Source organism: Mustela lutreola, chromosome 4, assembly GCF_030435805.1.
Source record: "Mustela lutreola isolate mMusLut2 chromosome 4, mMusLut2.pri, whole genome shotgun sequence".
Classification (NCBI taxonomy): domain Eukaryota; kingdom Metazoa; phylum Chordata; class Mammalia; order Carnivora; family Mustelidae; genus Mustela; species Mustela lutreola.
In genome coordinates this window covers 75,681,540-75,825,718 of record NC_081293.1, presented here as the reverse complement: position 1 = coordinate 75,825,718, position 144,179 = coordinate 75,681,540, and the positions used below count along the sequence as shown (strand labels likewise).

General features: G+C 40.9%; 2 protein-coding genes, 3 long non-coding RNA genes and 1 pseudogene across 11 annotated transcripts; 2 read left to right on the top strand and 4 right to left on the bottom strand.

The window, feature by feature from the left end:
• Positions 1-51,618: 51,618 nt before the first annotated feature.
• LOC131828997 (uncharacterized) lies at positions 51,619-52,540 on the bottom strand. Its single transcript, XR_009352657.1, has 2 exons — positions 52,258-52,540; positions 51,619-51,788 (listed from the first exon to the last, which is right to left on the bottom strand). It is a non-coding gene; the product is annotated as an uncharacterized LOC131828997 (long non-coding RNA).
• Positions 52,541-75,903: 23,363 nt separating this feature from the next.
• LOC131828996 (uncharacterized) lies at positions 75,904-101,171 on the top strand. Its single transcript, XR_009352656.1, has 4 exons — positions 75,904-76,069; positions 84,352-85,719; positions 85,868-88,567; positions 100,813-101,171. It is a non-coding gene; the product is annotated as an uncharacterized LOC131828996 (long non-coding RNA).
• On the bottom strand, positions 85,995-92,417 carry LOC131828994 (uncharacterized). 2 transcript variants are annotated; one of them, XR_009352653.1, is made up of 3 exons: positions 89,397-92,417; positions 88,214-88,290; positions 85,995-87,304 (listed from the first exon to the last, which is right to left on the bottom strand). It is a non-coding gene; the product is annotated as an uncharacterized LOC131828994 (long non-coding RNA). The 2 variants fall into 2 exon arrangements; XR_009352654.1 differs by lacking the exon at positions 88,214-88,290.
• LOC131828993 (transmembrane protein 258) lies at positions 92,425-92,838 on the top strand. The gene has a single exon (XM_059170306.1). The coding sequence runs from the start codon at positions 92,464-92,466 to the stop codon at positions 92,701-92,703; it is 240 nt and encodes a 79-aa protein (XP_059026289.1). The 5' UTR covers positions 92,425-92,463; the 3' UTR covers positions 92,704-92,838.
• LOC131828992 (ERO1-like protein beta) lies at positions 92,925-143,694 on the bottom strand. Of its 6 annotated transcripts, XM_059170302.1 has the most exons (11): positions 143,464-143,694; positions 142,090-142,137; positions 140,469-140,639; positions 134,730-134,813; positions 118,041-118,082; positions 116,852-116,934; positions 109,533-109,597; positions 103,016-103,136; positions 102,840-102,886; positions 99,869-99,880; positions 92,925-93,116 (listed from the first exon to the last, which is right to left on the bottom strand). In XM_059170302.1, exons 3-11 carry the CDS (start codon positions 140,520-140,522, stop codon positions 92,980-92,982), a joined length of 645 nt encoding a protein of 214 aa, XP_059026285.1. In that variant the 5' UTR covers positions 140,523-140,639; positions 142,090-142,137; positions 143,464-143,694; the 3' UTR covers positions 92,925-92,979. The 6 variants fall into 6 exon arrangements, with proteins under 6 accessions (XP_059026285.1, XP_059026284.1, XP_059026286.1 ...); XM_059170301.1 differs by lacking the exon at positions 142,090-142,137; XM_059170303.1 differs by lacking the exon at positions 142,090-142,137 and having other exon boundaries at positions 143,569-143,694.
• On the bottom strand, positions 111,601-115,143 carry LOC131830020 (hypoxanthine-guanine phosphoribosyltransferase-like; annotated as a pseudogene).
• Positions 143,695-144,179: the final 485 nt, after the last annotated feature.

Sequence of the window (144,179 nt, the reverse complement as noted above, 5' to 3'; positions counted from 1 at the left end):
GTCATGTAATAACCAATGACCAAAAAACAAACAAACAAAAAACCCAAACATCCCGGTGGAAGTTATTCACGCGTGCCATCATGCAATGGCGGACCCTGCCTGGAGACGAGGAGACTGCTCAAACAGATCTCGGGCAGGCATCTCAGCCCAGGCCTGTGCTGGGGAAGCTGGTTCCGGCTTCCCACGCAATCAGGAAGCCAGCGAAGTGACCCGAGAGTGCAGCCGGGGTTTAGGGCTGACGATCTTTTCGCAGCCAGGCCGCACGCGGACACCCGCTCGGGGAGCCAGGCTAGGAGGCCACCCAGCGCCCGCGCTGGCCATGCTCGCAGCCCCCCGGGGCTTCGCCCTGAGTCCCCGCCGGGGTCCGCGCCTCAGGAGGGAGGGGGGCGGGGTTGGCGCGGAGAAGGGGCTTTGCAAATTGCCTAAGCTGGAAGTGGGCTCGCGGAGGACGCGGCAGAGAGTCTGGGAGGAGGTGGAGGGGAGGTGGAGGGGCTGGCGCAGGAGGGGCGCGCAGCGCCGCGGTGCTGTGCTGCGGCCCAGTCCGGACTGCAGGACCGGCAGGACTCGCTGCCTGTGCGCTCCCGCTCTCCAGCCCAGCCCCCGAGGCCGCGCCGGCCCGCTCCAGCGACCGGCTGCCCCTCCCCGCCCCATGGCTTCTCCGGACCACCTTTTGCGCGCAGGTTAAGTGACACCGCACCGCGCCCTCACATGGAGCGGGAAGGGCGGGTTGCGAGCTCGCGGGGGTGTCGGGGCCCAGCCTCCCGCGACCCCCAGGGCACCGCGACCACCCCGGACACCGCGCCACACCCGGGTCCGCACGGGGTCGGGCCTGGGACCGGGGCCGCGCGGTGCCCCCCCCATGGTTTGGCACCCCCACGCGCGCGTGTCGAGGACCCCCTTCCCTCGTCCCGCACCTGTCCCCGCCGCTTTTGTTCTGGACTTGGGATCCCAGGTGGAAACTAGTCCCTCAGACCTCCCTGGCAGCAAGGAGCACAGGGAGGGATTCTCGGTTTTTCCGCCCTGGCTCTTCCTCTCTCCCCACTCACATGCTTTCTCGCGTCCCTTTCCTCTCCTCATTTTCACTTTTATTAAATGGTTTTGTTCCGCATGTTGACCCGCAGAGCTATTTCATGAACGAATATACACGAAACCGAGTCGGAGCCCACCTGTGAGAGCCCACCTGTAGAGGCCTTTCATTAGAATGGTCTCTGGTTCTAGCCTCAGTTCAGAATACTGCGTCCAGATGTTTCTTTCATCTCTGACTTGAATTTGAAATCCTCCGCAGACTGAGGACAGAGTCCAGATGTTTCTTTCATCTCTGACTTGAATTTGAAATCCTCCTCAGACTTCAGCTTCCAGGATTTCTCCCGTCCTTGCTCTCCCACTGTCTTGGTGGGGATCCGCCATGAGTGTTGAACACAGGAATGAATGAATGATATATACCCCAGATCGCAGGGGCTTTTTCTTGTTTTGCTGAGGTTGGAAAGGCTTGGGAGAGACCCCTTGTACGCAGATACAGAGCTGCATGCAATTGCTTAGATAAACGTGTTCCCCACTTAATTGCTTGGGCATTGAACATTTCGCCCTTAACCTGTGGCTTGAGCAGTTAGGAGGAGACAATCTGGAGGTGAATCAGAAGATGGCTGAATTCACATGGTGGTGGGCTGGGTTTGGGAGATTTTCCTGGAGATTCAAAAGAAAGATCTCAATTCTTCCAATGGGGAGTGGTAAACATTTTATCAACGGGAGAGGGGAATTAATTGTCTGGTTAACCTTTCCCTCCCCCTCAAAACCCATTATTTGAAAAAACAAAAAGGGAAGTGAAGGGAGAAATCCTCCCACTCCCATCCCCACTCACCCCCATAGCCACCTCCTCTTCCAAGAACCTAACAGACAAGGTGCCAAGAAGTGTTAGGTACCAGCAGTGGTCTCAGATCTTATTCAAGGATCATGGTGAAAGGCATTCAAAGAGATTGTGGGGGCACAGGGATCCAATTAAGGGCGACAAGCTTAAGGTTTGCCTGGTCTCCTAAAAATTAATGGCACTAGAGAAGATGAGCTTTGGGAACTATAGCTTAATGGATACAACGTGTAAAAAGCTTCAGTGAGTCATGGTGGGAAGAGGCCATGAGGGCAGCAAATACAGTCTTAGATGATGTTATTAATAGCACTACAGGCTCTAGATTTCCTGTGGTGGTGTTCTTGGCAAGAACAGCCCGGCCAAAGTGGATACTCACAGCCTGGAACAGAGGGTCTTGGGTATCCCAGCACGTGAGGTATGATGAGAGGGTAAAATGATAGGAGGTGTCCTTTGGAAGGACTGTCCCCTTGACTTTAAAAGGGAGAACCCAAATCTGTAGGTGAAATCATCTTTTTGGCTACAAAGAGGGCCGAAGGCCTCCTAAGGTCAAGGTCTCCTCGTCACTTGCAAAGATGTCGAAGAACATATTCAGACATTTCAAAGATGTCCTCATGTCCATCCGTTCCCACTCTGGAATTCTATCAATAAGGTGAGAGTTACTCTAGTTGAAAAAAAGATCTAAAATAACTTCCCTTTCTCATGTAATTTCTGTAACCTCCAGGACACACCCACCTACCCCTTCCAGCGCTGTAATGAAGCCACAGCTGGTGCCAATTTGTGGAACTCCTTAAAGGCTATTTTCCCTTATAGACCCCTGGGCCAAGTTCCCATGCTCCCTCACCTGATTTCCTGCACTCACCTCCCACCTGGTGTGTTCACACCTGCACGTGCCTTTTACCAACCCCTTTGCCAAAAGGCAGCCAGAGTGACCTTTCAAAGACCTATCAGTTCCTGGCATTTGTCTCCATAGAAATCTGCACTGATCTTCTAACAAATTCTCAGTCCTCCAAAGGCATCCATAATCCTCCCATCCGTCTCTTCCTACCCCTCCAACTGACTGATGCCTGTTCTGCCCCATCTCTCTGCCCTTCAACCACGCTGCCTCCCTCTTCCTTTGGAGACCCCTCATGGCGCCTGCCTCCAAGCACAGGTGATTCCCATTGATGGGAAGACCCTCTTCCTCTCCCCCGTCTCCCCACTCCAGTTACTCCCACTTATTCGTGAGCTCACAAGCCCCATGGTACACACTCTCCATGCAGCCTGCTCTCTCTTTTCTAGCACTGGCCTCCGTTTCTAGCTGTGGTTGTGTCACGGATGTTCCTCCCCAGCCAGCCTCCAAGCTCTCCGTCCGTTTAGCTCCAACACCTCACACAGTGCCTGGCACATAGTAAGCCCTGGCTAGCTTCTAAGAGCCTCACTGAGGGACTGAAAACGTTTTAAAAAATGTCACCACATAGGCTTCAAACTGTAGGCAGAAAAAGCTTTGCCTGGATTGATATTTTAGAGACGTATTCGCCAAGTTAGATGTGTTCACTGACTTTACCTTGTAAAATTAAAAAAAAAAAAAAAAAAAAAAAAAGGACCTCTGGATCGCTTCCCATCTAACGAAGGCACATGTATACTATTAGACCACGTTATGAGCTTAATGGAAGGAGACAAGATTTTTTCCGCTAAGAAAATGTATAAGACTGTCGAGGTCACGTGGGAAGAAATAGTCCGTTTGTTGGAGCATTGCTATCTTACTCTATCACAGCCACTAATAAAAATCTGACATGGGGGTGAGTCAGAATTGTCTGTCGGAGATGAGTTAGATCTGGCTCATGTTCCTACAGACATGAAATCCAGGAACGAAGAAAGAGGCTTTGAAAGCCTGGGTGGAGGAGGCGGTGTGGTTCACTGCGATGAGCTAAGTGCCCAGGGCCACCGGCAGACATGCGGGCCTGTGTCCTTCCTTTGTTCTGGGGTCCCTCTTGCACCATGTGGTGAGGCTGGCGGCTGGGAGCAGCTCAGGACAGGACCCGGTGGCATCTTACCTCTCCCACCCTCCTGTGGGCTCCAGTGGGCTCCAGTGGGTCCCAGGTGACAGCCTGCCTTCCTTGCAAAGCCCAGTAGCACTAGGAGCAGAAACTGGGACCAAAGAGTGAGCACCCTGTTTGACAAGCCGGACCAGCCACCTCTTCTTCAGATGCAGGGGGAGCCCTGGCATGCTGACTCCTCCCTTCTCCCTTTCCCCTTTCCTCTCTTCCTCCCTCTTCCCTTCCCCTCTCTCCTTCCCTGGTGGTGCCCTTTCCCAATGTCCACTTCATCCCTTTTCCTTTCTTACATGCCTGTCTTCTAGATTTTCTTCTCTTTCCTCCCAATTACTTCCCTTCGTCTGAATCTCCTCTTTGGTCCCTTTGTCCCCGCTCTCTGCTCCTCCTCCCCTTCCCTGGCCCCTGTTCAGCTCCATCCCGACTGCAGGCAGAGCTGGACTAACACGATCACTCACTAGCTCAGCCACCCTCCAGAGAAGTCACTCTTCGGTGGCCACCTTCCTGACCCCCTGGTCCTTTCTCCACTTGTTCAGCTATTGCTCTGAAGTCTGAGGAGGACAGAGTGGGGCTGCCACAGTATCAGGCCAGAGGAGAAACCAAACCATGCGTCCACACTGTCCCCCGGCACTGCTGCTCTGAGAGCTTTCAGAGTCCTCAACAGGGTTAGGATTTAGGGGCTTCTTCAGAACCGGGAATGAAAACAGCCATAGGTCAAAAGAAAAGCTATGGCCCCCACACAAGAATAATAATCACAAATGAAAACTAAGTTAACTCTGAAGTCCCAAATTCGAAGAATTGCCTTGAATCTGTCACTAGAAAGCACCCAAGGCCTCACTCTCTGGGTTCTGGGTGCCCTGGGAATGGCAGGAGGCTCTGACCCCCTTCCCTCTTCATTCTCTCCCAAAGAACGTCCTCTGAGGTGGTCTTCAAACTTCCTCTGAGAAACTGTCTCTGGGAACTGTAGGCCCTCGGCTGCTGGGACGAATGAGGGTGATGTCAGGACCTGATGGGCAGCTTTACCAGGAGATTGTGGCTTCTGGATGCAGTCCTCAGGTCCCATGGTCTGGGTGAGATCTGGGTCTTTGAGTGGAGGAGGACAGATGAGATTTCAGATTTTGAGTTGATTCTGGAATGATTAGTGCTTTGGGGGGCATTGGGTGAAGATATTTTGCACATGGGAAGGACACGACTTTGGGGGGCCAGAGAGTGGACTGTTAAGAGCTGACCTGCATTTCCCCCAGAAACCTTGCTGCTGTCCTTATCTCTGGTACCACAGAACGTGACCTTATTTGGAACTAGAGTCCTTACAGATGCAATCACATTACAATGAGGTCGTTAGTGTGGGCCCTAATCTCCTGTAACCGACCTCTTTATGTAAAGGGAAAATCTGGACAGAGAGATGCCCCTACTGTCAGTGGTGGGCAGTGCATAGAACCCTGACAGTAGTGGAAAACAGATACAGGCTGAGCACTAGGTAAATGGGAGCTCTAGCGGAATGTCAGATGAAGATTCTGTGGACCTCGGCTTCCCATGTCATAGTGACGTTAGCCTGAAGATGCTCTTTTGGCCCTGAGAACCCTGCTTTTTTACCATTCACTGACTTTTAAAGCTGGAAGGTCACATGGAGGCTTTCTGTTTACCCCTGAATGTTACAGATTAGGGAGAGGAGCCCTAGAGAAACAACTGACTGCACAGCCCGCCTTGTTGGCTCTCACCTGTGTTCTCCAAGAGCGAGGCTGGGTGCCGTCTCCAAGGTCCACTGTGTGAGTTTACCCTGGGCCTTTCTCATGCCTTTTGAGAACTGTCCAGAAGATGTGCGTATAAATTAAACATCATTCTTTTTTTTTTTTTTAATATCTGACTCACCAACAGGCAGTAATAGCTACGTCTATTTTTTGCCCATCATAGTAACCACAATACCTGATTTCTAATAGGTACCTCTTGTATATTTATTTATTGTTTTTTAAATTTTTTTTAAATTTATTTTCAGCATAATGGTATTTATTATTTTTGCACCACACCCAGTGCTCCTTGCAATCCGTGCCCTCTCTAATACCCACCACCTGGTACCCCGACCTCCCACCCCTCGCCCCTTCAAAACCCTCAGATTGTTTTTCAGTGTCCATAGTCTCTCATGGTTCACCTCCCCTTCCAATTTCCCCCAACTCCCTTCTCCTCTCCATCTCCCCATGTCCTCCATGCTATTTGTTATGCTCCACAAATAAGTGAAACCATATGATAATTGACTCTCTCTGCTTGACTTATTTCACTCAGCATCATTCTTGCTACCATCAGTGAGATCCTTGTTGGTTAGTTGTCAGCTAATTTGGGGTGGCCTATGCCTTGCTTGGAGTCCCCAGTCAAGGAGAGGTGAGGTGGCTTTGGGAGGAAGGGACCTCCTGGGACAGTAGAGCCCTGCCTGCTGTTTCCTGGGACCTGTAAAAATAAACATTTTAATGCTTCCAAATGATTTGACTTCAGACTTAATAATATTATACCGTTCAGCTCCAAGAGCTCTCAGAAATCCTTTAGCACAACTTCCTCCTTCCAGACCAGTATCAAATAACCAGGGTGAGCCCTCTTCCAAATGATCTCTTCGGTTCACAGCCATCTGGGCCTTGAAAACAAAGGTGACTGAGTTTGAACCACGAGGATGAGCAGGGTCAGGCAGAGCACGTCAGGCACTACCTGGGTCTGGGTCGGTGAGCGAACTTGGCAATGATGCACCTGGAAGAACTTCCTCCAGGGTCTGATCCCCATCAGAGGCTCCAGCAAATATGATTCAAAGTCCTGAAGGTGCCTCCCTGGCTGGTCACGAACCTGTTTCTTTTCCCAATTGCCCTTTGGCTTTGTGGCCATGACTCAGAAAATGAGAAGCCGGAATTCATTGTCCCCTTCCCATCAGAACTTCCATCTATTATCAGAGATTTCAGACAAAGCGAGAAACTTTGGGCAGCCAGAAAGGTGCTGTCGTTGGCTTGGCTCTTCCTGTTCGCCTGACAGGACACATGCTCAGGTGTGATCCAGAGTGGGGTCAGAGTAAGGGGGTCAGAGCAGAGCAGATAGGGTTCCCACTCCCAGCCTCACCAGAACATCTTTCCTAGGTCCCCTGGACTGCAGGTTACAGGGGAAGGAGCCTGAAGCAGCAAACACTTAGGTGAGTCATCCAAGGTGACACTGCAGGCCTCATCCAACGTCACACCCTTGGACTTGTTCAAGGTCAGACCGCTGCTCTCCACAGCAGCATGTCAGGGAGAGGCAAGGCCTTCTGCACCCAAGCCCACTGTGCCTTCCTTTTGACTTCCTTTTGACTCCCTCACCCTCTGAATGTGCAGGCTTGGGTGGGCGGGGCCGCAGATTGGTCCAGGGAGGAGGAAAGGGTGGCACCCAGGTGCCCCTGGTGCTGGAGGGCAGGCAAGACCTGCAGGGATATCCCCATGGGACTGCTGGAGCTGCTTCAGGGCTTCAGACTGCACTTGCAAGGCATCAGCCTGTGGACCCTGCCCTGCATCTGGCTCTTTCCTTAGCAGGGAGCCTGTTTTCCCATCTCTCTCTTTGCCCATCTTCTCCCTCCTTCTCCTCTCTGCTTGTCAAAGTTATAATGAAAAACTTAAAAAAAAAATCATCAAACAACCCACCATATTCTTGTCGTTCATTAGGACCCCATGCATCAAAATTTGATTTTTACTTCTTGAATTGAAGGATTTGGTTGACTGATTGACAGTTTTGACAGAAAGACAGAGACAGTAAGAGAGGGAGCCCAATTGGAGAGGGAGTACAAGCAGTTGAAATGGGAGAGGGAGAAGCAGGCTTCCTGCCGAGCAGAGAGCCCCAGGCAGGGCTTGATCCCAAGACCCTGCCATCAGGACTCCAGCAGAGAGCAGATGCTTCACAATAAAGCCACCCAAGTGCCCCACTCTGTGATTCAATCAGTTTTTCACTATTCAGTCCCTTGGATTTAGCAACACTTCTTTGGGTCTGCCTTCTCTGTGCTAACACTAACACATTTTGTTTTCCTTGGCTCTTTTGGGATCCCTGAGGAATCTTTTCATGTGTTTATTGGCTGATGGCTTTCTCCTTGGATATTGCTGTTCAAGGATTTTCATTGTTTGAAAGTGACCTACCTTGCTTTCTGGATTCCTAGTTATCCTATCTCAATTTGTATCCAGTTCCTTAGCTGGGATCTCGATAGAGCCTTTCATCATTTTGTCTTGTCATTTGGTGGGCAAGATCTTTGGTTCTTAAACTGGGAATGAGTAGAGTCCAACTTCCCAACCTTTCTTGTGCTTCCCGTTTTTGGTGTCCTGTTCCACTCATCTCTGCCACCTCCCCCACATCCTAAAAATGTTTTCCTTTTGTATCTTCCAGAGAACTTCTGATGTCCTCTTTCGTATTTAGGCCACATCAGTCTGGAATAGCATTTTAGTCTCTAAGATTCCATGTGGATATTCACGCCGTTGAGCATCGCTTGGTCAAAGTCTGCCCTTGTTGGTTTGTCTGTTTTCTCTGGTACTTTCAAGAGTCCTTTTGTAAGAAATCCTCTCACTCTCTTTCTCCCTCACTCTTGCTCTCGCTTCTTTCCTCAGATTTGCTGGGGGAATGACGAGTCCTTTTCATTTCCATGGAAATAGAAGAATTGGCTTCTCCACGTACACAGGCACTTGCTAGATAGGAAACTGGGATTGCATTAAATCTCTCCATCAAGGTGGGGTCAATTGAAACTTTACAATACCGACCATCCAATCTATGAACCTGCTCTATCAACATAGGTAACATATGAACCTAGTGGACATCCCATTGATTTAGATCATAAATCCCCTGAGTTATCTTGGATGGTTTTCTGGGTGGAGACTTGCTGGGTAGAGACTGCATCAAGTCTTAGGAGAGATGAAGTCCTCGTTGTGGTGCTCTCATCAATAGGATTTTCAACCTTGGTTCATATGTCACAGAATTCCAGTGAATTTTTCTGAATTTTTAACTTATATCCGATTACTTTGATTCATTCACTTCCTGATTCTAATACTTTGTACCTTCTCTTAGAATATCTTTCTATACAAATTTCACTCATTTTTTCTAGTTGTTATACCTTCAATATTCCTCCATCCCTTCTTAGACTCGCTAGGACATCCCCTTCTTGGTGGGTAGAAGAGATCTTCCATTTCAGGTGTTCAATACTACTGACATTTCTTTCTGCCTTGGTGAGCGGATTCTGTATCTCATCAAAGCTGCACATCATTATGTGTGTATGTGGGCATTGATGCAATCTAACCAATTTAATCTTTTCATTAGAGTAATAGAACCATTGACATTTCATGAAAGGATTGAGCCCTTCAATTTTGTCCCTTGCCTTGCATTGTGTTTGCTTCATCCCTTTTTAGATATCTTGTTAAAAATATATTTTTTCTTTAAATGTATTTAATTTTAGTTTTTGATTTTAATTTTTAATTTAAATTTTAAATTAAAATTAGATGTATTTAATTTAAATTATTTTAAATTTAATTTATTTTTTTTTCCTTCTAAATGCTGATCCATGATGTCAGCCCCCAAATCTCTGGTCACTTAAAGTACACACAAAATGAGACAAAGGAATGTAGACTTACAAATAAGAACCATTTAGCTTTTATAGGACCTTCTTTTAAAAGACAGAGGCGTTGACTTTCAAAAAAAAAAAAAAACAAACAAATTCAGAAGGAAATACTAGGATGAAAGTCACCTCCATCAGCCTATAAACAGATACTCAATACCAAAAAAACTGTAAACTCCAAAGAGATGCCAACTGTTTTTAAAAAAATGCAGGCGACTTTAGGTAATAATAACTTTCATGGAGACTGAAGAGGTAGAGGTGGTCGAATTGTTCAGGAGGCACAAAAATCATGGGAATAACCTTGTAATGAAAGGAAGGGAGACTAAGATGCTGAAAAAAATGTTTTATTAGGCAAGAAAATAAATAAATAAAGTGTGTGTATGCATATTTTATATGCATACACATATGCATACATATAAAGAAAGAAAGTGTGTGTATGTGTGTGTGTGTGTGTGTGTGTGTGTGTGTGTGTATGCATATGAAATATCCCAGTCCTAAACACCAGCACCTGGTAGAGTGATGTCATTTGGAAATAGGGTCCCTGGAGTTGTAACTAGCAAGGATAAGGTCATATTTGAACAGACTGGGCCCCTCATTCAGGAGGACTTGTGTCCTTCAAAGATGGGAAACTGGGGACACACAGTTACGCCCTGAGGGAGAAGGCCATGTGAAGAAGTCCAAAGCCAGGGCAAAACTTCAAGCTGGGAGAGGGGCTTGGAACAGATCCTTCCTTAATACCCACAAAAAGAGTGTGGCCTACCAATATTATAGCCTTTAGAATTGTGGCACTGTCCACTTCTGCTGTTTCAGGCTTGTGGTATCTTGTAAAAGCAACCTTAGAAAAATAATAGAAACCTGGTTAGAGGAAAAGAAACCCACCGGAAGCCCATGGGAATTGGAAAAGCAAAAAAATATCTCTACTCTCTCTCTATCTATCTAAGTTTTTAAAATATTGAAAAATGACCACATATTTGTGAACCCCGTGAAAAGGAAAAGCAGCAAAGACACAAACAAAAACACTGAGCCCCAGGACACACTCGGATTTTCACCTGGAGGAGCTCTGGATGGTGGGGATAGGGAGCAGATTCCAAGGAAAAGAGGGGAATCTCCTGGGTGTGAGGAAAGAGAGATTGGAATTCAGGAAGGCTGGAGTGAGGAAAAGGCCATGGGTTCCAAAAAGAAGGAAGTCAAGTAGAAAACAAGCTCTTGGAAATACACCCTGAAGTCCTCTTGAGTCGATGATCAACAGGAAGCAGTGTGTCTCTAAGAAAATGCCACAGATTCTAACACAGTGTCAAGGCAACTGATCCAGATGGTTGCCAAGACTCCTCCAAGGCTAGAGGTCATTGGAGTTAAAACCAGCCAGAGGGAAGAGTTCTTGTGGCTAAGTCAGAATCTTCAGTAGCGACCCGGTAAGAATCACGAGTTAGGAGCAGGATGAAATGGTCCCTCCAAGAAAGCTTTCTCAACAGATTCCCTAACCAAGTGGGAGAACAATTTGAGAAAGAATCAGTATTACCTACTAACATCTCACTGCCCCTGGGATGGCGGATCCTAGAAGGCAGAGAGCAGCCTCCCAATGACTAAGGTCATCCAAAGGAAGGCAGTTCCAAAGGGAAGAAGGAATTGATGGGAACAAGAAAACACGAGTAGCAAGGTACTAGACTTCAACTTCAACATTTCAACAAATCACTGAGGATTTAAGGAATCTGTTCATGTGTTTATTGGCTGATGGTTTTCTCCTTGGGATATTTCTGTTCAAGGATTTTCATTGTTTTGAAGTTACCTATTTTAAAATACCATTTGATAGTTATCTACCTATCATTCTTGATTCCTAATCTGTAATATTCAGGGGTAAACAGAAAGCCTCCACGTGACCTTCCAGCTTTAAAAGTCAGTGAATGGTAAAAAAGCAGGGTTCTCAGGGCCAAAAGAGCATCTTCAGGCTAACGTCACTATGACATGGGAAGCCGAGGTCCACAGAATCTTCATCTGACATTCCGCTAGAGCTCCCATTTACCTAGTGCTCAGCCTGTATCTGTTTTCCACTACTGTCAGGGTTCTATGCACTGCCCACCACTGACAGTAGGGGCATCTCTCTGTCCAGATTTTCCCTTTACATAAAGAGGTCGGTTACAGGAGATTAGGGCCCACACTAACGACCTCATTGTAATGTGATTGCATCTGTAAGGACTCTAGTTCCAAATAAGGTCACGTTCTGTGGTACCAGAGATAAGGACAGCAGCAAGGTTTCTGGGGGAAATGCAGGTCAGCTCTTAACAGTCCACTCTCTGGCCCCCCAAAGTCGTGTCCTTCCCATGTGCAAAATATCTTCACCCAATGCCCCCCAAAGCACTAATCATTCCAGAATCAACTCAAAATCTGAAATCTCATCTGTCCTCCTCCACTCAAAGACCCAGATCTCACCCAGACCATGGGACCTGAGGACTGCATCCAGAAGCCACAATCTCCTGGTAAAGCTGCCCATCAGGTCCTGACATCACCCTCATTCGTCCCAGCAGCCGAGGGCCTACAGTTCCCAGAGACAGTTTCTCAGAGGAAGTTTGAAGACCACCTCAGAGGACGTTCTTTGGGAGAGAATGAAGAGGGAAGGGGGTCAGAGCCTCCTGCCATTCCCAGGGCACCCAGAACCCAGAGAGTGAGGCCTTGGGTGCTTTCTAGTGACAGATTCAAGGCAATTCTTCGAATTTGGGACTTCAGAGTTAACTTAGTTTTCATTTGTGATTATTATTCTTGTGTGGGGGCCATAGCTTTTCTTTTGACCTATGGCTGTTTTCATTCCCGGTTCTGAAGAAGCCCCTAAATCCTAACCCTGTTGAGGACTCTGAAAGCTCTCAGAGCAGCAGTGCCGGGGGACAGTGTGGACGCATGGTTTGGTTTCTCCTCTGGCCTGATACTGTGGCAGCCCCACTCTGTCCTCCTCAGACTTCAGAGCAATAGCTGAACAAGTGGAGAAAGGACCAGGGGGTCAGGAAGGTGGCCACCGAAGAGTGACTTCTCTGGAGGGTGGCTGAGCTAGCGAGTGATCGTGTTAGTCCAGCTCTGCCTGCAGTCGGGATGGAGCTGAACAGGGGCCAGGGAAGGGGAGGAGGAGCAGAGAGCGGGGACAAAGGGACCAAAGAGGAGATTCAGACGAAGGGAAGTAATTGGGAGGAAAGAGAAGAAAATCTAGAAGACAGGCATGTAAGAAAGGAAAAGGGATGAAGTGGACATTGGGAAAGGGCACCACCAGGGAAGGAGAGAGGGGAAGGGAAGAGGGAGGAAGAGAGGAAAGGGGAAAGGGAGAAGGGAGGAGTCAGCATGCCAGGGCTCCCCCTGCATCTGAAGAAGAGGTGGCTGGTCCGGCTTGTCAAACAGGGTGCTCACTCTTTGGTCCCAGTTTCTGCTCCTAGTGCTACTGGGCTTTGCAAGGAAGGCAGGCTGTCACCTGGGACCCACTGGAGCCCACTGGAGCCCACAGGAGGGTGGGAGAGGTAAGATGCCACCGGGTCCTGTCCTGAGCTGCTCCCAGCCGCCAGCCTCACCACATGGTGCAAGAGGGACCCCAGAACAAAGGAAGGACACAGGCCCGCATGTCTGCCGGTGGCCCTGGGCACTTAGCTCATCGCAGTGAACCACACCGCCTCCTCCACCCAGGCTTTCAAAGCCTCTTTCTTCGTTCCTGGATTTCATGTCTGTAGGAACATGAGCCAGATCTAACTCATCTCCGACAGACAATTCTGACTCACCCCCATGTCAGATTTTTATTAGTGGCTGTGATAGAGTAAGATAGCAATGCTCCAACAAACGGACTATTTCTTCCCACGTGACCTCGACAGTCTTATACATTTTCTTAGCGGAAAAAATCTTGTCTCCTTCCATTAAGCTCATAACGTGGTCTAATAGTATACATGTGCCTTCGTTAGATGGGAAGCGATCCAGAGGTCCTTTTTTTTTTTTTTTTTTTTTTTTTAATTTTACAAGGTAAAGTCAGTGAACACATCTAACTTGGCGAATACGTCTCTAAAATATCAATCCAGGCAAAGCTTTTTCTGCCTACAGTTTGAAGCCTATGTGGTGACATTTTTTAAAACGTTTTCAGTCCCTCAGTGAGGCTCTTAGAAGCTAGCCAGGGCTTACTATGTGCCAGGCACTGTGTGAGGTGTTGGAGCTAAACGGACGGAGAGCTTGGAGGCTGGCTGGGGAGGAACATCCGTGACACAACCACAGCTAGAAACGGAGGCCAGTGCTAGAAAAGAGAGAGCAGGCTGCATGGAGAGTGTGTACCATGGGGCTTGTGAGCTCACGAATAAGTGGGAGTAACTGGAGTGGGGAGACGGGGGAGAGGAAGAGGGTCTTCCCATCAATGGGAATCACCTGTGCTTGGAGGCAGGCGCCATGAGGGGTCTCCAAAGGAAGAGGGAGGCAGCGTGGTTGAAGGGCAGAGAGATGGGGCAGAACAGGCATCAGTCAGTTGGAGGGGTAGGAAGAGACGGATGGGAGGATTATGGATGCCTTTGGAGGACTGAGAATTTGTTAGAAGATCAGTGCAGATTTCTATGGAGACAAATGCCAGGAACTGATAGGTCTTTGAAAGGTCACTCTGGCTGCCTTTTGGCAAAGGGGTTGGTAAAAGGCACGTGCAGGTGTGAACACACCAGGTGGGAGGTGAGTGCAGGAAATCAGGTGAGGGAGCATGGGAACTTGGCCCAGGGGTCTATAAGGGAAAATAGCCTTTAAGGAGTTCCACAAATTGGCACCAGCTGTGGCTTCATTACAGCGCTGGAAGGGGTAGGTGGGTGTGTCCTGGAGGTTACAGAAATTACATGAGAAAGGGAAGTTATTTTAGATCTTTTTTTCAACTAGAGTAACTCTCACCTTATTGATAGAATTCCAGAGTGGGAACGGATGGACATGAGGACATCTTTGAAATGTCTGAATATGTTCTTCGACATCTTTGCAAGTGACGAGGAGACCTTGACCTTAGGAGGCCTTCGGCCCTCTTTGTAGCCAAAAAGATGATTTCACCTACAGATTTGGGTTCTCCCTTTTAAAGTCAAGGGGACAGTCCTTCCAAAGGACACCTCCTATCATTTTACCCTCTCATCATACCTCACGTGCTGGGATACCCAAGACCCTCTGTTCCAGGCTGTGAGTATCCACTTTGGCCGGGCTGTTCTTGCCAAGAACACCACCACAGGAAATCTAGAGCCTGTAGTGCTATTAATAACATCATCTAAGACTGTATTTGCTGCCCTCATGGCCTCTTCCCACCATGACTCACTGAAGCTTTTTACACGTTGTATCCATTAAGCTATAGTTCCCAAAGCTCATCTTCTCTAGTGCCATTAATTTTTAGGAGACCAGGCAAACCTTAAGCTTGTCGCCCTTAATTGGATCCCTGTGCCCCCACAATCTCTTTGAATGCCTTTCACCATGATCCTTGAATAAGATCTGAGACCACTGCTGGTACCTAACACTTCTTGGCACCTTGTCTGTTAGGTTCTTGGAAGAGGAGGTGGCTATGGGGGTGAGTGGGGATGGGAGTGGGAGGATTTCTCCCTTCACTTCCCTTTTTGTTTTTTCAAATAATGGGTTTTGAGGGGGAGGGAAAGGTTAACCAGACAATTAATTCCCCTCTCCCGTTGATAAAATGTTTACCACTCCCCATTGGAAGAATTGAGATCTTTCTTTTGAATCTCCAGGAAAATCTCCCAAACCCAGCCCACCACCATGTGAATTCAGCCATCTTCTGATTCACCTCCAGATTGTCTCCTCCTAACTGCTCAAGCCACAGGTTAAGGGCGAAATGTTCAATGCCCAAGCAATTAAGTGGGGAACACGTTTATCTAAGCAATTGCATGCAGCTCTGTATCTGCGTACAAGGGGTCTCTCCCAAGCCTTTCCAACCTCAGCAAAACAAGAAAAAGCCCCTGCGATCTGGGGTATATATCATTCATTCATTCCTGTGTTCAACACTCATGGCGGATCCCCACCAAGACAGTGGGAGAGCAAGGACGGGAGAAATCCTGGAAGCTGAAGTCTGAGGAGGATTTCAAATTCAAGTCAGAGATGAAAGAAACATCTGGACTCTGTCCTCAGTCTGCGGAGGATTTCAAATTCAAGTCAGAGATGAAAGAAACATCTGGACGCAGTATTCTGAACTGAGGCTAGAACCAGAGACCATTCTAATGAAAGGCCTCTACAGGTGGGCTCTCACAGGTGGGCTCCGACTCGGTTTCGTGTATATTCGTTCATGAAATAGCTCTGCGGGTCAACATGCGGAACAAAACCATTTAATAAAAGTGAAAATGAGGAGAGGAAAGGGACGCGAGAAAGCATGTGAGTGGGGAGAGAGGAAGAGCCAGGGCGGAAAAACCGAGAATCCCTCCCTGTGCTCCTTGCTGCCAGGGAGGTCTGAGGGACTAGTTTCCACCTGGGATCCCAAGTCCAGAACAAAAGCGGCGGGGACAGGTGCGGGACGAGGGAAGGGGGTCCTCGACACGCGCGCGTGGGGGTGCCAAACCATGGGGGGGGCACCGCGCGGCCCCGGTCCCAGGCCCGACCCCGTGCGGACCCGGGTGTGGCGCGGTGTCCGGGGTGGTCGCGGTGCCCTGGGGGTCGCGGGAGGCTGGGCCCCGACACCCCCGCGAGCTCGCAACCCGCCCTTCCCGCTCCATGTGAGGGCGCGGTGCGGTGTCACTTAACCTGCGCGCAAAAGGTGGTCCGGAGAAGCCATGGGGCGGGGAGGGGCAGCCGGTCGCTGGAGCGGGCCGGCGCGGCCTCGGGGGCTGGGCTGGAGAGCGGGAGCGCACAGGCAGCGAGTCCTGCCGGTCCTGCAGTCCGGACTGGGCCGCAGCACAGCACCGCGGCGCTGCGCGCCCCTCCTGCGCCAGCCCCTCCACCTCCCCTCCACCTCCTCCCAGACTCTCTGCCGCGTCCTCCGCGAGCCCACTTCCAGCTTAGGCAATTTGCAAAGCCCCTTCTCCGCGCCAACCCCGCCCCCCTCCCTCCTGAGGCGCGGACCCCGGCGGGGACTCAGGGCGAAGCCCCGGGGGGCTGCGAGCATGGCCAGCGCGGGCGCTGGGTGGCCTCCTAGCCTGGCTCCCCGAGCGGGTGTCCGCGTGCGGCCTGGCTGCGAAAAGATCGTCAGCCCTAAACCCCGGCTGCACTCTCGGGTCACTTCGCTGGCTTCCTGATTGCGTGGGAAGCCGGAACCAGCTTCCCCAGCACAGGCCTGGGCTGAGATGCCTGCCCGAGATCTGTTTGAGCAGTCTCCTCGTCTCCAGGCAGGGTCCGCCATTGCATGATGGCACGCGTGAATAACTTCCACCGGGATGTTTGGGTTTTTTGTTTGTTTGTTTTTTGGTCATTGGTTATTACATGACCTCCAGGGTAGGTGCTCCACAAAGGGAGTGAAAAGAGGACGCCTGATATATACGCATATGATAAATATATTTCCATTCTAGAAAAATAGCTTGGGGTTCTCTCGGAAAGGAGGCATTGGTCCTTGCACTACGGTTTAATTGAAAAGGGATTATGCACCAAGTTACTTAAGTGAGCATAGGTTGAAATCGTTTACCGAGAATAAATATTTAAAATAGTTATATTTTAACTAAATCTATCATCAATCATAAATCTATTACACGAAGGTTACAGACAATTTAAATGCAATAGCACTCTCTTCAGGGTTTTAAATAATCCGTGTCTGTCTTGGCACATGAGAATGCAAAGATAGGAAATGGTTTGTAAAAGATCATATAATAGCTTTTACTATAGGGCACCAGCAATTTATCATAAAGGAGCGGCCTCCAGCTAAAAACTCAGCTTTGAAAAATGCAGAAAAGCAGCAAACGGCTACATACCCTCTTGGTGACCAGAGGCGTGCTTTGTGCCCCTCATCATCTCTTTCGTGGTTCTGAGGCCTATGGCGCTCAGTAGTTTAGTGTCTTATTCTCTGGAATAGGCCATTGAAGAAATACCAGGCCCAGAGAAGAAGGTCCTGCTGGGTGTCTGAAGAAAGTACAACCTTTTAGATGAAGCTTTCTGGGGAATTTGTTAGTGGGAGGATACACTTCTCTTTGGTCTGCTTCTGATAGGAAGGGAATTTTTTTTTAAAGATTTTATTTATTTATTTGACAGACAGAGATCACAAGTAGGCAGAGAGCAGGCAGAGAGAGAGGTGGAAGCAGGCTCCCCGCTGAGCAGAGAGCCGGACATGGGGCTCAATCCCAGGACCCTGGATCATGACCTGAGCCGAACGCAGAGGCTTTAACTCACTGAGGCACTGGGGTGCCCCAGGAAGGGAAATTTTTTAAAGAGTATTTTCTCTTTGAATCTATTTTGAGGTTTGGTTTGTGGTTCTTTCTGACTTCTCATGAAGATGGAATTATTTCTGAGGTTGGTTGTCAGGGACTGATATATCAAATCGAGCTATCTTATTAGCAAATAAATAAATAAATAAATAAATAAAAGCTCAAGTGTTGGTATAAAGCTATTATGCTTTTCAAAACCCCGAACTATAATTCATGTATCGTGGTCATTCTTTATCATATCAAACAGGAGAGAGGTGGCAGAATCTCACTTTCAGGTTAATTTTTTTACAAGGAAGATTGACTTATGAACCTACTTTGTTATTCCCTTTCATTCAATTTCCCTGTACCTCCTTTTCTATGAATTGTAACGGTAACCCATCATGATTTTTATTGTTGCCATGTGCTTTGTGAACCATAAAGTGTACGCTATAAATGGGAGTGCTTTTCTTTTTTTGCAGTTAACAAAAAACTAATTTTTTTAAATTTATTTTTTATTTATTTTCAGCATAACAGTATTCATTCTTTTTGCACCACACCCAGTGCTCCATGCAAGCAGTGCCCTCTATAATGCCCACCACCTGGTACCCCAACCTCCCAACCCCCCACCCCTTCAAAACCCTCAGATTGTTTTTCAGAGTCCATAGTCTCTCATGGTTTACCTCCCATTCCAATTTCCCCCACCTCCCTTCTCCTCTCTAACTCCCCATGTCCACGAAAAACTAATTTAAAAACATTCATCCACCAGAGTACCCAAAGGGCTCCCATATAAACTATCTGTCGTTACATTATGTCATTCTGCTTTCACTTCTATTGCTGTCCAAACAAACAATGTTTTTAAACATTCTTTAAAATGGGCCTTTTAAACAAGATTTTTACAAAAGACTTTATTTATTCATCTGTCAGAGAGATCGCACAAGCAGAGGGAGAGGCAGGCAGAGTGGGAAGCAGGCTCCTGGTAAGCACGAAGCCTGATGGGGGACTCAATCCCAGGATGCTGGGATTATGACCTGAGCTGGAGGTAGACAATTAACCAACTGAGCCATCCATGTGTCCCTGAAATGGGCATTTTTGACATTTCCTGATAGCACCTACGCACTCATGAATCTCAGACTCATGATATATGGGGCTAGTGGACTTGACAATCATGGAGTCAAGCATGCTGGATTTGACTCACGGGCCTGTCACTGTGAATTTGGGTGGCTTACTAAACTTGCTACATATAAAACCAAGCATGTAAGAATTTGCAGGATTGTGACAGTTCAGTGGTATAATGTATACATAAAAATACCTAAACCGGTGTCTCTCACAAAGTAGGTACAAATATACCAGCTCCCTTCCTGCCTTCATTCTGTCCTTGGAATTCCGTCCCTTGGGAGAAGTTCCTACTGCCTTTGTTACAAGGAATGAACGATATTTACTACACTGTTGGTGCATAGCATGGATCAATACATTGAGTGATAGTATTAACATACTTCTTGAACTGCCCATTGCCCCCCAAGCACCAAATAAAATGTCATGCTCTGGGGAAACCAAAGTGAGAGGTCCCCAACTTTCAGGAGTTATGGACAGGAGAGAGATGCAAATACTGTGTCAGTGTAGAACCAGGGTAACTAATGTTTAAACCAGGAAGAGAGTGTGTGTGGAAGAAAGGCACTGATGATGTATAAAGCCATTTGGCTGGGTGGTGACTACCCTCAGACTGACAATTTGCCACGAAAGCTTCCAGGCAAATTTGAGATCTTTATTAGTGACAATATGGCCATGGCCTTAAGGGGAAGAAAAAAACCAAAAACCAAAAACCAAAACACACATACACACAAACTGTTGGTCTTGTGCCTTTTCACAAATAATGACAGTTATCAGAAATTTTATCTTTAAATGGGGAAAACAGCAACTGAAAATGTATTTCATTTGATCCATCACAGAATGTGGTGTTTTTGTTCATTTCACACCATTTTTGTTAAGTTTTATTTAAATTAATGCAATCTGAGATAAAATGTTAATATTCCTGAGGGTATGGACATTGTATACAAATGAACCCAGCTAAGTGGGCTCCTGGACAGGGTCTGATCTATTTATAAAAGTAGCTGGAGCTAAGTGGTTTGTTCCAGAACAAGACAATGCCTTCCCTCCGTTGCATTTGCCTTCTACAGCCTAAGTGGGAGTTAATACGTTCACTTGTCTCCTTAAATTTTGTCCAGAGTATGTTAAAGCAGTCATAGGGGACCTGGGTGGTTTTGCCATCTGCCTTCTCATAACAATGCCCCAGTTTTCTCCTGGAGAATCAACGTTCCCACTTTCAGTCCATGCAGTTAGGCGGCGGCAACTTCACCCTGGCTCCTGACTCTAGCAGTTGGCATGTCACCCACTAATGGCCTTTGAGAACATCACTGAGTGAGCTGTGAGTTTAGTAGATGCACGAGACCTTTGCTGGGTCGGTGAGGAGGTGGGTCTCTGAATAACTAGCCCGAGATCCACTTGTGTGTGGTGGAACAAATGAGCAGAGTGATGTGTTGGCCAGGGTGCCCATCCTAGAGAGCCCTGAATGCCAGACAAAAGCATTTGAGACTATTTTTTTCAGGCAACAGGAATCCAGGAAGCTAGTTTTGAAAAGCAGCACATGAGAATTGGTGTTTTTGGAGGATTAGTTGGGCAGCTGTGTGTAGGATAGGGTGGAGGGAGGAGAGAACACAATCCCTGAGTGTGTTTAATCTTTATGATGCACTGTAATTTATTATGAAGTTGAATTTGCATCCTTATCCAAACGTGAGGGAAACTCCTGTCCAAAACTGTAAATGTTTTTTGGTTGCCTTTTTTTTTTTAAGATTGTATTTATTTATATGACAGAGAGAGAGATCACAAGCAGGCAGAGAGGCAGGCAGAAAGAGAGAGAGAGAAGCAGGCTCCCAGCTGAGCAGAGAGACTGATGCAGGGCTCGATCCCAGGACCCTGAGATCATGACCTGAGCCAAAGGCAGAGGCTTAACCCACTGAGCCACCCCGGTGCCCCTGGTTGCCTTTTTAAGCATTCCTTGTCTCACAAGAAGTGATTACAAATTTGCAGATGTGCATTAAAATGATGTATTCCAAAATGTTAACAGGGGAATTAAAAAAACTTATTAAGTAAAATATTATCATTTTTGTTGATTTGAAGCCTATTTGACAAGGGACATAACATTCTGGTGCATATATGTAAGCATGAATAATTATTTTTAAAAAAATCTTTATTTATTTATTTTACAGAGATCACAAGTAGGCAGGGACAGGCAGAAAGTGGGAGGGGGAAGCAGGTTCCCCGCTGAGCAGAGAACATGATGTGGGGCTTGATCCCAGGACCCTGAGGTCATGACCTGAGCTAAAGGCAGAGACTTAACCCGAAGAGCCCCCCAGGTGCCCCTAAACATGAATAATTCTTAAAGGTTCCTCTACTCACTTATATAGAAGCCCTTTTCCAAACAGAAGATTAAATCTCTCTTGGCTACTCCTATCAGCTTATTTTGAATTATTTTCCATCCAGAAGCATGAACTAGAAAACCACAGTTTTTACAGAGTGTTTGGTTTTCCATCAAGAGAATCACATAATTTGTGGTGATTCAGTGTGGTGTGTTGCTAAAAGCATTTCCAATGCTGTGGATACAAGAGGGCAGTGCAGAGAGGTAAGGAAACAGGAGAAAAGGTATGGCTCTCTAATGAGCACTTTATTCTAGAATTTTCCTCCAGCCTTGGGAGCGCACCCTTACACGTGTGTGCTGGTGCCTTGATCTCATGGGCCACAGTGCTCAGCATCTTCCAGCTGCTTTTTTAGTGAATACATATGTAACAATTGATTTCTTGCCCCGGACTTTGAGAGAAAAATCTGTTCAGAGGGATGGACTTTATATATGTGTGTGTGTGTGTATATATATATATATATATATATATATATATATATATATATATATATTAAAGATTTTATTTATTTATTTGACAGACAGAGATCACAAGTACGCAGAGAAGCAGGCAGAGAGAGAGGGAGAAGCAGGTTCCCCACTGAGTAGAGAGGCTCCGATGCAGGGATTGATCCCAGAACCCTGGGATCATGACCTGAGTCGAAGGCAGAGACCCACTGAGCCACCCAGGTGCCCCTGGACTTGCTATATTAAAACCTGAACCCCAGCTATCTAAAGTCAGCCAGAGGAGATTTTGTTGTTTCTGCTGTTAGAAGAGAATAGAGAAGAAAACCCGGTGTTATCAGTGACAAGCTAAAGCTTGTATGGTAAGCACCCCACAGTTTAGTTTCCTGTGTTGTGTACCCCCAGAATGTGGAACACAGGCTCAGGTTGCTGACTTGGATATCTACAAGGTCATCCATCATTAAATAAGTTATTTTAACAACTTGTCGTTTAGAATTTATTCTGAGCTTAGACAATAAGGTAGGCTTAGATCCAAGTGAGTCAACTGAGAAACTATTAGAACATAAGTGAGCTCATTTTGGAGGAGAGAGAATGCTCAACAAATGGAGCCCCAACAGCTTTCTTATAGACCAACAATAACCAAGGGGGGAGGGGAAACAATCCCATTTACAGTAGCAAATAAAGGGGCTCCTGGGTGGCTCAGTGGGTTAGGCCTCTGTCTTCGGCTCAGGTCATGGTCTCAGGGTCATGGTCTCAGGGTCCTGGGATTGAGCCCTGCATCAGGCTCTCTGCTCAGCGGGGAGCCTGCTTCTCCCTCTCCCTCTTTCTCTGCCTATTTGTGATTTCTCTCTGCATTAAATAAATAAGATTTATTTAAAAAATTAAATAGTAGCAAATAAAGCTATAAATTTACTGGAGATAAATTCAATAACATTGTTTAAAAATTGCAACAACTGAATTGCCTGGGTGGTGCAGTTGGTAAGCGCCTGACTCTTAGTTTTTGGCACCAGTCGTGATCTTGGGGTCATGAGATTGACCCCCACAAAGGGCTCTGTGCTCAGCACGGAGTCTGCTTGGACTCTTTCTCCCTCTGCCTCTGCCTTTAAAATAATAAGTAAATCTTAAAAAAAAAAATTGCATGAACTACAGAGCTTTCCTGAAAGCCATTAAAAGGAAATCTGACTAAAGAGAAAGCTATACCAGGTTAATAGGCTAGAAGCATCAATACTGGGGCCCCAGAGTGGCTCAGTATATTAGGCATCTGCCTTTGGCTCAGGTCATGATCCCAGTGCCCTGGGATCTAGCCCGGGAGCAGGCACCTGGCTCAGTCTGCTTCTCCCTCTTACCCCCAACCCCCAGCTCATGCTCTCTCTCTCTCAAACAAATAAATAAAAATCTTTAAAAAAAAAAAAAAGAGGCTTCAATATTATAAAGACACTCATGATTCCCTAATGAATCTATCGAGTTAATAAAACACAATCAAGCTAATAAGATTTTCTTAGAACATGAAACTGTTTGCAAATGTATATGAGAGGGTGAATAACAGAATTTTGAGGAAGAATAACAAAAAGGGGGGATTTGCCCTACAAGATAGCAAGATATTATAAAGCAACAGTAATTAAAACAGTTGGTGTAGAAAAAAAAAGATTAATGGGAGCAGAAAAAATTTCAAGCACAGACTCTTGTATCTTTTGGGAATTTGCTGTATGACAGATATTTAAATGGTGAGGGGCACCTGGGTGGTTCAGCTGGTTAAGGGACCAACTCTTGGTTTCTCCTCAGGTCATGACCTCATGGATCTGTGTGGTAAGCCCCACCTCAGGCTCTGTGCTCAGCAAGGATTCTGCCTGGGTTTCTCTCTTTCTGCTCCTTGTCCCACTCACATGCATGCAGGTGCACGCTCTCTCTCTCTCTCAAATAAATAAATCTTTTTTTTTTTTTAAGTGGTGAGAAGATGGATAGTCCAAAAATAGCATTGGAATATTTGGATTGAGATGAACAATGCAATTTATATCCCTACCTCACCTTATACACAAAAGTAAGTTTCAAACAGATTAAATATCTAACTGTAAAGCATTTAATCTTAAAATTAATAAGAAAGACTAAAATTACTAAGAAGGAGAGAATGTCTTAATAACCTCAGGAGCAGGTACAGCTTTCTTTTTTTAAAAAAATATTTATTTATTTATTTATTTATTTATTTATTTGAGAGAGAGAGAAAAAAGGGTGGGTGGGGAGAGGGAGAGAGAGTCTTAATCAGACTCTGTACTAAGTGTTGAGCCCAACGTGGGGCTGGATCTCTTGAACCTGAGACAAAACCAAGAGTCAGTTGCTTAACTGACTGAACCACCCTGGTGCCCCAGAAAGGCTTTCTTAAGGCCAAAAAATAAGCAGACATAAAGTCCAACTGAATATAAATTCAAATTCTGCATCAGAAAACAATTAAAAATTATAAAATGGGGATGTTTCTAGGAAAAAGTTTCTATGGCTGGGGTTGAAGAGGTTGCTGCCTGTTTTCTCTTCAAGGATTTTAATGGATTCCTGTCTCACACTGAGGTCTTTCATCCATTAACTGAGGGGTTTCTGGGGAGCTGGGAGGGGAGAGACAGGGTGGCTGGGTTATGGATACTGGGTAGGGTATGTGCTGTGGTGAGTGATGTGAATCATATAAGACTAAGGATTCACAGACCTGTATCCCTGAAACAAATAATACGTTACATGTTAATGAAAAAGAAAACAAAAACAAAAACAAAACATTAAAAAAAATTTATACAATAAGGGCAAACTTAGAGAAATTAACTATGTAATATTCTATTTTATAACTAAGTAAAATATAAAATAAAATTTAAATATAAAATATATTTCTTTTCTAAAAATTTTTTAAAAGATTTTATTTATTTATTTGACACAGAGAGAGAGAGAGAGTTCGCAAGCAGGCAGACAGGCAAGCAGAGAGAGAGCGGAGGGAGCAGCCTCCCTGCTGAGCAGAGAGCCCAATGCGGGGCTGAATCCCAGGAACCTGAGATCATGACCTGAGCCAAAGGCAGAGGCTTAACCCACTGAGCCACCCATGTTCCCCTAAAATATTTATATTTCTAATTATAAAATAGAATAGTATATAATATATATTTATGTATATAAAATAAAAGTTGAGGATCAAAAGTTTTCAGCATTCATTTAAACAAATTAAAGTATGTTAAAAAATAATATAAGGTTAGATTAAAAACTAAGTAGAAAATTCCTAGGAGAAACCAAATTGACCAATAAAAATATGATAAGGTGCTCAACCTTGTAAAAATAAGAGAAATACTGGGGCGCCTGAGTGGCTCAGTGGGTTAAAACCTCTGCCTTTGGCTCAGGTCATGTTCCCAGGGTCCTGGAATTGAGCCCCACATCGGGCTCTCTGCTCAGCGGGGAGCCTGGTTCCCTTCCTCTCTCTCTGCCTGCCTCTCTGCCTACTTGTGATCTCTGTCAAATAAATAAATAAAATCTTTAAAAATAAATAAATAAATAAATAGATAGATAAATAAATAAATAAAATCTTTTAAAAAGTAAGAGAAATACAAATTAAAGTATTAGTGAGCTAGCAGACTGGCAAAACGTTAAAAGCTTGCCAATATCAAATATGGGCAAAATTGCAAAGAAACAGGTCTTCTTACAGTGTGGGAATGTAAAGTGATAATGGTCACATTGGAGAACATTGGCCTAAAATTGCTAAATTTGCTAAAATTGACCTAAGATATCCATTACATGTGATACAAGGAGGAGCGCATAAGAATGTTGTCTGCAGCATTGTTTGTAACAGCAAGTATTAGAAACAACGTAAATGGTAACCAATAGGAGGATGAATAAATATATAATATAATCATGCAAGATAGTATTTTACAGAAGTTAGCAAAAATAAGCTAAAAATTTTATAAATGAAAAAAACAAGTTGTACAGTGATATGAGGGGTAGACACAAGCCAATCTATGTTCTCTATAACTACATGTACGATTTTTAAAAAAATGGATGTATGTCAACTTTGCCTTATGACCAAGGTAGAGTAACAGGAAGCAGATTTACCCTTTTACCTGAAATAAGAACAAAAACCCCAAGTAAAATATATGAAACAAGAGTTTTTAAGGCACTACACAACAGAAAAAAAAATGTCAATGATTTCTAAGAGCCAGGATATAAGCAAGATGATTCTTATAATTGTCCCAGATTACTGTCTTAAGGGAATTTCCCAGTTGCGGTGCAGAGAATGGAAATGCAGACAAATCCCTATGACACCCTAATGTGAAGAGATGAAGCTAGAAGTCACAGGACAAAATGCTATAGAGACTTCACAGAAGGTTCCTCAGAGATCCATGGAATGTCCCTCTTGACTACTCAGCATAACATTTACTGATGGAGGCATTCATGTTGGAAATGACCCAGAGTTGGAGAAAGGATGATTAGAGGGACGATGTCAGACAGTTAGAGGGGACAATGAGTGGTGCTCACTCAGAGCCATGAATAGTGCTTAGTCCTACCAACAGGACTAGAAAAACCTTCTATTTCATAGGAATTTGGCAGAATTCACACAAGAGTCTTGCCTCAGTAATAGAGAAGAATTAGGAGAATAATTATCCCTGGGCTGATGGAGCGCTGCCCCATTTCCACCCAACAAATCTTAAAAGCAAGACCCAAAAGGATCAAACTCTTTTCAAGTAACTTAGCTGCATCCTGAAAAACTCAATAAACACAAATATAAAATATAGAAATACAAAAATATCCAATACCCAACAAGGGACATGCACAGACTATGACATAAATATGAACGTAATAATTGATTTTTTTTTATCCATTTTACACAATTAACTGGTGGTTAGCATATTTGAAATAGATATGAGACTTTTCCTATCTGAGATTATATACCAACCATTCCTTTGTGTCACACTGTTTTGATCTCTTTTAAAAGGCAAATAGTTTCATGCTATTGTCAATTATTTTTTATCCAATCAGTTTTTCTTTGGGGAACTGGGGAGCATTAGGAAGAGAGGAAATAATGAAGAGGAACAAGGAAGTGCACTGAGAGGGAAGGTAGAGGGCACCAAAGGCAAACACAAGTACAGAGGACCTGTGCATGAGCCATCTCAAACCAACATCTGTTCCAGCAGTTTCAGGGGAAGAAACGTGTACTTTTTTTTTTTTTTATTGAAAAGCCAACTTTATTTCTATGATAGACAAAACATTATACATAACAGGATAATATAAGGCAAAAGCTGCCTTTTGAGAGTTTTGGTAACATTTATGTGTCTGAAACGTGTACTTTTCTATCACTAAGTTACAGTTGACACAATTAGCATGGAGAAAAATTTAATTCAGTTGAAACAGAAGGGGAAGCTTAAGTTGCACATTGTAGAATATAATTTCTCATAGATTAACAGAATTTAATTGACCTTCCTATTGTGATTATTAAGAACTCGCATTTTAGAAATGCATATCACCAGCATTTCCATACAAACTTTCTCAGTTTCAGGACTCCTTACTTCTTCCTCTTCTTCTTCTTTTTTTTTTTAAGTTTTTATTTATTTATTTGACAGAACACAACGAGGCAGAGAGACGAGCAGAAGGAGAGAGAGAAACAGGCTCACCGCTGAGCAGAGAGTCTGACTTGCAGCTCAATCCCAGGACCCTGGGATCATGGCCTGATCCGAAGGCAGCGGCTTAACTGACTGAGCTGCCCAGGAGCCCCAAGGACTCCTTACTATTCAGTTGAGAGAATGGGGTGTCACTTAACTTGTTTCAACAGGCAACTCCTTATGATACTCAGACATTTTCCACTTCAATCAGTGCAAAGACTTGGAAGTGTTGAAAGAGGACTACTAATCCTCATGTGTCTCCTCCCCCAACCTCCTTTCCCAACCAAAAGATCCAATCAGTCATGAATATTATAGTCATTTTCTTAATCGATTTTGGGATTAGGGGTTTATAGATGTGACCTTGGATATAAAAAGAAAATAATCCAAAGAAGAATAATTTCAAGTGCATGAAGATAATCATTTCAGCTGAAGTATAACTAAGAAATAAAGGAAGAGTAGATGCACCTTCGTGTTCAATAATAGAGTGGCTGAATTATGATACCTTAATGATGATCACAAAAGTATACTGATACAACAATAAAATCATTATTTTGCTTTCAAATACTTAAAGCTTTATAGTGGCCAGCATGGAGGCTAAAAGTCATCCCCACTCCTCCCTGACAACAAGTAAAAAGCTCAACAAACCGGAAAGTCAACAGCCCTCCTTAGATCCATCAGGGAAGTGGGGTCACAGGGCAAAGCACTGCCTTCAAACATTGGAGAAATCAACAGGCCCGTATAGAAGATTACAATCTACCAGAACAGAAAGCCACACACAGAAACCTTCACTAGAATTCGTAGGAAGGCAGGAAAACCTGGGCTGTAATTGTTCAATTGCTGAAGGCTCAGTGTGGATTTCTGAGAAATAAAAACTCCAGGGGGTGGGGGGATGGGGAACCACACATTTTTAGGAATTTTACCTCATGAGTTTGACCAGGTTCTCACAGTGACTATCAGTAGCAAGAAGTGAATTGGAATCATTTTGAAATACTCAGAGCATTCTGTTATTAAAAACACTTCCCTCTCAGAGGAACTATTCTACCAGAGTCTAAACTACTGGTGTTTTATCACAGCCTAACCAACCCAGAGGAAGGGAATGTCCAACCTCAGCTGGCTCTCACCTTCCACATGGAGGAAAAGAAAGACCCAAGTCCAACCTACTCTAGCAATTTTGTCTCATCTTGGGGCAAAAGTGGACTGAGAAGCATTTGTGAGGTTCACAGTCCAGAGACACAGACTCACCAGAAGACTGAAACCAAATAATAGGACTACAGAATGCTTCCTCACCCCAACACTCACCATCACATTACTAAAGGCTGGCGTATGAGAGGCCTACGTGCCACAGTTCCTTTTACCTGGTACATCATGTCTGGCTATCAAGAAAAAGTTACAAGGCATACTAAAAAGGCAACACAATTTGAAGAAACAGCAATGGCAAGGTTGTTGGAATTATCAACCAGAGAACTGAAAACTCTGATCAATATGGTATGGGCTCTAATGGATACAGTAGACATCAGGCAAGAGTGGATTGACAACTTAAGTAGGAAGAAGTAAATTCTCAAAAGAAAAATTTTTTAAATGCTAGGGGAAAAAAAATCACTGTAGCAGAAATAAAGAATGCCTATGATGGGCTCATCAGCATATGGGATATGGATGAGGAGAAAAATTCAGAGCTTCAGGATAAGACAGTAGAAAATTCCAAAATGGAAGAAAAAAGGTAAAGAAGATAGAAAAAAGAAACTAGAACAAAATATTCTGGAAGTGAGATGTAGCTACAAAAGTTTTAACATACATGTAATGGGAATATCAGAAGAAGAGGGAAAGAAACAAAAGAAATATTTGAAGTGATAATGATTGAAAATTTTCCTAAATTAGTATCAGAGACCAAACCACAGATCCAGGACTCTCAGAGAACACCAAGCAGGATCAATGACAAAAACCAAAACCAAGCAAGACAAACAAAACTATACTAAAGCATAATATATTCAAACTTCAGAAAAGCAATGATAAAGGAACAATAAGCCAGAGAATAAAAACACCTTACTATAGAGGAATAAAGGTAAGAATTACATCCAACTTCTGCTCAAGAACCAGGCAAACGAGAAGACAGTGAAGTGAAATATTTAGTGTTGAGAGGGGAAAAAAATGCCAACCTAGAATTCTGCACTCTGAAAACTTAACCTCTGAAAGTGAAAGAAAAGTAAATATTTTCTCAATTTAACAAAAATTGAGGGAATTAATTGCCAGTGGACCTGCCTTACAAGAAATGTTAAAAGAAGTTCTTTAGAAGGAAAAAATAGAGGTCAAAAACTCAGACCTCCATAAAGAAAGGAAGACCATCAGGGAAGCAATACATCAAGGTAAAATAAAAGCTTTTATTTTTCTTACTTTTAGTTGATCTAATAATAATTTGTTCAAAATAATAATAGCAACAATGTACTTAATTATGTGTGTTTATATACATATATATGTATAGTATGCTTATTGTAGAAGTGAAATGAGCAATGATACAAGGGATATATGGGCAGAATTAGGATTACTTATGTTATTATAAGGTACTTGCACTACTTGCACTATTTGAAAATGGCTTGTATTATTATATTGCACAAGTCTAGGACAGCCACTAAAAAAGTTTTTTTTTAAAGTAATATAACTGATATGCTACAAAAGAAAATAAAATGGAATCCCATAAAATGCTCAATTGAAACTACAAAAGGTAAAAATAAAAAATAAAAGAATAACACTAAAAAAGGTGGGGCACCTGGGTGGCTCAGTTGGTTAAGCATCTGCCTTTGGCTCAGGTCATGATCCCAGGGTCCTGGGATCAAGACCCACATCAGGCTCCTTGCTGAGCAGGGAACCTGCTTCTCCCTCTGCCTGCTCTGCTTGCTGCTGCTCCCCCGCTTGTGATCTCTCTCTGACAAATAAATAAATAAAATATTTTTTTAAAACTACAAAAGGGAGAGGAAGATAAAAACAGGAACAAAGAACAAAGGTACTAAATGGAAAATAGTAACAACTATGGTAGGTATCAATCCAAAAATATCAATAATCACTTTAAATGTTAATTGTCTAAATATACCAACTAAAAGAGATTATTAGAGTGGATCAAAATACAAGATCTAACTATATTTTATCTATAAGAAACTTATTTTAGGGGTTCCTAGGTAGCTCAGTCGGTTAAGTATCTGCCTTCAGTTCAGGTCATGATCTTGGGGTAATGGAATTGAGACCTGCATCAGGCTCCCTGCTCAGTGGGTGGTCTGCATTTCCTTCTCTCACAGCCCCTCCCCCCATTCATCTCTCTTTCAAATAAATAAAATCTTTAAAAAAGAAACTTATTTTGAATATAAAGACACTTATAGAAATTAAAAGTAAAGGGATGGCGAGATATATATATATATATACCATGTTAACACTAATAGAAAGAAAGCAGGCTCTTAAAATATATGTGTCTAATAACAGATGTCAAAATGACTGAGGCAAAAACTACTAGAACTACAGGGAGAAATAGATGAATTCATTATTACAGCTGAAGAATTCAACACCCTCTTCAGAAATCGGAGGATCTGGGTGCCTGGATGGTTCAGTTGGTTAAGTAACTGCCTTCGGCTCAGGGCATGATCCTGGAGTCCCAGGATAGAGTCCAGGGATCGAGTCCCATATGGGGCTCCCTGCTCAGTAGGGAGTCTGCTTCTCCCTCTGACTTCTCCATTCTCATTCTTTCTCTCAAATAAATAAATATAAATAAAATCAGAAAAAAAAAAAAAAGAAATGGGCAGAGCCAGTGGAAAACCAGTAAGGACATAGTTGAACACCATTAGTCAAGTGGACCTAGTCAACATTTATCAACTATCTCATTCAAACACAACAGAATACACATTCTGGATAAAGAACATATACAAAAAAATCCCCCATAATTAACATTACACTTAATGGTGAGAAACTATAAGTTGTCCTGCTAGATTAGGAACAAGACAAGAGTGTCCCTTCTCAATACCATATTGGAGGTCTTAGGTAATGCAGTAAGACAATAATAGGAAATAAAAATTATACTGATTGGGAAGGATGAAATAAAACTGTCTTTGTTTGTAATTGACATGATCATTTATGTAGGGAACAAAACTGTCAAAAAATTCCTGGAAATAATAAGCAATTATTGCAAAGTTCCAGTATACAAGGTTAATATACAAAAGTGAATCACTCTCCTGTATACTAGCAATGAAAAAATGGAATTTGAAGTTAAAAACACAATACCATTTACATTAGCACCCCATAAAATGAAATGCTTAGTTATAAATCTAACAAAATATTTATAACATCTATATGAGGAAAATTATAAAACCCAAAGGTAATATGTCAGAACAGCTAAATAAATGAAGAGATATTCCATGCTTATGGATAGGAAGACTCAATATTGTCACAATGTCAGTTATTCTCACCTTGATCTATAGACTCAACAAAATCCCAATAAAAGTTCCAAAAAGTTATTTTGTGGATATCAACAAACTGATTCTATATTTCATGTAGAGATGTCAAAGACTCAGAAAAACCAACACAATACTGAAGAAGAGCAAAGTCTTACTGATAAAAATCAACTTCAAGACTTACTACAAAGCTACAGCAATCAAGACAGTATGATTGGCAAAAAAATAGACAAGTAGATCAATGAGACAGAATAAACAGCCCATAAATATACCTACATAAATATAGTCATATAGCCAACTGATCTTTGACAAAGAAGCAAAAATATTCTTTTCAACAAATGGTGCTGCAACAACTGGATAACCACATATATTAAAAAAAAAAAAAATCTAGGGGCACCTTGGTGGCTCGGTGGGTTAAGCCTCTGCCTTGTGCTCAGGTCATGATCTCAAGGTCCTGGGATCAAGCATCAGGCTCTCTGCTCGGCAGGGAGCCTGCTTCCCCCTCTCTCTCTGCTTGCCTCCGCCTACTTGTGATCCCTCTCTGTCAAATAAATAAATAGAATTAAAAAAATAATAATAATCTAGACGGAGCCCTTACACCCTTCAAAATTAACTCAAAATGGATCATAGACCTAAATATAAATCCTATTATAATACAGACGACAACATTGGAGAAAACCTAAATGACCCTGGATATGACAAAGATTTTTTTTTTTTTTTTTAGATATACACCAAAGGCACGCTCCATGAAAGAAAATATCAATAAGCTGGGCTTCATTAAAACTGAAGGCTTCTGCTTCACAAAAGACATTGTCAAGAAGATAAAAAGATAAGCCACACACTGGAAGAAAAAAAATTTGCAAAAGACATGTCTGATAGAGGACTGTTATTAAAAATATATAAGAGATTGGGGAGGAGTCAAGATGGCGGAGAAGTAGCAGGCTGAGACTACTTCAGCTAGCAGGAGATAAGCTAGATAGTTTATCTAAAGATTGTAAACACCTACAAATTCAATGAGAGATCGAAGAGAAGAAGAACAGCAATTCTAGAAACAGAAAATCCACCACTTTCTGAAAGGTAGGACTGGCAGAGAAGCGAATCCAAAGCGAGGGGAAGAATGACCATGGGGGGAGGGGCCGGCTCCTGGCAAGCAGCGGAGCAACAGAGCACAAAATCAGGACTTTTAAAAGTCTGTTCCGCTGAGGGACATCGCTCCAGTGGCTAAACCGGGGTGAAGCCCACGTGGGGTCAGCATGGCCTCAGGTCCCGCAGGGTCACGGAAGGATGGGGGAGTCTGAGTGTCGCAGAGCTCGCAGGTATTTGAACAGGGAAGCCAGCTACAGAGACAGAGCCGAGGAGTGAGCTCTCAGCTCAGGGTTACCTTGAACCAGTCGCAGGCTGGGTGAGCTCGGAGTGCAGCTGGAGGCCAGGGAAACGGGAGTAATTGGGCGCTGTTCTCTGAGGGTGCACTGAGGAGTGGGGCCCCGGGCTCTCAGATCCTCCAGGCAGGAGACCAAGAGGCTGCCATTTTCATTCCCGACCTCTGGAACTGTACGGAAAGCGCTCAGGGAACAAAAGCTCCCAAAAGCAAACCCAAGCGGATTACTCAGTCCGGCTTCTGGTAAGGGTGGTGCAATTCCACCTGGGGCAAAGACACTTGCAAATCACTACAACAGGTCCCCTCCCCAGAAGATCAACAAGAAATCCAGCCACGTCCAAGTTCACCTACCAAGGAGTGCAGTTTCAATACCAAGGAGAGCAGCGGAATTCCAGAAGAGGAGAAAGCAAAGCACGAAACTCTTGGATTTCACCCCATGATTCTTTAGTCTTGCAGTTAATTTAATTTTTTATTCTTTTTCAATTTTTTCCCTTCTGCTAAATTTTTTTAACTTTTACCCTTTTCTTTTTTAACGTTTTTAAAACTAGTTTATGTAATATATGTATATATTTTTTCTTTATTCTTTTTTTTAATTGTTTCTTTTCTTTTCTTTCTGAATCTATTTTTACCCACTTTCTCCTCCCTCATGATTTGGGATCTCTTCTGATTTGGTTAAAGCATATTTTCCTGGGTTTGTTGCCACCCTTTTAGTATTTTACTTTCTCCTTCATATACGCTTTTTTAAAAAAGATTTTTATTTATTTATTGGCAAGAGAGACAGTGAGAGAGCATGAGCGAGGAGAAGGTCAGAGGGAGAAGCAGACTCCCCGTGGAGCTAGGAGCCCGATGAGGGACTCGATCCCGGGACTCCGGGATCATGACCTGAGCCGAAGGAAGTTGTCCAACCAACTGAGCCCCTGCGTTCCTCCTTCATATACTCTTATCTAGACAAAATGACAAGGTGGAAAAATTCACCACAAAAAAAAAGAACAAGAGGTAGTACCGAAGGCTAGGGACCTAATCAATACAGACATTGGTAATATGTCAGATCTAGAGTTCAGAATGACGTAGAGATAAGCCAGTGGATGCAGTGTGTGGCTCTGTCCAACTAAGGAGATAAGTCTTCCAAATTTGGTGGGTCCAGATTCTTGGAGCCACCAGCACATACCTTCACTGTTGTAGCTACTTCCTGGTATGTAACAAATCATCTCCAAACTTGGTGGCTTACTCCAATTACCTTCTTGTTTATCTGTTCACAATCCTGTAATTTTGGTAAGGCTTGGCTGAGACAGTTCAACTCTGATCTACATGGCTGATAGTTTTGATCTGGACTCCAGGATGCACTTGCAAGATGGCCCCACTCTCATGGCTGGGAAGGTGGTGTTAACTGTTGGCTCGAAGCTCAGCTAAGGCTGTTAGCCAGGGGCCTCAGTTCCTCTCTGTGTGGTCTCTCCATATGTCTATATTAGATATCTCTCAGGGGGGCAGTCAAACTTCTTCCACGGTGACTGTCTTCTTCATGTGTGAATAAAAAAAAAAAAAAAAAAAAAAAAAAAGCTGCCAGGTCCTTTTAAGGCTTAGCATGGAAACTGGTACCCTGTCACTTCATCTATGTTCAATGGGTTAAAGAAGATCACAGAATCAGCTTTGATTCAAAGGGAAAGGGAAAATGCAGGGGTGTATGAACACTGGGAGTATAGTTCATTCAGAAGAATCACTGTCAAAGATAAGTCCAGGCTCCTTCAAGTTTTTACTAAAAGTTGAACTTCCACTAACCTTTCTAGCCAGCAAATAATGAGGTGATGTTGAGCATTGGCCTAGGAGTCAAGACACTGGAAGTTCTTACCTAGTTGGACTATTCATTAACTTCAGAGATTTGGAGAAGTGACCAGATTCTAAAGTTTGTCTGGATGAACTTTAAAGTAACCTCTAGTTTGAAAGTCAAAGTCTAAAGTCTTGGTAGGTTTCAGTTCCCAGGGAAGTCTTTACATTCTCCTTCATGAGTCTATCCCATTCTTTTTGAGCTGGTCTATCTTGATCTGCAACTGCCAAAAGGCCAACACAGTTATTTACTTAATTCCTGAGCTCTGCTGATCTCAGTCCCTCTGATTTGTCCTTTTGACCTGCTTCTTGCGAGCTGGATAACCTTGGGAAGCCACACAACTTCTCTTAGTCTAGGTGAAATGGGGATAAGAAACCCAGATTTATAGGCTGTCTTGAAGACTGATGGGAGAAGGAGCACAAAATTGCTTTGCAAAATGGTACTGGGATGAGATGGCATTGTCCAGCCACCCTAATGCCGCCAGCACTAGCATGTCATATTCAGGTTGTTCTTTCCATCTCCAGTCCTGGTGACAACCACTTACTAACCGACTTTGATTCTTATTTTTCCATTTTATACTGAGGGAATACATCTGTCACTCTCAAGACGTTCTAAGACTCCAGGATTTCCTTGCTGATAACCCTTGACAATCCAGTGGAATTATATAGCCTGCAACTACAGTAGGCAAACTCACAACCAGGGCTGAGATGGAATGGAGCAGAATTATACAAATGCAAAGGAAAGGAGGGGTTTTTTAAAATACTTTCTGAAAGTTAAAAATAAAAACATCTTAAACAATATTTTGTAAGGTGTCATCTTCAGATAGTTTACCCAACCAGACAGCAACTCAGGAACAAGGATTTTGTCCTTTATTTTTTTTTTTTAATTTCTACCCTTTCAGTGACTAGAAAAAGTGCCCAGAAAAAAAAAAAAAATCAGTTAATGCTTTTTGAATCAACGAATGAATGAGAAGAACCTTGAATTGTGAAGAGGCTCAGACAAAAGGCTTATTATTTGATTTAAAAAATGAACATGTACTTTGTCAAATGCTTTTTCAGCATCTATTGAGAGTATCATATGGTTCTTGTTCTTTCTTTTATTGATGTGTTGTATCGCATTGACTGATTTGCGGATGTTGAACCAACCTTGCAGCCCTGGAATAAATCCCACTTGGTCATGGTGAATGATCTTTTTAATGTACTGTTGAATCCTATTGGCTAGTATTTTGTTGAGTATTTTCGCATCTGTGTTCATCAAGGATATCGGTCTATAGCTCTCTTTTTTGGTGGGATCCTTGTCTGGTTTTGGGATCAAGGTGATGCTGGCCTCATAAAATGAGTTTGGAAGTTTTCCTTCCATTTCTATTTTTTGGAACAGTTTCAGGAGAATAGGAATTAGTTCTTCTTTAAATGTTTGGTAGAATTCCCCCGGGAAGCCGTCTGGCCCTGGGCTTTTGTTTGTTTGGAGATTTTTAATGACTGTTTCAATCTCCTTACTGGTTATGGGTCTGTTCAGGCTTTCTATTTCTTCCTGGTTCAGTTGTGGTAGTTTATATGTTTCTAGGAATGCATCCATTTCTTCCAGATTGTCAAATTTATTGCCGTAGAGTTGCTCATAGTATGTTCTTATAATAGTTTGTATTTCTTTGGTGTTATTTGTGATCTCTCCTCTTTCATTCATGATTTTATTTATTTGGGTCCTTTCTCTTGTCTTTTTGATAAGTCGGGCCAGGGGTTTATCAATTATATTAATTCTTTCAAAGAACCAGCTCCTAGTTTCGTTGATTTGTTCTATTGTTTTTTTGGTTTCTATTTCATTGATTTCCGCTCTGATCTTTATGATTTCTCTTCTCCTGCTGGGCTTAGGGTTTCCTTCTTGTTCTTTCTCCAGCTCCTTTAGGTGTAGGGTTAGGCTGTGTACCTGAGACCTTTCTTGTTTCTTGAGAAAGGCTTGTACCGCTATATATTTTCCTCTCAGGACTGCCTTTGTTGTGTCCCACAGATTTTGAACCGTTGTATTTTCATTATCATTTGTTTCCATGATTTTTTTCAATTCTTCTTTAATTTCCCGGTTGACCCATTCATTCTTTAGAAGGATACTATTTAGTCTCCATGTATTTGGGTTCTTTCCAAACTTCCTTTTGTGGTTGAGTTCTAGCTTTAGAGCATTGTGGTCTGAAAATATGCAGGGAGTGATCCCAATCTTTTGATACCGGTTGAGTCCTGATTTAGGACCGAGGATGTGATCTATTCTGGAGAATGTTCTATGTGCACTAGAGAAGAATGTGTATTCTGTTGCTTTGGGATGAAATATTCTGAATATATCCGTGATGTCCATCTGGTCCAGTGTGTCGTTTAAGACCTTTATTTCCTTGCTGATCTTTTGCTTGGATGACCTGTCCATTTCAGTGAGGGGAGTGTTAAAGTCCCCTACTATTATTGTATTATTGTTGATGTGTTTCTTTGATTTTGTTATTAATTGGTTTATATAGTTGGCTGCTCCCACGTTGGGGGCATAGATATTTAAAATTGTTAAATCTTCTTGTTGGACAGACCCTTTGAGTATGATATAGTGTCCTTCCTCATCTCTTATTATAGTCTTTGGCTTAAAATCTAATTGATCTGATATAAGGATTGCCACTCCTGCTTTCTTCTGATGTCCATTAGCATGGTAAATTCTTTTCCACCCCCTCACTTTAAATCTGGAGGTGTCTTCGGGCTTAAAATGAGTTTCTTGGAGGCAACATTTGACAAAGTACAGCATCCCTTCCTGATCAAAACTCTTCAAAGTGTAGGGATAGAGGGCACATACCTCAATATCATCAAAGCCATCTATGAAAAACCCACCGCAAATATCATTCTCAATGGAGAAAAACTGAAAGCTTTTCCGCTAAGGTCAGGAACACGGCAGGGATGTCCATTATCACCACTGCTATTCAACATTGTACTAGAGGTCCTAGCCTCAGCAATCAGACAACAAAAGGAAATTAAAGGCATCCAAATCGGCAAGGAAGAAGTCAAACTATCACTCTTCGCAGATGATATGATACTATATGTGGAAAACCCAAAAGACTCCACTCCAAAACTGCTAGAACTTATACAGGAATTCAGTAAAGTGTCAGGATATAAAATCAATGCACAAAAATCAGTTGCATTTCTCTACACCAACAGCAAGACAGAAGAAAGAGAAATTAAGGAGTCAATCCCATTTACAATTGCATCCAAAACCATAAGATACCTAGGAATAAACCTAACCAAAGAGACACAGAATCTATACTCAGAAAACTATAAAGTACTCATGAAAGAAATTGAGGAAGACACAAAGAAATGGAAAAATGTTCCATGCTCCTGGATTGGAAGAATAAATATTGTGAAAATGTCTATGCTACCTAAAGCAATCTACACATTTAATGCAATTCCTATCAAAGTACCATCCATCTTTTTCAAAGAAATGGAACAAATAATGCTAAAATTTATATGGAACCAGAAAAGACCTCGAATAGCCAAAGGGATATTGAAAAAGAAAGCCAACGTTGGTGGCATCACAATTCCGGATTTCAAGCTCTATTACAAAGCTGTCATCATCAAGACAGCATGGTACTGGCACAAAAACAGACACATAGATCAATGGAACAGAATAGAGAGCCCAGAAATAGACCCTCAACTCTATGGTCAACTAATCTTCGACAAAGCAAGAAAGAATGTCCAATGGAAAAAAGACAGCCTCTTCAATAAATGGTGCTGGGAAAATTGGACAGCCACATGCAGAAAAATGAAATTGGACCATTTCCTTACACCACACACAAAAATAGACTCAAAATGGATGAAGGACCTCAATGTGCGAAAGGAATCCATCAAAATCCTTGAGGAGAACACGGGCAGCAACCTCTTCGACCTCTGCCGCAGCAACATCTTCCTAGGAACAACGCAAAAGGCAAGGGAAGCAAAGGAAAAAATGAACTATTGGGATTTCATCAAGATCAAAAGCTTTTGCACAGCAAAGGAAACAGTTAACAAAATCAAAAGACAACTGACAGAATGGGAGAAGATATTTGCAAACGACATATCAGATAAAGGACTAGTGTCCAGAATCTATAAAGAACTTAGCAAACTCAACACCCAAAGAATAAATAATCCAATCAAGAAATGGGCAGAGGACATGAACAGACATTTCTGCAAAGAAGACATCCAGAAGGCCAACAGACACATGAAAAAGTGCTCCATATCACTCGGCATCAGGGAAATACAAATCAAAACCACAATGAGATATCACCTCACACCAGTCAGAATGGCTAAAATCAACAAGTCAGGAAATGACAGATGCTGGCGAGGATGCGGAGAAAGGGGAACCCTCCTACACTGTTGGTGGGAATGCAAGCTGGTGCAACCTCTCTGGAAAACAGCATGGAGGTTCCTCAAAATGTTGAAAATAGAACTGCCCTATGACCCAGCAATTGCACTATTGGGTATTTACCCTAAAGATACAAATGTAGTGATCCAAAGGGGCACATGCACCCTAATGTTTATAGCAGCAATGTCTACAATAGCCAAACTATGGAAAGAACCTAGATGTCCATCAACAGATGAATGGATCAAGAAGATGTGGTATATATACACAATGGAATACTATGCAGCCATCAAAAGAAATGAAATCTTGCCATTTGCGACAACATGGATGGAACTAGAGCGTATCATGCTTAACGAAATAAGTCAAGCAGAGAAAGACAACTATCATACGATCTCCCTGATATGAGGAAATGGTGATGCAACATGGGGGCTTAAGTGGGTAGGAGAAGAATCAATGAAACAAGATGGGATAGGGAGGGAGACAAACCATAAGTGACTCTTAATCTCACAAAACAAACTGAGGGTTGCTGGGGGGAGGGGGTTAGGGAGAAGGGGGTGGGGTTATGGACATTGGGGAGGGTATGTGCTTTGGTGAGTGCTGTGAAGTGTGTAAACCTGGTGATTCACAGACCTGTACCCCTGGGGATAAAAATATATGTTTATAAAAAAAAAAATGAACATGTAAGTGCTGGAGAAAAACCTCAATTGGTATCTTTTGGATAGGTTATTTAAGCCAAACCTTTTACACTGTGGGGTGTTATTTTGGTGTTTTTTGACTGTTATAGTGGAATTATTAATTTGATTTATAATCATCTGAATTGTGACTTTAACTTTTGAAAAGGACCCATAAACTCTTCATGGTTTTGGTCTCACAGAAAGCAGAGGAAGCAAAATATGCCCAGAACAAACTGCTGAGTCACATGTTATGTCTTTTCCCTTAGCCAACATTCCTAATCCAGTATCACTGACAATTCAGAACGGAGCAATATCTAACCTGATGTGATGGCAGCATCCATGAATACGCCCCCTATTACTGAAGAGTACATGTCACCAATGTGTGAGATAAACGGTTCTTGGATATTGCTTTGACCTATTCTGATGGTGTTCAGATTCAATGAGGTAAAACCATGAGAAACTCAGCTGTGTCAACCCCTCCTAGGTGACACATGGAGAAATCAAGTGTGCACAATCTTAGCAAGAAGAAGTTGCCTTGTTTGTATTTTCTGGAAGTGGAGGAGAAGAGAAAAACAAAATAGTAGTCAGTGAACAACATTTTTGTACCAAGCATTGTGTTCGATCCTTTCTCTACTCATTTACTCCTTAGAATGAATAGCCTAATGTGAGTTTCTCTCCATTTTATAAATGAAGAAAACAGAGGCTTGGAGAATTGAGTCACCCACTTAAGATTACATAGCTAGTAAGGGGAAAGGACTGGGATTCAGACCCTCTGCTTTTGCCCTCATTCTGTCCTGCTTCTATAGAGTCTCTTCCAGCTTTGGCCTCATCACATTTTACTATCAGTTGGCCCTGTTTTTATAAGGTTACAAGAACATCATATATTTCTGCAACCCTTACATTACAGTACAGCCACAAGCACAAACCTGAGGGGAAGCCACACAAAACCAGACTGCTTCTGGTGATCTTCACACAGTCCATTGCGTTTTCTTCCTTACTCTGCCTGTGGTGTGTTGAGACATTTTCCCCAGTTCAGATGTCACCTCCTCCAGTGAGCCTTCTCTGATCCTCCCCTCATCTCTACTGCCCAGTCCTTCCTGGTATCTCCCATAATGTCCTGCCTGTATTGCTATTGTTAATTATTATTATCTACTTAGGTATCCATCTCCTGCACTAGACTGTGAGCTCTCTGAGCTCAGGCCTATGTCTGAATTCTCAGCTAGACTGTGACTTTTCTGAGGATCAAGACTGTGTCCTCATTCTGTTTGTAACTTCAGTTGTGGGCGTAAACTAGCACAGAGTAGGGACTCAGTGAAGTCTACTGATTGGATCAAAAACATTACTCAGAATGATTTGAAAATGTGTGTCTCATGGAGGGGACATCAATTTAGAGAAAGAAATTTAGAGAAAAGAAGGAACATGAAGACATAGAAAGAAGGGTAATATAAAGGGAAGTACTTAGTAATGTTCTCTGTGGTGTTTGAATTATTCAATTTTGGTTAAACAGAAAAAACAATAGGATTCAGTTCTTTCCAGTTATTCACTAAGATGATTTTAATAATTGCCTAATTGACACATATCCTATGTCTAAGTGATAATCAGGGGTTTCCCAGTTAACATATGGGAAAAAACAAAAAACTATCAGCTCTAAGTCTTCCTTAAAGATTAACTGAAAGCAGTAAACTATGTCTTCAAATCATCTTAATAAAATACAAGATCTTAATTATAGATTAACCCAATGGGTGGTTCATTTTCATATTCCAGGACATATGTTAATTTATGTCACATGAATCCTAAATGATAATTCACCTTGTTATTTTCTTTGTTATTGTTTACTCCTTATTGTTGTTATTTTAGCTACTCAGCATCCAACTTTCCTTTCTCCAATAATACACTCCATTATTTTAGGGGTGGGGTATTTCTTATCCTGTATAGGTGTCTTGGTGGAGGAGGTCCTACGTACAAAGAGAATTAACACCTCAGATTTTCTGACCCAGAGCTGCCAGGTGGGTGGACACACGAGCTAGGTAGCCATCTAAGACTTAGCCAACTGGATGTTCTTGAGACTTTGAACTTGAAGATGTGTAGGACGGTGGAAGTTCTTTCATTGTCATGGAAGTCTTTGTATGCTGACCCATGTGTTCTGCTCTATGACTTTTCTAGGCCTCCCAGTGCTACCTTAGATCTAATTTTCTCATTGTTTTCCAGGACTGCATCTCCAACCTTCCACTGATTTTGGGAATCTGGAATTCTCTGCATGAGTCATCTTTACCTAAGTAGCCAGTCAATTTCTGTTGCTTAAAACTGAGAATTTTGTCTGAAATACAGAGTCTCCATTTAGGACATACATTTACATGTAGATAAGTAAAAGAATTTGCATTCTTGTGTCATGATTAGTAAGAATTAGTGTTCTCTAAGAATTATTTTGAGATTCATTTTTCTAGAAAATTACAAGATATAGAAGCAAAACTGTGTGATGGACTTCTCCATTTAAATGAATAGTTTTTGTGGGACATCATATAATCTATATTTATTTTTTATAATTTATTTTTTTTATTAACATATAATGTATTTTTAGCCCCAGGGGTACAGGTCTGTGAATCGCCAGGTGTACACACTTCACAGCACTCACCATATCACATACCTTCGCCAATGTCCATAACCCAACCACCTTATCCCCACCCCACCCCCCACCGCCAAGCAACCCTCAGTTTGTTTTGTGAGATTAAGGGTCTCTTGGGGCACCTGGGTGGCTCAGTGGGAGATTAAGGGTCTCTTATGGTTTGTCTCCCTCCCAATCCCATCTTCTTTCATTTATTCTTTTCCTACCCCCCAAACTCCCCACGTTGCCTCTCAACTTCCTCATATCAGGGAGATCATATCATAATTGTCTTTCTCTGACTGACTTATTTCACTAAGCATAATACTCTCTAGTTCCATCCGTGTAATCACAAAAGGCAAGATTGCATTTTTTGATGGCTACACAGTATTCTATTGTATATATATATACCACATCTTCCTTCTCTAGTCATCTGTTGAAGGACATGTAGGTTCTTTCCATAGTTTGGCTATTGTGGACATTACTGCTACAAACTTTTGGGTGACGTGCCCCTTCCGATCACTACGTTTGTATATTTAGGATAAATACCCAATAGTGCCATTGCTGGGGCATAGGGTAGCTCTATTTTCAATTTTTTGAGGAAAATCCATGCTGTTTTCCAGAGTGGTTGCACCAACTTGCATTCCCACCAACAGTGTAGGAGGGTTCCCATTTCTCTGCATCCTCACCAACATCTGTCATTTCCTGACTTGTTAATTTTAGTCATTCTGACTGGTGTGAGGTTGTATCTCATTGTGGTTTTGATTTGTATTTCCCTGATGCCGAGTGATGTGGAACACTTTTTCATGTGTCTGTTACCCATCTGGATGTCTTCTTTGCAGAAATGTCTGTTCATGTCCTCTGCTCATTTATTGATTGGATTATTTGTTCTTTGGGTCTTGAGTTTGCTGAGCCCTTTATAGATTTTGGCTTGCTGAGCCCTTTATAGATTTTGGATACTAGCCCTTTGTCTGATATCTTCAAATTTGTAGAAGATATCTGCAAATATCTTCTCCCACTCTTTCAGTTGTCTTTTGGTTTTGTCAACTGTTTCTTTTGCTGTGCAAAGGCTTTTGATCTTGATGAAGTCCTAATAGTTCATTTTGCCCTTGCTTCCTTTGCCTTTGTCAATATTCCTAGGAAAAAGTTGCTGTGGCTGAGGTCGAAGAGGTTGCTTCCTGTATTCTCCTCATAGATTTTGATGGATTCCTTTCTCACATTAAGGTCCTACATCCATTTTGAGTCTTTTTTCGTGTGGTGTGAGGAAATGATCCAGTTTCATTTTTCTGCATGGGGCTGTCCAATTTTCCCAACAGAAGTTGCTGAAGAGACTGTCTTTTATCCATTGGACATTCTTTCCTGCTTTGTTGAAGATTAGTTGACCATAGAGTTGAGGGTCTATTTCTGGGCTTTCTATTCTGTTCCATTGATCTATGTGTCTGTTTTCATGCCAGTATCATACTGTCTTGATGATGACAGCTTTGTAATAGAGCTTGAAGTCTGGAATTGTGATGCCACCAACTTTGGTTTTCTTTTTCAATATTCCTCTGGCTATTCGAGGTCTTTTATGGTTCCATATAAATTTTAGGACTATTTGTTCCATTTCTTGGAACAAAATGGATGGGATTTTGATAGGGATTGCATTATACGTGTAGATCGGTTTAGGTAGCATAGCATTTTCACAATATTTGTTTTTCCAATCCATGAGCATGGGACATTTTTCCATTTATTTGTCTCAATTTCTATCATGAGTACTTTATAGTTTTCTGAGTATAGAGTCCTTGCCTCTTTGGTTAGGTTTATTCCTAGTTATCTTATGGTTTGGGGTGCAACTGTAAATGAGATTGACTCCTTAATTTTTCTTTCTTCTGTCCTGTTGTTGGTGTAGAGACATGCAACTGATTTCTGTGCATTGATTTTATATCCTGACACTTAACTGAATTCTTGTACAAGTTCTAGCAGATTTGGAGTGGAGCCTTTTGGGTTTTCCACAAATAGTATCATATCACATCATATCATCTGTGAAGAGTGATAATCAACTTATTCTTTGGATTTGGATGCCTTTAGTTTCTTTTTGTTGCCTGATTGCTAAAGCTTGGACTGCTAGTACTATGTTGAATAGCAGTGATGATAATGGATATCCCTGCTGTGTTCCTGACCTTAGTGAAAAAGCTTTCAGTTTTTCTCCATTGAGAATGATATTCACGGTGGATTTTTCATAGACGGCTTTGATGATATTGAGGTTAACATATGGTTCTTGTTCATTCTTTTATTAATGTACTGTATCACATTAATTGATTTGCGGATATCTAACCAACCTTGCAGCCCTGTTGCAACCAGCCAGTTGACATGGTGAATAATCCTTTTAAAATACTGTTGGATACTATTGGCTAGTATTTTGGTGAGAATTTTTGCATCTGTGTTCATCAAGGATATTGGTTTGTAATTCTCTTTTTTGATGAGATCTTTGTCTGGTTTTGGGATCAAGGTGATGCTGGCCTCATAAAATGAGTTTGGAAATTTTCATTCCATTTCTATTTTTTGGAGCAGTTTCAGGAGAATAGGAATTAATTCTTCTTTAAATGTTTGGTAGAATTCCGCTGGGAAGACGTCTAGCCCTGGGCTCTTGTTTGTTGGGAGATTTTTGATGACTGCTTCAATCTCCTTACTGGTTATGGGTCTGCTCAGGTTTTCTATTTCTTCCTGGTTCAACTGTGGTAGTTTATACATCTCTAGGAATGCATCGATTTCTTCCGGATTGTCAAATTTGCTGGCATATATTTGCTCATAATATGTTCTTATAATTGTTTGTATTTCTTTGGTGTTGGTTGTGATCTCTCCTCTTTCATTCATGATTTAATTTATTTGAGCTCTTTCTCTTTTCTTTTTGGTAAGTCTGGCCAGGAGTTTATCAATCTTATTAATTTTTTTAAAGCTTTTATTTATTTATTTGACAGACAGAGATCACAAGTAGCCAGAGAGGCAGGCAGAGACAGAGGAAGGGAAAACAGGCTCCCTGCTGATCAGAATGCCCAATGGGGGGTTCAATCCCAGGACCCTGGGATCATGACCTGAGCTGAAGGCAAAGGCTTTAACCCACCGAGACACCCAGTGCCCCAATCTTAGTAATTCTTACAAGGAACCAAAGTTTTATTGTTTTATTGTTTCAAGGAACCTAGTTTTATTGTTTTGTTCTATTTTTGTTTGTTTGTTTGTTGGTTTGTTTCTATTTCATTGACTTATGCTCTGATATTTATTATTTCTCTTCTCCTGTTGGGTTTAGGCTTTCTTTGTTGTTCTTTTCCAGCTTCTTTAGGTGTATGTGTAGGTTGTGTATTTGAGATCTTTCTTGTTTCTTGGGAAAGGCTTGTACTGCTGTATATTTTCCTCTTAGGACTGCCTTTGCTGTGCCCCACAGATTTCTAAGTGTTGTGTTTTCATTATCATTGGTTTCCATGGATTTTTTTCAATTCTTCTTTAATTTTCTGGTTAACTCATTCATTCTTTAAAGGATGCTCTTTCATCTCCATGTATTTGGGGTCTTTCCAAATTTCCTCTTGAGACTGAGTTCTAGCTCAAACCATTGTGTTCTGAAAATATGCAGGAAATGATCCCACTCTTTTGATACTGGTTGAAACCTGATTTATGACCCAGGATGTGATCTATTCTGGAGAATATTCCATGTGCACTGGAGAAGAATGTGTATTCTGTTGCTTTGGGGTGTAATGTTCTGAATACATCTGTGATGTCCATCTGTTCCAGTTTGTCATTTAAGGCCTTTATTTCCTTGTTGATCTTTTGCTTGGATGATCTACCCATTTCAGTGAGGGGAGTGTTAAAGTCCCCTTCTATTATTGTATTATTGTTGATGTGTTTCTTTGATTTTGTTATTAATTGGTTTATATAGTTGGCTGCTCCCATGTTAGGGGCACAGATTTTTTAAATTGTTAGATATTCGGGGAACCTGGGTGGCTCAGTGGGTTAAGCGTCTGCCTTTGGCTCAGGTCATGATCTCAGAGTCCTGGGATCCAGCCCCACACCAGGCACTCTCTTCATCAGGGAGCCTGCTTCCCCCCCATCTCTCTGCCTGCCTCTCTGCCTACTTGTGATTTCTCTGTCAAATAAAAAAAATTCTAAAATTGTTAGATCTTCTTGTTGAACAGACTTTTTGAATATGATATAGTGTCCTTCCTCATCTCTTATTATACTCTTTGGCTCAAAATCGAATGGATCTGATATAAGGATTGACACCCCAGCTTTCCTTTGATGTCCACAAGCATGGTAAATTGTTTTCCACCCCCTCACCTTAAATCCAGAGGTGACTTTGGGCCTAAAATGACTTTCTTGTAGACAGCATATTGATGGCTTTTGTTTTTTTATCCATTCTGATACCCTTTGTCTTTTGATTGGGGGCATTTAGCCCATTTACATTCAGGGTAACTATTGAGAAATATGAATTTAGTGTCATTGTATTGCCTGTAAGGTGACTATTACGGTATATTGTCTCTGTTCCTTTCTGATCTACTAACTTTAGGGTTTCTCTTTGCTTAGAGGACCCCTTTCAATATTTCCTGTAGAGCTGGTTTGGTGTTTACAAATTCTTTCAGTTTTTGTTTGTCCTGGAAGCTTTTTTTCTCTCCTCCTATTTTCAATGATAGCCTAGCTGGATATAGCATTCTTGGCTGCAAGTTTTTCTCATTTAATGCTCTGAATATATCATGCTGGTTCTTTCTGGCCTGCCAGGTCTCTGTGGATAAGTCCACTGCCAATCTAATATTTTTAACATTATAAGTTACGAAGTTCTTGTCCCGGGCTGCCTTCAGGATTTTCTCTTTGTCACTAAGGCTTGAAAATTTTACTATTAGATGATGGGGTGTGGACCTATTGTTATTAATTTTGAGAAGGGTTCTCTGTGCCTCTCGGATTTTTATTTTGATGCTTGTTCCCTTTGCCATATTGGGGAAATTCTCTACAATAATTCTCTCTGGTATACCTTCTGCTCCTCTTTCTCTTTCATCTTCTTCTGGAATCTGAATTATTCTAATGTTTCATCTTATGGTATCACTTATCTCTTGAATTCTCCCCTCATGGTCCAGTAGTTGTTTCTCTCTCTTTTGCTCAGCTTCTTTATTCTCTGTCATTTGGTCTTTTATGTCACTAATTCTCTCTTTGCATCATTTTTCCAAGCAGTAAGAGCCTCCATTTTTTATTGCACCTCATTAATAGCTTTTTCAATTTCAGCTTGGTTAGATTTTAGTTCTTTTATCTCTCCAGAAAGGGCTTTGATTTCTCCAGACAGGGTTTCTCTATTATCTAGAACCTTGAGAATCGTCATTCCAATCTCTAGATCTGACATATTACCAATGTCTGTATTGATTAGGTCCCTAGCCTTTGGTACTGCCTCTTGTTTGTTTGTGTTTTGTTTATTTGTTTTTTTTTTTTTGTGGTGAGTTTTTCTGCCTTGTCATTTTATCCAGATGAATATATTAAAAATGTGCCAAAGACCCCAGGAAAATATGCTTTAACCAAATCAGAAGAGGCCCCAAATTTTGGGGGTAAGAGAGAGGATAAAAAGTTCAGGGAAAAAAAAAAGGAAAAATATAAAAAAGGAAAATATAATTAGACTGGTGAAGAGAACAGAGTCACAGAGTCACCCACTTAATTTGGGAGTCTTTTGGTCTCTTAGAAGAAACTACCTTCCAAAATTTTATAGAATAAAAAAATACACACACACACACACACACACACACACAATACACAAAATAAGGGTAAACACGATGAAGGGATGGAATATGACAATAAAGATGAAATTTTTTAAAAAATTCTAAAATAGGAGTGGATAAGATAAGTTGATTGGAAGTATAAAGGAATAAAAAGTGGAGAGAATTTACTCAGGCTGGAGACTAGAGCAAAGCCCTGTGCCTGATTTATGGTATATTTTGATCTATTAGAAGAAGTTGTATCCCAGATTATTTTTAGAAGAGAAAACCTTATGTGTATAAATAAAATCAAGTTACATACAATAAAGGATAAAATATGACTATATTAAGGAAGGTTCAAAAATATTTTTATGAGAGGTATTGTTAAACTAGTTAAAAATGGTAAAAGGGAAAGATTAAAAATTTTAAAAAATTAGCATAAGAAAAAATAAAATTAAAAAAAATTAAATTAACTTTTTAAGACTAAAGAATCATGGGGAGAAAGGCCTGAATTCCATGCTTTGCTTTCTCCTCCTCTGGAATTCCACTGTTCTCCTTGGTAAGTGAACTTGGTCTTGGCTGGATTTATTGCTGATCCTCTGGGGGAGGGACCTACTGTAGTGATTCTCAAGTGTCTTTGCCCAATGCAGAATTTCACCACCCTTACCAGGAGCTGGGTTAAGTAATCTACTCGGGTTCACTTTCAGGAGACTTTGTTCCCTGAATGCTTTCCATAGAGTTCTGGAGGACGGGAAGGAAAATGGCTGTCTCCCATTCTCTGGCCCAGAGCAGCAGAGAGCTTGGGGCCCCACTCCTCAGTGCACCCTTGGAGGAAAGCGCTCAATCACTCCTGTCTCCCTGGCCTTTGGCCATGCTCCGAGATCACCCAGCCTGCGGCCAAGCTTCTCTGTCTCTGGCACACAGCCCTGTCTGGAGTCTCCAAACCCAGCAGATCCCTGTGCTCTTCCACGGGGGGGGTCCTCCGGATCTTGTGTGATCCACGCAAAGAGCAGTGGCTTGACTGTCCCATGGATCACAGTTTAAGGTAACCCGGAGTTGAGAGCTCACTCCTTGGCTCTTCCAGGGGGGGTCCTCCAAATCTTGTGTGATCCCCGCAAAGAGCAGTGGCTTGACTGTCCCATGGATCACAGTTTAAGGTAACCCGGAGTTGAGAGCTCACTCCTTGGCTCTTCCAGGGGGGGTCCTCCAAATCTTGTGTGATCCACGCAAAGAGCAGTGGCTTGACTGTCCCATGGATCACAGTTTAAGGTAACCCGGAGTTAAGAGCTCACTCCTTGGCTCTGTCTCTGTAGCTGACTTCACCGCTCTAACACCTGCAAGCTCTGTGACACTCAGACACCCCCGATCCTTCTGTGATCCCACAGGACCTGAGAACACGCTGTCCCAGCATGGCCTTCACCCCGACTTAGCCTCTGGAGCGATGTCCCTCAGTGGAGCCGACTTTAAAAAGTTCTGATTTTGTGCTCCATTGCTCAGCTGCTTGCAGGGAGCTGGCCCCTCCCCCTGCAGTCTATCTTCCTGTGGCTTTGGATTCATTTCTCCACAGGTCCTGTCTTCTAGAAAGTGGTTGATTTTCCACTCCTAGAATTGCTGATCTTCTTCTCTTTGATCTCCTGTTGGATTTGTAGGTGTTTGGAATGGTTTGATAAACTAGCTCATCTCCTGCTACCTAATGTCATCTCAGCCTGCTACTCCTCCGCCATCTTGACTCCTCCTCCTCCTCCACTCATTTTCAGAAAATCTAGCACCTCGTTCTAAATTATGGAGTACATCTTACCTAATATTAAACCTAATAGTGGCATTTTGTGTAATGGGGAAAGAGGTGAGGTCATGAGCACATTTTCACAGGCTTCTCACCTATGAAACTTTATCTCTCTCCAGCCTTTGTACATCGTCCTGCTACGCAAGTTGGATTTACTATCTAGAGAGTTTCCATGATTCTTTATTTTTCCGACGTTATCATTCAAAGACAATTTTTTGAATTCACAAAAGGTTATGGCCTCACATTTTTGTAATGTTGATGTGTTACCAGGATTTACTACTGAAATGTTAATACTGTTCTGATGTTAAAAAGAAAAGAAAAGAAAAGAAAATATATCCAAAGCAGATGACATTGTGATTGAAATGCACAGCTGCAAAGATATTTGCTTGAGTAAATTTAGAAAAGTGATTAAGTTTTTTCCCCTTAAAGCATTTCTTTGTTATCAAGTGTCCATCAGACATATCAAAATGGCTAGCATATTTTTGAAAACTTTTCCAAGTCTGTCCTGAAGTGAAATTCTCATATAAAATGATTTATAATCAAGTTCAAAGTATTAAATCTCCTCATTTAACAGATACTTGGAAAGAAAAGACTATTTGGAAATCTTTCTGGAGGAGAAAAACATGTTTTTGGTGTCTACAGTAATATAGCATCTGGAAAACAAGGACATTGGGTTTCTTGTTTCTTAGGTGTTGAGCTGGCATTTCATTCTTAGGGAGGGGCATCCTTCTTTTCTTAGGAATTTTAGATAGATGCGGATTCTCAGGGGCACAGGATACACATTGAATGAATTTAAAATTTTAGGGTAAGAGTTTATATAAAAAATTAATTTATTAGATCAATGCTTTCCTTTTTAAGAAAATAAGAATGCAAAGATCAATAAAAATAGTCTATGTCACAGAAGTTCACTGGGGCTGGCTCTCTGTGGCAATATCCAAATGAAGATCCACAGTGCATCTAGCATACAAAAAGATCTTACTTCTGAGGACAGGCACAATGAGCTTATCTGATAAAAAAAATTTGCATCAAAAAAGTTAAATTTTCACACATATTAAAATTAATAGAATAATCATGACAACTAGGACTGATGTGCAGGCACAAGATAATTTAGTCAACCTGAAGAAACCCCAAATCCTTCCAAACTGAAAAACTCTGATGAGTGACAACTAGAAAGTAAAATACCTTAACCTTTAGATTATCTGGAAACTTAGAACTGGCAGTTCTAAACATATAGAAACATTCCAATATGGATGTTCAAAAGGTAAACAAATGATCTCTGATAGCAGAGACTGAATTTGGGGTCAAGAAATGGTTAAAATTAGATGGGGAAGATCTACCAGGCATTTCTCCTTTGTGTCTGGTAGCAACACCCCTGTAAGAGGAGTTGAAGGGAATCACAGTGGATGTGTGGGGCAGATTGTGGTTTCATAAACAGCGAATAAGCTCTTTAAGAAGACAGGGAGGTCTCTTTATATTTTAGAAAGATTTCTGAGGGAAGAAGGGTAGAGTTTTAACATTTGGATTCATAACACATTAGTTAAATTGAAAACATTGTACTAAACAACATTCCTTAATAATGCTCATGGAGATATTAATGAAGAAATGAATGATTTTGTTTATTCCACAAATAGTGATTGATTGCTGACCCTGACCCTGTGCTGGGTATAAGCCCAACAATGAGGAATGGTAGAATTGTTTGATAAATATTTAACATCAATAACGGCAGGAGTTGCAGTTTCCACATGGCCCTTGAAACAACAATTTTCTGCAAAATAGAAAAGAATGGGAATTAGAAAACTATGGTCATCACAGTTTAATGGTATGACTTGTTCATTAAATATGTGTTGGTTTGAATATATGTAAATTGGATACAAAAACAAAACAGAACAAAAATCTGAAATTCTCCTGCAGACAACATCAAGAATTGATAAGTGTTTCTCTCATTCTTTGGGACCTTTTGGTCTCTCATTTCCCTCACTCAGACCTGGTTTCTTGGGCTCTGTCTTCCTGAAGATGTGAATTCAATTTTCTGTCATCAGGAAAACATGATCCTTTCTGGTATGTGACGTATGGGGGGGGGGGGAATTATAAAGCTCTAAATCCCTGCACTCTTCCCTGGTTAGAATCATGAAACACATAGCCAGTTCAGATCAGGTTCCCCATTTGTTACTGAGAAAGGGTCTTAGCCATCTGGGGCTATCACATTCTCTTCTTTAAAAAAAAAAAATACCCACCCAGGGAGACCTGGGTGACTTAGTCCATTAAGCACGTGCCTTCAGCTCAAGTCCTGATCCCAGGGTCCTTGGATGATAATCAGCCTAGAGACAAGATGGGGCTCCCTGCTCAGCAGGGAGACTGATTATTCTTCTCCCTCTGCCCCATCCCTCTCCCTTTACACCCCTTCCCCTTCTCTCACTCTCTCTTTCAAATAAATAAGCTAAAAACAAAAACAAAAGCAAACAAACAAAAACCCAACCCTGCTCCAAATCGTCAAAAGTACACGTATGTTTTCTACTGGAAACACCCACCTAGGACATCACAAAGCATTCTTTTGAGTATCATTATGGATTCTTGAATGTTATTTATTCAAGGTCTTATAATCAATATTGGTCATTCTGATCTTGCTAGACAGTCACACTGGGTTGTCTCCAGCATCTGGTGGTATTCATTTTCCAGGGCTGCTACAACAAAGTACCACAAACAAGGTGGCTTAAAATAACAGACATTTATTTTCTGATTTCTTAAGTTCAGAAGTCTAAAATCAAGGTGTTGGTGCTCCCTCTGGACAACCCCCTGACAGAATCCTTTCTTGTTTCTTCTAGCTTCTGGTGGCTCCAGGATCACTTGGCTTATGGCTACATGACTCCAATCTCTGCCTCCATTTTCACATGGCCTTCTCTGTGTCTTTTACTCTTCTGTCTTATATAAATAGAAGACAGTCATTAGATTTATGGACCACCCAGATCATCGAACATGATTTCCTTTTTCTAAGAAATAGTTGCAATCCCATGTTCCTTGGATTCGGATATGGACATTTCTATCATCCAGGCATGCAAACACATTTCTTCTCATTGTTAGAGGTTTTCTATTTTTCTATAGAACTAGCTCTTATTCCATTTTCTGTAATAAACTTTTAACAAGTGCGTCTGGAGGTCAAATATTATGCTAATTATGAGAATACAAAGCTATTTCATATCTCTTGGGTTTGTCCCCAAGGTACAGGTTCCCTTGAATGAGAAAAATGGTGCTCCAAGTGTATGGAAAGCCCATGATTTTAAGGAGCCAGCTTAATTAAGTACTCGCTCAAATGTCCACATTTGGAGCGTCAGAGGATCGAGAGGCCAGTAAATAATCCTACAGATCTCTTGTAAGAAATCTCCATGCCATTTTCCTTTTCAAAGTTTTGTTCCAGGTTTCAGGCACCTAATCTGCAAAAGCATACCAGCCTGAGAGTCAGGTCCCTCAGGTTCTATTTCTGGTTCTGCTACTGGATTGCTGTGGGACCTTGCACACCACAGGGAAGATGGGTGCACTTCCTACAAAGCAAGAGACAAGAGCCTGAGGAGCCCTCTAGGCAAGGCTACTTCATACCCCAGTGAAGCTGGATCCCAGGAACCAAGTGTACCGGTTGGACTCCTCACGCAGAGTCTAGGGATGCTCTTCCTGCTGCCAAAGCCACTGATGTTCGTGTGAAGCTGGAGCTCTGATTTTAGTTTGGTCAAAGGGACCCGGACTCCCTCCTTTGTGTGAATCCTAGAAGTCAAAAGGAAAAGTAGTTTGCATTTTAAAGATTTTATGCATTTATTTGACAGAGGGAAATCACAAGTAGATGGAGAGGCAGGCAGAGAGAGAGAGAGCGAAGCAGGCTCCCTGCTGAGCAGAGAGCCGGATGCGGGACTCGATCCCAGGACCCTGAGATCATGACCTGAGCCGAAGGCAGCGGCTTACCCACTGAGCCACCCAGGCGCCCCAATAGTTTGCATTTTAAAGCCTTGACTTTTTCTTACTGACATGTTCTTGTGGTTCACGTTGCACTAGAGGAAAATGGGCTGGTGGCCCAGAGCAAGGAGTGAAGGGTTGGGAACTCTGGGCCTCTTCCTGGAGGGGGCAGGCGGGTGCTGTCCAGCAACTTGGGGACTCTGGGAAGGTTAAGTCCCCGCACCTCGCCCCCTAAGGAACTACATTTCCCGAGAGGCCTTGACACCCACTGCCTGGGGAGGAGGAAGAAGGAGCTCAGAGCCGGCCCGCGAACTAGCGCCTCCGTTGGCATGTCCAAGTGGGCTGCGCTCGCATCCGCAGGGCTGGCTCGCATCTCTGGCAGTGCAGCGAGGATTCCGCGTGGACACTGCCTTTTTGCCCCTGGATTTCGCAGTACCCGCCCCGCCCCTCCTCCCCAGAGCCTCTGCTGAGGCGGCTGCGGCGGCTGCGGCGCAGGCAATGGGCGTGGCCGCCAGCGGTTGGCGAGGGGTCCGCGCAACAGGGACCCGGATCCTATGCGGTTATTCGCAAGGCGCAGGCACCCCTGCCCTGCCAGCGGGCGGTTTCCAGCGGCGGCGGGACGTTCCCTGGAAGGAGCCACGGGGTTGCGAAGAAGTCCACCCAGAAGGTGCTGGACCCCGAGAAGGACGGACTGACGCGCCTGAAGCACCTGTAGGCGCTGCTGGGTGAGGCCCGCTCTGGGACCCCGGGTTCGGGCGTTCCTACCCTGATGTGGGCCGGGGGAGGGTGGGGGCTGGGATGCCCACGGCATGAGGGGGGGCGTGGGGGTGGAGTAAGACCCTCCTTTCCAGGGCCCAGCATTGTTCCCGACTGCGGGCAGTCTGGCCTCGGACTCTGCCCTGTCGCCCAGAACGTAAACTCACGCCGGATTTGAGCCTGGTCACCTCAAGGCCGGCGGAGCCGCCACTTTCCTCTCCCTGGCAAATCCTGCATTCCAGGTGCTACACAGACACACACGCACACACACTCACACACAAAATAAACTGACACCTCCCCCTCTCGTTTTTTAATTTTTATTTCTGACTCTGACACCCGAAGTAGAGTCTCCAAGTGTTCCCAGCCCAGACTTAACTGAACTGTCCTCTCTTCTGTGGGCTCCCTCCCCTTAAATTTTAGTTTTACTTTTGAGTTGGAGTCTTCAGAGAGACCGAGCCTCCCAGTGCTCCCAGGATAAATTTAATTGAGCTGCCATCTATCTTCCCACGCTCCTCTTATTTTTATTTTGGGTCTGGCCGCTTGGGCTTCCTTGTGTGGTTGGTGTGCAGGGGGCTCCTCCTGTTTGTGGAGGGAGGGGTGGCTTTTCTGGGTTCAAGGAGGCTGCTGCTTCTTTCTTGCCAGGATGACAGTGAGAGTTCTTGGCCGCCTTTCGCTTTTGTGGACTGCTGGGTGGAGGTTCTATGGAGCCCAGGGGGCCTGCAGGGACCTGGGATGAAGCTCATCCTGGTGGCTGTGAAGTGTCCGCAAGGCTTCCTGTCACCTGCTGCATGTGATCTCTGGCTGCTTTGCTAGGCTGTGTTCTGTTTTCCATTTTCTTCCCTACTTAGTCTTAACTTTTGTTTAAGACCAAACACTTGTGCTACCTGTGCTGTCCCTAGGGTTTCTGGAGGCTGAGAAAAGGACACCTTGTTTCCTCTGGATGTCTTTTTTATTCTTAAAATGAGGGGAAAAACACACTTGAGGAAATAAGACATAAAATAATTCATTTTATATGTGAGAATTTTAAATAAAGATCTTGTTCATGAGATTGAAAGTTGCTAATTATTTCTTTTTATACCCTGTGAAGTACCTCAGAGGACACACACACACGGTTCCCAGTGAGGTTATTTACAATCTCAGATTCCTTGAGGTTTACACTATCTCGTTCAGTTTGGAATGAATGCAAATTAATTACTTACTGTTGCGAGAGATTAGTTTTCAAGAGTTGAGAAAGTGAAGTGTGGTGTCCTTGGTAAACTGACCTGTCTCCTCCCTGTAGTAAAATCTCATGCTCACACAGGTTGCACTGTGCAGAGTTCTAGTGACTGATAAATATGACTGCAGGGACACTTGATAAAGGAACAGATTTGATACTCTGGGACTGTTTCTGTAGTAGAGAATTTGAACTTTTGTTCTGTCCAAGTCTGCAGGATTATGTTGGCTCCATTTTGTAAAGGCCAAATCAATTAAACCTAGATGAGTTTGGCTTCTTAGAGATGCACAGTACCTTGTTACCAGTCTGAGAAAGTAGTTCATTTTCGAGACTGTGTAATTGTGGTTTCACTTTAAGGTGCAGTATTTTATTTTGAGGAACTTTCTTTTTTCACTTCATTGAGCTCATGATGACCTCAGTTTGTAACACAGGCAGGTTCCTTGATATGAGGCTGTTTTTTGTGGATGCATTTGTTTGTGGAATGACCCAGTGTCCTTTCTGGCTGCAGTCTTACTCATAGGGACTACATTTTTGCAAATATGTCTGAAGACTTCTAGTGATAATGTCTCACATAAACTCTGGCCAACAACTGTGGTTTAAAGATGTTAAAGAAATACAGTACATTCATGGACTAGTACCTAGCACATCATATACCCTATTTGTTTGCTACTTAAGGAAAAAGTCAACTTAGGGGAAAAAAAAATGGCCTCTTGACCTGAAAGACAAGAGTTAGCCAAGAGCAAGAAAACTACTGAAGGAAATGAATAGACATTATTGTTGTATTTTTATTTGCATATTTCTTTTAATACTCTTGATTTTCACATATTTTGTCTTCAAGCAATAATAAAGATGTTCTGTTTTACAAAGATGATACCACTGACCTGGATTTCCAGTCGTTGGCAACATCAATTTGGCTGGTTACTTAGCCTGTCTTTGAACCTCAGTTTCTTTACTCTGTCAGATGGGTATGGTCATGTCTACTTTGTAAAATTTGTTGTGAGTATAAGGCATAAATGACTACAGCTTGCAGCAGGCATGTAATAGTTTCCTCTCCTATTACTGGCCCTCCATCATGAACAGACTAGGAAAAGTATTTTGATAGGTACTTTCCCACACCACCCCTGGTATTTGGATAGTTGCTGTAAATTTGTTCTCTCTTTCTAAAAAGTAGTCTGTGTTAAAGACAACACAACTGCGAGACACCCAACGAACTGTGGAAAGTAGAGTAGTTCTCATTCCAGTTAGAACTTATTTAGCTACTTTAATCTGACTGTGTATTGTAGATTGGCCTGATACCATTAATCTTATTTTACAAGGGTGGAGACTGAGGACCAGATAGACCTAGCAAGGGGCCAAGCCGTGGATCTATGTGCACATGGCCTATATGCATTGTGTTAGTTACAGGTAGACCAAAGAGCCATTATATCCCCTGACTTCCAGTTCTCCATGCATTGTTGAAATCATCAGTGGGAGAGTAAATGAGTCAACAAAACAAAAGAGAAACCAAAAAAATTCTGTGCATTGCTATCTTATTCCAGCAAAGATGCCATGTTTAATTAAAGGTTGAGTCCCTACTACAAATACCCATCTATAAATGGTATTGATGTAGCAAGAAGAATGATGTACCAGGAAGCATATAGTATGGCATGTAATTAGATAGTGGCTTCTATGTTGGCTTCTATGTTGGACTCCATTTTAGGATTACAAAGGTTCAGAAAAGATCATGAAGAGTGGCACAAACAGAAGGGCCTTTTGAGGAAGGTTTTCCTCATGCTGGTCCCTTGAAGGGTGTCTAGACTACTGATCCACATGTGTAACTTCAAAATTTTTAGTAGCCACATTTCAGAACATTTCAGAAAGTAAAAAGAAAGAGGTGACATTAATTTTAATAATGCATTTTATTGAATCCCACAGCTCTAGTTTGAATTATATCAACAGGTAACCAATATAAAACATTATTATTTTTTTGTGTTCTGTTTTTCATATCAAGTCTTTGAAATCCAGTGTGTGTTGGACACTTCTTGCATGTCTCAATTTACACTAGCTGCATTTTAAGGGCTCAGTAGCTGTATGTGGCTAGTGGCTGCATACGGGACAGAGCAAAGTTAGCATTTGGGAAGCGCAGCAGGAAGGCAGTTCCAAGCAAGGGGAGATGGAAGCTGGTAGTGGAAATACACATGGCAATGATGTAGAAAGGTGAAGTACACCTGCCTGCTCCTTCCTCCTGTCCAGTAAGGGAGTCCCAGGGTAACACTGGTCATGAGAAGGAGTGGTAGAATTCTTGCCCTGAGGGTGTTCACAGTGTCAGATATGTGACTAGAGTGGTATGTAGGCCAGGGGTAGGGACAGGACAGTGAGTTGGACTGGGGGATCTTGCTAGGGGGAGAGGAGTGACAGCCTGACTGGCAGAAGCTGAGGCAGTTTGGGGGTCAGATCATAAAAGGTGTTGTTCGTCTGAGTTGGAAGCTCCTATTTTACTTTGCAGGTGGGAGGGCCCTCTTGAAGAATGCTTAGCAAGTCAAATGATAAGAATTGAGAGCTGCCTGGCTGTCAGCAGGGCCAGAAAATTGGATTGGGTGTTAGGGGTGATGGTAGGGGTGACCCTGCTGGCAGAGAAAGAAGAGACAAATGACAAGGGTCTGAAAGAAGATACTCCGTGAATGGAGAAGAGGAGTGGGATTTCAAAGGGCCAAGGCAGTGGGAACTAGTGATTGTCTCAATTAAGTAATGAAACAAGTGTTTTGAAGCCAGGTGAGGAGTGATCAGTCTGAAGCAGAAGAGATCTGGGAGAAGAGGCCTCAGTCAAGGCAAATCGAGTGACATTGGGGCTTGGTCCCAATATTTGGAACCAGAGTGGAGAGGAGTGAGTCTCTCACAAATGCTCTCTATATATTGATGGAGTAAAATGGACCATTTGGGTCTATTTCCTTTTAAGCATTTGTTACTTTAGATATGGACAAGTTTGCTTACAATTTTTTTTTAAAAGATTTTATTTATTGGGGTGCCTGGGTGGCTCAGTAGGTTGGGCCTCTGCCTTCAGCTCAGGTCCTGATCTCAGGTCCTGGGATCGAGCCCCATATAGGGCTCTCTGCTCGGTGGGGAGCTTGCGTCCCTTCCTCTCTCTGCCTGCCTCTCTGCCGACTCGTGATCTCTCTCTGTCAAATAAATAAATAAAATCTTTTAAAAAATTATTTATTTATTTGACAGAGAGAGATCACAAATAGGCAGAGAGGCAGGCAGAGAGAGAGAGGGGGAGGCAGGCTCTCTGTTCAGCCCACATTGGGCTCTCTGCTCAGCAGAGAGGACCCTGGGGCTCGATCTCAGGACCCTGTGATCATGACCTGAACTGAAGGCAGAGGCTTTGACCCGCTGAACCACCCAGGAGCCCCTCGCTTACAATTTTAAGTGTTGCCTTTTAAAGTTATTTTATTATTTGCATTTTCCTCTCATTTTTATTAACTACAAACATTTGTTGAAACTGTGTGCTGTAAGTTAGCTTACCATTTCCTGGATGGCTGAATTGTTTCCTTCCTTTCGCTCTCTCTTTCTTTTTTTCTCTGATCTGAATAATACTGCTTTAAGCATCTTGGGAAGCAGCTTTGTCTCTAATTTGTGTCATTTCCTTAGGAAAGATTCCACTGATGTCAAATTGCTGAATTTGAACATGTTTATGACTCAGTTGACTGAGTTTCAGTTCAGTTCTCAGTTGACTGAGACTCAGTCTCATTTCCTAAATGTTGCTCCCAGTGAGCCTACTAGCAGCAAGGATTGAGACTACCATGTGCACTGTAGTCTGACTAGCAATAGACACATTGGTGTAATTTGGTCATTGGAGGGAGGCATCTTAGAGAATGGGAGTGCCGGGAGGAGGGTCAGAGGAGTTAAGGGGGGGATCCTGGCTAATGATAGGGAAAGACGAATTTGGTGTTAGGGCATTGATTTTGAGAAAAGGGCAAGATCCAAGTGGAGATGTCTGGGAGATTGTGGGACAGGAGGGTCTGGAACATAATAGTAGGGTAGAAAGCTATGGTATTGTTGTCTATTTTCATCCTGGTTCCATCACATCTTCCCACAACCTCTGATGTAGGCAGTGTTCCTACCCTCCACTGAGAGGGTACAGAAACTGAGGCTCAGTGAGCTTAACTGCTTGTCTGTCAGCACCCAGTCAGTTAGCGGCAGAGCTGGGATTCCTGATTCTAAAGGCCGTGTTGTACCTCTGCTAGTTATCTGACCCAAAAGCATATTTATGTATCAGAAAATATATTTACCCACCACACTGGATATTAACATAGAAACAAAAGCCCTAGTGTTTTTGCATGTCTCCCAAAAATATTGCTTGGACTTGTGCTGTTCTCTTCCTAGTCTGTTTTACTAGATTCTTCTAGGGAGACTTAATATCTCTAGGGAGACTAGAGACTTCTAGGGAGGCTCTATTTGATTTCAGGATGGCAGAAGATAAAAAGACTCCCTTTGTGTTTTCCTGTTTATTGGCCTCTCTGGGCCTTGGGCAGGCTGAGCCGGTGGTAAAATATTCGCATGGATGTTAGTGCCAAAGGACATTCTACAACCAGAGCAAAGCCCGAGGTGTAATTTCAGGCTCTTCAGGATGTCTTTGCTTTGTCTCTCTCATTTAACCTTGTTTGAAGTAAAGTCACGTCGCCATAATGCTCACTTTCCTAATTTTTCATCAGTTACCAACATTTTATATTTGTAGCCTCAGGAACTTGAGATGAACTTTGGACACAGATGTGTGTATCAGAAATACACTACTCCCTGCCTCTAGGGCTCGGGAATGTCTGGACTTCTGATGAGAGAAGTATGAACCAAGGATAAAAGTCCAATGGAACTCAGATGTTTTGTTTGGGACAACTTAAAAAGGCTGACTTCCTCCTTTTATTCTGAGAAGAGAGTTAACTGATAGGTCCAGAATATTTTGATGTAAACTTTTTTTACCTTGTATTTTGATTTTGTTGGTGTTTTACTTGTAATGGGCATGGATCATTTTACTAGCTGTTTAGAATACTGACCTTTCTACAGATAAAACTATAGATAGTTGTTCATTTTTTAAAAATTGTCTTTCAAAATGGCAAATTGATTCCATTTAAATTTTAAGTTTTTTTAATTTATTTTTTATTATCAGCATAACAGTATTCATTATTTTTGCACCACACCCACTGCTCCATGCAATCTGGGCCCTCTATAATACCCAACACCTGGTACCCCGACCTCCCACCCCCCGCCCCTTCAAAACCCTCAGATTGTTTTTCAGAGTCCATAGTCTCTCATGGTTCACCTCCCCTTCCAATTTCCCCCAACTCCCTTCTCCTCTCTAACTCCCCATGTCCTCCATGCTATTTGTTATGCTCCACAAATAAGTGAAACCATATGATAATGGACTCTCTCTGCTTGACTGATTTCACTTAGCATAATCTCTTCCAGTGCCAGCCATGTGGCTACAAAAGTTGGGTATTCATCCTTTCTGATGGAGGCATAATACTCCATAGTGTATATGGACCACATTTTCCTGATCCATTCGTCCGTTGAAGGGCATCTTGGTTCTTTCCACAGTTTGGCGACCATGGCCATTGCTGCTATAAACATTGGGGTACAGATGGCCCTTCTTTTCACGACATCTGTATCTTTGGGGTAAATACCCAGGAGTGCAATTGCAGGGTCATAAGGAAGTTCTATTTTTAATTTCTTGAGGAATCTCCACACTGTTCTGCAAAGAGGCTGCACCAACTTGCATTCCCACCAACAGTGGAAGAGGGTTCCCCTTTCTCCACATCCTCTCCAACACATGTTGTTTCCTGTCTTGCTAATTTTGGCCATTCTAACTGGTGTAAGATGGTATCTCAATGTAGTTTTAATTTGAATCTCCATGATGGCTAGTGATGATGAACATTTTCTCGTGTGTCTGATAGCCATTTGTATGTCTTTATTGCAGAAGTGTCTGTCCATATCTTCTGCCCATTTTTTTTGATATGATTGTCTGTTTTGTGTGTGTTGAGTTTGAGGAGTTCATTATAGATCCTGGATATCAACTTTTAAGTTTTTTTAAAGGAGGAATACGTTATTGTACTGTAATATATAAAAGTAGTAGACAATTATGCTCTCTTCAGATTTAAAAGAAATTTCAGTTCCATACACATTTTCTCATGAGTGTATGAGTGAGTGTGTGTGTGTGTGAGAGAGAGAGAGAGAGAGAGAGAGAGAGTGTGTGTGTGTGTGTGTGTGTGTCTATCTGTCTGTCTATCTGCTCGGGAGGGCTGTGTATTCAGATATTCATAGGGCAGAATCCCAGAACCTATGCCCCTTGGAGAGGTTGCCAGTGCTTCCTGAGGGAGATGTGGTCTGAGGTGTATTTGGAGTGACGAATATGGTGTTTTCCTGGGGGACAGATTGGGGATGAGGGAATTAGATTGAGAGGAACTAGTGTGAAGGCAATGGTGTGGCCACCATGGAGTTAAGTGCCCTTTGGCTTTTATCCTGTGGTATGGTAGTTCTTGGGAGCCAGGAAGACCTGAGTAGAGGGCAGGGGCCAGATCCGGTTTTGCCCCCTTGATGATTGGCCCAAGATTCTCAGACTTTCTGAGATTTGAAGCATGAGTGCCCGGGAGTGTGAGCTCCCACCTTTTGGATTGCAAACCCTGAGGGTATAGCATGGGCTGCCCTTTTGGATTGCAAACCCTGAGGGTGTAGCATGGGCTGCCAGCGTTCATCTTTCCCCAGCGTGGAGGGAACCTACCTCAAATGGAATCCATAATGAGAGGGAAGGAGGGCAGAGAGATGGAGGGTGAGAGGAGTGCAGCAGACCCCTTGTGTGCGGAGACGTCTGGCTGTGTCTGTGCCATCTCCAACTCTGAGTTTCTCAGTTGCAGGTGCCAGTAACACCCTGTTTTTGCTTCAGCTAGCTTGAGTCATAGCTCTGGGTCTTGAAATGGAAAGAATACAGATTCATATGCCAGAAAGAGAGGGAGGAAATACCAGGTCAAGGGTGGGCGGGTGGGTGGGTATGTGTGGGTGTGCTCTTTCTAAGAGCTGAGCCAATTGATCTTATATATATATATGTAGAAGAAGGAACTAATGAAAGAGCAAAATTGAAGATGCAGTGCAGAGAAGGGGAATACAAATGATGGACAAAGGTGAGGCCTTCAGTGGGATGAAAGGTGTCGAGCAGATCAGGCTTGACAAGTGGGACATCACTTCCTCTAAGGCCACTTGGAGCAACTAAGAATGGGGTCCTAGATGTGGAGGGAGCTCTCTTGCCCTGGCTTCTGTTTTCTCTGTGAAGGTAAGAGGTAGACCTGGCTACTGAGCCAGTTTTCTTGCCCGTGTAGTAATAGGGACTAAGGGTGTCTTGTTCCCTCTCCCATGCCTTAAAACAAAGGAATTACTGTAATCAGTAAGTCCTGTAACTGATTATTGTTGTTCTTTGGGGGAACACTCTCATAAATGCATTTAACTTATGTATTCAGTAATTGGCCAGAAGCCAGGAAATGTATATATATGTAAAACAAGGACAGTTAGGGAGTACATATATTGTTTGGCCTTCCACTCAGTGACTATATGTCCCCGAGTGCAGTGGGTGGGCCCAGGGAAGTGCTGTGTTCTCAATGGTCTCCTTTCCTTCATGCCTCTCCTCTGTGGGACCATCTGTCCTGCTGGGTGTGGCTCTAGTGGCTAAGGGTAATTTTGATTTTCTCCATTTTTGCCTTGAATGTCACTTCACCTCACATAAGATGTCTTGGGATTATACATATTCATGTGGCACCTTGCCCTTTTGCAGTGTTTTCTTATATTCTCATTGGATCAATATGCTGCCTGAAGCTACCAGTTCGGAAAGGACTTACCTTTCAGATTCTTAGTCAAACTTTGTTTCTGACGTAGTTCTGAATGTCCATTTCAAGTTTTTAACTGTGATTTTTATAAAAGAGAGATTTCATTACCATTTTTATGTCTTTTGTATTATTTCAGAAACTGAACCCACATTTGAAAGGTATTTTAACAGTAAATATTTCATTTTAGTATTGCAACTGTGCTTTAGCCTAAAAAGATAAGGAGCCCTATGATATTGTCTTGCGTTTGATTTTAAGTGATGGCACATATTCACTGAACGTCAACCAAGGTTTCAAGGACAAATAGTTACTAGTGACACTGCCTGTGCCCCACTGTGGGACCATGAGAATGTATCACTTAGGCCTCTGCTTTGGGGATCATGACTGACTGATGTCTCCAGCTGCTTCCCTCTGGATTCACCACCACTTCTTAGCCAAAGCTGAGCTTCTCTTTGGCCACTTGCAGTTACTGAGCAAGTGGGGGATACTACTGTGGTCCACTCATGCAAGATCCAGATGCCTCTGAAGGGTGACTCTGGCTTGACGACTCCCAATGGGTTGGTCAAGAGCCTCTTTGGACTGAGTTGGGAGTCTGAGATCCTTTCTTCCAGCCCTCCTTCCTTCCCTGTCTCCTTCACAGGGGGTCAGACCCACATTGTGGTTCAACCTCCCCATGCCATCTCAGGTCTCTCCCTTTCCCCCTTCACAGCCAGTTCCCCCAATAAATCTCCTACACATGTAATGCTGTCTTGGTGTCTCCTTCTCAGGGAGCCCAAACTGACACACCATCCCTTTCCCCAGAGGTGTCCATCCTACCATCTAAAACCCTTTCAGGAGACAGCATGAGGGCACTACATTTTCCACATCAACTTTCTTTATCCCCCTGCCCTGAGATGATATTTCCTCAGAATTCCCATGGCATTTTGAACTTTGTGTTTGGCATTTATGGCCTTTGGCTTTGTATCTGCTGGATGTTTCCTCCTAGATGATAAATACACTGAGAACTTGACGAGCTTCTTGTTCATCTGATTCGTTTTGGTAACATACTTCTTTATTTGTAATCGTAATAATTAGCATTTAATCAGCACTTTCCATGTGTCCAACACTGCCAGAAATACTTTTACGTGAATTAATTCAGGTAATCCTCCAAATAAGGTAGGTAATATTCTCATTTTATGGATGAGATCCAGAGAGGTTAAGAATCTTGTCCAGGATGACATAGCTGGTAAGTGACAGAGGCAGGGTTTGAATCGAGGCGGCTGGCTCCATGGTCCTGTTGTTCATTTAGCAGGTATTTTTTATTCAGACAGAATATGTTCCAGGTGCTATACTCAGTGTTGGGGTTGCCAGAGCTTACAATCCAAGTCTATAATTAACAACTATTTAAAAAGCAAACCCCAAAACGTGATTTCCAAATAGGCGTGTGTAAGTCTCTGGGAGAGTAACAGCTACCTGATATTTTGAAAAATTTCTAAAAGCCTTCCTGCCCCAATGATTGTTTTCACAAGCCAGTGTTCCCATTGTTAAAGTAGTGATTTGAGACTGAGAATTAAGGTCTCCTGAAAGAGTCCCCGGACCTTCTCCCTTGTGTACATGCAGTCATTATCACACCCACCCCTCTAACCCCAAGGAGAAGAGCTGTAAGAGAGGACAAAGTGTGGACAAAAGGGAGAAGAGGTTGGGCAAAGAGGTCAGAGGAGAGGGGCAGCCGGACCAGAGGGCTGTTGGGAAGGATAGGCTTGGGTGAGGCTTCTTTCATGGAAACCAAATTGCAGAGACGCTATTGTAAAATTTTAAATATACAGCAACTGAAACGGAGTCACTGTCCCTCCAAAAGGACTGGTTCTAACTGGGAAAAATTCTTTTAATGAGATCTTTTGTAGTATTTTTAAGACAGCATGGAAGAGAGGGGAACAGTGACATATGTTGCTTCTTTACAACTTCTGAAAGGGATTAATGTTTTATTTCTATACGGTCATATTTCTTGGACAATCAGTGTAAACCTCCATTTTCCATGGATTTTATGTCTGATAAGAGAAGGATGTGTTTGGCTTATTTAGGCTTGTTGTAGTAGAGCTTATGCTGAACTTTGGGTTAGAGGTAAAATAATATCTTGTGAGTGTGTGTTTGTGTCATATTGCAGCTGTTTATTTCGGAGAGAATGGTTCTGATCCTCTCTTTCTGTGCCTAAAATAAATATGTGCACAAGCAGACATATCATTTTAACTGAAGTGAAAAGTAAAGAATGACCTGGAAAAATATTTGAAATTTATAGGACAGGATATAGTATATCCTCAGTACATAAAGAGCCCTATATATTAACAGGAAAAATTAGAACAAATGTTTAAATTATACATATATATGTCACAAATGAAGAAATGATAAGAAACAGTGTTTTAAATGTCACTTCAGTTTTCTAGGATATATAAACTTACAAATAAGAATGTATTTACCTATTATTTTAGCAAAGTTGCTGGTGTGTGTGTGTGTTAAGACTTTTTTTTTTTAAGATTTATTTATTTGACAGACAGAGATCACAAGTACGCAGAGAGGCAGGCAGAGAGAGAGAGAGGAAGGGAAGCAGGCTCCCTGCTGAGCAGAGAGCCAGATGTGGGGCTAGATCTCAGGACTCTGGGATCATGACTTGAGCTGAAGGCAGAGGCTTTAACCCACTGAACCACCCAGGTGCCCCTTAAGACTTTTTATTTATTTGACAGAGAGAGAGAGAAAGAGAGATCACAAGTAGGCAGAGAGGCAAGCTGAGAGAGGGGGGAAGCAGTCTCCCTGCTGAGCAGAAAGCCAGATGCAGAGCTTGATCTGGGCCCTGAGGTAATGACCTAAGCAGAGGCTTAACCCACTGAACCACCAAGGTGCCTGGTGTGTATTTTTTCCCTTAATGATTCCTCTTGGTTATCTGTGTTTTCTTTCCAATATACCTTTGGTAGAATTCTAATTTAGTATGATCTCTCTGGAAAGTAATTTGTTAGTATGTGCTAATATGCTAAAACTGTACATATCATTTAGCTTAATTTCCTTTTCTAAGAAATGATGACAGGTACACTTAAAGGTGATTAAAAATGCATTGCAGCATTGTTTTCACAATAAAAATTTTGTTCATTGAGGTAAATTTCACATAATATAAAATTAATAATTTTAAAGTGAATAATTCACTGGCTGTAAATGTTCTACATTTATAGTACTGTGTAATCATCACACCTCTATCTAGTTCCAGAACATTTTCATCACTCCAACAGAAAAACCTTTACCCAGGAAGTAGTCTCTGTTCTTTCCTCCTTACAGCCCTGGCAACTACTTGTCTGTGTGTTGGGGATTTTTTTTTTCTTTTTAAAATTATTGCGTTCCACCCAAGTGATAGTACAGTTGACCCTTGAACAATGGGTTTCAACTGCATGGGTCCAATTTATGTGATTTTTTTAAAATAACACTACAGAAATGTAAATGTATTTTATCTTCCTTATGATTTTCTTAATAACATTTTCTTTTCTCTACCTTACTTTATTGTAATATGCACAGCATACCATGTGCATATTACATGTATACAAAATATGTGTTAATTGTTTATGTTATCAGTGAGGCTTCTGGTCAACAGGCTGTTATGAGTTAAGATTTTGGGGAGTCAAAAGTTAAATGGAGGGAATAGTCACCCCTAGTCCCTGCATTGTTCAAGGGTCAGCTGTATATGTTGAGCATATTTGTATGAGTCAAGACTCTTGGTTGTAAGTGGCAGAAAGTCTGACTTCAAAAGGAGGGGATTTAATGATACACAGGACTATTCCATGGGTACATTTGGCTTTAAGTATGTATGACTGTTGACAGGGATGTAAGTGGAGTCCAAGACACCCACCCATTCTCACGTCCACTCTCTTTGTTGACCTCCCTGTAGGTGAAAATTATTCATTTCCACTCTTGGCTCTGTGTTTGTTTCTTTTCTGTGCTTCCGCCTCATTGTCAGGCAATCTCTGTCAGGTGCGGGAGAGATGGTCCCTGAAAACTAGTGACTCTTGAGAAGAGTGTGGCCCCTCTGGGCTCCAGGTCTTGAGACCACACTGATTGGCTTTCCTTGGGTCATGGACCTGTTCCTATAGGAGATGGTATACTCTGATTAGCTGGCCTGCATATTATTTGCCCTGATCCTAGAGACTTAATCTCATTCTGGCTCATATATTCCTGAGAAAGTAGTTCTGGAAAGGCATTCTGATACATTCTCACATAAAACAGTACTGCTCATATCTCTGCTCATGCCCATGTGTATCAAGAGAGCATTGACTTTTGTGTTGATAATCCTAGGTCACTGAGAAAACCTTACATGACATTTTATGTTTTACTTAAAACTGTGGGAGTTAAAGTGGGGGATTTATCTAATTGGAGGGAAGTAATGGTTTCCCTTTTAATAAATGGATTTCCCACTCTTTGAGCTCTAAGTTAGATAGTATACACTTTTTTGAAGTCATTCTGCAAGTAGACACTGAAGGCTTGCTGTGGGCCAAATGAAGCTCCAGTTTCATGGGATTTTCAGTCTATTAGGGCAGATGGACAATAAACAAATAACAAATAGATGTATAGTTTCAGGTAATGATTATAGGAAAATGAAGCTTGATTGGGGAGTGTGTATGCTGATCTAGATAGCAGGGTCAGGGAAGGCCTCTCTGAAGAGGGGTTTAGTGTCAAGAACTGGATTGAGCAGGGAACAGTTTTGGATTATTTATGGGAGTAGTGTTCCAAACAGAGGGAACTGTAAATATAAAGACTCTGAGTCATCAATACGCTTGATAATCTAAGGGAAGTCAATAGAGTTGGAGGAGATGGGAGTGGACGAGGAAAGGGTAGGACCAGGTGGGGCTGATAGGTCTCACTGAGGACTTGGGTTTATTTTATTTTATTTTTTTTGAAGGGTGAGATGGGAAGCACCAGGGGGTGTATGAGCAGTGGAGTGACCTGAGTTGACCTTCAGGATCTTTCTTTGTAAAGAACACCTTTCTTTTCTTTCGATTTGCTTTATAAAAGTCTGATTCTTGGCGCTAATGCTGAGCAGTGACTGGAGACAGAAAAGGGAAGAGGTAAGGGAAAAATGTGGTGCTGGAGAAGAGAAGTGAGTAGCCATGGAATCCATAGCAGGATCAGGTTTTGCAGAAGTTGGGCACACATGGTCTGTGTCTGTCCTTACTGTGGCAGTGAGCAGTGATGAGAAGACAGGCTGGCTGTAACCCATGGGACAGGAAAGCTAGACTGCTGTGGGCCTTGTAACGGGGCCCACACAGCAGCCCAGGCTTGTAACAGTATGGAGGTGGGCTTGCTATGTTACCCCAAATATCAATAAGAGGCAAGAAGCAGATATATTAGGTAGTACCCCTGCCATGTCTGGGTGGCTCAGTCAGTGAAGCATCTGAGTCTTGATTTTGGCTTAGGTCATGATTTCAGGGTTGTGAGATTGAGCCCTGTGTCAGGCTCCATGCTGGGTATGGAACCTGCAAAATTTTCTCTCTCACCCTCTCCCTCTGCTTCTGCTCCCACTCCCCTCCTCTCTTTGGCTCTCTCTCTCTCTCTCCCTCAAAAAAATATCCCTGATGTTGACAAAAAATGGAGATGGATCTTCCAGCTGCTATAAATGAATGAGTGCAGGAAAATATTGATTGGTCAGGGTAATATTAATTTATCTATATAGATGATTGCCAATAGAAGCCAATGCTTGGCTTCATTTCAGGAACCTGCTAAATTAGGGCCCCATTTGTACTTTATATTGTGCACGTGCCCCTTTGGATCACTATGTTTGTATCTTTAGGGTAAATACCCAATAGTGCAATTGCTGGGTCATAGGGCAGTTCTATTTTCAACATTTTGAGGAACCTCCATGCTGTTTTCCAGAGTGGCTGCACCAGCTTGCATTCCCACCAACAGTGTAGGAGGGTTCCCCTTTCTCCGCATCCTCGCCAGCATCTGTCATTTCCTGACTTGTTGATTTTAGCCATTCTGACTGGTGTGAGGTGGTATCTCATTGTGGTTTTGATTTGTATTTCCCTGATGCTGAGTGATATGGAGCACTTTTTCATGTGTCTGTTTGCCATCTGGATGTCTTCTTTGCAGAAATGTCTGTTCATGTCCTCTGCCCATTTCTTGATTGGATTATTTGTTCTTTGGGTGTTGAGTTTGCTAAGTTCTTTATAGATTCTGGACACTAGTCCTTTATCTGATATGTCATTTGCAAATATTTTCTCCCATTCTGTCAGTTGTCTTTTGTTTTTGTTAAATGTTTCCTTTGCTGTACAAAAGCTTTTGATCTTGATAAAATCCTAATAGTTCATTTTTGCCCTTGCTTCCCTTGCCTTTGGCGTTGTTCCTAGGAAGATTTTGCTGCGGCTGAGGTCGAAGAGGTTGCTGCCTGTGTTCTCCTCAAGGATTTTGATGGATTCCTTTCTCACATTGAGGTCCTTCATCCATTTTGAGTCTATTTTCGTGTGTGGTGTAAGGAAATGGTCCAGTTTCATTTTTCTGCATGTGGCTGTCCTATTTTCCCATCACCATTTATTGAAGAGGCTGTCTTTTTTCCATTGGACATTCTTTCCTGCTTTGTCGAAGATTAGTTGACCATAGATTTGAGGCTCTATTTCTGGGATTTCTATTCTCTTCCATTGATCTATGTGTTTGTTTTTGTGCCAGTACCATGCTGTCTTGTTGATGACAGCTTTGTAATAGAGCTTGAAGTCCGGAATTGTGATGCCACCAACTTTTGCTTTCTTTTTCAATATTCTTTTGGCTATTTGAGGTCTTTTCTGGTTCCATATAAATTTAAGGATTATTTGTTCTATTTCTTTGGAAAAGATGGATGGCACTTTGATAGGAATTGCATTAAATGTGTAGATTGCTTTAGGTAGCATAGACATTTTTGCAATATTAATTCTTCCAATCCAGGAGCATGGAACACTTTTCCATTTCTTTGTGTCTTCCTCAATTTCTTTCATGAGTACTTTATAGTTTTCTGAGTATAGATTCTTTGCCTCTTTGGTTATATCCTGACACTTTACTGAATTCCTGTACAAGTTCTCGCAGTTTTGGAGTGAGTCTTTTGGGTTTTCCACATACAGTATCATATCATCTGTGAAGAGTGATAATTTGACTTCTTCTTTTCTGATTTGGATGCTTTTAATTTCCTTTTGTTGTCTGATTGCTGAGGCTAGGACTTCAAGTACTATGTTGAAGAGCAGTGGTGATAATGGACATCTCTGCCATGTTCCTGACCTTAGCGGAAAAGCTTTCTGTTTTTCTCCATTGAGAATATTTGTGGTGGGTTGTTCATAAATGGCTTTGAGAATATTGAGGTATGTGTCCTCTATCCCTACACTTTGAAGAGTTTTGATCAGGAAGGGATGCCGTACTTTGTCAAATGCTTTTTCAGCAGCTATTGAGAGTATCATATGGTTCTTGTTCTTTCTTCTATTGATGTGTTGTATCACATTGATTTGGGGATGTTGAACCAACCTTGCAACCCTGGAATGAATTCCACTTGGTCATGGTGAATAATCGTTTTAATGTACTGTTGAATTCTATTGGCTAGTATTTTGGTGAGAATTTTTGCATCTGTGTTCATCAAGGATATTGGTCTATAGCTCTCTTTTATGATGGGATCCTTGTCTGGTTTTGGGATCAAGGTGATGCTGGCCTCATAAAATGAGTTTGGAAGTTTTCCTTACATTTCTAATTTTTGGAACAGTTTCAGGAGAATATGAATTAGTTCTTCTTTAAATGTTTGGTAGAATTCCCCCTGGAAGCCGTCTGGCCCTGGGCTTTCGTTTGTTTGGAGATTTTTGATGACCATTTCAATCTCCTTACTGGTTATGGGTCTGTTCAGGTTTTCTATTTCTTTCTGGTTCAGTTGTGGTAGTTTATATGTTTCTAGGAATGCATCCATTTCTTCCAGATTGTCAAAGTTGTTGGCGTAGAGTTCCTCATAATATATTCTTATAATTGTTTGTATTTCTTTGGTGTTAGTTGTGATCTCTCCTCTTTAATTCATGATTTTATTTTATTTATTTTATTTTTTTAAAGACTTTATTTATTTGACAGAGAGAGAAATCACAAGCAGGCAGGGAGGCAGGCAGAGAGAGTAGGAAGCAGGCTCTCTGCAGAGCAGAGAGCCCGATGCGGGGCTCGATTCCAGGATACTGGGATCATGACCTGAGCCGAAGGCAGAGGCTTTAACCCACTGAGCCACCCAGGCGCCCCTCATTCATGATTTTATTTATTTGGATCCTTTCTCTTTTCTTTTTGATAGGTCTGCCAGGGGCTTATCAATCTTATTAATTCTTTCAAAGTACTAGCTCCTAGTTTCATTGATTTGTTCTGTTGGTTTTTTGGTTTCTATCTCATTGATTTGTGCTCTGATCTTTACGATTTCTCTTCTCCTGCTGGGTTTAGGGATTCTTTCTAGTTCTTTCTCCAGCTCCTTTATGTGTAGGGTTAGGTTGTGTACCTGAGACCTTTCTTGTTTTTTTTTTTTTTTTAAAGATTTTATTTATTTATTTATTTGACAGGCAGAGATCACAAGGAGGCAGAGAGGCAAGCAGAAAGAGGGAGAGAGAGGGAAGCAGGCTCCCTGCTGAGCAGAGAACCCGATGCGGGCCTCGATCCCAGGACCCTGAGATCATGACCTGAGCTGAAGGCAGAGGCTTAACCCACTGAGCCACCCAGGCGCCCCCTTTCTTGTTTCTTGAGAAAGGCTTGTACTGCTATATATTTTCCTCTCGGGACTGCCTTTGTTGTGTCCCACAGATTTTGAACCATTGTGTTTTCATTATCATTTCTTTCCATAAATTTTTTTACATTCTTCTTTAATTTCCTGGTTGACCCATTCATTCTTTTTTTAAATTAAATTGATTTGTTAATTTCAGAAAAACAGTATTCATTAGTTTTTCAACACACCCAGTGCTCCATGCAATCCGTGCTTTCTATAATACCCACCACCTGGTACCCCATCCTCCCACCCACCCCCCACTTCAAACCCCTCAGATTGTATTTCAGAGTCCATAGTTTCTCATGATTCACCTCCCCTTCCAATTTTCCCCAACTCCCTTCTCCTAACACCCCTTGTCCTCTATGCTATTTGTTATGCTCCAAAAATAAGTGAAACCATATGATAATTTACTCTCTCTGCTTGACTGATTTCACTTAGCATAATCTCTTCCAGTCCCGTCCATGCTGCTACAAAAGTTGGGTATTCGTCCTTTCTGATGGAGGCATAATACTCCAGAGTGTATATGGACCACATCTTCCTTATCCATTCATCCGTTGAAGGGCATCTTGGTTCTTTCCATAGGTTGGCGACTGTGGCCATTGCTCCTATAAACATTGGGGTACAGATGGCTCTTCTTTTCACGACATCTGTATCTTTGGGGTAAATACCCAGGAGTGCAATGGCAGGGTCATAGGTAAGTTCTATTTTTAATTTCTTGAGGAATCTCCACACTGTTCTGCAAAGAGGCTGCACCAACTTGCATTCCCACCAACAGTGGAAGAGGGTTCGTTCCCCTTTCTCCACATCCTCTCCAACACATGTTGTTTCCTGTTTTGTTAATTTTGGCCATTCTAACTGGTGTGAGGTGATAGCTTGATGTGTCTACGACCATACCACCCTGAACGCGTCCGATCTCATCTGACCCATTCATTATTTAGAAGGATGCTGTTTAGTCTCCATGTATTTGGGTTCTTTCCAAATTTCCTCTTGTGGTTGAGTTCTAGCTTCAGAGCATTGTGGTCTGAAACTATGCAGGGAATGATCCCAATCTTTTGATACCAGTTGAGACCTGATTTAGGACCGAGGATGTGATCTATTCTGAAGAATGTTCCCTGTGCACTAGAGAAGAATGTGTTCTGTTGCTTTGGGATATGATGTTCTGAATATACATGTGATGTCCATCTGGTCCAGGGTGTCATTTAAGGCCTTTATTTGCTTGTTGATCTTTTGCTTGGATGATCTGTCCATTTCAGTGAGGGGAGTGTTAAAGTCCCCCACTATTATTGTATTATTGTTGATGTGTTTCTTTGATTTTGTTATTAATTGGTTTATATAGTTGGCTGCTCCCACGTTGGGGACATAGATATTTAAAATTGTAAGATCTTCTTGTTGGACAGATCCTTTGAGTATGATATAGTGTCCTTCCTCATCTCTTATTATAGTCTTTGGCTTAAAATCTAATGGCTCTGATGTAAGGATTGCCACTCCTGCTTTCTTCTGATGTTCATTAGCATGGTAAATTCTTTTCCACGCCCTCACTTTAAATCTGGAGGTGTCTTCGGGTTTAAAATGAGTTTCTTGTAGGCAACATACAGATGGGTTTTGGTTTTTTTTATCCATTCTGATACCCTCTGTCTTTTGATTGGGGCATTTAGCCCATTCACATTCAGGGTAACTATTGAGAGATATGAATTTAGTGCCATTGTATTGCCTGTAAGGTGACTGTTACTGTATATTGTCTCTGTTCCTTACTGATCTACCACTTGTAGGCACTCTCTTTGCTTAGAGGACACCTTTCAATATTTCCTGTAGAGATGGTTTGGTGTTTGCAAATTCTTTCAGTTTTTGTTTGTCCTGGAAGCTTTTAATCTCTCTTCTATTTTCAATGATATCCTAGCTGGATATAGTATTCTTGGCTGCATGTTTTTCTTGTTTAGTGCTCTGAAAATATCATGCCAGGTCTTTCTCGTCTGCCAGGTCTCTGTGGAGAAGTCTGCTGCCAATCTATTATTTTTACCATTGTATGTTACAGACTTCTTTCCCGGGCTCCTTTCAGGATTTTCTCTTTGTCACTGAGACTTGTAAATTTTACTATTAGGTGATGGAGTGTGGACCTATTCTTATTGATTCTGAGGGGTGTTTTCTGCACCTCCTGGGTTTTGATGCTTGTTCCCTTTGCCATATTGGGGAAATTCTCTACAATAATTGTCTCCAGTATACCTTCTGCTCCCCTGTCTCTTTCTTCTTCTTCTGGAATCCCAATTATTCTAATGTTGTTTCATCTTATGGTGTCACTTATCTCTCGAATTCTCCTCTCATGGTCCTGTAGCTGTTTGTCCCTCTTTTGCTCAGCTTCTTTATTCTCTGTCATTTGGTCTTCTATATAGCTAATTCGTTCTTCTGCCTCATTTATCCTAGCAGTGAGAGCCTCCATTTTTTATTGCACCTCATTAATAGCTTTTTCATTTCAACTTGGTTAGATTTTAGTTCTTTTATTTCTCCAAATAGGGCTTTTATATCTCCCGACAGGGTTTCTCTAATATCTTCTGTGCCTTTTTTGAGCCTGGCTAGAACCTTGAGAATCGTCATTCTGAACACTAGATCTGACATATTACCAATATCTGTATTGATTAGGTCCCTAGCCTTCGGTACTGCCTCTTGTTCTTCTTTTTTTTTCTTTTTGTGGTGAATTTTTCTGCCTTGTCCTTTTGTCCAGATAAGAATGTATGAAAGAGCAAGTAAAATACTAAAAGGGTGGCAACAACCCAAGGAAAATATGCTTTAACCAAATCAGAAGAGATCCCAAATCGTGAAGGGGGAGATAGGGGATAAAAAGAGGTTCAGAAAGAAAAAAAAAAAGAAAAGAAAGAAAGAAAGAAAGAAAACAATTATAAAAATAAAATGAATAAAGAAAAAAGATATATATATATATATATATATCATATATATATATATATATATGATATATATATATATATGATATATATATATATATATATATATATATGATAAACTAGTTTAAAAACGTTAAAAAAGAATAGGGTAAAATTTAAAAACATTTTAGTAGAAGAGAAAAAAAAATTGAAAAAGAAAAAAAAAATTAACTGCAAGACTAAAGAATCATGGGGAGAAAGCCATGAGTTCCGTGCTTTGCTTTCTCCTCCTCTGGAATTCTGCTGCTCTCCTTGGTATTGAAACTGCACTCCTTGGTATGTGAACTTGGTCTTGGCTGGATTTCTTGTTGATCTTCTGGGGGAGGGGCCTGTTGTAGTGACTCTCAAGTGTTTTGCCCCAGGCGGAATTGCACCGCCCTTACCAGGGGCCGGGTTGAGTAATCCCCTCACGTTTTCTTTCAGGAACTTTTTTTCCCTGAATGCTTTCCGTAGAGTTCTGGAGGACGGGAATGAAAATGGCGGCCTCCTGGTCTCTGCCCTGAGAAGCCGAGAGCCCGGGGCCCCACTCCTCAGTGCGCCCTCAGAGAACAGCACCCAATAACTCTGTCTGCCTGACTCCAGGTCGCGCTCCAAGCTCACCGAGCCTGTGACCAGTTCAAGGTAATCCTGAGCGGTGAGCTCACTCTTGGCTCTGTCTCTGTAGCTGGCTTCCCCGTTCTAATACCTGTAAGCTATGTGACACTCAGACACCCCCCCATCCTTCTTTGACCCTGTAGGGCCTGAGGCCACGCTGACCCCGCATGGGCTTCACCCCGGTTTAGCCTCTGGAGCGATGTCCCTCAGCAGAACAGACTTTTAAAAGTCCTGATTTTGTGCTTTGTTGCTCCGCCGCTTGCCGGGATCCGGCCCCTCCCTCCAGGGTCTATCTTCCCATGGCTTTGGATTCACTTCTCCACTAGTCCTACCTTTTAGAAAGTAGTTGATTTTCTGTTTCTGGAATTGCTGTTCTTCTGCTCTTCGATATTCCATTGGTTTTGTACGTGTTTGCAATCTTTAGATAAGCTAGCTGATCTCCTACTAGCTGAAGTAGTCTCAGCCTGCTACTTCTCTGCCATTTTGACTCCTCCTAAAACAGATTTTTAAATGCCTTTTTATGTCTAGCACATGGCCTGTGTGGTCTTGAATCAATTCAACTTGAATTGATTCAAGACCAAAACTGAGACTGGGGTTCTCTTGAGTGAATATAGAAAGAGGAAAGGAAGGGAATTAGGGGTAATGTGCAAGGGCTGATTAAAAAAATGGGTTGAAAAAAATAGGAGGTGACAGGACCCCCAGACGTGAGGAGATGAAAAAAAGTGCCTGGGTCTAGGGTGTGGTTTGGGCATACCTGCATGGTGGGACAGGGGGTGGAGGACAGCCTCCTTGCAGTGTGGAAGTCAGGTATGACCTTTGCAAATGCTGAAATCGTTACAAGAGAAAGAGTGAGTCAGGCCCTGAAATCTTCTGTGAGTATGCCGGGATGAGCGAAAGACTGTGTGCTGCTTGGGTGGGTGGGCTAGTTGGCACGCAGACTGTGTGACTAGCAGAGAAGCGTTGGTGTGCATGAGGGGAAGCACTGCCATGGTCTGGATATTGTAATGTGGAGCAGGGAGGATGCCGACCTCATCTTAGGTCTGGCAGTATGTGGGAATAATGAAAGACTTCTCTGGCAGTCTACAGGGAAGCAGTCCCCTCAAGGGACTCCATGTTTTAGGTGGAGCCAGAAGATATTTGGTGCAGGAGAGGGAATTTGGTGAGCTTTATTGGATCTCGGGCATGGACAGGTTGTGGTTAGGAAGCTGGGGTGAGATTAAGTGATGCCCAGAGCCATATGGAAGTGACAGTCAGAAACGCTGGTCATGTGGGAAGCTTGGATTTCTAGGAACATGGATGGAAACCAGTGAAAGACCAGAGCGGACATCCCTGCTGTGTGCCTAGTCTAATGGTTGTCTATTTATTGATTCTGGTGTCAAGCATCTTGTGGGGAAGTGAGGAATAGGGGCTGGGTTTCAGGCAGGAGAAAGGAGAACATCTCCTTATGTTGCCATGGGGTGCGGTAAGGGTTATCTTCAGTCCATTATTGCTTAACTTCTGGATGACTCCAGGAATAATTCCGTGTCAAATATGTCCAGTGATGTTAATACCTAAAAGTGGATGTGGATGGAAAACATGGCACTTGAGAGAGTTTTTCTGAAATTTGAAGTCTCCATGGCATCAGAAAAAGTGTGCTTGCAGACTTTTTGAAAAGTCTGGACTCTTTTCTGTTCCAGACTCTTCTGGACTTTTCTCTTCGAGTTCTTAATGCTTTCCAGAACTTAACTAGAAATAATTTTACATGGTGGCATATTAGGTGGTATGTCACGCCAGGTATCCTTCCATGCAAGCTGACTTTAGGGGATGACTAGTCCCGACACCTGATTACCCTTTTCCACCAGCCTTCTCCCACCATGTCCTTGACCACATCCCCTTTCACAGCACTGATGGACTGAGCTGAACCTTTCATCTGCTAGGTAGTTAGTATTTCATCCGCATTAGGATTTTGTATTTGTATATAATCTGTATAAGGGACATTTTTAGGTCTGTAAATAGGTGCATTTTTCAAATGTATATTTCTCTTTCATAATAATGATGATAATAAAAGTGTTGATTTAGCATTGAAGCACAATCAGCATACCTGCTGTCTTATGATCTGATTACTTGCTGAGTCAAAAGGGCTTCCCTATGTGGATTTTACCTCCTTACCAGGTATGAAACTCCAGGTTGTTCATCTGCCCTTGGCATAGTATAATGCACACAAAGGAAGTTCTAAAATCTACTGGCCAGTGTCAGGAAAAGGAGTCTTTCCTGCACCCTGATTAGCATGGATTATTGTTGACAGAAAGTTTGTATCAGTGGGCAGCATCTGTTATTCAGATACATTTTTTTTTTTCTGCTTTTCATTACTGTGTTATCCTTGGGGTTATCTCTTTATGGGCTTGCTGACCTTCATGGCTGGTGAAGCTCCTTGGTGTGAGTTTCTTCTTCCCCATCAACATTTCCACAGTAATGTTGAAAAACAGCTCCTCCCAAACCCCATGACTTACATAGGCCTTATGGCAACAAGTGTCTGTTTTTCTTCCTCACCAGTCTCCATTGGTTGGGGTGGTTCTGTCTCTGGCTGCTGGTTGCTTGGGGTGGGCTCCATGATGGGTTGGGTCCAGATCTGCTCCAGGAGTTTCCTTGTATCCCTTAGAGTAGAGACTGCCTGAGATTCTCCAGCCATAACTGGGTCATATTTCAAAGGACTGCCTTCCCCAAATCATTTGTGGGTGTGTGTCATCCAAAGGTGTGGCTTCAGCTAAAGAAGAATTTGTGGCATTTTTACAAACTATCCCAAGAGGGAAAGAGGACAGGGACCAAGACAGTTGTTAGAAGGTGAAATCACCGGAGTCATATTAGCTTTTAAGTAATAACAGTGCATCACTAATGACATTTATCCTTGTCAGTGTTTTCTGTCTTATGTCTGACGAGGTTATTTTCCTTGTTCTCACTGTTCTATTTATAAAATTCAGTTTTATTTAAGTTGTCAAGTTCACCTTGAATGTTTATTTCCCCTTTTTCTGTATAGGCCTGTAATCTTGAGCAACCTGCTTTCATGATTTCATGCCATTGTCTAGGGAATTTGTGTAAGCTAGTAAATGACACCATCTTCATTTACACTTGGATGTGTAGGCAGGGCTAGGAAGGCTCTTAGTTCTCTGGCATGGGGTGGGGTTGGCAGCAGGAGGGATGGAAGGATAGGAAGGACTGGGGGGTCATTTCCTACTAGGGAAGAACCACACTGAGCTCCTTCTTCCTTTTGAGGGTTTCCACTGGGGCTCCCAAGTGGGATAAGGATCTTTCCACTTCCTTTGGTGTTTCCAGAAGCAGGTTTTGTGAGGCTCTGTTATGATCCTTTCAATTAAAAAAGAGGGGAAATGGTATGAAAAGTATTATATGTGAGGAAATGGAGGGATAATCCCATTGCTTTCATAGGTTTGTTTGTTGGTAGTGCTTATTGCTGTATTGGGATCAAGTGGCATTTAATAAGGCCAGTCTCAAACATTACTGAATTGTACCTGTGAAAAGAAGTTGGAGTCTTCTGTGGCTGGGCCAAGAAACAGGTGAGGCTCAGAGGACCTGAAGCAGTGTTAGATACAGTCTTTCATGGAGAAACCCACTGTGCGTTTTTGTAATTGGGGTGTCAGGACCTGTTAATACAGTTGAGTAGGTGTGAGTCAACAGGCAAGCTTCACACTCTGCAGTGGCCAGATTTGGGAAACCTTTGCTTGAGAAGCACCAACATCCATTCACGAGAACACACTCCTCCCAGCACATGCAGATATTTCAGATTAAGTTCCCCAGATTTCGATGGGGATTCTGCCCCTGGGAGAGAGGGAGTCTCCAGGGCAGTTGTGTAAACATTCTTCCCTCCCACTGTGTCCACCTTCATTCCTCACTCTTCACCTTCACCAGACCTGCCAAGTCCAAGACTGAAGGCCCTGGAATCCTGGCAAGCAGTCTGGACCCCAGTGTAAGACAAACAGAGATGGTAGATCATTTGCTTTTAATTGAGAAAGGGCTTCCATGTGAATAAATAGAGGGCATGAGTGAATATTCACAAATGTGACTACTTATTAATATCATTACTTACAAGGGAGAGGAAAGCAAGCAGAAAAATTAATAAACACCTTTGAGTTTGCAAATGATCATCTGTTTCTCAGCAGATAGCACTATTAAAAACTTGGCTCAATGAAAATATTGTAATGCATTTGAAATCTCAAAGACGGACTTAATTTCTGACTTAGGGCAACTCATTAAACCCGATGGTTTCCTACCACAAGCATGCACAGATGTGTGAAAACATGCACGCGCATATACAGACACAAGTTCTATTGTCATAGTGGCATTTAGAAAGCTTGTCTCATTTGATTTCCTTTGAAATATCTGCTTGCTGGAAATGCTGGCAAACGTTATCTGCTTAGGGCCCAGAAGGGACAGCTGGAGCCTGGAGCCTTGACTTAGATGCCACTGTGGCCATGAGGCACTAAGCACCTGGACTGAGGTGCTGTGCTTGGTCCAGGAGATCACCGGGGCACATAGACCTCACAGTACCTGCTGAGGTAGAGCTGCAATCTAGTGTTTTATCAATGAGAAAACACTGCACAGTGTGTCCAGGGTCTTCGGCTAGGAGGTGGCACAGCTGGGACTCAGACTTCTATCTGTCCGTTTGCACGGCCTATGCTCTGGCACAACCCTTTTGGTGATAGGGATGATTCAGATGATTTTGCTAAAAATATCTCATTGCTAGAAATTATTTGGATTTTCTACTTTATAAAATTTTACTACAACTGCAATCTCTTCCACTGTGAATTCAGAGCCCTTTATACTTCTTTTTTTTCCCATAAAGCAGTTTTTATGCTTTTACTTTTAATTTGTGGATTGCAAGATCACAAGAGTAACAGGAACTGGGTCCTGATTTCCTTCCAGTTTGGGCATTCATAGACCTCTGCTTTCTCATTCCTGCCATGGGTATTTTCATCAAGCCAGGCATAAAGCATTTTTATCTCACCGGGAATTCGGAATATGATGCTGTCCTCGGGGTCTGTGGACTTCTGTAGATAACAGGAGTGAGGGAGGGTCTGTTAAGCTCTGCTTCGAAAGCCACCAGGGTGTTTGTGGACGCTGACAAGCAAGCGAATCCTAAAATGCATGCGGACATGCAGAGGACCGCACTGAAGTGGTCTTGGAAAAGAACACTGTTGGGAGACTCATGCTTCTGACTTCAGAACTTCCCACAGAGCTACAGTGATCATGATAGTATAGGACTGGCCGAAGGCTAGACACACAGATGCATGAAAGTCCGGAAATAAATCCTTATATCTAAGATCAGTTCATTTTCGGCAAGAGAGCCAGAACAACTTAATGAGGAAAGAATGGCTTTTTAATAAATGGTGCTGGGAGACTGGATATCCATGTGCAAAGGAGGAAAGTTGGTTCCTTACATCGTACACCAGAATTAACTCAAAGTAGATCCTAGGCCTAAACGTAAGAACTAAACTCTACAGCTCCTTTTTTTTTTCTTTAATTAATTTATTTATCTGAGAGAGAAAAAGCATGCAGGGAGGGGCAGAGGGCGAGAAGCAGACTCTGCTAAACTCTGTGCCTTGTAGAAGAAAATAAAGGAGTAAATCTTCATAAACTTGAGTCAGGCAGTCTTACTTGACACAGCACGAAAGTAATTTTTGGTTTGGAAACTAACCTTTGTGGAAAAAACAGAGCTAGAGGGACTGGATTCAGGAATCCACTTATTTTTAGGTTCAATAAATTAAAGACAGCATGAAACAGGCTAGTAATAACTTTTGATATGTGTTAACTTACAATAAGCATTGTCAAATTTCTTTCTGTAATCCTGTGCTTATTAGGAATTTGTCAAGGTCCTTCCCATAGTTTCAAGGAAAATAGGTGGTTTTGTTTTGCTTTCTTGCATGTCATGTATAGGCACTTAGGGGCATTTTTTTCCTGCGTATGCCTGTGTCCAGAGAGTCACAGCTTCTCTGATGTCCTGGTGCCCAGGTTGTTGATTGGGAACTCTCAGGCCCTGCCGTGGCCCCTACAGACAGCACAGAGCAACTTGGATGCTTGAGATGGTCAGGGCCTTCATAATCTGTCTTTTACCACTCAGCTGTATTTCAGAGATAATATTCAGATATTTTCAGAGACCGGTTAAGCTTAGATTTTAATAAACATTTCCTGAGCTACCACCCTCTTTCCCCCGAGTGCCAGACACAGGATGAATGAAATGCCCTGGTCCCCATGGAAGTTAGGGTCTATGTGTCACCAAGTCACCGAGGGCCACCACGCTGGGCAGGGGCTCAGCTTTCCCTGGGCTTCCAATCATTCTCTGGAGGCCACAGTGCAGAGGGGAGGGCAGATCAGCTTCCTTCCTTGTTCTCTTCCTCGCCCAGTGCCCTCTCCTGGCCAGTCTCGCGGGAAGGACTTTCTGCAGAACCAGATCCTTGGTGGTTGACTACAAGATGGGTTGTGCATGCAGAGAAGGGCCCCTGGCAGGCCAGGTGGTGCTCTGCTCGCTCTCGAGTTCAAGAACTTGGGTTTGGAGTACAAGCGCATCTGTAACTGAACACTGTCGACAGTTTCAAGTACACCTCTAACTGCTGTGATTCTCAGAAATCGTCTTAGGGAAATCAAAGGTGGTGGCGGCAAGGAATTAGCCAAATATTAATGGAGTTTTGCATTCATTAATTTTTAACATGAAAACATTCCCAAAATGTATCTTTCTCAATTGTTATTTTTTTCTGTGGAACCAAGGATTGGAGAGCATCTGTGCGTACAGGATGCCCCGCCGTGGCCCGGAGCCCTCAACTCCCAGCGGTGGGGCAGGGGGTCACTTCCCCCTGGTGAGAGGAAGGGGGCGTGTCTCACCTCAGGCTGGGTCCTTAGACTAGTTGCCCAAAGAGGCTGCACCAACTTGCATTTCCACCAATAGTGTAAGAGGGTTCCCCTTTCTCCACATCCTCTCCAACACATGTTTTTCCCTGTTTTGTTAATTTTGGCCATTCTAACTGGTATAGGGTGATATCTCAATGTGGTTTTAATTTGAATCTCCCTGAGGGCTAATGATGATGAACATTTTTTCATGTGTCTGATAGCCATTTGTATGTCTTCATTGGAGAAGTGTCTGTTCATATCTTCTTCCCATTTTTTGATATGTTTGCCTGTTTCATGTGTGTTGGGTTTGAGCAGTTCATTATAGATCCTGGATATCAACCTTTTGTCTCTACTGCCATTTGCAAATATCTTCTCCCATTCCATGGGTTGCCTCTTTGTTTTTTTGACTGTTTTCTTTGCTGTGCAGAAGCTTTTGATTTTGATGAAGTCCCAAAAGTTTATTTTCACTTTAGTTTCCTTTGCCTTTGGAGACATATCTTGAAAGAAGTTGCTGTGGCTGATACCGAAGAGATTACTGCCTATGTTCTCCTCTAGGATTCTGATGGATTCCTGTCTCACATTGAGGTCTTTTATCCATTTTGAGTTTATCTTTGTGTACAGTGTAAGAGAATGGTCGAGTTTCATTCTTCTACATATAGCTGTCCAGTTTTCCCAGCACCACTTATTGAAGACTGTCTTTTTTCCACTATATATTTTTTCCTGTTTTGCCCAAGATTAATTGACCATAGAGTTGAGGGTCCATATCTGGGATCTCTACTCTGGTCTATGTGTCTGTTTTTATGCCAGTACCATGCTGTCTTGGTGATCACAGCTTTGTAATAAAGCTTGCAATCAGGTACTGTGATGCCCCCAGGTTTATTTTTGTTTTTTAACATTTCCTTGGCGATTTGGGGTCTCTTCTGATTCCATACAAATTTTAGGATTATTTGCTCCAGCTCTTTGAAGAATACCGGTGGAATTTTATCAGAATGGCATTAAAAGTATATATTGCTCTGGGCAGTATAGACATTTTAACAATGTTCATTCTTCTGATCCAAGAGCATGGAACGGTCTTCCATCTTTCTGTGTCTTCTTCAATTTCTTACATGAGTGTTCTGTAGTTCCTCAAGTACAGATCCTTTACCTCTTTGGTTAGGTTTATTCCCAGGTATCTTATGGTTCTTGGTGCTATAGTAAATGGAATCGATTCTCTAATTTCCCTTTCTGTATTTTCATTGTTAGTGGATAAGAAAGCCACTGATTTCTGCACATTGACTTTGTACCCTGCCATGTTGCTGAATTGCTGTATGAGTTCTAGTTGTTTGGGGGTGGAGTCTTTTGGGTTTTCCATATAAAGAATCGTGTCATTTGTGAAAAGAGAAAGTTTGACATCTTCATTGCCAATCTAACTGAGATTATTCCCTGCATATTCTCAGATCACAATGCTTTGAAACTGGAGCTCAGTCACAAGGAAAAGTTCAGAAGGAACTCAAACACCTGGAAGCTAAAGAACACCTTGGTTAAGAATGCTTGGAGCAACCAGGAGATCAAAGAAGAACTGAAACAATTCATGGAAACCAATGAGAATGAAGACACTTCTGTCTAAAACCTATGGGATACAGCAAAGGCGGTCCTAAGGGGGAAATACATAGCCATCCAAGCCTCCCTCAAAAAAATTGAAAAATCCAGAATACACCAGCTGTCTCTACACCTTAAATAACTGGAGAATCAACAACAAATCAAACCAACTCCACACATAAGAAGGGAAATCATCAAGATTAGAGCTGAGATCAATGGGGTAGAAACCAGAGATACAGTAGAACATATCAATGAAACTAGAAGCTGGTTTTTTGAAAGAATCAATAAGATCGATAAACCATTGGCCACACTAATCCAAAAGAAGAGAGAAAGCCCAAATTCATAAAATTATGAATGAAAAGGGAGAGATCACAATGAACACCAAGGAAGTAGAAACAATCATCAGAAGTTATTATCAACAGTTATATGCCAATAAGCTTAGCAACCTAGATGAAATGGATGCATTCCTGGAAAACTATAAACTACCAAAATTGAACCAGGAAGAAATCGACAACCTGAACAGACTGATATCTAGTAACGAGATTGAAGCAGTGATCAAAAACCTTCCAAAAAACAAGAGGCCAGCATCTGACGGATTCCCTGGGGAATTCTACCAAACTTTCAAAGAAGAAATAACACCTATTCTCCTGAAGCTGTTTCAAAAAATTGAAGCAGAAGGAAAACTTCCAGACTTTCTCTGAAGCCAGCATTACCCTGATCCCCAAACCAGGCAAAGACCCTACCAAAAAGGAGAATTTTAGACCAATATCACTGATGAATATGGATGCTAAGATTCTCAACAAGATCCTAGCCAACAGGATCCAAGAGCACATTAAAAATATTATCTACCATGATCAGGTGGGATTCATCCCTGGGCTACAAGGATGGTTCAACATTCGCAAATCAATCAGTGTGATACAACCAATTAATATGAGAAGAGAGAAGAACCACTGGTCCTCTCAATTGATGCAGAAAAAGCATTTTACAAAATCCAGCATCTGTTCCTGATTAAAACGCTTCAAAGTCTAGGGATAGAGGGAACATTCCTGAACCTCATCAAATCTATCCATGAAAGACCCACAGCAAATATCATCCTCAATGGGAAAAAGCTTGCAGCCTTCTTGTTGAGATCAGGAACAAGACAGGATGCCCACTTTCACCACTCTTGTTCAACATAGTATTAGAAGTCCTAGCAACAGCAATCAGACATCAAAGAGAAATAAAAGGTATCCAAATTGGTAATGAAGAAGTCAAACTCTCAATTTAATCTTACTTGAATTTAAAATGTGTAAATTGTTGAAAATATTTTTCACTTAAATTTCATTTAAATACTCTAAATTTAATTCAATTCCTCCTATTTTATTTTATTTACAGGCCTCATGAGTGAATGAATGAAATTCTTCACGAAGTACTAATTACTGATGGACACCCTACGTCTAGCTGATGTTTGAAATCCCAACCCACACAGCCAGTTGTAAATACATGGCAACCACAGGAGAAATACACAATGGCGAAGGAACAATTTATTTTTCACTTCACTGCCCCTTTTAGCTCACAAATGCTTGTTAAGAAAACATAAGAAATGGGGCGCCTGGGTGGCTCAGTGGGTTAAAGCCTCTGCATTCAGCTCAGGTCATGGTCTTAGGGTCCTGGGATGGAGCCCCACAACGGGCTCTCTGCTCAGCAGGGAGCTTCTTTCCTCCTCTCTCTCTGCCTGCCTCTCTGCCTACTTGTGATCTCTGCCTGTCATATAAATAAATAAAATCTTTAACAACAACAAAAAAAAAAGAGGAAAGAAAGAAAGAATCTCTTGGCTCCCCAGCCTTTAAAAAAAAAGAAAAACAAAAATAATTCTTCCTTGACTTTTTATTTCCCAGGGCAGCACAGTTTTCTCTTATTTTTCTCGGATTCTTTTCCTTCTGTTCTATATTCCTCAGTTAGTTGGTACCATATATATCTCTGCAGGCAAATTCATATTGTTTGAAACCATGTGTGGCATAAACCAAAAGTAAACTATAGGTCTATGCAGGGGAAAATGGGGTTAAGAATGAACAGAGGGAAAATGCCTCCTCAGCTTAAAAAATAAAGAGCAGTGTGTGCACACTGGGTGGCTCAGTGTGTTAAGCTTCCAAGCCCTGGTTTCAGCTCAGGTCATGATGATCTCAGGGTCATGCAATCGAGCCCTGAGATGGGCTGGATGGAATCTGCTTGAGATTCTCTCTCTCCCTCCTCATCTGCCCCTACCCCCTGCTCCTGTGTGCATCTGCTCTGTCTCTCAAATAGATAAAATCTTCAAAAAAAAAAAAAAAAAAGCAATGAGGTTTCATCTCCTCTTCTTTCATTTCTTTCATCACAATCTCAACTAAGTTTTCCTTTCCTGAACCGTTATTACACTTGACCAAGCTATAGCCAGCTGAATATGAAGTTATATTCCCCACAAAATTGAGAAGGTTATCAGAAACACTGCCTATCTCACACTAAATTTTTCCCGTGACCTGCTGAGACCCTGGCTTGTGAGTGCGGATACAGTAGATAACTCTCTTTGTCGACCAAATAAAGCAAAAAAAAAACAAAAAAAAACAAAAAACAAAAAAACTACTTTAGCAGAGAAGATGATCTTTGAAGTTTGCTGAAACCAGCAAAACCCAGCAAGTCCTCACTGTGAAAACTATTCTTACCTTCCAAAAGCATTTAAAATAGCAACTATTTCCTGTTGAGTGAGTTGGAAGCTTTAGATGGGCTGTTTTCTGGAAGCTTTTGGATTTCTTTTTCAGAGAATAGTATCTTCAGGGCAGTTCCTAAACGCTGAGTCTAAAGAAAATAGATAGACATAACAATTAACCTAATAATTACTATAAAGGCTGAAAGGAATACGCAGCCGCTGTGATGAGAGTCATGAAATTCGCGTGAACTGAACTTCTCACCAAAATGTTAAACTGCGTAATACAGTTTCCACCTCCTCATACTTATGCATGATAAATTTATCTTAACTGTTAAGGAACCTGAAGAGTTCAACATTTGTTGGACATAAATTACTAAAATGCCTTTTCTTACCCTAGAAAATATCACATTAGAATTACAATATTTAATATGTAACCTTGAAAGCATTCTTGACAGCTCCTAGCAATTCAAAACTTAGAAATTATTAGTGATAACTACACTTAAAAATTTACCAATTATTAGAGCTAGAGAAGATGTATTAAAATAATTAAAATAATTCTGTCTCCTGATTTTTCTGACTTATCATCTTTGTGAGAAAGTAAGACAAAATATCAAACAATCCTTTTTACACTGAATACATATAGAAAGGGGCCTTCTTGGCACAACTTTCTTTGTGACTAGATGGTCTTCTTTTGATCACTAAATTAAATTCAGTGATGGAAGCCTGATAATTAAGCCTTTTTATATTTTATTTTTATATGGGTCTACAAAATACTAATATTCTATTTATAACCAACAACTTCAGCAATGAATCTCAAGACTGTACCAATAGAAATAGATACTATAAAGCCAGAATCATTAGCACAGAATAGGGAAAACATTCTTACACATACAATACAGATTTAATATAATCAGCTTTTACATCAATAAAGCAGAAATGCCATACTTCAGATCTTCTTTTTCAACGAACAGTGAGGGTATTATAATAAAAACTTGCAAGTTCCCAGCAGGAATATTTAAGGTTAATAATAGTTTTAAAACCGAAAACAAAACACAAACCTGCAATTTTCCCTATAATCTGCATTTGTCGCATCCAACACAGTCCATTATATGGGAGATATTCTTGAAATGTAATTCTAACATGCAGAAAATATTTTTATTCTCATTAGAGCTTTATAAATTAAACTGCAGTTGTATGATTTACAAGAAATAAAAGCTCTGAAGACTAATGAATGTCTTGTGTTTTTCAACAGTCAAGAAGAAAAATGATTGGATTTGCATGGCATAACATGGCACTAAAACAACTAGCCACGGAAATTCATAACATTTATTCCACATGCTGATTGAACAAACTTTTTATTGAGATGCTACTCTGTGCAAAGCACCAACAAAGGCATGATGGGAAAAACAAAAGTAAGTGATTCATGGTTTTTACTTTTAAGGAACTTTACTGCTGCTCCAATTTGATATCTGCATACAGCCAGTGGTAAACATATCTGTACTATGTTTGACTTATTTTTCCTTTCTTTTTTTAATTTTTTATTTCTTTTCAGTGTAACAGTATTCATTGTTTTTGCACCACACCCAGTGCTCCATGCAATCCGTGCCCTCTCTAATACCCACCACCTGGTTTCCCCAACCTCTCACCCCCCTTGACTTATTTTTCATGTATTGCTCATGTGAGTCCAAATTGGAAAGTCAGTCTTAGACCAATGATCAGTTTTCATCTTTTTCCTTAGGACCACACACTGTTTGCAACGGGGGCTGCATCAGCACCGGTGATCCCAGGGCTTTATGATGGGTGTGTTCTGTCTCCTGCATTTGCCAGTAGGCCTCTCCAGGGATGTTTGCTGACTGGATCCTTGCTTCCGGTTGGGGGGGGGGGTACTATTCTGCTTGTGAACAACTGGGCATGGTTTCTAGGACTCTAAGGCCAGTCTCATCTGAAGCTAACAGTAGCTAAGAGTTTCCTCATCTTTTCCATGTAATAAACATAGAAAATAAATTTCACCTTATTGTACCAAGGTAAACATTTCATTCCAAAAAGCTAGAGGAAAGCAGCCCAAAACTCTGGCCACCAAAAGCCCTGCCCAGCTGCTTTCTTATGAAAGGTTCCAAAGAAACAGGACCCTGGCTAAAAGACAATATACAGAACACAGAAGTCCTTTGCTCCTCATTCTCATGTAATTCATGTTTTTGGGAGGAAATGGAAAAAAAAGGACTTAAGTCCTCCTTTATATACCTTTGAAAAATAGAAAACACAATTTCCAGCAATTCATAGATGACAGTTAGTTCCTTTCTCACTCCTATCTTCCTCCTCCACAAAGAGAACCAGAGTTACTTATATAAATACTTAAAAAATAGGAAACATTACAAAAATAAATTAATGTTATAGTCAATACCTCAATAGCAATATACCCTAAATAATCATAAAACAAAACCACTTTTCAAAACCAAAATACAGTTGTGACTAAGTTACTTCACTTCAAAGAAGCACCACGAGACTCTTACCAATGGAGGATCACTCAGTTCTCATTTATCAGTGAGCATCTAAAATATCTCATGGCCAGATGTGTTTGAGAATTCCAAATTTTAGAAATATAGTACATGCATTACTTATGAAACACCCCACCAGAGTGTGTAGCAAGACCTAGCAATCATATACATTAATGGTTCTGTAGCAAAACACAATAATCAAAGAAAGCAGAATTTTTTTTAAAAAAGCACTATAAATAGCCTTTTGTCAGTACAGGTCAGGTTTTGCCAACAAATTAACTTGGCACCAAACATAAGAAAAATGTTTCAAGTTTTGGAGTTTTCTGGATTTCAGAACTACATATATAAGACCTTGGAGCTGCAAACAGAAGACTATTTGCCATTCGATTTCAAATACTTTTATGAACATTTTAAGGCTATAATGTATTCCCTGATATGCTGTAAGCAAATGAAAACAAAGAGCTCCCAACATGAAGTTTGAAAATGTTCCTAAAATACATTCTCCTTTGATATCGCAGGGTAACAGGTAATTTTTGCCTTTTATGTTAGAGTCTATAAAGACAAAAGCATAATAGTTCCAGAAACTTGAACATCCCATAAAATATTCCATAAAATAAACTTTAGGAAAATACACTGTTTATTGCCTTCAAAGTGGTGAACAGTCATGGTTTTTAAAATCAAAACAATATGCACTGTGATTTTAAAGTAAGAAAACTTTCTCTCAAAATAATACCCTTTAAAAAAACCTTTACAAAGTTGCCATATTCACTGGTCAGTTAACAACAGAAGCTTCACTAAGAGGCGGCCAAACTTTCTTAGAAAGGCAAAAGGAATTGCAAAGTCTGGAGAAGGAGCTTTCTGTGCCATTTATAATAAAACCCAGTCAGACCAACTTCAACGAGGTGCAGGGCTGGGCAAGAAGTGTTTGGATGTAAGGGATTAAAACACAGCCAGTCAACTGCTCTCCCCTCCCCAACCCCGTCCTCCAATCAAGAACATTTTACCTTTAATGACTTGGGCCCCTTTTTGTCACCTGCAAACATGGATTTCTCGTCAAAGTGCATGGGAAAGGGCGTGATGAAATGACAACACTAGAAGTTACAGATGAAAAATTCACGTACTATATAGTAGAGCTCTGGCATAATTTTCTATCCCCACAAATATTTACAATTTGTAATTTACTTGTGGGTAAAGTTTAATAACACAGGAAGGTGGCACACAGTTCACATGTAAACGACTCAAAAAAAGAGTAAAGCAACATAAGATGGCTTTGTAATTTATAAGACTGTAATGTTTTAAAGAAATTACATGATAAAAATCATCAAAAATTGAACTTAAGAGCAATTTATGTGAAAAATGTGCAACACTCTGTTAAAAAGATGTTTTAAGTTTTAATGCATAATTTGAAAACTTTTAAAAAAAGGTTTTATTTATTTGAGAGAGAAAGAGAGCAAGTACACCAGAATGGGGGAGGGGCAGAGGGAGAGGGAGAAGCAGACTCTCCTGCCAAGAAGGGAGCCCGACGCCAGACTCAATCCCCAGGACCCAAGGACCCAGCATTGGGACCATGCCTAACCAACTGAGCCACCCAGGCATCTCTAAACACTTCTTTTATTTATTTATCTATTTATCTATTTATTTATTTATTTTAATTGATTTATTTTCAGAAAAACAGTATTCATTATTTTTTCCACCACACCCAGTGCTCCATGCAATCCGTGCCCTCTATAATACCCAGCCCTTGGTACCCCAACCTCCCACCCCCCTGCCATTTCAAACCTCTCAGACACTTTGGTTCATGCTCATTTTAACAACCAGTGAACTGAAATTCTATAGAGAGCATTTTTCAAGAAGAGATATATTCTATAAGGTAAAGCTAATGTTCTCTTAGGTATCTACTTTCATGTGGATAGCACCATCTGAATTTAAACAGCAACTGAGGGTTTTGGAGAGGAGGGTGGTGGTGGTTGGGTGATCCTGATGGTGGGTATTATGGAGGGCATGTATTGCATGGAGCACTGGGTGTGGTGCATAAACAATGAATCTTGGAACATGAAAGAAAAAGTTAAATTTTTAAAAATTGGTTTTAAAAAACCCCATTAAAATCACATTAAGCTTTGGGGCACCTGGATGGCACAGTCAGTTAAGAATCCTGTTCTTGGTTTTGGCTCAGGTCATGATCTAAGGGTTGTGGGATTGAGTCCCAAGTCAGGCTCTGCAATCTGCCTAGAGTCTGCTTAAGATTCTCTTTCTTTCTCTTTCCCTCTCATCTGCTGACATCCCTTCCCCTCACTTGTTCTAAGATAAATAAATCTTCAAAATAAAATAAAATAGCATTAAACTTTGATACTACATAAAACTCAAAGTTCTGTTTGAAAATAGAGCCGACTCTGAAGTGTGACTAGGCTGTTCTCCTGGTCTACTGACCATGATCCTTCTCAGATCTAATTTTCCCTCTTCCTAACTTTCCAGAGTCAGTTTCGGTTTTATTTCAAGCATTACCTCATTCCTATTCGGAGTGCAGAATTTCAGATCACGGATACCCAATTCTTACTTTGTATCTTGGAAGATATTCAGTAGAAGCATTTTTGTGTCAGCATCTTCTTCTACATTTCCAGTGTAAAGATCTACAATTGAGCGTTCAAAATACAGGGCCACCTTTGATAAAGCGCGAAGCTCAATTAAGTATAAGAAGTATAGATTCTTAAGCCTTCTTGGACCTTCTCCCTTAGTTTCCACAGGGTCAAAGCAGCGTTTAAATTCCTTAATATTATTCCGGTGGCGGAGCGGCGGATGACCCCGTGCCTGGCAAGATGGAGCTCGAGGCCATGAGCAGATACACCAGCCCAGTGAACCCTGCTGTCTTCCCTCATCTGACCGTGGTGCTGTTGGCCATTGGCATGTTCTTTACGGCCTGGTTCTTCGTTTATGAGGTTACCTCCACCAAATACACTCGGGATATCTACAAAGAGCTCCTCATCTCCTTGGTGGCCTCGCTCTTCATGGGTTTTGGAGTCCTCTTCCTGCTGCTCTGGGTTGGCATCTATGTATGAGCTCCCAAGGGTTCCAGCCAGGCGGCTTCACTGCATTCCTGCTTTTGTAAATTAATTTTTTTACTGTTGCTGAAAGTGTCCCATCCACTGCTCCCAATAAAGGCAGATGTGTGACAAAAAATAAAAAAATAAAATAATAAAATAAATAAATTCCTTAATATTAGGTCCCCAGCTAGGTTTACCCCAGGTTTCTAAAGAGGAAATGAAATACAAAATACAGCTTTAATAAATAGGATTTTTTTCTCTAGAGAATATATATAACCCCTCCAAGAATTTTTACACTAATGGAAGGCAAGGTTTGTAGATAAAAACGTGATTACATTCCAAAAGATAATTTGCACACAGATGTAAATTGATACTAGCATGAAGTCCAGATATAATTTTATAGAAGACTCTCTTCTCCAGGCACAAACCTATTACGAAAAATATTGAAAAAGAAATCACATCCATTTAGATAACAGAAATACTGAATCAAGAAGATTCAGTACACACACTTATTTTTAAAGTTAAGGTTCAAGTACATTAAAATTAATCAAGGAATAATATAAAATTATTTGATCAAGATGCTCTCCCTAGAAGATAAAATAAGATTCTGACTTTAGAATGGAGTTATGACTATGATTAATTAATGCAGAATAAGGCAGAAAATGTGGGGCTCTGGAGGTCAAAGCATTATGGATGTACCTGGCAAGCTCCCACACTACCTAGAAGGCAAGAACACAGATTTTTCATGGGTTTGGCTAAACTAAAGCAAATGTAATTCAAAGTCACTGCTTTGGCTTAACAATGGCTGTTTCTCCCATTCCCTTCCCTAGAGATGTTCTTTCCGTGAATCTACTGGATCGTGGTGGAAGAAGAGACTGCATTCCATTTCTCCTCTTCCTCCAGATTCTTTACTGTGTCTTACTAATCCTCTGCCCTAGAATTCTCCAGGTCTATGTAACTTGCAAGGAGCTCAAACCTGGAGAAGAGTCATCTAGGAACTTTAACTAATAAACAATATATGCTGACTATCTACCATGTGAACAGAACCATATCAGATGGAGTGATGGAATATGATGGAAAATTCTTTTATGTAGATTTCTTAAGCCTTCTGCTCAAATGGAGGTCAAGATAATTCCACTCTCCTATCCTACCTCTGCCTCAATTTTAAAAGATTTTTTATTATAAGATTAATATGCATTGTAAATATACTTAACACCACTAAATTTAAGATGGTTAAGATCATAAATTTAACATTATATATATTTTACCATAATAAAAGAGAAAAAAAACTCTAGAAACAGTTCTTTATAGATAATTTTTTAAATAAAGAAAAATGCAAAGACCTAAGTTTTAAGAATCCACTAAATTCAAAGCAATTGGCTCTTTCCTTCCCTTACCAACCAAAAGCATTTTTTGGCTTATGTCATTTTTTAAACTACTCCTGAGGAAAATGGGTTTCAATAGTGGGAAGGAACTAAGAAATAGCCTCATTTATAAGCTGAGGGATTTTTGAAATGTAAGAGTATATATGTGGTTTACTTTGCATTTTTTCCCAAGATCTTTTAGATCTTCAATTTACTCTATGTTCTACCCTATATGTCTCTAAAGCAAGTATTTTCTCACAGGAAAAAATAATTCTTTTGAGATTTCATTCTCTAATTCAGAATTCTTGCTAGAATATTCCCATCTTTACAAATGGGGACCAAAAAGTAAAAATTAAGTTCTTTTTTGCAGCTTCTTCTAAAAGTATATGGGAAGGGGTGCCTGGGTGGCTCAGTGGGTTAAAGCCTCTGCCTTTGGCTCAGGTCATGGTCCCAAGGTCCTGGGATGAAGCCGCACATCAGGCTCTGCTCAACAGGGAGCCTGCTTCCTCCTTTCTCTTTGCCAGCCTCTCTGCCTACTTGTGATCTCTCTCTGCCAAATAAATAAATAAAATCTTTAAAATAAAATAGAAGTATATGGGCAATTTTGAATGTTCAGGGTAGCAAGGGATACAACCATCATGAACAAGTTAGATAAAACATTACTGACTTTTCTTCTAGTAAAACTTTCAGTCAAATCTGTTATCAAACATCAAAATGATCAAATCTGAAGTTCACTTTCTCTTCCTTCTAACCTACCTTTCTAAGTAGTGCTTACACCTAAGATGACCAGAGAAGGAAAAACAGACAAAGTAAAGCTTGTGAAGATTCATATGCTTAGAATAAGAGCGTAAACCAGGAGGCCATTCTCCTTGGTAAAGCCCTCAAAGCTCTGTACTCAAAATGGGGATGGATAAGTGAGAGTGAGGAGTAGAAAGATACTTCGGTAAACTGAAAATTCGGTAACTTCAAGCAAAATGGTAAAAATAACACATGTGCCAATTGAGTGTACAAATAAGACCCACAATACAGTTGGCAGGAAAATGCTGGACAGCTTTTCCCTGCATGATGCAGTTCCAACCTCAGAAGTCCTGGCAGAAGTGTTAAATAATGGAGTATGCAACACGGTAAGGCTATGTAAAATAATTTTCCATCATACTCCTGCACTCCATCTGATACAATTCTGCTCAGATATAACTGTCAATGTACATTATTTACTGGTTGAAATTCCTGGATGAGTGTTAAGTAACATCTGCAAGGACTGATTTACAAAGTAAAAATTTACCAGCTTCTATTTCTTTCTTTTCCTGACTAATATTATTTTGTTATTATGTTTGTTAGTCACCATATAATACATCACTGGTTTCTGATGTAGTGTTCCATGATCCATTGTTTGCGTAACACTCAGTGCTCGTCACAACACACACCCTCCTATCACCCATCAGGAGGGCACCCAAATCTCTACCCTCCCCCTCTGAAACCCTCAGATCATTTCCCAGAGTCCATAATCTCTCATCTCCTCCTCTGATTCCTGCCCCCTTCAGTTTTCCCTCCCTTCCCCTAATGTCCTCCGTGCTATTCCTTATGTTCTACAGATGTGTGAAACCACATAAAATTGTCTTTCTCTGTCTGACTTGTTTTACTTGGTATAATCCCCTCCAGTTCCATCCATATTGATGCAAATGCTCATCCTTTCTGATGGCTGAGTAATATTCCTTTGTTTATATGAACCATATCATCTTTATCCATTCATCTGTCGAAGGGCCTCTCGGCTCCTTCTACAGTTTTGGCTATTATGGACACTGTTGTATTAACATTGGGGTCCATGTGCCCCTTCTTTGCACTACATCGGTGTCTTTGGTGTAAACACCCAGTAGTGCAATTGTTGGGTCAAAGGGTGGCTCTATTTTTAACTTTTTGAGGAACCTCCATACTATTTGCCAAAGTGGCTGCACCAACTTGCATTCCCACCAACAGTGGAAGAGGGTTCCCCTTTCTCCACATCCTCTCCAACATCTGTTTTTTCCTACCTTGTTAATTTTTGCCATTCTATCTGGTGCATGGTGGTATCTTAGTATGGTTTTGATTTGAATTTCCCTGATGGCTAATGATATTGAATATTTTTTCACGTGTCTGTTAGCCACCTGTATGTCTTCTTTGGAGAAGTGTCTTTTGATGTCTTCTGCCCATTTTCTGACTTCTTTGCTTTTCAGGTGTTGAGTTTCAGAAGTTCTTTATATCAGCTTCTATTTCTAACAATACAGAGCAAGCTTAACTATCCAATTTAGAGAATGGGTCTCTTTCTTTTGGATTTAATTTCATTCAAATTTACCTTCATCAAGTGATTTATAAGACATTGACTATAATTTTTTCTCTCACAAAAGGGCTAGATTTACTGTAATAAGATTATATGACATTTGGACACTGTGTAAGTAAGATGGTTGGCAATTGTCAGTTTCATGGCCCAGATGAGGAAACAATCTCAGAAAAGTTGAGTCAGTTGCCTATAAAAATAGGAGTATTCTCTGAAACCATATATCAATATTCAGGGGTTCCCATCAGTAGGATAGCACAAAAGAGGTTAATACAGAATACCCTAGAATTCATTATTGCCCATACATTACACTTCCATCTTCCACTATCAATATTCAGAATCTCTCACCACCTCTTTTAACCTAAATACTACTTTTCACAATTTGTGTCTTTACAAGACAGCTAATGAAACAAAGTTAAAAATCATCTTCCCCATGGGCCATTTATCAATATCACTCCTAGTATTAGTGGCATATAAAAAACATTCACCTAGGGGCACCTGGGTGGCTCAGTGGGTTGAGCTGCTGCCTTCGGCTCAGGTTATGATCTCGGGGTCCTGGGATCGAGTCCCGCATCGGGCTCTCTGCTCAGCAGGGGGCCTGCTTCCCTTCCTCTCTATCTGCCTGCCTCTGTCTACTTGTGTTCTCTGTCAAATAAATAAATAAAATCTTAAAAAAAAAACATTCACCTTAAAAATGGCCAATATATGTAGACACTTCATTAAAAACAAAGAGAAATTATGTGCACAAGTTGTCATCACCAATTAGCAAACATAAAATAGAATTAAGTACTTAGTTTTACTCTGTAGAGTTCCTATAAGGTTATGATCTCCATTCAACTTGCTTATCTTTCATTAATATTTTTTAACTTTTGTTTTCATAAATGAATGGCAATTTGGTAAATTTTTAAAAAGCATCACAAATCCAGTTTTTTAACAAAGCTATTAAAATCCTAGAAAGTTTCAGCTTTCCATTAATAGCATTCGTATTTTCAACACTAGAAAACATAAGAATTCAAAGTATCTACTGGGATCTATATTGCTTTATCCTTTAATTAGACAAGTTTAGGCTATATTAACATGTGTAAACATTGTTTAAAATCTGCTGAAACCTAATTTACTTCCCTCAATTTCATATATATATGTATATATAAATTATATAAATAATTATATAAAATACATAAATTATATATAAATGCATAAATAAGATATATATAAGTTATATATATATATTACATATATAACTTATATATATCTTCCTTCTAAAAAGAAGGCCTCTGTTTACAAAGTAGGTTTGCATAATGGTTATTAGAAAGCAGTGTGGATGAGTGGTATATACAGAATTAATTTTCATACAGAATCAAAACAACACTGAGAAGCCAGTTACAAAAACCTGAGGACAGTATCTGTCCTGTGTATTTCCCTAATGCTGATTATTCTTGGCTGAGCAACAGTCTCAAAATTTTTAAGCCACTGTATCCTAAAATACTGTAACTTAAAATATATGATTCTCTTTCAAGCTCTGTTACAATTAGTTGTCTAGGTAATGAATCCTGAACTTACAAAAATATATTAATCCATACATTTTTAACAAGAATCCAATAAATTTAAAATGCAGACATATAAGTTTACCTTCCAGCCATGTGTAGAATGATTCTCCTTTAAAAACAAACAAACAAAAAACTAACCCCCCCCCCACACAGATTTGGGTTAAAATATTTTAAATAGTCATTTATAAATTAGGATAAATTAAGTATATAAAATATTTCCTATAACAGACTAAGGAGTATCTCCAGAAGTGGCCACTGCTTCATGTGAAGTAGAAAAATAGGGATATGGTTCTAGGAAATAAAGCCCTGAAGAATTCTGAGTAATTTTGGACAATTTTCTTATAAATGACATTTAACTGAACAAAAATTCTAAGAAACATTTCAGTCAAAATATTATATAAATCTTATTCATTAGAAGGATTAAATATCCTTAAGTATGGAAGGTTAAAAATCTTAAATTTGCTTTTGATAACAACCATAGAACTCCTCTCCTTAAAAATTCTAGAAAAAACAAATTGAATTATAATACAAAAATCAAATTAGTAATTATTCCATTTTTTCCCTGAGTAGTAAAGCTATGTGTATTTCCTCAATTATCTAAGACTACTAAATTTCAAGGAATATTTTTAAAATCCCTTAATTTTCAAGATAATTTTTCAGAAAAGTCGATGACTAGAATATGAGGGATCTGACTTACCTATGTATTAATGCTAAAACATCTATTTCTAGATCAGTACTATTCTGAGAGCAACAAAAATGGCAGTCAATACAGATCAAAATGATTCATGCACTTTGTAAGTTACCTAATTCTGTTTTAAGAAAAGCAAAGCGTAAAAAACTCAACACATAGATGACTGAGCAAGGATTCTAGGGGATAAATTAGATGGTGAGGAATTGCTTTGTTTCCCGAGACTCTTTACACTTTGCAAAACTACACAAATGTTTCACCACATACTAATTCACTCAACAAACTCTTCCTAAGGGCCATTGATCATGATCTGACTTGTTTACTCGAGAAACCCCAAATGCTATCAGGAAAAGTTGAGCCCCCAAGTCCTCAATAATCTGGCCTCCCATCCTGCTAACTTAAACTACCCCTACATAAAGTTCTCCCTACTCTAACAGGGTTTCCTCAAATATGCTTGATTCTTCTCTTTCCAACTCCTTGGGCCATGCCATTTTCTCCGCATGGCACACAGGATCCAATTCTACCAGACTATATCTGTCCCATTACTCAAAATTCATCTCAGATATCACTTCCTGTAATAAGATTTCCAGATCCCTCCAGTGAGACAGGCTCTGTCCTGCCTCTGAAGAGCTCTACCACCTACGGCTTATGTAGTCTGTATGTGCAGCATTTCCTGTCACCATGCACAGTGCTTATCACTCCTGCTACATACTGTCAGCTCCTGGAGTGAAGGCATAACGTTTTACACATATTTCTATCCTGCACAATGCCCATCGCTGTGTCCCTGAACACAGATAAGTAAACATCCAGTTGAAATACTTATTTTGATGTTTGGGGGCAAACATTCATCTGGTATCCTTGAAAAACCAACTGTTGATAAATTACTATTCACCAGATTAAGTATTGTAACAACAGATTATAAATTACAAAGTCAGGAAGAAAATAAAGTCACAAGAAAAATTATCTGGTAAAACTATCTTAACTTCTCTCCATTTCTTCAGAACATATTTTAATAGATTATAATAGCCAGAGAACTGGGAAGTTGGAATGTAATCCTGGTTTCTATATGACACACTTCAGCAAAAGGGAATTCATAGTTTTTTTAAACATAAGGTAAATTTACATTATAAAATCGTTTTGTCACCATTTGTTGGTAGTTATTTCTGAACAAATAGGATAAACCTTTTCTTTTGAATTAAATAGAGGAAAAATCAAATTTTGATCATTCTCTACACTTGAGGCATACCCAAATGTAAGAATTTTAACTCACCATCATCTTCTCCTGAAAAAGAAAACAACGAACAGGATTTTAGAAACTGTCCTCCACAGTTCAGATTCCAATTCTATTTACTTTAAAATGAGATTAAAACTTACTGTGTGTTGAACTATTAGTTATACTACAGACTGTGGTCAGGGTGTAGTCTCCTTGCAAATGAGACTTAATAAGAATACAGACCCAAAGCACAAGATCTTCATATGTCTTATACAGTAAATAATACCAGAGAAAAATCAAAAACTACTCGTAAAGATCACTAGATTCAGTAATTAACAAATGGACACAGGCACTTCTTTCATCATTGTACACACAACTCTCTTCTCTTCCAAATTTCTGTTCCTCCACCTACACGCACCTTAAGAAAAGTATTTCCCTAACTGGGGTCAGTGAAACCCTCACTGGGGTGCCACGGAGCTGCCCACACAGCAGGAAGGAGCCAGAGGCTGGGCTGCGGGGAGCCACAGCAGCTCTGCCTTTACCGGCTTTGGATGTGGGATGTGGGATTCTGAGCCCAGGTTTCCTTTCTGGAAAGAAAGGTCCCATCTTTCAAAAGCTGTGGGAGAGGTGGCCAGAGAGCCTCACCATTTAGCTCAGCAGGAACTCGAGGCCAGGCTGAGAGGCTGAAGAGCCAGGACCCAACACCTGCAGCCCCGGCGGGAACCGCTCACAGACAGCATCAGCCTGAGTGCCCTGATTGCTGCATGGACCTCTCACCTGCAACCAGGACCCCCGTCCTCCCCTCACCCGGTCTCCGTCTCCCTTCTTTCTTAGGACGGGTTTCCTCACCCTCTCTCTGCCTCTGTCTTTTCCTAAGTGCTGCTCTCCTTCCTCTCATCTTTCCAGTGGTCTCACGTCTTTAATTTGTCACAACATGGATGTGAGGGATTTCTTAGCATGGGATGGTTTTGTTAAATTAACTATATGCTCTGCTTTAAAAGGAAGTGATCATATTATTCAGCCACAAAAAAAGAAGGAATTCTGCCACTCGCAAGCACATGGACGGACTCTGAGGACCTCATGTGGAGCTAAGTCAGCTGGAGAAGGACAGATACTGTGTTCTCTTGCACGTGGAATCTAAAAACAAAACCAAACCCCAAGCTCATAGATCCAAAGAACAGATGGGTGGTTGCCAGAGGCAGGTGGTGGGGGGAAGTGGGCAAGACACGTAAAGGGTGTCAAAAGGTACCAGTTTCTAAGTCCTGGAACTGTCACATTCAGCTTGTCAACTACAGTTAATAACACTGTATTTGAAAGTTATATATTCTCATCACAAAAGTAAAAATTCTGTAATTATGGGCACAGAGGTTAAAAAGACTTACTGTGATCATTCTGCAATATACACAAATATCTAAACATTATACAGAACACCCAAAACTAATGTGATGTTGTATGTTAATTATACCTCTATTTTAAAAAATATTTTAACTCCAATCCTAAAAATAAAAAAATGAATAAAAACGAACAAACGAAAAACCACAAGTGATCATAAAAAAGACCCAAAGAATACCTACCAAATTCTATACTATGGAACACAGGTGTGGGGGCAGGGCAAGGGGAGCTTTCTCTTTTTACTTTATATAACTTTTCTGTTGTTTTCATTTTTATAAGTGTGTGTGTGTGTGTGTGTGTGTGTGTATGTGTGGTTTCCATTTTTATAAGTTATAAGGGTAAAACTGGCAAAGGAGAAGAATCCATGCACACCTTTTTCATGATCCAATTCCCTTTTCCAGCAGTATCAGAATGATTTGCGGAAGAACATTTGCTGCATTATAAGACAGCATCTGAAGGCAGTCCCTTCGGTTAACCTTTCTGTGTCTCTTTGGGTCTCAGAAATGTCTTAAAGATACAACTAGACCAGGGAATTCAAGTTCTTAAATCAGTCCTGGTCTAAAGAAAACAAGAGAATGGCAAGTCAATGATAGGGCTGCTCCCAGGGTTTGGCTCCTTGCTGACAACAGACGGAATATGTGCCCAGTAAGTTTGATTAACCTCCAAAAATGCTGTCCTACAGAAATATAATACCAGCCACATATATAATTTCTATTTTTTTCTAAGGCTAATTTCTAGTAAAATTTTTCTTAAGATTTATGTTTTAAAAAGTAAAAAGCATACATGTGCTACAATGCAATAATCATACAGTGTGTGAGGCCAGAGCTATCAAAACAATAAAATTCTGTTTAATGACAAAAATATTTTGCACTGCTTCAGTTCTTAAATTTAAGCCAATTCAGTGAAATGTCAAGTTTGGTTCTGCGCCGGCCATACTGCATCTGCTCAACAGCCCAGTGGGGCAAGCAGGGACCTTGCTGGAAAGCATTCTGCAGCAGGCATCACGAGTATCTGAACAACTCTGCACCCTCAGCACTCAGACATGGTGTGTGGACCAGTCAGCACGCTGGGCATCGCCTGGGAGCTCTTAGAATCCTGTGCCTCCCTCAAGACCCACAGAATCAGAACCTGTATCTCAAAAAGGCTCTGCGGTAATTTATATGCACACTTAAGTCTGAGAAGCACGTTGGGAGCCACTGGTTCTCAAAGGTGCCTGCGTATTGGAATCATCTGGATGGTTAAAAATACAAACAAACAAAAAACCACGAAAAACCACCACCACCACTTGGGTCTAATCCTACAGATTCTGATTTAACTAGTCTGGGGTAGGGCCTGGGCATCCAGATTTTTAAGAGTTCCCTGGGAAGCCTCTGTTATATGGATTACTCATATATTTTGATTTATTTACCATGAAACTCCTCTTTTATTTAGGGCCTGACACATACCAGGCACTCAATAAATGCCAGCAATTACATAAAACATGCAGAAAACTTGATACTGAACTATGAACTAAACTTTTACTTTTGGTCAAATTAAAGAAAATATAAAATAGCTGAAAACTTACTCAGATTAAGTTTAGGTACAAAGAAATTTTGAAAATAATCTCTAAAAGCATGGAAATGCATGAAAAACCCACCTTGGCTAGATGCCAGAGGATTTAAAGGATAATAAACAGATCGAGGCCTGAAAAAGCAAGTGTAAAACTCAAACATAAAATGGTTTTACCTAATTTTCTTCCCAACAGAATCCTACTCCCCTTCCTCTACCCTCCCTTTTGCCATTCCTCCTCCTTCCCCTACCCCCTCCAGTTACTTGAAACAGTTTTCATCGTAGATGCTGTTCCACACTCTCCACACAGAGGACCCTTTATAGCCGGTGTAACGCTCTGGGTTCAGCAACAGGTCTACATACTGAGCAGCTGGAGATTGCTCAACTGAACAAGGAACAATTCATCAAAACCACCCATAGGTCACCAGTTATCTGAAATGTAACACTGTAATGCAAACATAACTACTAAAAGGTCAGAAAAAGGCTATGCTTTTCAAGTAATGTCCAATTTAAGTGAAAGAGTGGTTAGCACACTCACGACTGTACTTGACCCGGAATAACTTACACTCCTGAGAGGAAAAAACAACTCCTCCCTTTCCTTTCGATACTCAGTGCTCTCTTAAGGAACAGAACACCCCTCCCCTTCTGAGAGGCATTCATCATTCCTACGTTTTAACCAACTGGGATCAAAAAGACCTAACAGAATCATAACCTGTTCTACTACTTGATTTGATTTCTTCCCTATGCATACACTTAACTACACACAGGCTCAGAAACATTTTTTTAGCATATAGTATACTAAAAAGAGAGATTTTCCTGCTATTCTCTACTCTGGACTTAGGAAATAAATGGCTCAATAACTTCAGGATTCAAATTTGATCTTAGAATTACACAATGCTCTAGTTTAAACAAATACACATTATGGTTTGTTTCTATCACTGTTCATACAGAGTACTTTTGCCCTCTCAAGCCAATATACAGCAGACACAACTTCAGGAAATTGTTAAGACATATAAATTAACCATTTTATTTTTTATTTTTTTAAGGATTTTATTTATTTATTTGAGAGTGAGTGAGCAAGCGCACAAGCAGGGAGAGGCAAAGGCAGGGGAGAGGGAGCAAGAATCTGAAGTAGACTCAGTGTGGAGTGCAGAGCCCCATGCGGGGTCTCATGCCATGACCCTGAGATCACAACCTGAGCCAGAACCAAGAGTCGGACACTTCAACGACTAAGCACCATGGGTGCCCCTAAATAACTATTTTCTGTGTTGAAATCCAAATGAGTTTTTACTAGTTCTTCACTATTTGGACTATCCTCTGAAGGATACAAAAGATAAAGAAAATGGTCTTAATTATCATGGCTCACATTCTGGATAGAAAAGGGAAATACATGCTTTCATACCTTTAGAAAATGTGTAATAATCATGCTTCACACATTGATGATCATAATATCATAATACATGGAAATGAACGAACTATCTATGTTGACACAGAGGTACTCCTTTATTTGTATGCATCCTACCTTTTCATGTCATGAGATTAAATCAATAGTATGCAGACACCGGACTTAAAACAGGGCCAAATATGGCCATTAAAATATGGTCCCTCTTTTTTTCATTACTAATAGTGTATTTTCCTTTTAACCAACAATACTTATTGAGCATTCAGTGACCATAACTGAGATTATCCATAACTCTAAGAGGAAAATGGCATCCTGATCCATACCATCCAAGAACTACTTGGTACTTCTGTAGAAAGTAGGAAGAACACAAAGAAATGAGTTAGATCTAACTTACAGACAATAGAAACATGAACTGAAGAATACTGGCTCTATTTCTGCCCTAACATTATATAGATATTCCACTGTATAAGTTAAGGCACAGAAAAAAGGTAATTTACAGATGGATTTACAGAAACTGTCCAAGGACATGGACTGGTTCAAGAGTTAAAAACAGTAATTTTTTAAAAAAATCTTCCTTAAAAAAAAAAAGAAAGATTCAAATTATGGAGTGTGGCTTTTAAAGTTCAAACGGAAGTTTTACAATTCACTAGCTTCTGTTATAGATTTTTCATTTCTCTGAGGTGGTCTTGATTAAGCTCATTTGCAAAATTGATCTAACTACTTACAAATACTAAATCTACCAGCAGCATATATATTCATTGAGATATGTGTATACACATGTATTAAGAATGTGTGTGTGCATGTAAGTTTACACAAATGTGGGCTCAACTATGAATGTACACCTCAGGCTAATATCAACCCAACAAAAGCAACTAAACAACCACTAAGGAAAAAAAGATTAAGATATTAAACTACATTTTAAATCATTATACCTTAAGGAAGTGAAAATCACAAGAGTAAAATCCAGCATATCAATGTTTAACTTAAAACTTATATTCTCAATGTCCTTAATGTGTATTCCCTTACTTGAATCAAAAGTGCATTGCTGGTTTAAGTGGTTCTTAAAATTTTTAATACTTTTTCAAATCATGAAAGGCAGGTCTTGTTAATTTATAAAAGGGATTAGCAAACTATGATCCATAGTCCAAATGCGGTCTGTATACTTTTTGTAAAGAAAGTTTTATGGGAACATAAGCCACATTCATTCACTGCTTTCACACAATTATGGCACAGCTGAGTAGTTGCAAGAGAAACCGTACAGTCCACAAAGTCTAAAATTTTTACTATCTGTCCATTTACAGAAGAAAATGTTTCTCAAGCCCTGACCTACACTGACAAGAACTTCATGGCATCTAGATGAGGAAGTAGGGGTGAGGGAGCATCCACAGGTTGAGTTCCCCCCAAAAACACACCAGTGCTGGTATCCCCATGCTTCCCCTGGGGCCACCTGTGACATGATTTTAATTAGCCTATTCAGAAACTACAACTTCTTTCTATTTGCACAGCGGTAGCATTCATTTGGAAAATGCTCTTTGGACCCCTAATATGTCTTCCTCCTCCCCAAAGCTTTCTCTTCTTGCTCCCTTTGTAAAGCTCTTCCTAAACTGTTCCATCTGACCATGCTAACCATTCCCAAAGCATTCGAAGAATGTCCACGGAATCAAAATACTTAATTCTGGGAATTCATCAATTTCAACTAGTGCTTTTTCTTCCTTTTCAAGTATACCTTTTTTCCCCAAATGAACTTTCTTTTCATGGTCACTTAATTGCATATTAGTGTTAGGAGGCTACACAGCATGTTCGAGGATGCGAGCCAGTCCTCCACACCTCCTAACCCAAATATCTCTTCAACATAGCACAGGTCAACTTAGCGTGCAGTCTTTTTGTTTATGGATAAAATATACTGCTGTAGACTCAGGATTGAGCCTCCCACCCTCCATCACCAACTCTAACTTTGACTGCTAGTAATGCATTATTAAAATGCATTATAAAATATTCAGGTGAGAAGAACCTATACTTCATAAAGCACCCAAATAATTCTGACACACAGCCAGATTTGGAAACTACTGTTTTAGACAATACTTTAAATTTATTAATGAATGGGGTGCCAGAGTGGCTCAGTGGGTTAAAGCCTCTGCCTTTGGCTCAGGTCATGATCTCACAGTTCTGGGATCGGGCCCTGCATTGGGCTCTCTGCTTGGTGGGAAGCCTGCTTCCCCCTCTCCCTCTGCCTGCCCCTCTGCCTACTTGTGATCTCTATCTGTCAAATTAAAAAAAAAAAAAATCTTTAAACAAATTATTAGTGAACACCTTTTTTTGAATTTTTAAAGGTTTTTATTTATTTGACACAGAGATAGAGTAGAAGTAGGCAGAGCAGCAGGCAGAGGGAGAGGGAGAAGCAGGTTCTCTACTGAGCAGGGAGCCTGGTGTGGAGCTCGATCCCAGGACCCCGAGATCATGACCTGAGCAGAAGGCAGCAGCTTAACTGGCTGAGCCACCCAGGCATCCCTAATTTTAAGGGAAAATATAAAAGTAAAAATCTGTCATACTATATAGGTTATTTATGAACCAACAACTTCATTCAGCAAACATTTATTAAGCAAGTACCATGTCCAGGCACTGTTCTAGGCACTAGGGATAAAGCAGTGAACCTGAAAGACAAAGCCTCAAGCAGCTGACAATCTAGTTGGAGCAGATGGACAATGAACAGATTAACTAAATAACCTGCCCTGCACTCGCTGGTCATTCTTGGTACGCAGAGTGGGCAGCAGTGTCAACACTCACACTGAGAGTGGTTGCTGGTTTCTACAGGCAGGTGACAGCCGGTTTCTCTGATGAGGTGACATTTGAGCAGAAACCCAAAGGAGAAGAGGCCATGCATAGAGACAACAGTGACAACAACAACAAAACAGGAGTAGGGAAAGGAGCTTACCTTAAACTGCTAAATTATTTAAAAATCTACTATTTAATCTATAAGGGTCATCTTCTCTTCAAATAGAACAAAAACAAAACAGAGAACAGGGATGTAGAGAATATATACCAATAAACTGGGGTGAATATTCTTCAGATTGTTTTAATCAAAAGGTTTTACATAACTGAAATAACTAGACGATGACTCTAAAGCTACTCTGAAGTGTTTTAAAAAATGGTATATATAAATCATTGGGACATACACAAACATTACCACCCAGAGAAGTAGTGGTGATCCAACCAGTAAAATGGCTTATATGTTTCAGGACTACACATAATATAAAAATTACTAATTTTTAAATTATGAAATCCTAAAATCTTATAGGACATCTCTTCCATTTTTATAATATAAACAGCCAATGTTAAAAAATTAGTTAACACTATATTGATGAGAGGTGACTGATACATCATTGCTTTTACCAAGGGATCTCTGGAATGGAGTAGCATTTTTTGTTAAATACCTATAAAAGAAATATATACTGACATTATTTACTATAAGAAATATTCACAGAAATGATTTTTAATTTAAAAATATGTTAATTAAGCACTAAAAATGTTTTATTTTAGTCAAAAAATAGGTAAAATGATAAGCTGGCAAGAAGTGACTGTGAGTGTTGAACACTAAGCATAATTAGAATGACAACTGTAGAACAAATTAAAGAGTAAGCAGTGATGTCAATCCTTAACCTAGGTACAACAGCTTGCTTTGATGAAACATTTGTCAATTCTAAATATCCTAACAGGAGTATTTTATTAATTTCCCATTATTCTATCCAGATACCCAAAGAAATTTTTTTTCAGATCTCTTAAAAATATTCTTACTGGCGGCAGGTGCAGTGCCTGGGTGCCTCAGTTGGTTAGGCATCTACCTTCAGCTTAGGTCATGATCCCAGGGTCTGTCCTGTGACAGGCTCCCTGCTCACCTGGGTGCAGGAGGGGGGTGGAGGTCTGCTTCTCTTTCTCCCTCTGCTGCTCCCCCTGCTGTGCCCTCTCTGTCAACTAAAAAAAAAATCTAAAAATAATCCTTGCTGGGGTTGCCTATGTAGCTCAGTTGGTTGAGTGTGTGACTCTTAAAAAAAAACAAAAAATCTTTTTTAAGACTTTATTTATTTGACAGACAGAAATCACAAGTAGGCAGAAAGGCAGGCAGAGAGAGTGGAAGTAGGCTCCCCATTGAGCAGAGAGCCCGATACGTGGCTCGATCCCAGAACCCCAGGATCATGACCTGAGGCAAAGGCAGAGGCTTTAACCCACTGAGGTACCCAGGTGCCCGAATGTGTGACTCTTGATTGAGGCTCAGGTCATGATCTTTGGGTGGTTAAATCAAGCCCTGAGTCAGGCTTCTTGCTCAGCCCAGAGACTGCTTGAGTTCTCGCTTTCCCTCTCCCTTTGCCCCTCCTGGCTGCTCACATTGGATAGATAGATAGATACATACATACATCGATAAAATCTTTGAAAAATAAAAAATGTCCTTGCTCAAACCTTATAAGCCATGGTGTTAACATTGCACCTCCTGGCAACCTCTCAATCTGCTGTGCTATTGTAGCAGCTCACTCTAACTTGCTGCAGGGCAGACTGGAGGATGAGCACAATTCTACAGATGGATCCCCTAAAACCCTCTAGGAAGCTCTATGACTACTTGAGTGCTTTCCAAGTTCTGAGGAACTCCTGCTGCCTCCAGCCATGCATTCCTGAACCCCAAATTCTTCTCCACCAACTATGACATCAAGGTAAAAAGTGAAGAGAGGCCAAGTGAATGATTTAAGTTTACTTGGCACAGTTCTTGGGAATATTCTCCTTAGATCAAAATTTTTGAGTCACTTCAATTACCTTCTGAAGTAAGAGTCATGGTAGTTACTGCTGAACAGCGCCCTCTCTTCATACTATTCCAGGGGACTCTTGGGAAAAGGCTTGTGGGGAAGTCAAATTAGAGTCCTCCCCAATATTGCAAGGTGTCTTTATGTTTGTTGGGACCTCCAGAAAATTCCAATGTGAACATGTTTATATGTTCATAGACCTAAACTGAGTGGCTTGAAATAAAGGTCCATAGGAGATGATGTGTCATGATGGGAAAAATATAGGTATGGGATCCAGTCAAATCTGGGATTGAATCCTGTCTCAGCCTCTTGTTACTGTGTGATCCTGGGCAAGCTACTCTTCTTGAGACTCAGTTTCCCAGGACATGAGATAATACACAGTTATCAAGGTAACTATAAAGATTAGCAATAATGTACTTAAGGCACTCAGCACATGGCTAGAACATAAGCTCTCAATAAATGCTATTATGAATAATAAGATCCACTCAGCAATACCCAGTGTATTCAAGGTATAACTGATTATATTTCCACTGATTTCCATTTCTTATAAAAGGACTAAGGTTAAAATAACTTCATTACAATAGTTTATTACCATCAAGTTCACAAAAATGATCCTGTGAATCATCATATCTCGCCCAGTCAATGAATGCTTCTTTGCTTTGATTAAGGAGAAAGAGGGAATAAAACAGAAAAATGATTTAAATTGGGAATGGAAAATGTTATGCTGTATCTTATATAATTAAAACCAGATAATCTGAGATCATGTCTTTAATTTAGATAGTTTCATAAATTCAATTAGTGGTTACCTGAAGGAATGATAAACAAGTTACCTGAAAAATATACATATTAACTTCCATGAAGTATTTCTATTTAACTATACTAAAACTATGAGCCCTATTTTAATAATAATTTCCATTAGAAAATTATTTTACAGAAATATAGGAGATGTAGTTAAATACAAAAGTCAACCTAGCCTTTTCGACTGACTTAGAAATAGCAATCATTTTTTTCTAAAGTAGGAAATAAATTTACATTCATAATTCCTTTAACTTAAACTGCTTCTGTATTTATAAGACAAAAATACCAAAAACTGCATTTCTAGAAGCTCCCTTCCTACATGGTATTCACTGGTAGCACCAATGTCACTTTAACCATGGCATATCATTCACTTTCCATACTACCTCACATTTAATAAAATATAAGATCAAGATCTCTACTTGGAGATCTTGGAACAATTACAGTCATTCAAATAAATTCTGACCTATATTCACTTTAACCTATATTCAGACCATCTCTGTCTTAAATACGTAACAGCAACATCTATAAGAGAGCTATCATCCTTCTTCTTTATTTACAATACAACAGGAAAAAAACAAAGTAATAAAGTTATTTGTGTACCAAGTACAAATCACGTAGTTCCTAAATATGTTACTATCATAGCCAAGAATTTATTTTGTATTTGAGAAACCGCTACATGACATAACCACTAGAAGTACACATAAGGCTGGCTGCACAAAATCCACTATCAATAAACGTTGCCGGGGTGCCTGGGTGGCTCAGTGGGTTAAAGCTTCTGCCTTCGGCTCAGGTCATGATCTAGGCATCCAGGGATCGAGCCCTCAGCAGGGAGCCTGCTTCCTCCTCTCTCTCTGCCTGCCTCTCTGCCTACTTGTGATCCCTGGACACAAATAAATAAATAAAATAAATAAATAAATAAATAAATAAATAAAATAATAAATAAATAAAATCTTTTAAAAAAAATAAAATAAACATTGCCAATTTAATTCACAGTGGGATTTTTTTTCCTCCTATGGGAATATTCAATTAACTTAATAATACAAGTTAATGGAAATACTTGTATCATAGTTGACTCAGCTGGAATACAGGATGTGATAAAGCAAGAAGGCAAGTTCTAGTTACGGCTGAGATGGTAACTATAGTTATGTTACTTAATTAGAGAAGTCTTATCTTTGAAAATAGTCAAGAACAAAGCAATTGTGACATAAATTCCTATTTTCTTATTAACAATACAATTTAGAGGAACTTTTATCCTTGAGGATTCTTATGTGGTGATGCTTTGCTGATCGTTTCATCCCAAACCCTGCCTGAAAGCCACAGCAGCAGAAAAGATGGCGAAGGCTAATCTAATGCTAACAGAGCTGGCTCAGTCTGGCTTATAAGTGGGTTGAAGGGAAGTAGTACAGCTTTTCTAAAAGTCAGTTTGAAGATGGATGCCAAGCTACTTACGTCACAACTTCCTAGTCTTTACCAGGGACTTCCTATCAAGATGGCGCTGGGTTAAAACCAGTGGCCTTCGAAGTGGGCAATGCAGGGGCAGGAAGAAAAGGACCAGAGCGATTTCCAAAGAGCAGGAGAAAACTTCTCAGGGTGGTAAACAAAATAACTATCTTTTTTTTTTTTTTTAAAGATTTTATTTATTTATTTGACAGAGAGAAATCACAAGTAGATGGAGAGGCAGGCAAAGAGAGAGAGAGGGAAGCAGGCTCTCTGCTGAGCAGGGAGCCCGATGTGGGACTCGATCCCAGGACTCTGAAATCATGACCTGAGCCGAAGGCAGCGGCTTAACCCACTGAGCCACCCAGGCGCCCACAAAATAACTATCTTGATTAAACTGACTTTCATGTGTACACACCTGTCAAAACACCAAGAGGCATATTTAAATAGGTACAGTATACTGCATGTCAATTATATTTCAGTAAGGCTGTTTAAAAGTTATAGTACCAACTGCTGGAGAATTTGTGGAATGAGGAACTCTCATACACTACCAGTAGCAATGTATTTTAGAAGTCATTTTGGAAAACGTCTCGGCAGTATTACTTAATTTCACCTCTAGGTATATTCTACATAGATGCATACCAAATGTAAACACCAAATGTCCGCCACTATATTTTTTGGAATAGCTGTGAAGTGGAAAATTCCAACTATCAATGATAGGATGGGAACATTTTGGTGCAGTTTTAACTATGGAAACCAATGAAAAAAGAATTAAATGCTACTACTAAGTCCAAGAACATGGGTGACTCTCACAACATGATACGTAATAAAATAAGTCAGACACAAATAATACATTCCATATTATTTTATAAAAATAGGCAAAAATAACTTCTGCTACTGTAATTCAAAATCATGGTTAACTTTGGACAGTGGTAATGACCAGAAAAGTACACACAGCAATCTTCAGGGCAGCAAGTACATTGTTTTGGATGGTTGTTGCAGAGCTGGGTTCACTTTGTAAAATTAAACTCACCTTTATGCTTAACATTTATATACTTTATTGCATTTCTGTTATACTTGGATTTAAAAATTTAAAAATAACTCTGTTCAACAAAATATCTATAAGCAAAATTAAAAGACAAGCCCTAATAATGCATATGGCCAAAGAATTGTGATCAGATTGCATGAGGAATGCCTACAAATAATATAGATTTTTTAATTCATTTGACAGAGAGAGAGAGATCACAAGTAGGCAGAGAGGCTGGCAGAGAGAAAGGGGGCAGCAGCTGAGCAGAGAGCCCAAAGCAGGGCTCGATCCCAGGACCTGAGATCATGACCTGAGGTGAAGGCAGAGGCTTAACCCACTGAGCCACTCAGGCGCCCCCAAATTATAATATTTTAAAAGTACATACTATCCCACCTCCACACCCCATGCCAACCCCATGTTGTTTCACCATGGAGAAACAACAGCAAAGAATATTAAAAGGCACTTTACCTTAAAATTCTATAGTGACTTAAGTCCCAATCCCTGGATAACTTCTCTAGTTATATTCTTTCCTGGATAATGTCATATGGTTTTAAAATGCCATATATTCACACATGACTCCCACATTTTATCTCCCCCCTGAAATTGAGACTTGTGGATCTAACTACCTGCTCGACATCTCCAACTGATGTCTCATAGGCAGTTCAAATGTAGCAAGTCCAAGACTGAACTATAATTTTCCATCAACCTTGTTCCTCCTGCAAGGATCCCCAGTTCAGTCAACGTCAACTCCTAGTTTTCTAGTTCCAAATCTTTTTTCTTTTAACGTTTTTTGGAATTTATTGATTTGTATTTAAAATGAACTGTTGACACAGATTCCCTGGAAATCATCTGACTAAACCCGAGAAAACAGTTAATTCTACTAAGACAGTAAAATAATTCCAAGACATATGGTTTACCCAACAGAACAATACTGTAGATGCTGTCTCTGATACAAAAACTCACTGCTCCTTACTCTTCTAAACACACAGTGGTATAGAGTTAACAATATTCAATCACTTCTGTTCTTTCTTGAATATATAAAATAAAAATACCAATTAAAAAACTAATATATCTTCTCTTTAAATGTTTCTTACAGATACAATTTCAATATTTTCATTCAACAGTGGTGTGTTTTAAGAGATTATTATTCATTCACAAGTCAAACAATACTCCACACAAAGAGGAACAGTCTATAGGCTCATACTGTGAATAAAGACTTCAGGAATGCAGCAACGGATCTTTCTAAATTACAAAGTGGATAAAATTCTGAGAGGATACATGCAATAAAGCTCTACTAAGCAGATGGCCACAGACCTAGAACATTCTACTGATAACTTCAATGGGACTCCAGATGCTTCCAAACTCAACATGAACTCTCATCTTAGGCTTTGTACTTTCCTTTTCCAGTTTCACTAATGACACAAACATGATTCAAATCCCTGAAGAAGTCATTATAGTCAAGGGCATATCCTACAATAAACTTGTCTGGATTTCAAATCTAACAAAGTCTGATTTATAACTAAAACATCAAGGGGTCCTTTTCACCAGCAAGCTTCCGACCTCGATGATCTTTGGATTATGCTCCTTGACCAATGAAAGCAAGGTTTGCATTGTTTTGCCAGTGTCAGTTTATCCTCAATAATCAAGACATTCTTTCCAGTCAAAGTTGAGAGATCAGGACGCCTGGGTGGCTCAGTCAGTTAACCACTGTCTTTGGCTCAGGTCATGATCCCAGGATCCTGGGATCGAGTCCTGTGTTGGGTTCCTTGCTCAGCCAGGAGCCTGTTTCTCTCTCTGCCTCTGCCAGCCACTCTACTTGCTTGTTTTTTTTCTCTCTCTCTCTTCCTTTCTCTAACAAATAAATAAATAAAATCTTAAAAAAAAAAAAGTTGAGAGATCATCTCCATCATTTACTTTGATGTGCCCTGTTGACTGGTCATTACAATAGCTCTTCAGTCTGATGAAATCTACAGTAATAGGAATGGATCCATCACAATTTCTGTTCAGTGCTTTGATACCACCCTGCAGGTCAGCAAAGAATTTATAGCCTCCCTCGAGCAGACAGAGGTCTACGATGTGACGGTCTACGATGAAGACAGATGTCTTCATCACATCTTGACTAAGCTGCTCGGTCCTGTCCATAATTCCATGAGGAATAAACACCTTTTCCAAATCCTCAGCATAATTATTGAGGTATACAGAATAAGTCTAGGTGATCACCTGGTTTATCATCACTCATCATGATGCTGGGGTTGCCACTGTGCAGCCCAGTGGGCGTATGGGTTAACCGCAGCCTGGAAAGGAGGAAGCCGGGGGCGTAGCAGAGGAGGTGGAGGCTCCACAGAAGGTGGCAACAAGTGGGAAAGCTGAGCGATGTGCTCGCTGTTGCTCTCTAGGCCGCTGCTGGAGCAGAGGCCTCTACTTCCCAATCCTGTAGTCATTTATAGCTCCTATCTTTTTCCATACCCCACATCAAATCCTTCAGCAAATCCTGTCAGCTCGCTCTTCAAAATCTGTCCAGAATCTGACCACTTCTCATCATTTCTACAGCTATCACAATTCTGTCTTACCTGGATTAGTACAATAACCACATAACATAGCACCCGGCTGCCTCAAAGCATTCACTCCAGTCCTCCAGCGACTTTTCATTCCACTCAGTTTAAAAGCAGCATTCGTAGCTGTCTTCAAGCCCTCCACCCCACCCCACCCGACCCCTGCCCCCATCCCTAACATCTTCTGACTCAGTCTTCTACTATTTTGCCCTTGACCACTGTACTCCAGCCACACTGGCCTTCTTGGGAGGCTTCAAATCATCTAGGCACACTCCTGTCACAGGTCCTTTTTACTAACAATTATACATGCCTAGAATACTTCTCTCTCAGGCAGCCATATTATGACTTATGACTTGTGCCTTTATGGGCACTTTGTTCAAATGTCCCATTATTGCTGTGCCTTTCTCTCACCACCCAATCTAAAACAGTGCCACTTCCCCATCCCCATCCACAACACCCCTAGCCCTCTGTCATCCTTCTCTGCTTTATCTTTCTCCCAGGCACTCATCACCACTTTACTTACTTCTTATGTATTTTACTTTTTTACTGCAGATCTCCAAAGAGGATTAAGCTTCATGAGAAAAAGAATTTGTCATGTCCACCACTATATGCTTAATACTACTCTAGAACAGTGCTTGACATATATTGTAGGCATTCATTAAGAAACACTAATATGCAATAAACAGATTAAAAATGCTCAAACTTACTAGTAATCAACAAAATACAAATTAAACAAAAATGAGATGCTATTTCATCTGCAAGCATTATTAATTTTTGGCAAGGATGCGGAGACCAATGCCAGTTCACAGCCATACAAACACTACGGAAAGCCCTCAGGCAATATCAAGAACAGGTACACGGGGTCATCATAAGGTTTAGCAATCTCACTAGTGCATGCCAAATTTCCTACTGTATGCCAAAAAAATTTACAAGGCACTCAAGGTCACATAATTTGTAGAAGTAAGAAATGTGAATAATTCAAATGTCTATCAGTAGAGGAACAGATAAGTAAAATACGTAATAGTCATCTGATAAAAACCATTCATCAACTGAAATAATGAGACAAATCTCCCATGTTTTAACATATATCTAGAACGCAATATGTACAGTGTAAAAATAAATTTGGATGTTAAATTCAGTATTATTTTATATAAGGAAAAATAAAATCATATGTAAAATAACCATCATTTTATATATATAATAAAAACAAAACCATAGATGGATTCATGATAGTAGTTACCTCTAAGAAGGGAAGAGAACAGAATTGGGAAATAGGGCATAGGGGATTTCAAATTTATCTACATTTCTCTCTTTTTAAAAACATAGTAGAAAAAGTTAATATCTAGTCACTAAATAAATAAATAAATAAAATGAATTTATTTTATTATCTTATTATGTTATATTATCTTCTCTAGTTTTCTATATTAAGATTTTTCAATAAATAATGACTGATAACTTTATTAAGTCTAACAATTATAGTACACAAATGCCAACCTAAGCAAATAGGAAATTAAAAAGATTAGTAATAATCCATTCCCTACTCTCAATTATAGATATGTTCAGTCATTTCATAGTGCATAATCTGAGACCACTCACAAATTATGTTGGCCTTCACAAGCAGGTTTTACTTAGAGAAAATAAGGAAAAGTCAATAGGGAAAAAAAATCTATGAAACTTACTAGTCATGGTAATCAAAACTTTAACTGTTCAGAATGTAACACACAGACTGAATTACTATTTACAAAAGACTTAGAAGTTCAAGTTCCTTTTCCTATAATAACCAGGAAGAATGGATCCATAAGTCCTGTTAGCAGAACAATCTTCTGTATTTTTACATTTTGATAAAGTCACTATTGATGATATATTTTTGAAATTTAAATTTAAAAAATTAAATTTAAAAAATTGATATGTTTTTGAAATCCACTAAGAGGAGGAAGCAAAGCAATCATGAAATTTAGGATGAACAATAACTTCATAAGAATGACTTGAAAAAAAAAAGAGAATGACTTGAAACTTTACTGTTTCATCAAAATCACAAGAAAAACAGAATATTTCTGATATAAATATACTAAATAAGAGAATATTTTTTAAACTTGCCTTAGCGTGCTGTTAATTGCTCCCAGTTTATTAGCTTGCTCACAGTCTTCTAATTCTTTGGTATCGTTTGCCACTTTTAAGTACTAAAAGGAAGTACATAGTAAGTTTAGTAATAACTATTAGCTTTCTCTCTATTTCAAGTTCCACTGGCAATCTGTCAGTGATGACACAGATACATCCTATTATCAAAACCTCTTACATATGTAAGAAATGGAAATCAAAATGAGTCACAAATTCCCACCAACGAAAGAAGACATTAAAAACAATTACCACTGGTATGCTGGTGATCATGTAAAATAAGAAAACCCTCTTGGGAAAGTAATTTGACAATATTTATCTAGAGCTATAAAAATGAATAAACCCTTGAACCAACAGTCTTACAACTTAAACCATATCCAGAGCAACACTAAAAAAAAAATAATAATAATAAAGTACAACCACTTTAGAAAGTATTTGGTACTATCTCATCATGCTAAGATAGGCATAATCAATGGCCCAGCAACCTTACTTCTAAATATCTACCTAAAGATCTACCTGTCTACTCTTACATGTGTACACAATGAGACAAAGGATGAAAATGCTGATACAACACTGTTCATAACAGCAAAAAACTCCAAACAATTGAAATGCCCATTAGCAGAGGAAGAGCTAACCAATGAGATACTCATACAATGGAGTACTACACAACTATTAAAATTAACAAAGCTACATATATCAACAGAGACAAAATTTCCAAAAGCATAATGAAGAATAAAAAATAACTGAAAAAATATTTTTAAAATAAAAAAAAATTTTAATGCCATTTAAAAGTACTATGCCTCAAATACCTTGATAACTGTGTACCCTATACAATATAATCCTGAAGATGACAGGTTGACTAGTTGGAACTCAAGACTAAAAATACATGCATGATAAAACACCTGTTGCACAGGGCATCTGATACTATAGTTATATTATGCTACTATAGTTCTTCTACAGAAGACAGAATTGATGTATCTCAAAAGAATCTATATAATTTAACTGTAAAATATTCAAGTTCTCTGCCTGTGGCAAGAATTAGAAAGGTGAGACTATGGAGCAAAATGTTCCCACTGCCAACTAATTCCAGAACAGTTCTCTTCTATCAAGCAGGAATTGGTAAGTTTCACAATGTAAAGCAAAAAATATTCAAGGAAGAAAAGTGACTCACCTTATTAGAACTCCCAGCTTTAATTCCGACTGGAATTTTGCTCTTAAAAGAATAAGAAAAATTTAGGAAGTTATCTTCATTTTTTCTTGAGATTTCTTCACAAATTAGTAATGCCACTGCTCAAATACAGAGACTATTTTATTCTATGATGAAAAAAATGAACATTCATTCAAACTGTTTTCATACTATCTAATAAAAAAACAATTTATGGACTTGTAAATCATAATTTAGCAAACTGATCGACATATACAAAATAACAGTGTCAAAATCAGCTAAAATCTTTTTAAAGATTTTATTTATTTATTTGCCAAAGAGAGAGAGAGATCACAAGGAGAGAGGCAGGCAGAGAGAGAGAGAGGGAGAAGAAAGCTCCCCGCTGAGCAGAAAGCCCGATGTGGGGCTCCATCCCCAGACCCTAAATTCATGACCTGATCCGAAGGCAGAGGCTTAACCCACTGAGCCAACCAGGCACCCCCAAATCAGCTATAATTTAAAGTGTAATGCAGTATGGAATAGTTCACATAATTTTTAGGTTAAAAAAAAACTGACAAAAATCACTATTCCGTAAACTTTCCTACCACAGAAAAAGATGCTTTAAAATTTTTCAAAGAACTTAATTTCTGCTCTTAATTTCTGCTCTAAGCTGACATCTAAAGTGAAGGTAGTTTGGGATTAATACTGACAGAATCAGTTCCTTGGTGCACAGGATTCACCTTGGTTTACCAATCTAGGTAATCAGGGTTTACTAATAGAAAATCCCTATGTCTCCAGCTTTCTTTTCTACAAAGCCAGTAATTAGTTTCAGGCTTTAATAAACAAACCTAGAAATCATTATAACTGGTTCATCAGACACAATTTTAAACAAAATATCGTATCTGAAAGCAGAAAATCACAGGTTGATCCTCTAATCAATCTAGGGGACTGATTTCCAGCATCGGAATCTATGGTATAGCAAAATACCTACTAAAATATTTTCATGTGTCATGGTAAATTTTAGCTTAGGTAAATTTAACCAAATATTCAGAATAAATATCTTCCTGCCAGGTGGAAGAATATAAATAATGATTAGAGATATTTCCCTAATCAATAAAAAGATTAATAGATTAAAACATTACTTGTTGCTAGCATTTTATTATTTTAGCATTTTCTAGTACATCTAACAAACAGAAGGCAGAAGAGAGAAGACTATAAAACTTAAGTCAAATCTAATAGCCACGAACCTGAATTTAAAATGTAGAAGGAATACTAACCAAAAGTAACTGCTGGCTACAGTGTGTCCTCTGACTAGTATAGTATAATATGCTAAAATCAAAACCTTTAGCAGCTTTTCTAAAGGTTTGATGCTAAATACAATAACTTGACTTATACAAATCTTAACAATAAACCTTTTAGACATACTGGGGTAGGCATCACAGATGATTGTTACGAATGACACATAACAATCACAGAAGAGAATTATTAGAAGTAATGAAAAATGTAAAACTAATAACTAAAGCAAGAATTAAGTAAACCAGCTGGTATTGAGGCTGGGAAGATGATGGGGTAGGAGGACCCTAGGCTCACCTTATCCTATGGATACAACTAGAAAACAAAAACTTCTCACAAATAATCTAGAAAACAACCCAAAGACTGGCAGAACAAACTCTGCAACTAAAGGCAGAGAAGAGGTCACATCAAATTGCGTAGGAAGGGTAGAGATGTAGTGGGGAACGAAACAGGCTTTGGCCGTCTGCAGTCAAGAACTGGAGGTACAGGGAAGGGTGAGAAACAGACTATCCCACATACATGGGGAAGACCAATCCCCATAACTTTTGGTTTTGAAAGCCAGAGGCTCCAAATTTCAGGAGTTCCTACAACCAGTGGGAGTTGAAGCTTGGATTTTTAAAAATCAGCACCTCCACTCTGGGAGAGCTGAAAGGCATTAGGAAGCAGAGTTCCTGCCCTTAAAACAGACAGGGGGGTGGGGGTGGGGATAGGACAAACAGCCCAGGTAGCTACAACATAGAAGCAGCAATTTGAAAAACAACTAGGGCATATGGGAGGGAGACTTACTAATCTCAGAGCATGTCTTGAAAGGCAGGGATCACAGGGAGACCCCTCCAGGAACAAAGGAGGCAGGCACCATTTCCCTCACCTCCACATCCCCACTCACAGCATAAACACATAGGCACCTGTGGGAACCAGCACTATGCAAGGCTTTCCAGCTAAATTTGCTACACTGAGCTCCACCCACCCACACCTAGTAAGGTCCCCTTTTCGACACATTTGTGTCAGTTCTGGTTTTGGATCCCTTCCCATGGAAGACCAGTGTAAACATCATCAGTGCAGCTTATTCTGACCCACACGTTTTGTAGGGCCTCAGTGTGGGCAGCTGTGGACCTTGCAGAAGCTCAAGACACAGCCTGTTGTAACTGGTACCCCACCCACACAGCCCTCCATCCATCAGGGCAGGCAACAGATCTCTCACAAACAGACCAGCACACACCTTGTTAAAATGTGCAGCACTCCAGCGGGGGACCAAACACAGCTCACAACAAGCTAAGAGAGCCTCTTAGACAACTGGACTAAAGGAAAAGCTGGCCAGGACACAAGAGCAGAGCATATGCAACACACACAGGAGACAGTCCCTGATGTGCCAGGTCTGGGAGAATAGGGGACAACTCTACCACAGGGCACTACAGGACATCTTGTTCATAAGATTGTGAACTTCAAGAGGAGGACGCAGAGCTGATTTTGCTAACACACAGAAACAGACACAGAGAATCAGACAAAATGAGATAAGGAATATGTCCCAAATGAAAGAACAGGACAAAACCACAGCAACAGATCAAAGTGAAATGGATATAAGTAGTATGGCTGATAGAAAATTTTAAGTAATGATCATAAACATACTCACTGGGATTGAGAAAAGAATGGAGAACATGGGGCGCCTGGGTGGCTCAGTGGGTTAAAGCCTCTGCCTTCGGCTCAGGTCATGATCCCAGGGTCCTGGGATCGAGCCCCGCATCAGGCTCTCTGCTCAGTGGGGAGCCTGCTTCCTCCTCTCTCTGACTCCCTCTCTACCTACTTGTAATCTCTGTCTGTCAAATAAATAAATAAAAAAAAATTAAAAAAAAAAGAATGAAGAACATCAGTGAGACCCTTAACACAGAAATAAAAGGGAACACATCAGAGATGAAGAACACAATAAATGAAAATAAAAATACACTAAATGGAATAAATAGTAGGTTAGAGGAAACAGGCAAATGAATCAACAACCTGGAAGACAGAGTAAAGGAAAGTAATCAAGCCGAGCATGTGAGAGAAAAAAAAGTTATACAAAATGAGAATAGACTTAGGGAACTCAGTGACTCCATTAAGTGTAATAACATTCAAATTACAGGGATCCTGGAAGAAGTAGAAAAAGAAGAGAACAGAAATTTAATTTGAAGAAATAATAGCTAAAACTTCCTGAATCTGGGGAAGGAAACAGATACTGAGATCCAGGAGGCAGAGATCCCCCAACAAAATCAACCCAAGGTGATCCACACCAAGACACATAGTAGTTAAAATGGCAAAAAGTAGTGATAAAGAAAAAAAAAATTTAAAGCAGCACGAGAAAAGAAAACCGTTATATACAAGGGGAAACCCCATAGAGCTATCAGCTGATTTTTTTACCAGAAGATTTGTAGGCTAGAAGAGAGTGGCATGATAGATTTCAAGTGCTGAAAAGAAAAATCTGCAGCCAAGGATACTCTATCCAGCAAGCCTATCATTTAGAATAGAAGGAAAGATAATGGGTTTCCCAGACAAACAAAAACTAACGGAGTTTATGACTACTACCCCAACCATACATTAAAGGGGATTCTTTGAATGTAAAGAAAAAACTGTAAGTAAGAGTAGGAAAAGTAGGACACATAAAAGCAGTAAAAATAAGTATATCTGTAAATATCAGTCAAGAGATTCACAAAGGATATAAAATATGACACCATATGTCCAAAATGTTAAGCAGAAAGGAATAAAGAATGGGTTTAAACTTAAATGACCATCAACTTAGCACAGACTGCTATATGCAAACGATGTTATATACAAACCTAATGGTAACCACAAATCAAAAACCAGCAATAACAAATAATATGGAGGACATGGGGAGATGGAGAGGAGACAGGACTTGAGGGAAATTGGAAGGGGAGATGAACCATGAGAGACTATGGACTATGAAAAACAATCAGAGGGTTTTGAAGGGGTGGGAGGTCGGGAGAGTCAGGTGGTGGGCATTATAGAGGGTACATATTGCATGGAGCACTGGGTGTGGTGCATAAACAATGAATTCTGTTACACTGAAAGAAATAAAGAAAAAAAAGCCAGCAATAGATATGCAATGGATAAAGAGAAAGGAATCCAAGTATATCACTAAGGAAAGCCAAAACACCACAAAAAGAGCAAGAGAGAGATCAGAGAATAACTACAAAACAATCACAAAGCAAGTAACAACTTGGTAATAAATTTATATCTACCAATAACTACTTTGAATGTAAATGGACTAGACACTTCAATCCAAAGATATGGGCTGTCTTTGAATTACACAGAGTGGATAAAAAAACAAGAGCCATCTATAAGGCTGCTTACAAGAGACTCATCTCTGATGTAAAAACAACTGCCAACTGAAAGTAAGAGGATGAAGAAAGATTCGTCATCCAAATGGATGTCAAAAGAAAGCTGGAGTAGTAATACTTAAATCAAACAAAACAGACTTTAAAACAAAGACTGTAACAGGAGATAAAGAACACTATATGATGATGAAGGGGAGACTCCAACAAGAAGATACACAATTATAAATATTTATGCACCCAACATGGGAGCACCCAAACACACAGTTAACAACATTTAAAAAAAAAAAAAACCTAATCGATAGGAATGCAATAATAATAGGAGACTATAACACCCCTCTTACATCAATGGACAGATTGTCCAAACAGAAAATCAACAAGGAAACAATGGCTCCATTCACCAGATCAAATGGATTTAAAATATATTTTCAGAGCATTCCATCCTAAAACAGCAGATACATATTCTCCACAAGTGCACACAGAACATTTTCCAGAACAGATCACAGATTAGCCCATAAAATAAGCCTGAACAAATTCAAGAAGATGGAAGTCATACCATGCATCTTTTCTGACCACACCACTATGAAAATGGAAGTCAACCACAGGAAAAAATCTGAAAAGAGCGCAAATTCATCAAGGTTAAATAACATGCTACTAAACAATGAATGAGTCATCCAAGACCTCAAAGAAATAAAAATTACATGGAAACAAATGAAAATGAAAACGCAATGGTCCAAACTCTTGCGGATGGAGCAAAAGCAGTTCTAAGAGGGAAGTTTAGGATCATACCAGCCTACCTCAGAAGTAGGAAATATCTCAAACAACCTAAATTTACATATAAAGGAGCTACAAAAGGAATAACAAAACCCAAAACCAACAGAAGGAAGGAAATAATAAAGATTAGAGCACAAATAAATGATACAGAAAATTTTTTAAAAACAAAATAGAAGAAATCTGAAATCAGGAGCTAGTTCCTAGAAGATAAATAAAACTGATAAACCTCTAGCCAGGCTCATTTAAAAAAAAGGGGGGGTATATGAGAGAGGACCCAAACAAAATTGCAAATGAGAGAGAGTAACAATGGACACCACAGAAATACAAGTAACTACAAGAGAGTATTATGAAAAATTACATACTCCAAACCTGGACAAACTAGAGGAAATGGACAAATTCCTAGAAACATATGATCTATCAAAACAGCAACAGGAAGAAAGAACATTTAAACAGACTGATAATCAGCAATGAAATTGAATCAGTAATCAAAAAATTCCCAACATGGGGCGCCTAGGTGGCTCAGTGGGTTAAAGCCTCTGCCTTCAGCTCAGGTCATGATCCCAGGGTCCTGGGATCAAGCCCAGCATGGGGCTCTCATCTCAACGGGGAGCCTGCTTCCCTCTCTCTCTCTGCCTGCCTCTGCCTACTTGTGATCTCTTTCTGTCAAATAAATAAACAAAATCTTAAAAAAAAAAAATTCCCAACAAACAAAACTCCAGGACCAATGGCTTCATAGGCAAAATCTATCAAACATTCCAAGAAAAGTTAATACCTATTCTTCTCAAAATATTTCAAAAAAATGAAGAGGAAGGAAAATTTCCAAATTCATTTTCTGAGGCCAGTATCATCCTGACACTGAAGCCAGGTGAAGACCCCATTAAAAAACAGAACTACAGGGGCACCTGGGTGGCTCAGGGGGTTAAACCTCTGCCTTCAGCTCAGGTCATGATCCCCTGGTCCTGGGATTGAGCCCTGCCTTCCACTCTCTGCTCAGCAGGGAGCCAGCTTCCCTGCAACCAACACCACCCCACTCCCTACTTATGATCTCTGTCAAATATCAAATAAATACATAAAATCTTTAAAAAAACTACAAAAAATTAAGATTTTTTTTAATCTTAATTTTTTATTTTTTATAAACATATATTTTTATCCCCAGGGGTACAGGTCTGTGAATCACCAGGTTTACACACTTCACAGCACTCACCAAAGCACATACCCTCCCCAATGTCCATAATCCCACCCCCTTCTCCCAAAACCCCTCCCCCCGGCAACCCTCAGTTTGTTTTGTGAGATTAAGAGTCACTTATGGTTTGTCTCCCTCCCTATCCCATCTTGTTTCATTTATTCTTCTTCTACCCACTTAAGCCTCCATGTTGCATCACCACTTCCTCATATCAGGGAGATCATATAATAGTTGTCTTTCTCTGCTTGACTTATTTCGCTAAGCATGATACGCTCTAGTTCCATCCATGTTGTTGCAAATGGCAAGATTTCATTTCTTTTGATGGCTGCATAGTATTCCATTGTGTATATATACCACATCTTCTTGATCCATTCATCTGTTGATGGACATCTAGGTTCTTTCCATAGTTTGGCTATTGTGGACATTGCTGCTATAAACATTCGGGTGCATGTGCCCCTTTGGATCACTACATTTGTATCTTTAGAGTAAATACCCAATAGTGCAATTGCTGGGTCATAGGGCAGTTCTATTTTCAACATTTTGAGGAACCTCCATGCTGTTTTCCAGAGTGGCTGCACCAGCTTGCATTCCCACCAACAGTGTAGGAGGGTTCCCCTTTCTCCGCATCCTCGCCAGCATCTGTCATTTCCTGACTTGTTGATTTTAGCCATTCTGACTGGTGTGAGGTGATATCGCATTGTGGTTTTGATTTGTACTTCCCTGATGCCGAGTGATATGGAGCACTTTTTCATGTGTCTGTTGGCCATCTGGATGTCTTCTTTGCAGAAATGTCTGTTCATGTCCTCTGCCCATTTCTTGATTGGATTATTTATTCTTTGGGTGTTGAGTTTGCTAAGTTCTTTATAGATTCTGGACACTAGTCCTTTATCTGATATGTCGTTTGCAAATATCTTCTCCCATTCTGTCAGTTGTCTTTTGATTTTGTTAACTGTTTCCTTTGCTGTGCAAAAGCTTTTGATCTTGATGAAATCCCAGTAGTTCATTTTTTCCCTTGCTTCCCTTGCCTTTTGCGTTGTTCCTAGGAAGATGTTGCTGCGGCAGAGGTCGAAGAGGTTGCTGCCCGTGTTCTACTCAAGGATTTTGATGGATTCCTTTCGTACATTGAGGTCCTTCATCCATTTTGAGTCTATTTTTGTGTGTGGTGTAAGGAAATGGTCCAATTTCATTTTTCTGCATGTGGCTGTCCAATTTTCCCAGCACCATTTATTGAAAAGGCTGTCTTTTTTCCATTGGACATTCTTTCCTGCTTTGTCGAAGATTAGTTGACCATAGAGTTGAGGGTCTATTTCTGGGCTCTCTATTCTGTTCCATTGATCTATGTGTCTGTTTTTGTGCCAGTACCATGCTGTCTTGATGATGACAGCTTTGTAATAGAGCCTGAAGTCCGGAATTGTGATGCCACCAACGTTGGCTTTCTTTTTCAATATCCCTTTGGCTATTCGAGGTCTTTTCTGGTTCCATATAAATTTTAGCATTATTTGTTCCATTTCTTTGAAAAAGATGGATGGTACTTTGATAGGAATTGCATTAAATGTGTAGATTGCTTTAGGTAGCATAGACATTTTCACAATATTTATTCTTCCAATCCAGGAGCATGGAACATTTTTCCATTTCTTTGTGTCTTCCTCAATTTCTTTCATGAGTACTTTATAGTTTTCTGAGTATAGATTCTGTGTCTCTTTGGTTAGGTTTATTCCTAGGTATCTTATGGTTTTGGATGCAATTGTAAATGGGATTGACTCCTTAATATCTCTTTCTTCTGTCTTGCTGTTGGTGTAGAGAAATGCAACTGATTTCTGTGCATTGATTTTATATCCTGACACTTTACTGAATTCCTGTATAAGTTCTAGCAGTTTTGGAGTGGAGTCTTTTGGGTTTTCCACATATAGTATCATATCATCTGCGAAGAGTGATAATTTGACTTCTTCTTTGCCGATTTGGATGCCTTTAATTTCCTTTTATTGTCTGATTGCTGAGGCTAGGACCTCTAGTACGATGTTGAATAGCAGTGGTGATAATGGACATCCCTGCCGTGTTCCTGACCTTAGCGGAAAAGCTTTCAGTTTTTCTCCATTGAGAATGATATTTGCGGTGGGTTTTTCATAGATGGCTTTGGTGATATTGAGGTATGTGCCCTCTATCCCTACACTTTGAAGAGTTTTGATCAGGAAGGGATGTTGTACTTTGTCAAATGCTTTTTCAGCATCTATTGAGAGTATCATATGGTTCTTGTTCTTTCTTTTATTGATGTGTTGTATCACATTGACTGATTTGCGGATGTTGAACCAACCTTGCAGCCCTGGAATAAATCCCACTTGGTCGTGGTGAATAATCTTTTTAATGTACTGTTGAATCCTATTGGCTAGTATTTTGTTGAGTATTTTCGCATCTGTGTTCATCAAGGATATCGGTCTATAGCTCTCTTTTTTGGTGGGATCCTTGTCTGGTTTTGGGATCAAGGTGATGCTGGCCTCATAAAATGAGTTTGGAAGTTTTCCTTCCATTTCTATTTTTTGGAACAGTTTCAGGAGAATAGGAATTAGTTCTTCTTTAAATGTTTGGTAGAATTCCCCCGGGAAGCCATCTGGCCCTGGGCTTTTGTTTGTTTGGAGATTTTTAATGACTGTTTCAATCTCCTTACTGGTTATGGGTCTGTTCAGGCTTTCTATTTCTTCCTGGTTCAGTTGTGGTAGTTTATATGTTTCTAGGAATGCATCCATTTCTTCCAGATTGTCAAATTTATTGCCGTAGAGTTGCTCATAGTATGTTCTTATAATAGTTTTTATTTCTTTGGTGTTAGTTGTGATCTCTCCTCTTTCATTCATGATTTTATTTATTTGGGTCCTTTCTCTTTTCTTTTTGATAAGTCGGGCCAGGGGTTGATCAATTTTATTAATTCTTTCAAAGAACGAGCTCCTAGTTTCGTTGATTTGTTCTATTGTTTTTTTTGGTTTCTATTTCATTGATTTCTGCTCTGATCTTTATGATTTCTCTTCTTCTGCTGGGCTTAGGGTTTCCTTCTTGTTCTTTCTCCAGCTCCTTTAGGTGTAGGGTTAGGTTGTGTACCTGAGACCTTTCTTGTTTTTTGAGAAAGGCTTGTACCGCTATATATTTTCCTCTCAGGACTGCCTTTGTTGTGTCCCACAGATTTTGAACCGTTGTATTTTCATTATCATTTGTTTCCATGATTTTTTTCAATTCTTCTTTAATTTCCCGGTTGACCCATTCATTCTTTAGAAGGATACTGTTTAGTCTCCATGTATTTGGGTTCTTTCCAAACTTCCTTTTGTGGTTGAGTTCTAGCTTTAGAGCATTGTGGTCTGAAAATATGCAGGGAATGATCCCAATCTTTTGATACCGGTTGAGTCCTGATTTAGGACCGAGGATGTGATCTATTCTGGAGAATGTTCCATGTGCACTAGAGAAGAATGTGTATTCTGTTGCTTTGGGATGAAATATTCTGAATATATCTGTGATGTCCATCTGGTCCAGTGTGTCGTTTAAGGCCTTTATTTCCTTGCTGATCTTTTGCTTGGATGACCTGTCCATTTCAGTGAGGGGAGTGTTAAAGTCCCCTACTATTATTGTATTATTGTTGATGTGTTTCTTTGATTTTGTTATTAATTGGTTTATATAGTTGGCTGCTCCCACATTGGGGGCATAGATATTTAAAATTGTTAAATCTTCTTGTTGGACAGAACCTTTGAGTATGATATAGTGTCCTTCCTCATCTCTTATTATAGTCTTTGGCTTAAAATCTAATTGATCTGATATAAGGATTGCCACTCCTGCTTTCTTCTGATGTTCATTAGCATGGTAAATTCTTTTCCACCCCCTCACTTTAAATCTGGAGGTGTCTTCGGGCTTAAAATGTGTTTCTTGGAGGCAACATATAGATGGGTTTTGTTTTTTTATCCATTCTGATACCCTGTGTCTTTTGACAGGGGCATTTAGCCCATTCACATTCAGGGTAACTATTGAGAGATATGAATTTAGTGCCATTGTATTGCCTGTAAGCTGACTGTTACTGTATATGGTCTCTGTTCCTTTCTGATCTACCACTTGTAGGCTCTCTCTTTGCTTCGAGGACCCCTTTCAATATTTCCTGTTGAGCTGGTTTGGTATTTGCAAATTCTTTCAGTTGTTGTTTGTCCTGGAAGCTTTTAATCTCTCCTTCTATTTTCAATGATAGCCTAGCTGGATATAGTATTCTTGGCTGCATGTTTTCCTCGTTTAGTGCTCTGAAAATATCATGCCAGCTCTTTCTGGCCTGCCAGGTCTCTGTGGATAAGTCAGCTGCCAATCTAATATTTTTACCTTGTATGTTACAGACTTCTTTTCCCGGGCTGCTTTCAGGATTTTCTCTTTGTCATTGAGACTTGTAAATTTTACTATTAGGTGACGGGGTGTGGGCCTATTCTTATTGATTTTGAGGGGCGTTCTCTGAACCTCCTGAATTTTGATGCTCCTTCCCTTTGCCATATTGGGGAAATTCTCCCCAATAATTGTCTCCAGTATACCTTCTGCTCCCCTGTCTCTTTCTTCTTCTTCTGGAATCCCAATTATTCTAATGTTGTTTTATCTTATGGTGTCACTTATCTCTCGAATTCTCCCCTCGTGGTCCAGTAGCTGTTTGTCCCTCTTTTGCTCAGCTTCTTTATTCTCTGTCATTTGGTCTTCTATATCGCTAATTCTTTCTTCTGCCTCATTTATCCTAGCAGTTAGAGCCTCCATTTTTGATTGCACCTCATTAATAGCTTTTTTGATTTCACCTTGGTTAGATTTTAGTTCTTTTATTTCTCCAGAAAGGGCTTTTATATCTCTTGAGAGGGTTTCTCTAATATCTTCCATGCCTTTTTCGAGCCCGGCTAGAACCTTGAGAATTGTCATTCTGAACTCTAGATCTGACATATTACTGATGTCTGTATTGATTAGGTCCCTAGCCTTTGGTACTGCCTCTTGTTCTTTTTTTTTGTGTTGAATTTTTACGTCTTGTCATTTTGTCCAGATAAGAGTAAATGAAGGGGCAAGTAAAATACTAAAAGGGTGGCAACAACCCCAGGAAAATATGCTTTAACCAAATTAGAAGAGATCCAAAATCGTGAGTGGGGAGAAAGGGGATAAAAAGAGGTTCAAAAAGGAAGAAAGAAAAAAAAAAAAAACAAAAAGAAAAGAAAAAAAAAAAGAAAAGAATTTTTTAAAAAAGAAAACACCTAAGAAAAATGTAAAAAAGAAAAAATATATATATTAGATAAACTAGTAAAAAATCGTTAAAAAAGAAAAAGGTAACAGTTCAAAAAAAATTTTACCCGAAGGCGAGAAAAAAAAAAAATGAAAAAGAAAAAATTAAATTAACTGCAAGACTAAAAAAAAATCACAGGAAAAAAGCCATGAGTTCCGTGCTTGGCTTTCTCCTCCTCTGGAATTCTGCTGCTCTCCTTGGTATTGAAACCGCAATCCTTGGTAGGTGAACTTGGTCTCGGCTGGATTTCTTGTTGCTCTTCTGGGGGAGGGGCCTGTTGTAGTGATTCTCAAGTGTCTTTGCCCCAGGCGGAATTGCACCGCCCTTACCTGGGGCCGGGGTGAGTAATCCGATGGGTTTGCTTTCAGGAGCTTTTGTTCCCTGAGCGCTTTCCGTAGAGTTCCCGAGGACAGGAATACAAATGGCGGCCTCCTGGTCTCCGGCCCGGAGGAGCCGAGAGCCCAGGGCCGCACTCCTCAGTGCGCGCTCAGAGAACCGCGCCCAGTTACTCCCGTCTGCCTGACCTCCGGCCGCGCTCCGGGCACACCGAGCCTGCGACCGGTTCAAGGTAACACGGAGCTGTGAGCTTACTGTCGGCTCTGTCTCTGTAGCCGGCTTTCCCGTTCCAATACCCGCAAGCTCTGCGACACTCAGACACCCCCGATCCTTCTGTGACCCTGCGGGACCTGAGGCCACGCTGACCCCACGTGGGCTTCGCCCCGGTTTAGCCTCTGGAGCGATGTCCCTCAGCGGAACAGACTTTTAAAAGTCCTGATTTTGTGCACGGTTGCTCCGCTGCTTGCCGGGAGCCGGCCCCTCCCCCCGGGGTCTATCTTCCCGTAGCTTTGGATTCACTTCTCCGCCCGTCCTACCTTTCAGAAAGTGGTTGTTTTTCTGTTTCCAGAATTGCTGTTCTTCTTCTCTTCGATCTGCCGATGGATTTTCAGGTGTTTGCAATCTTTAGATAAGCTATCTAGCTGATCTCTGGCTAGCTGAAGCAGTCTCAGCTTGCTACTTCTCTGCCATCTTGACTCCTCCCCTCCAAATTAAGATTTTTTTAATTAAAAACAAAACTACAGGCCAATAACTCTGATGAACATAGATGCAAAAATCCTCTACAAAATACTAGCAAACCAAGTCCAACAATCCTTTAAAAAAAAATCATTCACCCTGATCAACCTTTACTCCCAGGTTGCAAGGGTGGTTCAATATTTATAAATCAATCAGTGTGATACATCATATCAGTAAGAGAAAGGAAAAGAAGCTTCAGATTTCAACAGAAAGAGAAAAAGCATCCAATAAAATACAGCAACAATAACCCTCAACAAAGTAGGTTTGGAGGAAACATACCTCAACTATAATAAAGGCCTTATAGAGAAAATCCATTATACTCAATGGGGGGAAAAGAGAGCATTTACCGTGAGGTCAGAAAAAGGACACGGATATCTACTCTAACCATTTTATTCAGCTTAGTACTGGATGTCCTAGCCACAGTCATCAGACAACAAAAAGGAATAAAAGGCAACCAAACTGGTTAAGGAAGAAATCAAAATTTCACTATTTGCGAAGGACATGATATTTTGTGTAGAAAACCCTAAAGACTCCACCAAAAAACTGCTACATCTAAAAATGAATCCAGTAAAGTTTCAGGACATAAAATCAATGTACAAAAATCTTCTGCATTTCGATGCAGTAATAAGGAAGCAATGGAAAGAGAGATTAAGAAAACAATCCCATTTACAACAGTCCCCAAAATAATAAACCAGCTATGAATAAATTTAGCAAAGAGGTGAAAAGACCTGATTGTGAAAACTTAAAATATTGATGAAAGAAGCTGAAGATGACACAAAGAAATGGAAAGACAGTCCATGCTCATGGATTACGAGAACAAATATTGTAAAAATTTCTGTACTACCCAAAGCAAGCTACACATTTAATGCAATCCCTATCAAAATACCAACAGCATTCTTCATAGAACTAGAAAAAAGACATCCTAAACTTTGTATGGAACCACAAAAGACTCTGAAGAGCCAAAGCAATCTTGAAAAAGAAAATCAAAACCGGAGGGAACACTATTGCAGATTTCAAATTATATTATCTGTAGTAATCAAAAAGGTATGGTACTGGCACAAAAATAGACACTTAGGTCAACAGAACAGCATACAAAACACAGAAATAAACCCATGATGCTACTGTCAATCTTTGACAAAGGAGGCAAGAATATTTAATGGGAATAAGTCTCTTCAACAAAGGGTAACTGCATGGCTGCATACAGAAGAATGAAATGGGACTTCTTACACTGCACACAAAAACTCAAAATGGATTAGGGACCTAAATGTGAGACCTGACACCATAAAATTCCTAGAACAGAGCACAGGCAGTAATTTCTCTGATGTTGACCATAACAAGATCTTTCTAGGTATGTCTCCTGAGGCAAGTAAAACAAAAGCAAAATAAGCACTTGTGATTACACTAAAATAAAAAACTTCTGCCCAGCAAAGGAAACCACCAATAAAACTAAAAGACAACCTAACTAACTGGTAGAAGATATTTGCAATGACATATCCAACTAAGGATTATTACCCAAATTATATAAAGAATTTATATAGCTCAGGGTGCCTGGGTAGCTCAGTGCGTTAAAGCCTCTGCTTTCAGCTCAGGTCATGATCCCAGGATCGTGGGATCGAGCCCCGCATTGGGCTCTCTGCTCGTAGGGAGCCTGCTTCCTCCTCTCTCTCTGCCTGCCTCTCTGCCTACTTGGGATCTCTGCCTGTCAAATAAATAAATAAAATCTTAAAAAAAAAAAAGAATTTAATACAGCTCAACACCAAAAAATATCCTAAATAATCCAATTAAAAAATGGGCAGAATATATGAACAGACATTTCTCCAAAGACAATATCTAGATGACCAACAGATACATGAAAAGATGCTCAACATCATGCATCATCAGGGAAATGCAAATCAAAAACAAACTGAACTATCACCTAACATCTGTTAGAATGACTAAACTCAAAAACTCAAGAAACAAGTGCTGGTGAAGATGTAGAGAAAAAGTAACACTCATTTACTGTTGGTGGGAATGCAAACTGGTGCAGTAACTGTGGAAGATAACATACGGGTTCCTTGAAAAATTAAAAACAGAACTACCCTATGATCCAGCAATTATACTACTAGGTATTTACCCAAAGAATACAAAAACACTAATTCAAAGGGATATATACACTCCTCACTCCTATTTTTTTTTCTAAAGATCTTATTTATTTGACAGAGAGAGATCACAAGTAGGCAGAGAGGCAGGCAGAGAGAGAGAGAGGAGGAAGCAGGCTCCCCGCCAAGCAGAGAGCCTGATGCAGGACTCAATCTCAGGACCCTGAGATCATGACCTGAGCTGTAGGCAGAGGCTTAACCCACTGAGCCACCTAGGCACCCTACACTCCTATGTTTATAGTAACATTATTTACAATAGACAACCCATGGAAACAGCCCAAGTGTCGATCAATAGATGAACAGATAAAGAAGATGTGGTGTATACACATACAATGGAATATTACTCAGCCATAAAAAAGAATGAAGTCCTGCCATTTGCAAAACATGGATGGATTTAGAGAGTATAATGCTTAGGAAAACAAGCCAGTTAGAGAATAAGAATTACCACACTATTTCACTCACCCGTGGAATTTAAGAAGCAAAACAAACACAAGAACAAAAAAGAGACAAACCAAAACAAGAAACTCTTAACTCTATAGGGAACAAAGAGATGGATACCAGAGAGGATATAAGGAGGGGGCAATGGCTGAAACTGGGGAAGTGAATTGAGAGTGCACTTATCTTGATCAGCACTGAATAGTATATGGAACTACTGAAGCACCATTTTGTACACATGAAGTGAATGTACACTATAAAACACTTTTTTTTTTTTTTAGCTATATAGCACATTAGTAAGTCATTCAGCAATATATGACTAAGGTCTATAGATTAGAGATTTGTATTATAAAAATGTTAATTTCCTGATTTTGTTAGTTACATTGTAGTTACATAAGAGAATAATCTTGTTTTTAAGGAAACACAAGTAATTAGCAGTATTGTATCCCCTTGTTGGTAATTTACACCCAAATAGTTCAGAAAATAATATATACAAAGAGTAATAAAGCAAACGTGATAAAAATTCAGAGAATCTGAATAAAAATAAATGAGGACTGTTGGTATTATTCTCCCAATTTTTCTGTAGGTATGAAAAGGACATTGGTTAAGGTTTTTTCCCCATTTTTAAGGATAACAAACTAGATTAATTGGTTAGGTAAGAAAAGTAAAAAGTGAAATGAAAACACAGCTTATAATGAACTATTGTTTAAGAAGAATTAACTATGGTATATGTCTAAAACAAAAGTCTAAAATATAAGTATAGATGCTTTTTTTTTAAATGTAACAAAGCCACCAAGTGAAGACCTCATACCAAGCCTGAAATTCCTCTGCTTTACAAAGCACTCTAATTCCCACTCTAAATGTAAAAGTTAAGGTCCACTAACATCACTTTTCTTATGAAATAAAAAGCATATTCAACAAAGCATGAAATAAGAGTTAGCCAATTGTAGATCCAGTCCTAGAACAGGCTGCCCAGGCTTCCACCTGGCTTAGAACCATACTATACTTCCACAACCAATCAATACTACTGGGTACAAGAGCTTCTTCAAACCCATTTTGGTGACAAGTATAAAATAAACCTTCAAGAATGTGGTTAAAAAGAGAGAGGTGACAGCATATGAATTTGAGGACAAGTCTAAATCCATTAATAGTGGCCTAAAATATAAATTCATGCTTATCTAAGAGCCCAAGAGGAAGCAATGTTTTCCTTATTATTATTTTTTTAATTTATTTTACCTCTGGACAGGGCTCCACATGGCAGTCTTTTATTGAACAATGGCCATCTTCTGCCCAGAAAGGACATGGTCGCTTCAGATTGACCTTGAGAGAAAGATTGGATAAACGTTAGCACACATATGGCACAGTTCTTCAACACTCTCTAGGTGTCCCTGTGCTGCACACCACTGATGTGGTGGTGGGAAGAAGAAAAAGTCCTACCCTGTGGCATCTATAGGGTTCAAAATTTGAAACTGCAGTTTTTCAGACACCCAGTTGTAATATTAATTAAAAAAAAATAACTGTTATTAGTCCTCTGACACTTCAAAAAAGAAATAAAGTCCAAGTACACTGCTCACCTGCAGACCCTGGGCAGCATTTTACTCTGATGTCTGTCAGCACCTTACCCGTTAGGGTTCTCCAGAGCGCCCACTCGCTTCAGTGTGCACTGAGCACCCACTGTCTGCACTGTGTAGGGTCTAGGGCAAAGAAGATATATAAAAAAGTACTTCACCCACCTGGAGTCTACTGGAGGGAATAGAAATTATAAATGCCTGTTTAATTACAAATTGTAGTAAGTGCTACAAAGAACATCCAGAGTTTCTTCATGGAAAATAATGGGGTTGGCGGACAGTGACCTTCTTGACTGCTCAGTGTAACTGGGGATTTTGTTTGTTATATCTTATTGTTTACATTTAGGAAGATATGGGATTTTGTATATTAAGTTTATAGCCTGCTATCTTAATGCATTTTTTATCATTTTTGTTCATTATTTAAGTTTTCTAGTATTATTTTGTCATTTATAAATGGAGATAGTTTTACTTATTCTTCAAAAATGTTTATGCCTCTAGTTGCTCTCTCTTGTTTGGTATGCTAATTAATATCTCCAGCAGTAAAGAACAGTGGGTACCCTGTGTCCCTCACCTAAGTGAGAATTCCTCAACTATTTCCCAACAAGCAAGATGGTGGCAATGCTAATGTTAGGATTAAAATGATCATGTTAAGGAAGTATCCATCATTCCTATTAAATTTTTTAAAAATCAGGGATGTGTGTTGAACTGTATTGAGGACCTAAAAGCCTTGTTCCTGCATTCTTAGAATAAGATTAACTTGGTCAGGATATATTTTTCTGTAATATGCTCAAAACTCCACATCATCTTCGATTTCACTTCTACTCTCACAGCATACATTCACCCCATCAGGTAAGTCTGTTGGTGTTACCTCTTATGTACGATCTTCGTTTGCTTACTTTTCACCTCTTCCAACTCTACTGCCCTATTCCAACTCCACTTTCCATCTGATCTCATGCAAAAACCTATATGGTTTCTCTATTTCCTATTGCACACCCTGAGAGTCTGTTTTGTACAAATCTCCCCAAAAGCTCATTACACTTACACTAAAATTCAACATCCTTACATAAGATTTTCTCATCTGGCTCTTACTTTCCAACTCTCCATATCTCACTCACCTTGCTCCAGCCAGGCTGAACTTATTCCTCAAACACGCTCAACCTTTATGCCTGCACTCAAGATGTTTATACCTGTAGCTCTACTCTCCTTCCCTGGAATGTTCTCTCTCCACATCTTGTCATGGCTTTCACGTTATGTAGGTCTTTACTCAAATGCCACAGCATGGATACCTTCCTTTCCTGATCATCTTCTTTAAAAGTAAAGCTACCTAACTTCTCCCACCCCATTAATTTATTCTGTCTCCTACTTTATTCTTCTCCATAGCATTAACCTTAGTAAGCATATGACATTAAATTTCACTGTTTATTGTTTGCCTTCCTAATCTGGATAAAGCTTCATGAAGTCAGAGTCTTTGTGTTATTCACTATTGTATCCACAGCACTTAGAATAGCACCTACCTGCCTGGGTGGCTCAGTCAGCTGAGCATCTGCCTTCAGCTTAGGTCATGATCCCAGGGTCCTGGGATCAAGCTCTGTGTCAGGCTCCCTGCTCAGCAGGGAACCTGCTTCTCCCTCTGCCTGCCACTTCCCCTGCTTGTGCTCTCTTTATCTCTGACATGCAAACAAAATCTTTAAAAATAATAATAATAATAATAGGAAAACTCTTTAAAAAAGAGTGCCTATTGGGCGCCTGGGTGGTTCAGTTGGTTGAATAACTGCCTTCGGCTCAGGTCATGGTCCTAGAGTCCCGGGATCGAGTCCCACATCAGGCTCCCAGCTCCATGGGGAGTCTGCTTCTCCCTCTACCTTCTCGCCTCTCACGTTCTCTCTCACTGTCTCTCTCTCAAATAAATAAATAAGATCTTTAAAAAAAAAAAAAAAAAAGAACACCTACTGCTAAGTTGTTATTCAATAAATATTTGGTGAATAAAGAAATGGGATAGATAGTATAAGAAACTGTAAATACCAACTCAGCAGCCAAATGAGCAGTTGACAGGGGTAGACTGGCTTCCACCTAGATATCCTTGCTCAATCATAAGTATGTTTGCACATGTTTAAAATTATCCTATTCTCTTTGCTTTCTTTTTCTGCCACTAGTGTATGAAAAGTATACTGACGGTGGTTAAATGTCCTTTTTGTTTAATTTGTAGGTTGGTAGAACTAGAGAAAGGAATAATCATCATCAGAATATCCTTGACTTGGAGACAAATGCATTAACTAGATCACTGCATTACCCTCCCTTGGGAAGTAAGTGGATATTTCCAGTACATATGGAATAATTTCATCACACTGATTAGAATGTTTTCTTAGAACACTGTTATGTTTGCCTATCCAACTTCCATTTTTCCTCCTCCTGTAAACCCTAACATTCTGTTGAGAAACAATCACTCCCCCTTATATTTATGTAAATAGGATTGTTAACCAAAGTGTCTTTCCCTCTTTTGGTCAATTAGAAACCTGTGTAAGTGTTTTTCCAGAAACTAGGGAGGAATTTCTTCCAGAAATTTGATATAGAGTGTTGCAAAAACAAGGGAAATGGCTATTGCATTTCTTGCTAGGCACACGACATAATAAAATTTTTTGTCACCTTCAAAAAAAAAGGGCAATGACTAATGGTGCCAAAATTTTGGTGGTGACATAAAAATAATGGCTATTAGTTCCTGCTCTAATTTCTTTTTTTATCCTCAGAAATATTTAAAGACTAAGATAGCTATATAGAATCAGGATAAAAAAGAAAATCATGCTCAATTTTTAAAATAAACTAAAAATGAGTATCAAAGAAATTATAAACCCAATCAAATACTGAGAGCAAGAGCAAAACAAAGCATAACAGCAGCTTTTAAAATACTGTTCTTCGATTTAAAATACTGCTTTTGAATATTGCTTATTGTTGCTACCTTTAAACTAGCAATGGTTATTCTGTAAAGGTCTAGAGCAGAGTGCTCAATTTAAGAATCAGTTCCTCAGTATTACTACAAAGGCTGTTCTGCTTGTGCCCTCAGCCTGGTTCAGCAGCCCTTCCAGTGAGCTCCCCAGGAACCATGTGCTGCTGTGGTACTTACACTGAGAAAAGCACTAACACAGAACAGGGCCCAGCAGCACAACACAGAGCCTGGGAGGGGTCTAGATGGTGGAGCCTAAATTACAGTGAAAGCTGACAGATAAGTAAGTCTGTGGCACTTTCAGCTTCTGTGGAAGTAGTCTCTGTCCCAAAACTGAAAGATGAGGGATTTCCCAAACACAGGAAGAGGGTTCAGGTTCTCAGTGTTCAAAAAGACAATCAGGTTTTACTACATACTTAATATATTCCAGTGATTTAAAAAAAAAAAAAAAAAAACACAGAGTGTTCTGAGAAGTCAAAATGGGTTTTCAAAAGGGTCATAAAAGTCACATCTGTAGAGAGCTATGTAAATATTTTGCTCCTAAAGGAATCAAAAATTATAACTCTACCTTGTAATAAAGGAAGTAGTCTCACTCTTGCAATTTTTTTTTATTTTGGGGAAGATTTTGAAGGTGTTAAAGTTATCAATGCTATCGATGTCGCACAGGCAATCATCCAGGACTCCGGTTACCTGGGGGTGGGGAATATATACATATAAAATTTAAAATATGTAAATTATAGATATTTCAACCTTAGCAAATCTTTACTATTGTATAAAAAGATAGTTTATTCATTTGAGGTAACTAGTCTTTGTTAAGATACGTAACATTAAAGGGGTGCCTTGGTGGCTCAGTTGGTTAAGTCGATTAAGTTGTTTTAAGTTGGTTAAGCCTCTGCCTTCAGTTCTAGTAGAGATCCTAAGGTCCTGGGATCAAGAGCCCTGCTCAATAGGGAGCCTGTTTTTCCCTCTCCCTCTGCCACTTGCCCATTCATTCCTTTCCTCTCTCAAATAAAGTCCTTTAAAAAAAGATACATAACATTAAAACAATCATTTACTTTTTATATGGCCAATTAGGTAAAGAACAACAGAAGGATTAAATAGATATACCTATTCTGAAGAACTAAGCATTAGTGGCTAGAGAAATATATTGAATGTTCCTCCCTTCCCCAAACATACATAAAATACAAATGTAGTAGGAATGCTAAAGCATTTCTTCCAAGACTAACCTAAAAGTCACAGACTATAATAATACTGCTGTAGTAACCCCATCTTATTTTTCTACTGCCATTTATGGAACACTTATGTGATAGGCACAGTGCTAAGAACATTACATGTTATCTCATTTATTCTTTAATATTCTATGAAATAGGTATTATTATCCGCATTTTACACATAAGAAAATTAAGTCTTAGCATAGTTAAAATAATTTTTCCAAAGTAAAAATGAGACTTAGTCCCAAATAATCACACTTAAAAATACATGCTTTATCTACTACTCAAAGTATACATTAACAGAACAGAAAATGATATTTACAAAATGAGTTCAGAATCCAAAATTTCCATAAAACATTCTTCAGCTAAATTTAAAAATGGGACTCACAGACATCCACATATCAGATGAATCTTCAGGGAATCAGGTTGAGTGAAAAAAAGCCAACCTCAAAATGTTACTTATTATGTGATTTCATTTATACAACATTTTTTTTAAGATTTTATTTATTTGACAGAGATAACAAGTAGGCAGAGAGGCAGAGAGAAAGAGAGAGAGGAGGAAGCAGGCTCCTCGCTGAGCAGGAGGAAGACCCTGCTACCAGGACCCCGATACCAGGACCCTGAGATCATGACCTGAACCAAAGGCAGAGGCTTAACCCACTGAGCCACCGAGGCACCCCTACATCATTTTTCAAATGGAGAAAAGTTTGTTGGTTACCAGGGCTTAAGGACTGGAGTAGGGAGAGGAACTGGAGTCAGGGAGAAGGGTAGAAAGGAGGGAGAGTGGTTATAAAAGGGCAAGAAGAGAGGTGCCTGAGTGGCTCAGTCAGTTGAGCTTTTGACTCTTGGTTTCAGCTCAGGTCACAATCTCAGGGTCATGAGACTGAGACTCGCAATGGGCACATGCTCAGTGGGCAGTCTGCTTGAGATTCTTTCTCTCCCTCCTCTGCCCCTCTCCAATCCCTCTCTAAAAAAAATTAAATCATTTTTAAAAGGGCAAGAGGAAGGATCCTTGTGGTAATGAAATCATTCGGCATCTTGACTACGGTGGTGCACACATAAAAGTGGACAGAAAATGTACAGATGCAAGGGAGACTAGGAGGGATCTGAGTAAGATCAGCGGGTGCATCAGTGTCAATGTCCTGGTGATAATACCGCACTGTATGTTTGCCAAATGGTACCAGTGGGTTAAACTAGATACAGTGTAGGTGGCATTTCTTTATATTATTTCTTACAACTGCATGGAACCTGCACTTACCTCGATTAAAATTTTTATAAAAAGGGGGGGGGTACCCAGGTGGTTAAAGATCATTTGTATGATCCATTGGAGGAATCTATGCACAAATGATCAGAAAATGGAAACCAGAAATTCCCAGTTGTTTCTTTCTCATGTTTTCCCTCTGGAAATGCAAATGTGTCCCCAAACTCCCTACAACACAAAGAGTCAGAGGTATATTATCTTTAAAGAGCAAAGGATCATTCACAACAATTTTGGCTCTAGAATTCCAGATGCTTTACTATCCTAGTTACTAAGATCCTGTCACTAACTATTGAATTTTATTCCATTTCTCTAGCTTACTATTTGTAAAACTTCAAATTCTAAGTAATTGTGGAGAGTGGGGGGGTAGAAATACCAACTGACAACTTTCTAGGTTTTAAAAATACTTTATCCAGTGACTGCTCTTTCTTACAAATATTTCAAGGAGAGTAAGTGATGAACTGTGGGGAAAAACTGCTGTCTATAGGTAAAGCTAAGGTTTAAAAACTCACTATTGGCTTTAACAAGAAAGACACTACAGACCTTGCCAAGAGAAGTTTCGGAGGAGCTGGAGTGGGTTGAAGAGAGAACCAGCATGGAAGGAGTAAGGATAATTCCTTTGATGAGTTTTTTTTATAGAGAACAGAAAAATGGAGCAGAGCCAGGAGAGTTGGGCAGGTTGAGAGGGAACTGTAAACTAGAATTAACACCATGTTTTAGAATGCCAGTAACAGTCCGTCAGAGAAGGAAAAACTAATGATCCAGGAGAGAAAGGGAAGAGTTGTTGAGCCATGTGCTTGAAAGAGGGAATGGGACCTAATGCAGACGAGGCAGGGATTGACCTTTGATAAGAGTTCACAGTTCAAAAAAAAAAAAAAAAAAAGTTTACAGTTCATCTATGATATTCCATTGGAAGTCATGACGTGTGGATTCAAAAGCTAATAGGTAAACATGTAAGGATTACGCTGATTACTCCAATTTTGTTAGTGAAATACAAAGATAAGAAAAGGGTAAGTGTTGGAGGATTAAGTAGAAAAAGACATAACATGGTAGCATGATTCAGTAATCCTTTCTTCTGCTGGATATAATCAGCTAGCTAATCCACCCATTGAGTTTTTAATTTCAGCTCTAGAAACTGCAGGTCTTTTTCCATAGTCTATATTTCTAATACCTAATTCATGGTGCCTAGTGTTTGGTGATTTTGCCTATTAGCTGCTTATTCTCCTTGACACTGTATCTTCAAGAATTTTTTACGGCCTGGGTTGAAAATAAATTCTTCCAGAGGAAATGAATATTTGCTTTTACCAGTAAACTAGCCCCACTTCTGGGAGACAGATCCAATAAAACGAGATAATATATACTGAAACACATTGGAGATTAAATACTATCTATAATACGCTCCAATACTGTATTAGAAAATACCACTGGAAACAAAAGCCAAATGTATCCACTTTTGAGGACTGTTTCACAAAACGTTCCTTTGAATATGCACAAATACTTAATTTTTGAACTATATGTATTCATTTGGACATGATAAAATGATACGTATTCATTTGGATATAATAAAAGTAAACGTGCAACTATAAAACAGTAACACATGTAATTACTAGATGACAAAAACCTGAAGTGAAGTTTCCAGATTGATGACAAAGTATACAATTCACATAGGCTATAGAAAGAAAAAAAAAGAGAAAAGTCTCCTTTAAGAAAAATATCTAAATGTATGCCCCAAAACTATCACCGCTAGAAGATAATTTTGCTAAAGACAATTTGGAAAATTTACTTTTTAGAAGATTTCCAATTTCCATTAGTTCAGTGTTTTCTAAGCGGGGCTCACAAGGTAGTTCAGAGGATAACTGCGTTGCAGTTACTTACAAACAAGGCCTGTTTTAAATTGCTGATCGCTGGGTCCCATCCAGAGCCACTAAATCAGCAACAGGTGGCAACGGAGCCAGAGAATCTGCATTTTTAGCACGCTCACCAATAACGCAACCGGAAGTCTGCCCCTTAGATTTTTACCAAATCATTCATTTAAAAAATACCCACACAAATATAATGCTCGTGCTTTCTGGGATTGTGTGCACACACCATAACGCCAGGAGGACAGTGTGTGAACAAAGTCCGAAAAGCATGTTTACACGGTTGCACGCACGGCTTCAGCCGTCCTCAGCCGGGAGCACCAACCGCTTCAAATGCGCATCTCCGCTCGCCGTCGAGCCACCGAGACACCTGCCCTCCCAGCGGCTCCGCCGCCTCGCAGCAGGGGCAACCGGGCACAGCCACACCTGCTGCTGCAGGAAAGCAGCGAACGGGGCTCTCGGGGCAAAGGCTCTGGCTTTCCACACCCTCGACCTCCAGCGCACTCTGTCCTGCAGGTGTCACAGGGCGCCCCTCCGGCCGGCCCACTCTCCCCACGTCACCCGTCACTGACCGGCCGTGTCCGCGAGCTTTCCCCTCGGGACCCCCGGACCCCGCGGACCGGCTCAGCCGGCGAAAACTCCCGCGAGAACGAGGGACGGCAGAGCCGGGGCGCAGCAGGGGGCTCTCCAGCCCGAGAGCTCCAGGTCTCGGGGTCTGGCGTCCCTCCCTGCCCGCGGCACTCCTGAGGGACGCGGGGGAGCCCCCGGTGAGGGGCGGGCTTCCCCGTCCGCGCGTCCCTCCCCACACAGCGGACGGCGTCCCCACTCCCGCCCGGGCTCCAGCACACGCCCCGCCGCCCCACACTCCAGAAGGAAAAGCGGAAAAGCCTCCGGGAACCGTCACCGCCGCCCTCATCCTGCCGCCGCCTCCACGAGAGTCGCCTCCCCGCACTCACGGCGCGCATCTCGCAGGCGCCCCGGGACGCGGCGGTTCGGGTCACGGCCACCCGCCCGCGCGGTCCCCAAAGCCCCTGCGGGTCCGGCCTGGCCCTGCCCGCACCCCCGCGGCGGCCCGCTCGCCGCCAGCGCCCGCGTCCGGCCCCGCGTCCCCCCACCCCCGCCGGCCCTCGGCTCACCTGGGCCTCGACGACGCGAGGGAGGAAGCTCAGGGTGACCAGCAGCTGCACTGCGGCCGCCCCCCGCCCGGCGCCGGCCCGCCGGGGCCCCTGGCTCATGCTGACCTCTTCCCACAGCGCGACCGGCCGGGCCCCTCGGGGCCGGGGAACGGCGGGCGGCCCGGGCGACGACCCAAGGGGACGGCTCCCGGCGGCTGCGAGGCTCCAGGGTCAGAGGTCCGCGCCGGGGTACACCGGCTCCCGGCAGCGGCGAGTGAGGCCGGAGAGCCGGGCGCCCCCACTTCATCTCCCAGACTGCCCCGCCCCCGTCTTCCCCTTCGCCCCGGCCACGCCCCCCTCCGAGCGCAGGGCCTTGTGGGAGTTGTGGTCCCCTCCTGCTGGGGGGCGGGGCCGACGGCGGAGGGAACCCGGGAGCAGCGGCGGCGGCGGCAACTCCGTCTCCCCCACGGCGGCCAATGGGGCCGAACCACGCGAGCCTCCAAAACAAGAGGCGCTGCGGGCGGGGCTCCGCTTCCTGCGGCCGGGCGCCGCGCCGCCTCCTCTCCCCCGCGGTGGCTCCTGGAGTCCCGTCCAGCGGTCAGGCCTGGGTGGCCGGTCCCCGACGCCGCACAGCCGGGGTACTCGGGACGCGCCCCGGGGGGCCTTCGACTGCGAGCCGGGGCGCGCTCTGCGTCTCCTGCGGCGGCCCCGGCCTCCGGCGCCCGGCGGGGCCCCGC

Excerpts from the sequence above, each read along its gene's own strand:
- LOC131828992 (XM_059170300.1), bottom strand. The coding sequence starts at position 143,562 with ATGAGCCAGGGGCCCCGGCGGGCCGGCGCCGGGCGGGGGGCGGCCGCA. Across the intron at positions 116,935-118,040 it reads AAGCTGGGAGTTCTAATAAG|TACTTAAAAGTGGCAAACGA; the intron begins GTGAGTCACTTT and ends ACTTCCTTTTAG. Across the intron at positions 103,137-109,532 it reads TCATTTTTGTGAACTTGATG|TTGAGCAATCTCCAGCTGCT; the intron begins GTAATAAACTAT and ends TTCCTTGTTCAG.
- LOC131828993 (XM_059170306.1), top strand. The coding sequence starts at position 92,464 with ATGGAGCTCGAGGCCATGAGCAGATACACCAGCCCAGTGAACCCTGCT.